The sequence below is a fragment of the Narcine bancroftii genome, chromosome 7 (genome assembly GCF_036971445.1).
Source record: "Narcine bancroftii isolate sNarBan1 chromosome 7, sNarBan1.hap1, whole genome shotgun sequence".
Classification (NCBI taxonomy): Eukaryota; Metazoa; Chordata; class Chondrichthyes; order Torpediniformes; family Narcinidae; genus Narcine; species Narcine bancroftii.
Window position 1 is genome coordinate 172,982,477 of NC_091475.1, and position 121,896 is coordinate 173,104,372.

The 121,896-nt window shown below is 40.7% G+C and overlaps 1 protein-coding gene across 2 annotated transcripts; it reads right to left on the reverse strand.

The window, feature by feature from the left end:
• Positions 1-18,506: 18,506 nt before the first annotated feature.
• cryl1 (crystallin, lambda 1) lies at positions 18,507-120,463 on the reverse strand. Of its 2 annotated transcripts, XM_069891350.1 has the most exons (9): positions 120,343-120,438; positions 119,900-120,126; positions 119,670-119,777; positions 101,879-102,005; positions 61,257-61,418; positions 54,604-54,798; positions 29,568-29,673; positions 24,067-24,173; positions 18,507-20,161 (listed from the first exon to the last, which is right to left on the reverse strand). In XM_069891350.1, exons 2-9 carry the CDS (start codon positions 119,938-119,940, stop codon positions 20,054-20,056), a joined length of 954 nt encoding a protein of 317 aa, XP_069747451.1. In that variant the 5' UTR covers positions 119,941-120,126; positions 120,343-120,438; the 3' UTR covers positions 18,507-20,053. The 2 variants fall into 2 exon arrangements, with proteins under 2 accessions (XP_069747451.1, XP_069747452.1); XM_069891351.1 differs by lacking the exons at positions 18,507-20,161; positions 24,067-24,173 and adding an exon at positions 31,499-31,690 and having other exon boundaries at positions 29,589-29,673; positions 120,343-120,463.
• Positions 120,464-121,896: the final 1,433 nt, after the last annotated feature.

Here is a 121,896-nt window from a genome sequence, read left to right on the forward strand (position 1 = left end):
TGAGTCATTACAAAGCAAGTAACTTTAACAAATCACAAGAACTTTTCATTTGATGACCCACCTATATCAGAATTATAGAGAAACAAGTTAACTGTGTTAAGATTATCATTAAAAAACTTCCATTAAGTAAGGAAGTTGATACAATGACTGAACCTAGTTTTGTTATACCATGGAATATTGCTTGTGCTAAACACCCATTTTATGCTGGTGAATTTGTGAAGAAGAATATAGCTGAAGTTTTTTGCAGTGTTAGATCCAACTAATAGTGACATAGGAGCTCAAATAAGGCTATTCTACCCACCGAGACTGTTCTGTCATTGGAATCATGGCTAATGTACAGTATTTTTCCTATCAACCCCATTTTTATGCCTTTTCCCTGTAATCTTTAACACCCTTAATACTCAAGAACCTATCAACCTCCAATTTAAATGTACCCAATTACTTTTGTTAGAGATGCTCATCATGTACAGGAAATTCAGCAATTTTCAATTGATTAACTAGAACAGGGTTTCCCAATCAGGGGTGCGAGATAGTATTCCAGGGGGTGCGAGATAACATTTCAGTTTTTTTGTTTATATTAAGGGTACTGTCCTATATATTCAAGATAAAAATATTGATTTCTTAAAAGTCCAAAATAAAGATTGGGATGTCCTCTTTTTTCTCTATTCAATAGAATGAGATTCTCTATGAATCTTAGCACATTTCGACGCGCTGTTTCCTTTTAAATGGCATCGCCCTATAACTTTTTTTTAATTGGGACATTTAAAATGGGGGCCAAACTTGTTGTTTTGTGTTTTGTAGCGAATTACATTCGATTTTTATTTCTTATTATTTATTTGTGTTATGTAAATTATTAATTAACCCTTCATTATGTCAAAGAAAAGGAAATGGAATAATGATTATGTGCAGTTTGGTTTCAGTTGAACTGGAACAACTGAGGATCTGCAAAAACCCCAGTGCATGCTTTGTGATGCTGTCTTTTCAAATGCAAATTTGAAGCCGTCTAAGCTGCAGGAACACAACAACTGGCATGGTGGAGCAGATGTTGCAGGCCATAATGTTGAATCAGTGAAAGCAAAAAGGGCCCGCTTTGATTCTCGAGCAACCCTTCCAAATTAGGTTTTATATCTGTTGACAAACCACTGCTGATGGCTTCATACCACGTGGCGTATAAAGCAGCCAAATCCAAGAAGCCCCATACAATTGCAGAAGAGGTGATAAAACCCTGTGCATTAGAAATGCCATCAATTGTTCTGGGAAAAGAAGCCTCAAACAAGCTTAAATTAGTGCCGTTATCAAATAATGTTATTCAGAGCCGAATTGGTGATTTGAGTTTGGACATTTTGGACCAAGTTATCGCAGATATCAGGGCTAGTCCCTTGAAAATCTCTCTCCAGTTGGATGAAACAATTTGATGTTGCAAATTGCAGTCAACTCATCGCATTAGTGAGGTATGTCCATGATGGTGTCATAATGGAAGATTTCCTGTACTGTGAAGATCTGAAAACAACCACAAAAGGAAAAGATGTCTTCCAGTGTGTGAAGGACTTCTTTGCAAAATATGACTTAGATATCAAAATTATTGGTTCTGTGTGTACCGATGGTGCCCCTGCTATGCTAGGAAATAAATCAGGATTTTTTGCACTGATGAAACAAGAGATTCTGACACCTTCAAGGTACCCACTGTTTTCTTCATCGACATGCCTTGGCATCAAAAACATTGCCTCCAAAGTTAAAAAAGGTCCACTCGATTAGGGGTCGTGCTCTGAACCACTGCCTCTTCAAGTCACTTTGTGAAGATTTTGGAAGTGAGCATTCAGTTTTGGTTTTCCATACAGAAATCCGCTGGCTGTCACGTGGGAGAGCTTTAACGCACTTCTTCGAACTGCGAGAAGAAATCAAAGCTTTTCTGAAGGAACGTGATTATGATCTGCCCAGAGAAATGGAATCACAAGAATTCAACCAAATGCTAGCCTATTTGAGTGATATTTTCACTCGTATGAATGACCTGAGTGTATCTATTCAAGGGAAAAACATAAACATATTGAAATGTTGTGAAAAGTTAAATGCTTTCAAAGAAAAGTTACATCTTTGGTGTCGACGAGTTAAAAGAGGGAATCTTTCAAATTTTCCATCAGAAGAAATGGTTGTTGACGATAAGTCCCTAATTCCAAGTGTGTGTGAAGAAATTGTGGATCATTTGGAAATACTATCAAAGTCTTGAGATGGATATTTTGGAGGAGGAGAACTGGAAACTTCTGAAGAATGGATTATAAATCCATACTCCTTCAATTTGGATAATATGTCGGATGATGAAGACCTGAAGGAAGATCTTATTGAACTGCGCACAAATCGTGTTCTTGAAATCCAGTCTGAAAGCAAAACTTTGGAACAATATTGGTGTTCGGCAATGGACATGTTGCCAAGACTTTGTGAAAAAGCACTAACTGTGCTCATCCCATTCGCGATGACATACTTATGCGAGTCTGGATTTGGTGCCCTTTTGTCAATCAAGACAAAATCTAGAAATCGCTTGGGTGCACAGGCTGACTTGTGGATTGGTATCAGCAACAAAGGGCCATGTTTTGAAAATCTCTTAAGCAATAAGCAGGAAGAAAAGAGTCATTAAATTTAAATTGGCTTATGAACGTTTGAACATTAGTTCTTTAGTGCGAGAACATATTAAAATTTTTTAGGGGTGCGGGGCATAAAAAAGGTTAGGAACCACTGAACTAGAAGATGATGGAAGAACTTCAAGTCACTATCAAGATCAAATGATTTTTGTCATATCCAAAGAAGGGCTCAGGTTCAGAACATCAACTGCAAATTGCTTTCTATAGATGCATCATAAACCGCTTCTGCGTATTGCATTTGAACGAAAGGATCAGGTATAATGTATTCAAGTTTGCTGTTGCTATTCAAGTGAGCTGTGAGATGGATGCAAACAGACTTCAGGGGAACACAAACAAGCAAAGTGAATAGGTTCACATATGGCAGATGAAACCCAAAAGAATTGTGAAGTCATTCAATTCGGTAAAGAAAATTGAAAGGAGTTCTTGGTGTTGAGGGACCTGAGAGTGCCTTAAATGGGTCATCAAAAGCTAACATTGCTGGTGTGACAAACAAGTAGGAAGAAAGATGGTATATTAGTTCACCTTATTGCAATTGTCTAAGTTCCTGATGGTACTGCATCTGGAAACAGATCTGATCTCCCCATCCATGGAAGGTATTATGAGCTTGTACTGACAATAACCACACCAGCAGCACGAGTATAAGACAGCTTTAATAAACTAATATGTACACTAAGAGATCTTGTCTCTCTGCAAGACGAACCTGGAAGGCTAGACTGTAGCTCTGGACTGCTTTATATACAAGGTCACCGGGATGACCCATGGTGACCTAGTGGTGTAATTACAGATCACCACCTTCACCCCCCCTTTAAAAAATTGTTATTCCTCCCAGCCCCCACCCCATCCTCCTTCCGTTGTTTGTAAGTTCATGTCAAAATTTATCGTGGCTTCCATTGCCTTCTGGACCTCCACGATAGTGGTATAGGGGTGGGGAGTGCGGTCTGCCTTTTGGCCTTTCTTGGTGGAGGTGTGGGAGTGGGAAGTACTAGATGGCCATGCGGCTATGTGGGCTGGGGATCCCCTTGTATGGGATTAGGTCCTGCCATCAAGTCTAGGGTGGTGATATTTTGTGGGGCAGGCATACCCAGGGTCCTCATTTCCCGGGTGGTATAGTCCTCTGGGGTGACTCGATGGACGACTGTTCTAGTGACTGCTGCTGCGCTCCTTGTTGATCTGTAGACATCTGTGTTTCCTCCGCATTGTTCACACAACCGGTTGGCCCGAGATCCCTGGTGGCCACCGAGTCTACTCTTCAATCTGGGAATGTGACAAAGGCGTACTGAGGGTTCACGTGCCTCAACTCCACTTGATCCACCAGCGGGTCCGATTTGTGGGATCTGCAGTGTTTCTGGAGGAGAACAGATCCTGATGTCATCATCATCCATTTAGGCAGCACTGTGTCCGTCGTGGCTTTCCTTGTGAAAGAAAAGATACGGTCATGTAGGGTCATGTTAGTGGCAGTACACAACAAAGAACATATAGAGTGTAGGGCTTCTGGCAACACTTCTTGCCATCTAGTAACAGGCAGGTCTTTTGCTTTTAAGGTCAAGAGGACCGTTTTCCAGATAGTGGCATTTTCCCTTTCGACTTGTCCATTCCCCCTGGGATTGTAACTTGTAGTGCGGCTGGTAGCAATCCCTCTCTCGTGCAGGTACTGCTGTACCTCTGCTCTCATGAATGCATCACCCCTGTCTGTGTGTATGTAGTTCAGGTACCCAAATATGCTGAAGATGGGTTGGAGGCATTTTATAACAGTGGCTGCTGATACATCAGAACACGGAATTGTGAAGGGGAAATGGGAATATTCATCCCATAAATGAGAATTTCTGTTATTGGACAGGAGCGGGCCTTTAAAATCAAGGTTGAAGCATTCAAAAGGTTTGGTAGCTTTTATCAGGGTGGCTTTGTCTGGCGGTAAAATTGTGGTTTGCATTCCGCACAGATGGGGCAGCTTTTGTTCACTAACCTCACTTCCTCTACTGAAAATGAGAGGTTTTGGGTTTTAATGAAGTGAAACAGTCTAGCGACCCCCGGGTGGCCCAGCTCATTGTGCAAACTTTGCAACTGGGATGTGTGGTTAAGGATGGCACAAGTGCCTCTGGACAGCGTGTCTGGGGGCTTGTTGAGTCTCCCGGGGCGGTATAGAATGTCGTAGTTAAATGTAGACAATTCTATCTGCCAGTGCAGGATTTGGTCATTTTTAATTCTCCCTCTGTTCTGGTTATCGAACATAAAAGCCACAGACTGTTGGTCCGTGATGAGGGTGAAGTGTTTGCACGCCAGATAATGTTGCCAGTGCCTTATTGCTTCCATAATGGACAGGGCTTCCTTCTCTATTGCTGAGTGTCTTACTTCTGACCCCTGTAGGGTTCGCGACAAAAAGGCCACCAGCTGTCCATCTTGGTTTAGGGTGACTGCCAGAGCCACCTTGGATGCATCCGTTTCTACTTGAAACGGGATTGACTCATCTATGGACTTCATGGTAGCTTTAGCGATATGGTCCCTAATGTCCCTGAATGCTCTGGTGGTTGCTGGGCACAGTGGGAAAACTGAGGCTTTTATAAGTGGGCGTGCCCTGTCGGCGTAGTTGGGGACCCATTGGGCGTAGTAAGCGAACAGCCCCAAACACCTTTTTAGTGCTTTCAGCATGTGTGGCACTGGGAGGTCTAGGAGAGGGCGCATACAGGCTGGGTCTGGGCTGATTTTCCCGTTCTGCACTATGTAGCCCAGGAATGGCAACTTCCTGGTGCTAAAGACCCATTTGTCCCTGTTGTACGTTACGTTCCTTTCCTCGGCTGCCTGGAAGAAGCGTTTTAAATTTGTGTCATGATGCTTCTGAGTGTGGCCACAGATTGTCACATTGTTTAAGTCGGGGATCACAACTTTCATTTGGAACTCATCTACTATTCAGTCCATTTCTCTCTGAAACAGGGACACTCCATTGGTGACACTGAAAGGAAGTTGCAGAAATTGATACAGCCTGCCGTCTGTCTCAAATGCCGTGTAAATGCGATCACTGTTTCTAATGGGCATTTGGTGGTATGCTGCCTTCAGGTCTATGGTGGCGAACACCTTATACTGCGCAATGTTGTTGACCATGTCTGCTATGCATGGCAGGGAGTAGGCATCTAGTTGTGTAAATTTGTTGATTGTCACATTCCCACTACCATGCGCAGTTTTTCTCCTGACTTTCCTACAACCACCTGGGCTCTCCAGGGGCTGGTGCTCTGCTCTATGATGCCCTCCTGTAGTAGCCTGTGGACTTCTGTCCTAATGAAGGCTCTGTCCCTTGGGCTGTACCTCCTGTTCTTTGTGGCTATTGGTGTGTATTCTGGGGTCAGGTGTGTGTAGAGCTCGTCGAAAGAACCAAAGACTTGTTGATCCAAACCATGGCTTTTATTAGCAAAAGACAGGAGCTCTTCACAGGTGGCCGACCAGTCCGGAATGATCTGACCTGGCTAGGGACACAACCCTTTAAGGCCCAGACAGTAGGCGTGGCTAAGCTCTCAGCCAATCGCTGTAAGCACAGTCATTACACTCTAGATACTGTGACTATATACATTGGTGATAGGTCTGTACTATCACAGTGTGTGAACAGTGGAGGGGGTTCTATGTTCAGGACAGACAGGCTGCAGTGTTGTTTCTTCGTAAGGCGTAGTGGGGGGTGAAGCCTGTTGTGCACTATTGTAATGTTTTCTAACTGGCACTGGAAATCTAACCCCAACAGTACCGGGGTACAGAGGTGAGGGAGTACTAGTAATTTGAACACTTCGTATTTTGTGCCCTGAATTTCTAGAGTAACCCTGCAAAACTATTTTACCTCAGCCGCAAGGCTGCTGGCTGCTAACAGGATTCGGTACTCACTCGGGCATATGGGGAGGGCAAGGTGGTTGACTAACCCCTGGTCAATAAAGCTTTCAGTGCTTCCATAATCTATTGAGCAATTTACCCTCACATCATTAATTTTGATGCACACAGTGGCATTAGATAAAGTGTGTCGTCTCACCTGATTCATGCGTAGAGAAGCAAGTCTGGTGTGTCCTTCGTGTCTTTCCATCCAATAATACTTGGTGTCATATTCATCTCCTGAAGACGGTGTCCTCTGCTCTGTAGCAGATGGCCGGCTGCACATGCCATTTTTCTTCTTCTGTTTGTCTGTGGAGAAAGAAGAGCTTTCCCGACTCTTATTTGCATGAGAATGGGCCTTGGCTGTGGTCTTGGTGCTTCTGCAGACTTTTGCATAATCCCCACGTTTTCCACAGTTGGAACAGACATTTTCTCTGGCAGGGCAGAGGGCTCTGGGGTGCTTTCTTTGTCCACAGAAAAAAAGGTCTTGGGACCCTCAAGGTGCTGCTGCTGCTGTGGATTCCTGTGAGGCAGCATACTTTTCTTTTCGTGGGGCTAGAGAGTCCAGCAGTGTTGCGTTTGTCCCAGCCCCAGGGTCCTGTGAGTACTCCTCCAATTCTTTCCTGGGACTTTCTAAAGCTTCTGCAATAGTCTCTGCTTCATCTAGCCCCACCATTCCTTTCTCCAGCAATCGATGTCTCGTCTCAGTGGACCATATGCCCACAACACTTCTGTCCCTAATAAGGTCCTCCACATACTCCTGAGCTATACTGCTTTAAAGTTGCAGCCTCTCGCCAGGTCTTTCAGAGAGAGTATAAAGTGTCTGGCAGTCTCCCCTACTTGTGACCTGGTCATGAGCCTGTACCGGGAGTGGAGATCATTATGCCCCTTACTGTAATGCCTCTGGAAAGCGCTCATTGCCTCTTGGTATGACCTGACATTCTGTTTAAGGGAGTAAGGGTGGTCTCCAAGCTGTGCTAACAGCTGCATTAATAGCTCTTTATCTGATGCCTCAGCACCCTCCACGTAATTCGGAAAGCATTTCTGCCAGCAGCCGAAGTGCGTGTCGGCTCTGGGATTTCTAGGGTTGAGCTCCAGCCTGCCTGGTCGCAGCACATGGCTAAGCCACAGTCTCTGGTCCCTTAGGTAATGTGGGGGAACCCGGGGGGGGGCATTCCCAGTCTACACGTGGTCTCTGGGTCTAGGTGTAGCAAGGGCGGGCCCTGGGGTACTGGGAGGTGCTGGTAGAGCCTCTGTGGGGCTTGTGTCTGCTGGAGGAGTAACTTGGGGTGCTTGGGGCTGTTGGCTGAGTCTCTGGCTTTGGGATATTTGCAGCGGGCTTAGGGAGATTCCCAGTGGTAGCGTCAGGTCTCCATGGTACTGGGGAAACTGCTGCTGGGGGAGTGACGGTAGCAGTGTCTGCTTTCCTCGGCTCTGGAGTGATTGAGAATTCTGCACATATGTGGTGACCGGGAACACGACTTGTGGAGATCCTTCCACTGGCGCTTGTAGTGGCCCCTTTCTGATTGGACTGGGGTTTAGGGTCGGCGGCGCCTATACTGGCAACCCACGGAAAGGCAGGGCTCTTCGCCGTTTCTTACCTGCCCTATCGTACTTCTGTGGTCTTCTCCACATTCCACCATGATTCCAGTACAGCGGTCCCTCGCCATCTCTGTCCTTGGATGCACATGCGTGCTGGTCATTCCTGGATTCCATTCCTCAGGAAGAGTCTCCATATGGTCGGGAATGTACATTGGAGCAGAAGCAGCTTCCATCCTAGTAGCTATGATATTAGTTTATTAAATTGTACTGACAATAACCACACCAGCAGTGCAAGTATAAGACAGCTTTAATAAACCAATATGTACACTAAGAGGTCTTGTCTCTCAGCAAGATGAACCTGGAAGGCTGGACTGTAGCTCTGGACTGCTTTATATACAAGGTCATTGGGATGACCCCTGGTGACCTAGTAGTGTAATTACATATCACCACAGAGCTCCCGTTTCATTTAGTGTGAGTATCACTTTAATGGCTAATACAGGCCGCAACCATTCACAGCTTTGGAGAGACTGGGTGGAATCAGCTGATACAGGATGTACCCAAATTTGTTGAACCCCACGTGTCCAAAGGAAAGGACACTTTGATTGACCTGTACCTGCATTTTGGAAGCATCATGGAAGTCATGCATTGTCATTTCCCCTACACAAGGAAAAGAGGAGTTGTGACAACCATTTATATGAAAATATATTTCTCCGGAAGATTCTTGACAAGGTTTTGTGAATTTTTAGCAGTCCAATCATTCAGTCTCTCCCACTTCCTCGTGATTACTTCTGTGTATCAGTTTAAAAGTCTGGATTTTGACAATGGATTTCTAAGACTTTAGAATTACTCCAGAATTATGCCCAATCTGTAATGGTTTGCATATCACACACACATACACACGCACACACACATTTGCACATAGTTGGTTTTGATTTGACTAATGTCTTATATTATTAGTAGTTACTAATAAATGTAGGGCCAGTTTCACAGACAGGAGCCAAGAGTAGTTCTTAATGTGTTAAACTAAGACATTTAAGTAGCTTTCATGAACATGGCTTAAATTTGGAGTAGTTGGAGACTATGGAGTCCTGGAGTAAGTAAGCCTAAATGAGAACACGTGTTAAGCCTGATTAGGTTAAGTACGAGCACATGCTATTGGTCTAATGATGGTCATAAAAATCTGGAATGGAATAGAAAACACTATTACTGGTATGAATCTTGAGATAAAATAAGGGCAGAGGCAAAAAAACTTTGGTGAGTATGAAAAAACACAACTAAAAAAAAATTGTGTCAATCAATCCCATTATTGAAAGTAAAACTGTACTACTGTTACTGAGCAAAAGAAAAAGAATGGATGGGCCACAATTTGCAGTGAATTCAATGCAAATGAAAATGTAACCACAAGAACAGTACAACAACTTCACGTGAGATTTCTTCATTATTATCAATACCTGTATTTCACATTTCTCATTTTCATATTTTTGTGACATAATTTGAATTGAATGATATCTGCCTTTATAAACACTGTGGAAGAACCTTAAACTGGCTTTAAAAAGAGTGCAGAGGTCAGAAGAGAGTGATTTAATACTGGTGGTGGACCACCCAAAAAAGACAAGACTGATGGATTGAGTGACTTGCTGTCTGGAATAGTAGAGCACCAGCAACCTCTGGATGGTATACCAGATGATGACCATTTGGACAGTTCACATGAAGAACTGAGCACAAATAGTAAATATACCAAAGAAAGTAAATTGGTTACTTCCTTTAGTAAATATATTCCACTTTCTGTGTCAATCTTTATTCTTCTTTCATTCCAAGGACCTTATGTTTATTTGTGCTTTACCCAGAGGAAAGGAATCTAATCAGGATGGAAGAGCCAGTGCAGAGTGAGTGTGAACCCTCCACATTTGCTATAGCATCCCTGAGATGCTGCCACCACCTTACAGCAGAGAACAAGAAAGATGACCATGCATGAAGTTAGCTGGAGAATTTCATGAGTATAAAATCAAATATCTGAAGGAAGAACATGAAATGAAGGTGAGAATGAGAATTCTACAGGTTGAACTGGATATGAAGTTGGAAGAGAGAGCTATGATCCGAAAAAGATACAGTAATGAGACCATTGTGATTACCAGCCACAGTGAACAATATGATAGGTTAAAAAAAATGGTTTGTCACTTGGATATTCATGAGTGAATATTTTAATCAACACAAACTACATTTTAAATCAGCCTTGGTTTAGTCACTCGTTTAATTATTTTAATTTTGTACAGAACAAACACTATCAAAAGCAAAATTAAGCCAAACTGAATACATTCCATATTTAAATGCATCTCATCTATGAAAGCAACTCTGTATGCAAGTCCTCGTTTGGTCATTCCCTGCCTCAACTATGGGCACATTTGCTTGATTCTGATTTTCCTTTGGAGGATCAGGACAGCAATGCTGCTTCAGGTAGGTGTGCAGCACAGCTACAGCAATGACCAGCTTACAGCATCTTATTAGCTTGAAATGGTGTATTATGTAAACATTGGAGTTGATTTTTCCACACTCCAAGCATACGCTTGACATTCCCTCTAGTGTGGGTATGAGCTCTTGTAACTTTGCTGCTCAGCTGTTGTGGGATTTCTGTATGGAGTGAATAAAAATTTACTCTGACCATATCCACTGTCACCAAGTAGTAGTCCACTATGTGTCCTCTCTGAAACTGAGCACCCAAAAGAGTTTTAAAAAATCCTTGAATCATGGGATGCATCTTTCCAATGGGCAACAATATTTTAAAACTCTAAATTAGGAGTGCATACACCTAATTTAGTGCATACACATTGATGGGAAACTAGTTCTTACGGATTCTGTACTTCTCTGCATCATGAATTGATGGGGACTTGACATCCATCTATACAGCCAATCACTCCTGGGAAGTGCCCATATTCAGAGAATTGCACTTTATAGTTGGCTTGGCCAGAAGCATCAGGAAACTTGATGTAAAGACCCCTGTTACGAGCCCAGAGGACTCCAAAACCTAGCAGCAATAGAAATTCACCAAGACAATGGTTACTTAAACAAACGTTGCTTTTAATTTTCTTAAGCACAATAAGAGGATCAAACTTTAACTTATTACTAATAACAACTTAACTTAACCCCCTTCTAATTCTAAGCGCACGTGTATGTAATGAGTACATGTTCAGGAAAGTTCTCTGTTTCACTGTCCAATCATTCACTTTTCACTTCTCCAAGTTCACCGGTATCAGGCAATTCTCATACTGGGCACAGAATTTAACATTTATGAATCTTAACCAGGATCTGGTGCTCAAAGGTAAAATGGTTACCACTCAAGAAAGTTCTTGTTGGTTTCAGAGAGATATTTGTTGCTCGTTGGACACACACAAACTGATTTCCTCCAATCAGTCACTTCAATGTCTTGCCGAAGAAACTTGCCTCATCATGGGTTTTCCAAATGTTAACCTCTTCTTCCAGGTCACCACAGAGTTCTTCTTGTTTCCCTAATTTCAGGAGAATGTTACAAGCCCAGAGGACCCCAAAACCCAGCAGCAATAGATATTCACCAAGACAAATTGGTTACTTAAACAAAAGTTGCTTTTAACTATCTTTAACCAAGAAAACAGGATCAAACTCTAACTTATTACTATTAACTTAAACCCCTTCTAATTCTAAGGACATGTGTATGTAATGTGTACATGTTCAGGAAAGTTCTCTGTTTCACTGTCCAATCATTCACTTTTCACTTCTCCAAATTCACCGGTATCAGGCAATTCTCATACTGGGCACAGAATTTAACATTTATGAATCTTAACCAGGATCTGGTGCTCAAAGGTAAAATGGTTACCACTCAGGAAAGTTCTTGTTGGTTTCAGAGAGATATTTGTTGCTCGTTGGACACCCACAAACTGATTTCCTCCAATCAGTCACTTCAATGTCTTGCCGAAGAAACTTGCCTCATCATGGGTTTTCCAAATGCTAACCTCTTCTTCCAGGTCACCACAGAGTTCTTCTTGTTTCCCTAATTTCAGGAGAATGTTACAAGCCCAGAGGACCCCAAAACCCAGCAGCAATAGATATTCACCAAGTCAAATTGGTTACTTAAACAAAAGTTGCTTTTAACTATCTTTAACCAAGAAAACAGGATCAAACTCTAACTTATTACTATTGACTTACTTAACCTAACCTAATCCGCCTTCTAATTCTAAGTGCACATGTATGTAATGTGAGTAAGTTTAGAAAAATTATTTAATTCACAGTCCAATCTCACTTCTCATTCCTCCAAGATCACTGGTTGCAGGCAATTCTTATACTGTGCATAGAATTTAACATTTATGAAGTTCACCATGCTTTGGTGCTTGAAAGGTAAATGGTTACCGCTCGTGAAGGTTCTTGTCAGTTTTCAGAGAGAGATTTGTTCTTCGCTGGACACAAATTGATCCCTTGTAATCAGCCATGTCAGTGTCTTGCCAAAGAAACTTTCCCCATGAGGGTTTTCCAGAAAATAACCTCTTTCTTTCAGGTCACCACAGAGTTCCTTTTTGTTCCTTTATTTCAAGTGGAACATTAGGCAGCCAGTCCTTTCCTCTTGAATGGATCACAAGGGCTTTAACCAGGCTGAACTAAGAATTCACAACCCATCTTCAAAATGGGGTTTCTCCACAAGCTTGCCAGCTTGTCCTGTTCCAGTCCCAGTTATTGCTGCTGAACTCTAGCACTGTAGAACTGAATTCTCTCTCTCACACAGAAAAAAACCTGTTTCACTCTCTGCTTGGAAAAACCACATGACCCTCTTAGAACAGCAAGGTGCACCCAGACAGCCTGCAGTTCCGAACTACTCCTCCGAGTTCTTTCATCTGTTACTTTTCCAAACAACAATCCATTAGTGAAGTCCCTTGGGCACTCCCCAAAGCTTTTACAAAGGCATTCAGAGCCAGACTGTTGGGCTTGAGCAGAGCTCCAGTATTTTAAATGAGATCTGTTTTGAAGTGTTTGTATATGACCTACACTAAAAACCTGCCTCAATTATCTCCTTTAAACATATCTATATACAATATAAAACACAACATAATCTGTCACAAGAAACACTCTAGCCAGCCAGTTTCTCTTGTAAGGACTGCAAGGGCTTTTAATAGCTTGAACTCAGAACTCACAACCCATCTTCAAAATGGGTTTTTTCAACAAGCCTGCCAGTTTGCTGTTTTGTAGCCTCAACTGCTACTGTAGAACTGACCTCTCTCTCTCGCTCTCTAAAAGAGAAATCATCTGTTTGTTTTTTCTCTTTCTGCTTGTAAAAACCATATGACTTCTTACAGGGCTCCAAACCCAATCTTTGAAAAATCTTATCAGTATCTCTGATCATGGACTTTATTGCCCATACACAGTATATCAGCATTCTTCATTGCTTCTGCAAAGTTAACCGGAGCCTCAACATCTAACTTCAGCAAAGCTCTTGCATTTGCAATGAGATGTCTTTGTGAAGTGTTCCTCTGTTTGTGAAGTATAATCTGCACTAAACCCTGCACAAACAAGAGATATTTTACCCATAACTATTCTAACAACCCCGTAACACCCCTCAGTACACAAATGACCCTGTGGACTTTGTGAACTATTCTACACACAGTTGCTTCACTGGCACCACACAAATCACCAGTTTCACGATGAAAGATACCAGATGCCAAAAATCTCAAAGTGATCAGAACATGGGGAGAATTGGGTATAGGCCTTCATCTTTGAGACAGAGAGGAAAGTCTATGCTCAAGCAAAGATATTATCTATGATGCATTTTCTTTGAACATACGAAAGATATCTCGAAAAGTTATTTCATCAAAGTAATTTAATGGATTATGCCTTATCCACATGTACTCGTCTGGCTGGTCTCTTATGTGCATGTAAGTTTTCATTTAGATATTCTAACTACTCCATGCTCCCTCATAAATAGTTCTAAGCAGAAGTTAAACTTGCCACTTTGAAGATTAATTTAAGATTTAATTTAGTCTGAGAGTAGCTCTAGGCCTCCATTTTGCAATCAGCTTTGTTTAATCCAGGACAGGCTAAATCCTCGGCTATTTTAAGATAAGTCTGCGCAAGTTGCTTTGAGTTAAGACAGCTCAAACAGACATTTTAGTCTGGGACTAGGTTTAAGCCCTGTCTGTGAAACCGGCCCATAGTGTTTTAAAATAAAAATATAACACTGCCTTGGTGAATTTCCATTGCTGTTGGTCTGCAACATAACAAGGGATATACATACTGTAGGTACAATGAAGCATAGTCAGATTTAATTTTCATATACCAGGATTGTCATATAAAAGATATTAAGCAGACATTAAGTCCTCCAGCTTCTCACCCCTTCTCAACACAGATGAGACACAGCTGCTAGCAGAGAAGAAGCAGATTCTGGAGCGGTGGGGTGAGCACTTTAACAACGTCCTTAACTGCCCTGCCAACATCAATGACGAGGCCATTGCCTGAATACCCCAGGTAGAGATCAACAAGAACCTCGACACCCTTCCCACAATAGATGAAGTCAGGAAGGCAGTGAAGCAACTCTTCTGTGGCAAAGAGCCAGGACCCGATGCAATCCCTTCTGAGGTCTGGATGACGGTGACGAGTGACAAATGGCATCAAACAAGGCTGGGTTCTCACCCTGACTCTGTTCAGTATGGTATTCTCTGACATGCTGACAGATGCCTTCTGTAATACGAAGAAGGAATCCACATCAGGTACAGGACTAAAGGCAGGTTGTTCAATCTCAGGTGCCTGCAGGCAGTTACAAAGGTGCAAGAGACTGTCATCGGAGACTTCTTGTTTCCTGATGACTGCGCACTCAACGCAAGCATGGAGCAGAAGCTGCAGCATGAAATGGACGGCTTCTCACAAGCCTACGACAACTTCGGTCTCACTATCACCACCAAAAAGACCGAAGTTATGTTCCAGCCTGCCCCAGGAAAGCCATACCAGGAGCCGCGCATCATGGTGAAGGGCCAGAAGCACCAGGCAGTCGACAACTTCACCTGTCTGGGCAGCATACTCTCTCGCACAGTGAACATAAACGCTGAGGTCAGCAACAGGATTGCCAAAGCCAGCGCCACCTTTGGAAGACTTTGTGAGAACGTCTGGGAGCAGAGAGGACTCAGCCTTACCACCAAGCTGAAGGTCTACTGTGGAGTGGTTCTTACCACTCTCCTTTACGCCAGCGAGAACTGGACTGTCTACAGCAGACACGCCAAACAGCTCAACCACTTTCACTTGAGCTGTCTTCGCAGACTCCTCGACATGAGGTGGCAGGACAAACTCCCTGACATGGAAATCCTGGAAAGAGCTGGGCTCTGCAGTGTCTACACCCTCCTGCTGAAAACCCAAGCCAGGTGGGCTGGACATGCGATCAGAATGCCAGGCAGCCAATTGCCTAAGCAGCTGCTGTACGGAGAACTGTGTCAGGGCAAGCGCTTAGTTGGGGGGGGCATTAGAAACATTACAAAGACTGCCTCAAAGGCCTGGGTTTTGACATCAACATGTGGGAGACCTTTGCCCTCGACCATCCAGCTTAGCACAGCAAGATCACCACAGGAGCCCGTGCAGCTGAAGTCAGGCGCATCATCGAGGTGCAACGAAAGCATGCTGTGTGCAAGGCCCAAGCAACATCCACTGACGTGACAGCACCCACTCACTTGTGTCCCACATGTGGGCAAGCCTTCAGGGCCCAGATTGGCCTCACCAGTCGCCTCCGGACCCATGGCAACCAATCTCCAATTTGACTTTGAAGCCATGGTTATCTTCGACTATGAAGGATGAACAACAACAATGAAGCATAACAAGATTGAATTTTCATATATCAGGATTGTCATATAAAAGTCATTAAGTAGACAAGGGGCATTTTTCTCGAGTTTATAATAAGAGGAAATCTTATTGAAACATACAGAATTCTTAAAATAAGAGCTCAGCTAAACAGGCAGGAGAATTTTTTTTCACCACAAGGGTTGTGTCTTTGGAATACTCCACTCAAGAGAGCTGTGCAGGCTCAGTCACAGAGTATATCCAAAACAGAAGTTGATGATGTTTTGATATGAAGGGAATAGAGGGAAATAGAAGTGTAGAAAATAGCACAAAAGAAAAATCAGCCAAAACATTACTGAATGGCAAAGCAGTCACAAGAGACCGAATGGCTGACTCCTTTCTTATGTTATTTCTTTAGCCTGATAGTCTGATAGATTTTTATTTCTTTAGTCTGATAGATTTTTATTGCTGAATTAAACAACTTTCTAGGCCATTTAAGAAGTAATTAAGAGTTAGTCAAATCAGTCTAGATTCAAACGGAATGTTCACTTGTGAACTAGCTGGATCCCATATCAATCTTTTAGTTAGGCAATAGCCAATCTAGAAATTTACAGCTAACTGTATTTGTTACCAGACTTAATTAATTAACTGACTTTAAATTGCACAGCAATCATGTTGAACTGATGGATCTGGCTCTCTGATCCAGGGTTTTACATTACAAGGAGCACATAAACATGATCTTATTACACTACCCATTAGTTCAATTCCCCCAAGTAATTTTGGATTGGCATTGGGAATAATTAAATCTCATCCTTAGCTCTGTGAAAGTACTCTCACTTTCAGCTCAAAGCACCATAGTTTCATGGCTTGTGATGGAAACTTGAGATTTTTTTTGGTGGGTGGGGGGAGAGCAGTGTTGTTGGCGGTGTGGAGAAAAGATTATTTCTTGGATCCAGCATTCAATTTCATTTGGTTCAAGAACACTGAATCATGTTCAAAGAAAAATTGAAGTTGCTGACAGAGACATGAGCAACTTAACTTCTTGCAAAAATGTTTCTGTTGTCTCTCCATACTACCATAAATCTGGTACATGACATTCCATTTTGAGAATTTAGTTTCAAGATAATATTTCATTGAAGTAAAGAATGATTTAGTACAATGGTAAATCTATCCAATAGGAATCCTTTTTACAGTACAGGCTTTATATGGAGTTCAACAATTTGGCTACAAATACTTATTTGAAAGAGACTTGGCGCAACATTCTGATTCTTCATGTTTGATATTTGTTACTACTTGAGCAAGAAGAAACAAGGCCATACTGTATGTTTTGTAAAATGAGACACTTCACATGAATAGATCTTTTGTCATTTTATAATATTCATTGTTGAGGATTTCAGTTTAATAATTCATTGAAAGATGTATGAGAAACTTTTAATATCATTGTTTTAGTTACATAATGTGTGACTGTGATTAATGGGGAGACATTTAAAAGTTATTAGATTGCTTCTAATTCTTGTTTTAGTCCCTGCTGATTAAGATTAGGATCAGCCCTTGATTCATTGGGAGGAGAAAGGGATTTATTATACTAATAGTTTATTATGCTCTGTGACTAAATTTTTGAGCACCTGCCTTACCTTAACAAAAGCAAAATTATAATAGGAGACGTGATTGTCATTAAATTGGAGGTTGAGATAATGTGTAAAATAAGAACTAACTAATCTATAGACTAATTATTTTTTTAAAAAATAATTAATTAACCTAAAAATTTAATTGTTTCCCTCTTCAATAAACTTTGCCTGACCTGTTAAGTTTCTAGTATTTATCTTTTCAACTTATGAAATGTTGAGCTGCACTGCACGCTTAAAAATTCATTACTAACCTGAAAAAAATGCTATACACAGTGAAGTTTTTAAATGAATCGAAAGTACAGTAGTCAAAATGTAAGGCTGTTGGTTAAATTAAATCTGAATCAATTTAAAATGAGAGTTCTCAAATGTAGTACAGTGAGGAACTTGTACAAAGGAAGTCACACAATGGAAAAATAAGGCAGTGAAGAGGAACTTGATATTTTATGGAAAGCTAAGAAATAACCTACACAGCAGATTATTTATAGATTATTTATACCACAAAGTTACAAAAGAACAACACATGTGTAGGCTGCACTCACTCACATGATAATTAACTGATGACTGTGACATTTCAACACTGTATCCTGAGTCACAAAATAATATTGAGCTGCACTGCACACTCTGAAGTAAATGATGGTTGAGAGACCTGATTGTATACATTAACAGGAAAAATTAATGGTCAGTTACTGCCTTCGATGTAAAAGCTTTTAATAACAAGGTATTGGGAGATTCAAAGAGATCAATTATAACTGGATGCTGATATTTACAGAGCAGAATCATAACTGACGGTTCTCAGCTATACTCTGAGATAATATTGTTTCTATTAATACTTCAGCCACTGATTATCAGTATTCTGACTCAGCTTTCAGTAATATGGCAAAATAATGCTCAAAACATTTGTACTCTTCCATGTAATAGATTAATAGACAGTCTCTCAGGTATCCAATTTAAAAGAGTGAACTGGAAGCCAAGTCTCTTGACTCAGGTTAGTCCACAGTCAGAGAATTAGTTGCTTATATATAAGACACAGAACCCTCAACTGCAAGAGTTCACAATAAAGACATGTTCACCATACACCCTCAGCTATTGTATGCAAGTTTATTATGGGTAATTAATAATGAGAAATAATAATACAGCAGAAACATCAAATATATAATGCACTTTCACTGTAGATGCACAAAGCATACTGTTACGAGCCAGAGGACCCCAAAACCCAGCAGCAATAGATATTCACCAAGACAAATGGTTACTTAAACAAAAGTTGCCTTCCTCATTGATACTAAACTTTTCTACCCTGATTTGCTTGCCTAATGAGCAGAAATTTTATACAACTAAACACTGCCACAGACCCACACTCTTCACACAGTCCAACCAACTAGTTTGTTCAACCACCGATATTATTCTTTTATAAATATTTGAAATTGAATTGTTGCTTGTAACCTTGATGTGGAACTTGATTGTGAGGTGTTTGGACTATTTTTTAATTCCTTCACTAAGACCCATCTTTTTCCATGCCTATCATTCATCTCTGCCTGCCTGCCTAGTTTATCTGCTGTGAAACCCTCCTCTGAAACAGCCCTAACTTTGCACTCAACCTCAAACTAACTGTCCCACCTAAACACCCACTTCTATCTTTGTCATATTACCCACTGCCACCTCTACATTAGCCAATCTGCTGCTGAACCTGCATCTATTCTTTTATCTCCAGACTCCATGCCCATGTATTGATCAACTCATCATCCTTTAAAACATCTCTTGTACCCTCAGAATTTATCCCAGGCACAGTAGCCATTGACCAGTGCTAACTTTGAAGTATTTGAGAGAGGAAGCTAAAGTATTTTTTAAAGGCCATCAGGTCATTGCCACTCTGAAATTCCCTCAAAATTTTCCCATGCTGTCTAGCTTTCAAAACATATTGAACATTTAAGAATTCATCCTAATGCATTGGAAATGAACTACAGAAGCTTGTCCAAATAGGTTTCTGTGAGGCATATTGAGGCAATTTCTAGAGAAAAGGAAAAAAATCTTGAATGTTCAATACAATGTTGAATTCCAAATGTTTTTTTACTGATGTTTTATCCAAACAGATATGTAAAGATATTGGAATAGAGTTAACCACTGTGACTCTATTATTTCATCCATTATTCAATAGATTTACATTGCTTAACAAGAACACAAACTATCATCAAAAGAACCCACTCTTTAATCTTTTATGGTGATAAAATATAGTTGGGTATATTTTTCACACGATGCTGATTTTAGAGAATTAGTGAACAAATAGTCACGATTTAGCCATCAAACACAAAATTATAATCTACAAAACAATATAGAAATGACCTAACATTATCAATTGGATGCAGCTTTAATGATCCAAAATGCTCTAATCACAAAGGATGAATGATAGCATTTCAATGAATAAGACAGACAAGATTGTAGTGACTAACACACTATTTCTAAGAGGTTAATTCCCATAGTGTGACTATATTCAAAAACAATTGCTTTCTGCCAATGAAGCACTAAATGAGGAGACAATCCAGAATGTTATTTAATTTGATATAAATGCAACTTCTATTGCTGTTATCATATCATAGATGTACGATATTAATATTGATAGAAAGTAAGAGACCCATGTCACTTGGAATCTGATTTCATCTTTGCCAAAGCAGCCAGACGCAAGTCTCTCCACTGTCTTCGAGCTTCAAGGCTTTCTGAATCAGATGGAGTTTTTTCAGACATTGACTAGATGGTTGTAAAAATATGCAAGTTAGTTTACATCAAAAAATTCCATTTTAGAAAAAATCTCAAACTATAACATTTCAAATACAATTTTTATTATAAAATTCATAATCTAGATAATGAATTACCTTTTGTACTTTTGAATTAAAAAAAAATACAAGGTCAAGTTTTGATCGTTGAGGTTTTAACATCTGTCCCAAATTTTTCTTTTCATATAAATAATGTTTTTTCACCATGAATTCAAAATTGCATGTTCAACATTCAAAAGGACTGGAAAATTACAAAGGCCACTCCACTATTTAAAAAAGGAGGGAGGCAACAGATGGGGAATTATTGACCCATTAGCCTAACATCAGTGGTTGGGAAGTTGTTGGAGTTGATTGTCAAGGATGACGTTACAGAGTATCTGGAGGTGAATGTCAAGATAGGCTAAATTTAGTATGATTTCCTTTAGGGACTATCTTGCCTGGCAAATGTAATACATTTTTTTGAGGAAATCACAAGCAGATTAGACAAAGAAGATGCAATGGATGTTGTATATTTGGATGTTCAAAAGGCCTTTGACAAGATGCTACACAAGGCTGCTTATCAAGATGAGAGGCCATGGAATTTGAGGAAAGATACTAGTATGAATAGAACATTATTTGATTGGCAAGAAAGAGAGCATGGGAGTAGAGGGATCCTATTCTGGTTGGCTACAGGTTACCAGTGGTGTTCAACAGGGGTCGATGTTGGGGCCACTTTTTACGTTGTATGCTAATGCTATGGATTGCAGAATAAATGGCTTTGTGGCTAAGTTTGCAGGTACAAGGATAAGTGGAGGGGCAGTAGTGATGAATAAACGAAGAGATGGCACAAAGACCTAGATTAGGAGAATGAGCAAAGAAGTGGCAAATGAAATACAATGTTGGAAAATGTATGGTCTGTGGCGGTACACCATTAGGCAGGCGAAACGGCCCCGCTTGTCACGCACGCGGCAGGGCAGCCGGCCAAAATGGCGCCGTCAGGGGTTTCCTCCCGACCTCGGCACCGGGCTCAGAAGCCTTCGCTTGGCGACCCACATGACAGCCCGGTGACGTCAGGGCCCCCCAACGCGGTTCTCAGCCAGGTTAGAGCTGGGAGTATAAGACCAGCCAGGCAGCCATCAATGAATCAGTTTTGCTCACTGAACTCAACCTGTCTGGTTGTGCGATCCTTCAGTTAGCAGTGTAGCCGCCGCTATAACTGGTGACCCTGACAGGTTCAAACGTCTTTGAACCCGACATGAATGACCATTTGATCAACGCTATAGCCAACAAGCTTCCTGACTTCTGGGTTCAGGAGCCGGAGACCTGGTTCAGCCATGCAGAGGCCCAGTTTCACCTCCACCAGATTTCATCAGATTCGACCAAGTTCTACCATGTGGTTGTTGCCCTGGAGCAGGCCACCGCCAAACGAGTGCTGCACCTCATTCAACACCCACCCATTGAAGATAAGTACAGGACCATCAAGCGGGTGTTCACCGGCTCCCTCGGCCTCTCCAGACACTAGTGTGTCGCTCGGATGATGTGCCCCGATGCCTTGGGGGACTGAACTCCAATCAAGTTGAGGGACGAGATGCTTGCGCTCATGGGCGATCACACCAATTGCCCACTCTTTGAGCGCATCTTCCTCGACCATCTGCCTAAAGTCATCCAGCCGTTGCTGTCCCAGGAGAGCTTCGTTGACCTTAGGAAGGTCACTCAAAAGGCTCAGGAGCTATGGCTCGAACGATTCCCGGAGGGCTCAGCAGTCCAGCAGGTTACGAGTCATGGGCATGACCACACCAAGCCCTCCTCTAGCGCTGCGGTGGAACACCTGGCCCCTGCAGGGGCCTCAGTAAGCATAGCCAAAAGCAAGCCATCTACTTCAGGCCTCTGCTTCTTCCACCAGCGCTGGAAAGTCAAGGCTCAGAAGTGTCGTCGGCCCTGCTTGTTCCAGGGAAACGAGCAGGCTGGGCTCTGTTAATGGCTGCGTTGGCTGGCCAACAACACAGCCTTCTCTACCTGCTGGATTCTGTCAGCGGCTGACACTTCCTCATCGACACCAGAGCCCAGACCAGCGTCATTCCGGCCACAGCCATCGAGTCCCAGAACCGGCCTCGAGGACCTCCCCTCCGTGCAGCCAATTCGACGGAGATCTGGACGTATGGAGACAAGACCGTCCACTTCCAAATCAGCCAGCAGAAGTTCTCGTGGAGGTTCACCGTTTCGTCCCTCTCAACTGCCATCCTGGGTGTCGACTTCCTCCTTGCCCACGGAGTCCTGGTCGACATTCGAGGTAGGCGACTGGTAGATGCCTGTACCTTCCAATCCATTCGCCTCAACGCCTCCCACACAGAGCAGCCACAAATGGCCATGGTCAGCACGCCCAAGGATGAGTTTCAGCGTATCTTGGACGAGTTCCCGTCCCTCCTCAAACCACAGACCGGGCACAACACAAGTCTCACCTGCGCACCCTCCGCAGAGTACGTTTTTATCAGGCAGGGCCCGTCCACAGCACCTCTACAAAGACCATACGAAGGGCCGTACAAAGTCGTCCAGTGGTCAGGATCCACTTTCACACTGGACATTGGTGGTAAGAGGGAACTGTTTATGATGAACAGGTTAAAGCCAGCCCACCTCGACCCCACCTAGCCAGTAGTTGTGGCCCAACCCAAGAAAGCGGGGCCGCCCGGCAAAAAAGGACATTGGCGCCAGTTCTGTGGAGTGGGGGGGAACTGTGTGGCGGTACGCCATTAGGTAGTTGAACCGGCCCTGCTTGTCACGCACGCGGCGGGGCAGCTGGCCAAAATGGTGCAGTCAGGGGTTTCCTCCCAACCTCAGCACCCAGCTCAGAAACCCGCGCTTGGCGACCCACGTGACGTCCCGGTGACGTCAGGGCCCACCAGCGCGGTTCTCAGCCAGGTCCACACTGGGAGTATAAGACAAGCCAGGCAGCCTGCAATAAATCAGATTTTGCTCACTGAACTCAACCCGTCTGGTTGTGCGATCCTTCAGTTAGCAGTGTAGCCGCCGCTACAGGTCATGCATTTTGGTAGAAAGAACAAAAGGGCAGACTATTATTTGGATGGGAAGAAAATTCAAAATTTGGAAATGCAAAGGGACTTGGGATATGCCAAAGGTTAACCTGCAGGTTAAGTCAATGGTGAAGAAGGTGAATGCAATGTTGACATTCATATCTAGAGGAATAGGATATAATAGTTGGGATGTAATGTTGAGGCTTTATAAGGTACTGGTGTCCTTACTTGGTGAATGGGTTACAGTTTTGGGCTCTTTATTTAAGAAAGGATATACTGGCATTGGAGATGGTTCAGAGAAGGTTCATAAGTGATTCCTAGAATGATTAACATATGAGAAATATTTGATGGCTCTTGGACTATATTCCTTGGAGTTCAGAAGAATGGGGGGGGGGCGGGTGGGGAGGGGGCGGAAAGAACCTCATAGAAGCATTTCAAATGTTGAAAATCCAAAACAGAGTAGATGTGGTAAAATATTTTCCCATGGTAGGTGAGTCAAGGATAAGAGAGCACAACTTGAGGATTGAAGAGGCCCATTTAAAACAGATGCACAGAAATTTCTTTAGCCAAAGAGTGGAAAATCTCTGGAATTTGCTAACACAGACGGCTGAGGAGGCCAAGTTGTTTGGTGTATTTAAGGCAGAGATTTATAGGAATCTGAATAGTCACGGAATCAAAGGTCATGGGGAAAAGGCAGGGGAATGGAACTAATGGGAATGGGAGAATGGATCAGCTTGATGGAATGATGGAGCAGACTTGATGGGCCAAATGGCCTACTTCTGCTCCTTATCTTTTAGTCGTTTCAAAATGCAATTCATCAGCTACTAGTAACCACTACTTCATCACAAAATCCAAAGGATTTTTCACCTACCTGGTTAATTGTCTCCATAACTTCACCAGAAAATTCAGGAACTGGCCCAAATGATGACAAGGTTCTTTTCATACCCGTTTCATACCGCTCACAATAATTCTTGAGTCCTAGTAAATTAAAAATATTTCACATTTACTATATGCTTCCAAAAGAAAGTTAGGATATTTAGCCTCGCAACAAATTTGATCTAGTACACAAAGTTCAAGGCAAGGAATGATGCATTTGACCTCCCACAGAGCAAGATCCCACATTCTCTGATAACTGACTTTAGAGTGACATTGCTTTTGTGGGAGATGGAGGGGTCAGAAAATTTATGAAAATTATAAGTGTTTGTCATATACCCAAGTATAATGTACAGATTCTTACTTGATACAGCTATGCAGGTATATGCAAGATACATCAATTATAGTATTATAAACTTACCACAATATAACGACAGAAAAAATATAATACATACAAAACAACAGATAAATATTCACATTTGCAGTTAGTGCAAGAAATAGTGAAAACAAATCTTTTGATGGTCCTGTAGTAGTTCAAGGTTAGAGTTTGGGTAGTACATTAAGGTTCAAGAGCTTGATAACTGTTGAAAAGAAACTGTTCTTCAGAGATGCTGAACTTCTGTACTTTCTGCCTTTTGGTAGCAGCGAAAGGAAGTTAATTACAATGACAAAGATGCTTTATGATGTTGACTGCTCTCTTGAGATAAAGCCTCATGGAAGAGAGGCCAGTGCCCATCGTGGGTTTGCCACTTTTTGCAGCCTTCCTCATTTCTGGGCTCTCGAGTTTGTAAACCAGGTCATGATGTAACCCGGCAATATACTTTCCACAATGCACCTGTAGAAGATTGAGAGAGTATTTGAAGACATGCCATATCTCTCAAGTAGAGGCCTTGGTATGCCTTCTTCATGATTGCCTGGATGTGCTGCCTGTATTAGAGTTTCTCTGATATATGGACTCCCAGGAACCTGCACTGTTATTCTGTCAATGAAGATGTATGGTCCTTCTGTCTCCTCTTCCTGAAGTCCACAATAAGATCATTGTTCTTGCTGACTTAGAGAGCAATACTGTTGGATTATTTTTTTGGCATAACACAACCAGGTTCTTAATCTCCATCAAATATTCTGACATCATTAAGTGTTATTCGGCCCACAACGGAGGTATTGTCAGTGAATTTATAGATTGTGTTGGAACTGAACTTGGCTACACAATCACAAGTATATAGGAAAAAGAGCAGGAGACTCGGCACACAGTCCTGAGGTGCTTGAGTTGAGGAACAGCAAGGAGTTGCCAATACAGAAATAGAGAATTCAGTTGTAAAGGGCTGAACAGAGTCTAGAATCCTTGAGTTTGATGACTATCTTTACTGGTATGATGGTGTCAAGTGCTGAGTTGTAGTCAATGAAAAACACCCAACCTGACAAGAAAGTCTCAGATACTGTGATTGTAGTTAATACACAAATGTGCTGGAGAAACTCAGCGGGTTGTGCAGTGTCCATAGGAGGAAAAGAAATATAACCAACATTCAGGGCCTGAGCCTTACATTAACTTGAGCAAAAATCAGACAGGTGCCTGAATAAAAAGGCAGGTGGAGGAGGGAAGAAGGGGCAGGGGAGGAGCACAGGCCAATAGCCAGGAGGCCATAGAAGGCCAGGAGATGTCGGCAGGGGAATGGGGTGGGCAATTGAAATGGGTTTCCACTGGAAGATCCTTATTATTGCAGTGGACAGAATGAAGTGCTCAATAAAGTGATTTCCCAGTCTGTGTTCAGTCTCTCCGATGTACAGGATGGCATAAGGGGACCACTAGATTCAGGCCTGTCCACTGTCTAATGCACTACCAAACTGAGACCACCCACAAATGGGAAGAACACCTCATATTTTGTCTGGGTGCCCTCCAACCAGATGGTATTCACATTGACTTCTCCGGTTTCCACCCCTCCTAATATTCTTTCCTTATCCCTGTGTCTCCTTTCCTCTCGTTCCCCACCCCCAGTCTCTCTCGTTTCCTATCCCTCTGTCTTCTTTTCTCCAGCTCCGGATTCACAGTGCTACACATCCAACCTCCCCCCAACCTCCCACCCCCACACCGATCAATTCTCAGCTTTTCTTTCTTGCTCTCTAATCCAAGTCCACCTATGGCGACTTGGCTGTTGGCCTATGCTCCTCCCCCTTCCCTTTCTTCCCCCTCCTTCAGCCTTTTATTTAGGCACCTGCCTATTTTTTGATCATACCTTGACAAAGGGCTCAGGCCTGAAACGTCGGTTAAAGATATTTGCCTCCGATAGAGGCTGTGTGACCTGTTGAGTTTCTCCAGCAGTTTTGTGTTTTAACTGACTTAGTTGGTCCAGGTGATCTAACACCTGGAAGGCCAGAGAGACAAGATTTTCTCTTGACCTGTTCTCACGATAAATGGATTGAACTGGGTTCAGGTCCAGGTCCTTACTGAGAGAGGAGTTGATTTGCTCCAAATCAAATCCCTCAAAGCCTTTCATCAAGCAATTGTTGAGGGGGGACACCGTGCTCTTCATCGGCACCAGTATGATGTTTGGCCTTTTGAAGGTGGAGACTTCAGCTTGAAGCTGGAAAAGGTTGAAGATATCTGCAGACGTTCTAGCCAGTTGGTCTGTGCAGGTTTTAAGGATGCATTGATATGTATGATTATTTTTGTAGTGCTTTTCTTTGTCTTTTTTCTGCAGCAAATTCCATAATTGTATTGTACAAACTTATTATTAATGAAAATCAATAAAAATATTTTAAAAAGAAAGGAAGGATGCAACCAGCTTCTCCTTCTAGGCATATACTTTCTGAAGATTCACGCTCCTTTAAGTGAGCCTCCAAAACTGAGAGGACAGTTGCTGAGACCTGCGTGAGGTTGTGATGGTGCATCTTTCAATTCACTTTCAAAGTGAGCAACAGTTGCCGAGTATCCATCCAAGACTTTTGTTTAGTCTGAAATGTTCTTTTTGCATTGTTATTGATCTTCCAGAGGTTGTACCTGGATTTCCTGTATGCCTCTGAATCATCTGATCCTTAGATCTTGTCTTCAACTAGTTGCTGATCTCTTGATTCATCCATGCTTCTGATTAGGGTACAATCTCAGTAGTGTGACAGATTATAGATATGTTTTTGGGAGATAAATTGGGGCAGGTATTTTTTAGTGCAGATCACATACAAACACTCTAAAACAGATCTTATTTAAAATACTGGAGCTCTGCTCATGCTAGATAGGCCAGCTCCAAGACCCTTTGCAAAAGCTTTGGAGACTTCACTAAGAGACTTCACTAATAGATTGTTGTTTACAAAAAGGCAACAGATGAAAGAACTTGTCAGAGTCGGAGGCTGTCTGGAGTGGAACTTGCTATTCTAAGAGCGGCATGTGGTTTTGCAAACAGAGAGGGGAAAACAGGCTTTTTCTCTGAGAGAGTGTGAGAAAATTCAGTTCTACAGTGTTACAGTCAGCAGCAGCTGGGACTGGAACAGGACAAGCTGGCAAGCTTGTGGAAAAACCCCAGTTGGAAGACGGATTGTGAGTGTTTAGTTCAGCCTGCTCAAAGCCTTTGTGGTTCTACAAGAGAAGAGGACTGGTTGCCTAATGTTTCACTTGAAATAAGAGAAACAAAAAGGATCTCTGGTGGGGCAAGTTTATTTGGCAAGACACTGAAGTGGCTGGTTACAAGGAATCAGTTGTGGGTGTCCAGCAAAGAACAAATCTCTCTCTGAAAACTGACAAGAACCTTCCTGAGCAGTAACCAGTTACCTTTCAAGCACCAAAGCCTGGTAAACTTTAAATTCTGTGCACAGTATAAGAATTGCCTGCAACCAATAAACTTGGAGGAATGAGAAGTGAGATTGGACTGTGAATCAAAGAACTTTTCACATTACATACACATGCACTTAGAATTAGAAGGGGGTTAAGTTAAGTTAGTTAAGTTAATAATAATAAGTGAAAATTTGATCCTGTTTTCATGTTTAAAGATAATTAAAAGCAACTTTTATTTAAATAACCATTTGTCTTGGTGGATTTCTATTGCTGTTGGTTTTGGGGTCTTCTGGGCTCATAACAGTAGGGACATAATCATCCATGTATTTTCTGATAAATGTTAGCAATAACTGTAGTCCCCTGTTGAGTCATTGAATGTTCCCCCCCCCCCCCCCCCCCCCCAAGACCATCTCTGTGCAGTCTTCACTGCTGGTTCCATGCTCTTCAGCTTCTGTCTGTATGCAAGAAGGAGAAGCACACCAGGTGGTCTGACTTTCCAAAGAGCAGGTATAGAACAATGCAGAAGGTGTACTTGATGGCATATAGCAATAGTCGAGAGTGCTTGATCCTGTTGTTGCAAGAGAGATGATGATGGCAGTTGGGAGTACCTTCTTTATGCTGGGATGATTGAAGTCACCAGCAATGACTGAGAAGGCATTCTGAGAGGGATTCCTATTTTGCTCCAGATATGATGGTGGTTATTTTGGTTATCCAGGGCTAACAAAAAGGCAGATCAAAATCATTCTCCTAAACAGGTTTTTCTCCCTTTGCTTTTATCTATTTTTCCTCTCCCCTTTTGATTATCATCTGCTTCTCGACCATTCATTTTATTTCCACTATATGCAATCACAGATTTAATTGGAGGAAGACAAAATATAATGTTCCAATCACCAACCTGACATTCAGGAAGAGGCTCAATTTGTCTCAGTGACACCAAGAATTTAAAAAAAAATGAAATAAACATCAAGATTGGACCCAAGGAGAGACTGCAGTTCCTGGCATCTGGAGCAAAAATCAAACTACTAGAAGAACTCAGAGGGTCAGGGCAACATCTGCAGTGGGTCGACTGAGACCCTGAATCAGAACTCAAAATTAATCCATGTTCTTTATTATCAAAATACCAGGTTAAACTTTCCCCTGACAATTTAATACATTATTATAGTGCCAGGAACATCAGTAATAATGTTGTGGGTCAATTATATCTAGTTGATATATTCATCATATCTCAAGAACTTCCAATCCCCATATCCCTTGACTAAAATATCTAAGAATTTATTTCCGTCTTGACCAATTCCCTCTCACTGAAAAGCCTCTAATCTATGTTGCACCACCTCAAAAATGAGTATATTTTGTACCATAACAAAACTGCTCCAAGTGTGGTGCTTGCAGCAAACCTCTCAAGCCTGGTATTCTGACTTGGCACTGAATCTCTGGAAACATTTTCCTTCCTACCTACATGTTGTAATTTCAAGTTAACTCTCATGTGCCACCACACCCAGGTACTTATGAAAACAAACATTTCCTTCCAATAAAACATTATTAAAATTAAAAGCCTTAGTTCTTCAGATATTTTACCAGTTCTTTGGACTTACCCCTTTCAGATTGTTTTTTTCCCCCAGCTGACCCTGTACAATGAGCAAACTTGATACTTTTACCCTCCTTGGCTGAGGCTCCAGCAAAAATCTTGTTAAACTCAATTAATAAATGACCACTTCAAGGAGGATTACATCAGCCCTTACCTTGTGCATTGAGATGAATGGTTTCAAAAGGTCCCATAAAAGCATAGCGCATTCCTAAACCAGCAGACATCACAAGATCTACATCTTCGGGTGACAGTACACCATCCTGAAGTGAAAAGAATGATAATACTAATTAAGAAATGCAAGGGTGATCCGACCAGGCACATAATCACCCAAAATGTTTGCTCAAAAGCACGTGGTAATAATTTGGACCATGAACACAGCAAGAAAGCTAAACAGATTTCTATTAAGACTGGCTTCTTAACATCAATTAAAGTTGGAAAGTTACTCTTATAAATCGTACTTGACTTTATCTCCAGATCTGTGCAAATAAAAAAACCGATTATGACAAATTCACCCTTGTTGGAAGGACAAACTGAAAATTTTTAAAGTTCACTTTCTTGCATGCTGTGGAAACTTGCAACTGAAATTGTTAATCTTTTAATTTTAGAAATCATTGCCAAAAGAATTAACACACAAATGACAGCATGACCATGACATATTGGGACTGAACACAACTGGTCAAGAAAGTGTAAAGTGAGCAATAGGTTTGGAATTGCAAGGGTTGAAATTCATATGTTGAGGTATAGTGATGCTGTACAACAATTTGTCTTTAACATTGCTCCCTATTATTTATATCCAGTCAACTATTGCTAACACCAGCTTAATCACATTGAAATTAGCTTTGTCCCAATTTAGGGTTCTAACCTGAGGATCACTGTTATTCTTTTGGTAACTATCTTCGTTCTATCTGTGCCTATTAATTAGTAGCAGCCATGAGGGGCTGCAAACTCCGGGGAAGTGGAGGACTGGAGCAGGGCAGCAGTGGACAGGAAGATCGTGCACCGTCTGAGAGGAAGAAGCAGAGGAGATGACTCGCGGGGACGGTAACCACAGTGGCGGACCAGTGAGGGGGCTCCGTGGTGGAGTAACCAGTGCATGTGGCAGGCTGATGGCGACTCGAGGCAAGAAACCCCTGGAAGCTGTGGGCTGTTGGAGAATGCTGTTGGGAGACCCCCGCTGGGCTGTGAACTGCTGAAGACTGCCTTGAACTGGCTGGAGGGGTACCAGGTATCAGAACCAGGATGTGAGGAGGAGGGTGCTGGAGGGTCCCTGACTGTGCTGGAGGTTTGTTTCTGGAATTTTGGTGGCCAATGGCAGATGAAGTACAATGTGGAGAAGTGTTCGGTTCTACATTTTGGCAATGGAAAAAATATAGAGAGAGAGTACTATTTGGATGGGGTGGGGGGTGGTGGGGGGGTGGAATTCAATCCTCAGAGGTGCAAAGCGTCCTGGGCGTCCTCGTGCAAGAAAATCTAAAAGTTAATGCCCAGGTGGGATTGGTAGTGAACAAGGCCAATGCTATGCTAGCATTCATTTCGAGAGGTATAGTGTTTAAGAGTAGAGAGGTGTTAATGAGACAATGGGGCACTGGTAAGACCTCATTTGGAGTGCTGTGTACAGTTTTGGGCCCCCTATCTAAAAAAAGATGTGTTGTTATTGGAAAGGGTACAGAGTAGATTTACTAGGATGATTCCTGGAATGCAGGAGCTGGCATATAGGGAGTGTTTGGTAGCTCTTGGGTTCTACTCGTTGGAGTATAGGAGAGTGAGGGGGGATCTCATAGAGACATTTTGAATATTGAAAGGTTTTGACACAGTGGATGTAGGTAAGATGTTTCCCTTGATAGGTGAATCGAGGACAAGAGGTCATAGTCTTAAAATTAGAAGTTATCCAATTAAAACAGAGAGGAGGAAGAACTTTTTTAGTCAGAGGGTCGTGGATCTGTGGAACTCACTACCGCACAAAGCAGTGGAGGCCAGATCATTGGGAGTATTTAAACAGGAAATTGATAAGTATCTCATTATTAAGGGTGTCAAGGGATATGGGGAAAAGGCTGGAAATTGGAACTAGGTGTGAGCATAGTTCACCTTAGTGTAGAGTCATGGAACAGACTCAATAAGCCTAGTGACCTGCTTCTGTTCCTTTATCTTGTGATCTTGTGACTGTACCCTGTGTGGTTGCAGATGCTCTGGAGGCAAATCTTGGACATTCGATGACTTTGGGGGACTCTCTTTTGCTTCTCTTTCTCTGACTGTAAGAGGCGCTTGGGTAATTCCTGCCTGTGGCAAAAAAAATTAATGTAACGACACAGTTTTATTACTATGACAATAAATTGGATCTTGAATCTTAAAGCAAATAGAATTTGTGGTCACTGATCCCAAAGTGTTCCCCTACTGATACCTCAATCACCTGATCAGCTTCATTCCCCAGTAAAAGGTTCAATATTTTCCCTTCCTTAGTAGGCCTGTACTGTAGTGCTGGAGAAAGTTCTCCTACATACACTTAACAAAGTTCACTCCATCAATCCCCAAACACTGGCATTATGTTGGGAAAGTTAAAATTGCCTAGAATAACTGCTTATTTACATCATTAATCTCTTTACATATTTGATCCTCTAGCTCCTTATTTAGTGGCCTAGAGATTAGACCCATCAGGGTCACCAATACTTTTCTGTTCCTGATTTCCACCCACACAATAGCTCTCCAGCAGTATCCTCTCTTAAGACTATAGAGATGTCTTCTTTCACTAATATTGTAACTTTCTCACCTCTCTTTCCGCTGTTCCTATCACACCTGTAATTATGGTATCCTGGTACATTGAGCAGCCAGTCCTTGTTCAACCACTTCTTGGTTATTGCTGCAACACCTCAAGATTGTCCACTTTCCCTGTCAGGCTTCTTGCTTTAAAATAAGCATCAAGTGCCCTATCACTGTCGCATATTCTAAAAGATTACAGAATGTCAGAGATCATGGTAAACATATTTGGTGCTTGGCTTGAGTCTTACCCGCGAGCACATTTCCACAGGCGGTCAAAGGCTGTGTAGTTTACCAGAACCAATGATAAATTTTGTAACTGACATCTGCCTTCAATGAGGAAGTGGTTCTTGAGATGCAGGAAGTGATCTAAGTTGACCATCATCTTATAATTGATTATTAAAAAACAATGCTGGTGAAACTCAGTTAGTCAAACAGTGTACTTTATATACTTTATAAAGAAATAAAACCAATGATTCGGGCTTGAGCCCTTCATCAAGGTACGAACAAAATGTAGACAGGTGCCCAAACAAAATGGTGGGGGGGGGGAGGTGAAGGGCAGATGGAGGAGTACAGTCCTACAGGTAAAAGGTAAAAACTGGATACGGAAGAGATATCACACCAGCAAACAAGGGAAGGGTGGATAGCTCTGTGAATGGAGAGGGAAGGGCGTGGAGAGCTGGAGGAAAGGAGACAAAGGGATGGGAGAAGAAGGAGGACAGTATCTTTGTTTTGCTATATATTACTGTTTGACCTACTGAGTTTCTCCAGAATTATGTTTTTACTTCAATCATGGTGCCTACAGACTTTTGTGTTTTACTGATTACCTACTGTACTGTTTTGTATAGCAAAAGCAGGCTGAAGATCCATCATCTTCTTGATGTAAAATAATTTTTCACATACATGGAAAAATAATCAAAATGGTTTGGCTCTCAGCTGCCAAGTTGCACATTCTTCATCCTAGAGAAGCAATGAACGTTAATCAAATTTCACCATTCACCCTGCAAATTAACTCCATTGTTGTGGCAGCTTGGAGGTTGTGCAGAGCAGCAGGGAAGATTAAACACAGAGTTGGTGCAATGATTCAGACTTGTGTCTGCAAGCCAGGCAGACTTACCCCTTATTGTTAGTGCAAAAAAACTGGATTCTTGATGATTGCTGCTGCTCTCGGAGTGCAGCGTTACCCATAGATGTTCTTGATGGTGGGAAGGGGTATGCCTGTGATGTCCTGGGCTGTGTCCATTACCTTTTGCAGGGCTTTACGCTCGGGGTATTGATGTCCCCATACCAAACCATGATACAGCCGGTCAGTATACTTTGCACCATACATCTGTAGAAATTTGATAGGGTTTCTGATGTCACACCAAACCTCCGCAAACTCTTGAGAAAGTAGAGGCACTGATGTCCTTTCTTCACGATGTCATTAGTGTATTGGCTTCAGGAAAGATCCTCCAAGATACTAACTCCCAAGAACTTTAAATTGTCCACCCTCTCCATCTCTGATCCCCCAATGATTATTGAATCATACAAATGTGAGTTGCCCATCCTGAGGTCAACAATAAACTTCTTGGTTTTGGTGATATTGAGTGTGAGGTTATTGTGGGTACACCATTTCCCAAGTTCTAAATCTCCCTCCTGTATGTTGACTCATTGTCTCTTTTTATACAACTCACTATCATGGTATCGTCGGCAAATATGTAGATGGTGCTGTTGTCATACCAAACCATGCAATCAATCATAGGCAAAAAGCAGGTAGAGCAAGGGGCTCTACTTATGGTGAACATTAGGGCAGAACAGTTACTTATAAATTTTGTGGCTCCTTCTAGTGGGAAGTCTTCAGATTAACTGTGGGTGTTTAAGTCCTTAAACTGATTTTCCGTAGCAGTGCTGCTGTCCACAGGACATGTACACTGAACACAAAAAATGTCAGTGAATGCCATTCTGGCAGAAAATCTATTTTAAGACAACAAAAATCCTCCACCAAGATAAAATAGATAATTCAATTATGAATAATGGGAAAATTACCATATATAGTGTCCTCCATTATATCTGGGACAAAGACACTATTTTTCCATCATTTTCCCTTGGGAAAATAAAGTATATTAAGTTGCAGAAAAGGTAGTTGGGGGGGGGGTGGGATGGATTAGGCAAAGGGAATGCCTGTGATAGGATGAAAGCAAGAAGGTCCTCCAGTCAAATGGATTAATAGGCAGTAAGAGGGTGAAAATACAAAAGACTTTTATCTGTTGCATTATTACAGGATCAAGCTGTACTAATGTAAAGAGGAAAAATGACCAATATCGCAGATTAAAGGCTTGCGGCAGAAATGACCAGTTGTGACACAGAGAAAGCAAAGTACCTGAAATTGGAGAATTCAATATGGAGTGCTGAAGACTGCAATACACTCAGATACATGAGGTGCTGGTCCAGTGGAAGAGATCAAGTCAGGTCAGTGTGAGTGGAATGGAATATTAAAATGACAGATAATAAGAAGGTTTGAATTGCCCTGTACAATGAACATGTTTTCTACAATATTCACTCAGTTTTTCCATCTTGAACACCAAATGCAGTCTGCTGGATTGGAAAAAGTGCATTCGAATCGCTGCTTCTTTGACTTTTACACAGATGCTGCCTGATTTGTTGACCACTTTCTGTTTTCAGTTCTAATTTCCAGCATCTACAGTTTTTGATTTTCAGTAACTAGATAAATCCACTTGAGTTTGCTGTTAAATGATCTATTTATTGTTCAATTAATAATCACAATTTTTTTTTAAAAAATGCACCTTCCAATACTTAAACTCAGCATTTCAAAAATTAATTAAAAGTAGTGTTTTTTGACCAAGTCAGACAAGAAAGTCATGGGAAATTCTTTATTTTCTTTAAATTCAAATGAAATGTTTGAAAATGTGGGTACTGCAGCTTTAAATCTATTTTGCTGTGACACAACCCACAGACGCATGACGATCTGACTTATTTGTTGATCACAATCTTGCACAAGTAACTTAATCCAGCAATGTTTTTCTCATAATGTTAGTTTGCGTTTCTAATTGAATTGATTGGCTATAGTTGAAAGATCACTAAATTGCTATTGTGAAAACCTTTAATTGTTGATTTTTAACATTGCACAAGTTCTTAAACGTGGCAATTTATTTTTCTGTTTGTTACTTCTGAAATGGAGAACACATCAGAAGTGTGGAATTTTACCAAAGCTTGCTGATACTGGCTGCTGGCTTTCAGACAAAGCCATAGTGATTGCTAGACAGGGAAGTTATGAAACATTTTAACTTTAGGATTTACATATAATTCTGGAAGATGGTGTATACAGTCCCCTCCATAATGTTTGGGACAAAGACAATTTTTTTCCTTTATTTTCCACTGTGCTCCTGTAACGCTATCAATTGGACCCAATGGACCAGAAGTCGAGATTAACAGGCTTTAATCACTATAAACTCACAGTCATATCTTACATGCTGTTGGCCTGATTCCAAGGCAGTACTGAGGGAGGGGAATGGACTATTCCGCCTTCATTTGGGATCCTGGAGGTGAAGGAGTTACATTATCAGAGGCAGTACAATGGACTGCAATACAGTGCTCCACCACATTCACCCCTTCTTTTGTTTTTTACTACAAGGTTTTCATGTTTCACTCCTTGTAGATCACTGAGATCTCTTCTGGAGAAGCTGTCACCCATTCAAGCTTGACAGATTGCAACTGTACTTGAACAAGTTCAGAATTGTTGTGGGAGGTTTGCAAGTATGTTGGAGAATATCTTAAACCAACATGGCAGGGAAAAAGGAGGGGAAGATCAGTCAAATATAGAAAGAAAACTTAAATCAGTCATGTAGGCACAATATGCATATCCTTCTTCAGACCTGGGGTACCAAAGTAGACCATTTGAAAGAGATGGACAGAAATCATCTGTGGAAACCAGTTAATTCAGAAGTGGAAAGGTCCTGAACTGAATCATTAACCAGTTTCTCATTACATAGATGCTGCTTGACAGGGGGCTTCCAGCATTTTTTTGTTCTGTTTCCTCTTTTCTGAAGAATGGCCTCTGACCGGAAATTGAAATTTAGATATACAGCACGGTTAAAGATCCTTCCAGCCCCCGAGCCATTCCACCCAACTATCCCTATTAACCTATAATTCCCATATGTCTTTGAAAGATGAGAGGAAACCTGAGCTTCCAGAGGAAACCCACGCAGACATGGGGAGAATGTAAAAACTTCTTACAGTCAGTGCTAGATTCAAACTTGGATCAGTGGCACTGTAATAGCGTTGCACTAACCGCACCATCCCACTGCACTAACTATGTTAATGTGACGTGATTTCTTTTCTTTCCCACAGATGCTGCTTGACTGGGTGAGATTTTTCAGCATTTTCTGTTTATGTTTCAGATTCCAATACATTTTCCTGTACAAAATGAGATATTCAATTTCTGTATGCCACTCCAGAACAGTCAGAGTTTTGCAGCACAAAACAGGCCCTTCCGTCCAACTCATCAATTTGCTTGTGTTTGGCCCATACCCCTCTAAATCTTTCTCACCACACATCTGTCCAAACACCTTTTACAAATTGTAAATGAGCCCAACAGCTACCACTTCATCTGGTAGCTCGTCCCACATACCCAAAACCATTAGTGCGAAAAATATTTCCCCTCAGGCCCCTTTAATTTTATCTTCTCTCACCTTGATCAATGCCCTCTAATTTTAGACTCCTTTATTTTAGGAAAAAGACTATTTTTCCCAAAATATAAGACACTATTTGCCTTATCTATGCCAGCCGTGATTTTATACATCTTTACAAGGTCATCACTCAGTCTCCGGTGCTCCATGGAAAAAAAAATCCCACCCTACCTAGCCTCTTTTTATAACTCAAGCCCTCTGGTCTTAGTAAAATCCTTGTGAACTTTTTTTGCGTCCTTTCTTGTTCAAAAACATTTTTCCGCACCAGAACAATACTTTCAGTGTGATCGCATCAACATCTTGTACAATTATCACAAGATGTCCTAACTCTTGTACTCAATACCCTGCCTGATGAAGTCAAAAGTACCAAATATTTTCTTTTTTTTAAATGAGCTTGTGCCCATCTTCTTTATCACCCCATCTACCTGTGTCACTGCTTTCAGGGAATTACAAGCCTGGATACCTTGGCCTCTCTGTTCTACAATACTCTTTATAGCCCTGCCATGTACAGTGCAAATCCTGTCCTGGTTTAACTTACCAAAATGCAGCACCACACATTTGTCCAAATTAAATTCCACCTGCTATTACCAATTAAAATATGTCATCCATTCCACTTTTGCTGTACATTGGTTAATTCATGGCCTCTGCTTCCTCCAGTAACCTGGTTTGCTCCAGTATTATGCCTTTGTGATCACCTGATTAAAGGTATTTGCAACATTCTTTCAATATTTCCAATGATCCTCATTGGACTCAAGTCTGATTTTCTTTTGATTTTTCCTCGTCCATGCCGAGCTGCAGCTGCCATCTTATGTTTTGCATCAAACATTCCATCCAGATTGGTCTTTGCCATTCTCTTCATTTCCTTCACTCATCTTTATTAAAAATACATTGTTCAGCCCTTTTCCTCATCAGATTTCTTCTGCCTTCTCAGACTTCATCTGCTGGAAAATTTCAAAATCCAGGGAGTGAAAGTAATAATGTTTCTATTTGCTGATCCATGCCAGGCCTCACCTCACTTTGGACTCCACTTGGCCCTAAAACATCTGGACCCCAAGAACACCTTCTGTTAGGCTACTGTTTATAGACAACAGCTTTGTCTTCAAAACCACAGTCCCTTGAAACTCAGTGCCAAACTAGGATCTAGGCCTCAGCACTCCCCTCTGCAACTGGATCCTTGACTTTATATCCAACAGACTGCAATCAATGAGGATGGATAATAACATCTCCTGCACAATCACTTAACACCAGCACTTTTCAAGGATGTGTATTCAGGCGCCCACTATTTCCCTCCACACCCATGACTGTACAGATAAATACTGTACCAACTCAAATTTGCCAATGACACCATAGTTCAGGCCATGATGTTGTACTGATATATGTAAACCTACTCCATGATCAACCTAATCTTTCCCTCCCTCACATTTCTTACATGCATGTGACTATCTAAGAGCCATTTAAATATCCTTACTGTATCAGCCTCCACCACCACCCCAAGTAGTGCATTTTAGTGCACTACTGAGTGCACCTCTGTGTAATAAAAATGTACCCTGACACCTCCCCTAAACTTTCCTCCACTCACCTGGATATTGATCACAACCATCCTGGGATAAAGGTGCTAACTGTCTACTCTATCTATGCCTCTAATAATCTTACACACCTCTATTGAGCCATTTCTTATCCTCTATCAATCCAAAGAGAAAAGTTAATTTCTTCCGATTGTACAAGTACAACACGACAAAGCAGCATTCTCTGGTTCTTGGTGCAAAAAACATACAAATGCACAACTAGACATTACACATATACATACAGATAAACAATACATGTGCAGTACAAATATAAAAAATAAATAAATATTGTTGAATAAATAGTAGAGTCTCAGAGGGTTTGTATGAGCAGTTAATTCAGCTGTTTAAAAGTCTCACTGCCCGAGGAATGAAGCTATTTCTCAGCTTAGTGGTTCTGATTTTGATACGCCTGTACCTCTTTACCAATAAGAAAAGATGAAAGATGCTGTGTGCGAGGACCTTAATAATTTTCTCTCTTCAAACAATGATCCTGGTAGATTACGTCAATGGGGGAGGTGGGAGGGTGGGTGAAGGAGGAGACCCCAGTGACGTTTTTATGGACCTGTGGATTGACCTCTGATCTAATGCTCTGCAGCCACTGTACCACAATGTGATGCAGCTGGTCAGGACGCTAGCGACAGAGTTCCTGTACAAAGTTGACAGCATGGTGGTAGGTAGCTTTGCCCACCTCAGTCTTCTCTGGAAGTGCAGTCGCTGTTCCACCTTCCTGACAGGTGAGGAGATGTGTGTCCAGGATATGTCACTTGTTAAGTGGAGTCTGAGGAACTTGGTGCTCTCTACTCTCTCCACTACTGAGTTATTAAAGTGTAGTGGAGGATGGCTGTTGCTGGTCCCTGAAAGTCCACAATCATTCCTTTGTCTTGTTCACGTTGAAACTCAAGTTGTTATTCTCGTACCATATCACGAGATTTTCCACCTTTTCTCTGTAGCGCAATTTATCGTTTTTGCTGACGAGGCCAACTACTGTTGTGTCATCTGCAAACTTGATGACTTTGTTGGCTGGACCTGGCATTGAAGTCATGAAAATAAGCAGGCTGAGCACACAGCCCTGAGATATGCCAGTGCTCAGGATGACGGTGCTCAATGTTCTGCTGCCGACCTGGACATACTAAATGTTTCCATTAGGAAGTCCAGAATCCATTTACAGAGAGGAAAGCCCGAGGTCGTTCAACCTTCCTTCACAAGATGTTCTCCAATCTAGGCAACATCCTGCTAAATCTCTTCTGCATCCATTTCAAAGTTTCCACCTCATTCCAACAACAAGGTGACCAGAAATGAAAATACTCTAAATGTGGTCTAACCATAATTTTATGGAACTGAGACATTACCTTACAGCTCTTGAACTCAATCCTTAAACTAATTCCAAGTCTATGAGTAGCAATGGGTACGTGCATGGGTTCTATGTCTGCCTTTTTGTTGGTTTTGTAGAGGAATCCATGCTGCGAGCCTACACAGGCAAGGCTCCTCAACTCTTCCTCCACTATACTGACAACTACATTGGTGCTGCCTCATGCACCTACGATGAACTCATCAACTTTATCCACTTTGCTGCTAACTTTAATCCCGACCTCAAATTAATTTGGTCTATCCCTGGTGACACTCTCCGCTTTCTTGATCTCTCTGTCTCCATATCAGGAGACAAAATTTCTACATTCCTTTGTAAATTACGACAGCCTTTTACACTATCTACAACATCTCCAACCTTTGTGTCATCTGCAAACTTGCGAACCCACCCTTTCACTTCCTCATTCAAGTCATTTATAAAAATCAAAAAGAGGAGGAGTCCCAAAACAGATCTCTGTGGTGTACCGCTGGCTACCAAACATGTGGAACACCTTGGGATTTTCCTTAATCCTGCATGCCAAGGCTCTCTCATGTCCCTTTCTAGCTTTGTAAAGTCCCTCAAGATCCTTCCTGCTACCTTGCAATTCTCAAGATCCAAGCCTGATTTTTGCTTCCTAAACCTCAAGAATGCTTATTTTTTTTCTCCTGACTAACTGGTTTTCCGCTTTTGTCAACCATGGATCCTTTTTAAAAATTTAGACATACAGCACGGTAACAGGCCCTTTTGGCCCATAAGTCCGTGCCACCCAATTAACCTACATCCCTGCTATGTTTTGAATGGACCTTTGTGGGACAAACCTATTCAGATCACCTTGCAAGTGGTCCTAAACATCCTCTACATTTTTTCAATTCTACAAGAACATCTGTTCCCAATTTATGCTCTAAAGTTCCTGCCTATTACGATCATAATTAATCCTCCCCCAATTAATTACTTCCTCATATCGTTTGCTTCTGTCCTTCTCCATAGCTATGCTAAAGATCAGGGAATTGTGATCACCATCTCTGAAATGCCCATTGAGAGATTGGTCACCTGACCAACTTCATTATCATGGCCTCTCCTCTGGCCAGCCTGTCCACATTCTGTGTTAGGAATCCTCCTTGAACATACCTAACAAATTTTGTCCCATCTCACCCTTTTGAATTAAGGAGGTGCTAATTAATATTAAAGAGTTTGAATCACCCATGGCACAAACCAGTTATTTTTCACATCTCCAGTAGTAGGCTGGAAAATGATGAAAAAGAATATAGGAAAGAGAATGAGAGTTTAATGGCATGGTGCCAAGATAATCTCTCTTTCAATGTTGATAAGATGAAGATCAATGACTTTAAGTGGCGTGGCAGAGTTCACAGAGCACTCCATTAATGTTGCTTAAGTTAAAAAAATGTCAATAGTTTTTTGTTCTTAAAATTTAGGAATAAATATCTCCAATGACCTGGGACAAGCATATTGGTGCAACACTCAAGAAAGTGCACAAACACCTCTACTTTCTTAGAAGACTAAAGAATTTTACCAGGCTATCCTTGTCTCTCAACAACTACAGCTACACCATCAAAGCACATATCTGCTGAATACATCAGTGGGGTATGGTAGCTGCTCTGCTCAAGATTGCTAGGCACCAGAGAAGCTAGTGAATGCAGCTTAGAACATGAAGCAAACATACCTTCCTTCCATGGACTTCATCTACATCTTCTGTTGTCTAGGAAAGGCAGCCAACATACTGAAAGGCATATTGCATGCCAAGCACATTCTTCTCTCCCTCCTCTCATTGGGAGAAAGCTTAAGAGTGAGAAGGCATACACCAAAAGGCTGAAAGACAGACAGTTTCTTCCCTGAAGCCAATAGGCTCTTGAATGAGCACCATGTTGCCCTAATTGATACAGTACACAGAAGTGCTGGAGAAAAATAAAGGTAAAAATTTGAAGGGTGGAAGAAGAAACGGAGAAATGATAGGTGGAGAGGGTAAGGGGCTAAGGAAGATAGTTGACAAAAAAGAGCTTCTACACAGATGAGATCAGGTAGCCAAACCTTGGGAATGAAATGCACTTCCCCTCCAACCAATCACAATATAGTGCCTTATTGCTTCTTCTATAGTACATGTTAATATTGAGGTATTATAAATCAACCTAATTGCCATCAGTAAAAATAATCTTGCAATGCAGATTTTTAAAGCATCATTCAGCTTAACACAGTGAGGTTTTGTGTCCTATAGCTTTCAGCCATCTAAATGAACATACTGGAAGGGCTTTGTGGGTTCATTTTTTAAGGCCAAAACAATGATTGCAGCAACAATTGATAAACTGACTAGTCTCACTGCATTGACATTTTTTTCTAATCATCAAAGATTAGCAAGGCAGCCTATGTCACAAAAGGTTTCCATCACCTTGGTCACAATCTCTTCTTGCTGCTACCTTTGGAAAGGTATAAAGCCTGATGACCTGCATGTTGAACCAAGGTTTTGCCCTCAAATAGCTACTATTCTTGAACTTACCCTTACTACCCTCACCATAAATTAATCTAGAACCTGCCTGCACTGTGGCACCATTTACTATTTTAGTTTTTCACTAATTGTACCAGTTCATATTATCCGTCTTTAATAGTTATCAAGTCTTTCTATTCTGGGGTAATTTGATGCATACAAAAATTCTAAAGAAGGACCTGTTTGGCTGAAGCAAGTAAGAATTTCAGTGCATATCTACATTACAAACATGTATGACAATAAATTCATTATCATTTGGCTGAATATTCAATCCAATGAGAGTGAGATGTTGACATCAACAGGATATAGATTAGAGTTTGGGGGGTTAGCATATCTTATGTCTCCAACCAAGGGACCCTTGTAAGCCAAGTCTGGACTTGATAAAGTACATCCACAAGCATTGCAAAAGAGGAAACAGTCACCATCTGGATTTCTGCATGATAAACATTTTAGTAGATAGAATTTGTATTGTATTCACATGTAATTTAAGAACTAATGATCTGTATTTGTGTCTTGTTGTTACAGAAGTTTTGCATATGAGATTTTGGTGCTAAAGCTGTAACAGAATTGGTTCAGACTGAACCTACTATTTCTTGTCTGTACTTAGAAACTGAGAGTAGCTAAGAATTGTGAAAAAATTCTCCTGGGATAATTTTTTGCACAGTAGGGGAATTAAGGGTTATGAAGGAAAAGATGGACAAGTGCAGCTGAGTAAATGACCAGATAGCCATAATCTTGTTGAATGGTGGAGCATGCCATTTCTCATGTTCCAAGAGGGTTCCTTTATAATCAATAGCAAGAACATAAGTTTCTGTAGTGGCTGACACAAACTTCAGTTTTGTCTAGTATTATGTATAAGGGTTCAATTTCATAATTGTGCCAATACTCTATCTAAACATTGGAACATTAAAAATCTGAAAGTAATACATCAAAAAAGCAACTGTAGCACTAAATGTCATTTTCATTTTCCTGTTTAGTCATAACACACATATCAATTTAAAAAAAGGACAGTCTGCAAGTGCATGCTCTCTACCATAGATCACCTTTTATTTCAATTTATTATCAACCCAGTCCTTTCATGTTCTGGAATCTGAGCTGTGCAAAATCTTAAATTTAACTTTAACTTATTCCGAAAGATTTCAAGATATTAATTAATTTGAAGAAAAAAAGGTTGGAAAAAAAAAAGCAACACAGCAAGATGCAGACTTTAGTCAGAAGTAAAGCTCATTAGGAACTGTTCTGATGACCTTTAGCATTCACTGCCTCAGTTGGCATTGCAAACTATCTCTACAGTAAATGTATGAAAAGTACATGTTAAAATCTAAAAATGTTGATAAATATTAACAGTATATTTGGACTCAAAATTGAAACAAATTGAAAGTCCATGCTTTAGGGTGTATTAAAATTTAATCTGAATCTGCCCATTTGAAATTATTGAGTGGGACTCATTTCTTATATTGAGGATTAGTAACCGTCTTCACAGAAAATTTAGGGTATTTCTTTTTTTTTGTCTGCAGACACTTGTTATCACCTAACCATCATCAATTCTTTACTAACTATAACATAGGCTTAGGCTCTTCATTTACAATCCCTGGCCATGATAACTATATCTTCCCTTGCCACCACTTCTATATTCATCTCTAAATCCTTTCAGTCCCTCCTCAGCCAATGTTGCAGGTTGAGCCAGATTGTTTGAAATGTCATCAACCCAATTCACCCCAAAAGTCAATTTATTTCACTCAGTTACTAACTACCAACTGAACCCCAACCTCAGACCATCCGATATATAAAAACTCACCCTTGATGTTCGCAATACTCTTCAGGCTGGCTTTTCAATTTCCATAAAAATGCTCTCACAATGTCTGCTCCACATATTTTAAATCCTTGGATCTCCAAAATGGGTTATTCAAACTGGTGTTTAAATTTCTTTGTCTTTGCCCAATCTTTGTAACCATCACCATTATCCCTTGTGCAGAAAATCAAATAATAAAATTGTCCCAGAAATATTTTTATCTGGATTCGAAAATCAAATTCTAAATTCTACATTATATTTCATGAGCGCTCACCCCAATATTGAGTTCTTGAATTCAGAATCTATTGTCGTGAACAAGTCACGAAATTCGTTGTTTTGCAGCAGGATCATAGTTCATAATATGAACCATCTTACAATAATAATATAAAAATAAAAATAATAGTGCACAAAAAGTAAGTCAGTGTCTTTTGTTCATTGATTATTCTGGAACCTGATGGCAATGGGAAAGAAGCTGTCCTTATGCTATTGAGTGTTCGTCTTTAGACTCCTATACCTTTTTCGCGATCATAGCAGAGTGAAGAGGGTATGGCCTGGGGTGGTGGGAGTCTTTGAGGATAGAGGCTGCTTTTTTAAAACACTGCCTCATGTGGATGTCCTCGATGGAGTGGAGTCTGGCGCAGGCCGAGCTAACAACCCTCTGGAGTTTTTCCTTGCCCTGTGATTTGGTGCCTCCATACCAAACAGTGATGCTCTCAATGGTACACCTGTAGAAGTTAACGAGAGTCTTCAGTGACAGGCCAAATCTACTCAAACACCTCACAAAGTATAGCCGTTGGCAGGCCTTCTTCTTGATTGCATCAACATGGAGATTTGGAGTTGTGACACCCAGGAATTTGAAGTCTTTGACCCGCTCCAGTACTGATCCCTCAAGGAGGACTGGGATGTGTTTCCCTGACTCCCTCCTAAGTCCACAATCATCTCCTTGGTTTTTGAGCGCAAGGTTATTGTGACATCACTCAAAGAGCTATTCTATCTCACTCCTGTGCACTTCCTCAGTGTTGTTTGTGATTCTGCCGACAACTGTGATGTTATGGGCAAACTTGTAGATAGCATTGGAATTGTGCCTGGTCATACAGTCACAGGTGTATAATGAGTAGAGCATTGGGCTAAGCACACATCCTTGGGGTGCGCCTGTGTTGATAATCATTGAGAAGGAGACGTTGCTTCCAATTCATACTGACTGTGGTCTTCCGATGAGAAAGTCAATGATCCAGTTGTTAAGTGGGGAAGAGATGCCCAAAGTTTGTATCTTCTTGACCAGCACTGAGGGAATAATGGTATTGAAGGCTGAGTTGTAGTCGATGAAGAGCAGCCATATGTATGAGTTTCTGTTTTCAAGGTGTTCTAGAGCTGTCCTGTTGTGGAGTGATTGTGACGATAGGCGAATTGCAATGGGTCCAGATCTTTGCTTAGGTACGTGTTAATTCTAGCATGACCAGCTTCTTAAAGCACTTCATCACAGTAGAGGTAGCTCATACTACACTTCCTTTGCAACTGGGAAGATTGATGTCCTTTTGAAGCAAGTGGGAACCTCTGACTGTAGCAATGAGAGGTTGAAAATGTCCATGAACACTCTGGCTAGTTGGTTGGCGCAGATCAATGGCTTATTCCAGAGTCACCATCTTTTGGCTATAGGAATGTCTCCTCATCTCTCTTCTAAAGGGATATCCTTTTATTCTGTGGCTGCGCCTCTAGTCCAAGACTCTCCAATGACTGAAAACAACTTCTCCACATCGACTGTATCAGACCCTTCGATATTCAGTAGGTTTCAATGGATCGCCCCTCCTCTCACCTTGAACTCCAGTAAGTACAGGCCCAAAACGAAACACTCCTTATACCTTAATCTCCTCATCCCCAGGATCATTCTCTTTAATCTCCTCTGGACTGTCTCCTTAGATATGGGGTCCAAAACTGCTTATAATACTCCAAATGGTGGTCTGACCAATGCCTTGTAAAGTTTCACCATTACATCCTTGCTTTTATATTCTAGTCCTCTCACAATAGGCTAACATTACATTGGGCTTCCTTACAACTGACTCAACCTGTGAGTTAACCTTTAGGCAATCATCCACTAGGACTCCCAAGTCCATTTGGACCTCTGATTGCTGAATTTTCTCAGTTTAGAAAATAGTCTATGCCTTTATTCCTTCCACAATAGTGCATGACAATATACTTCCCTTCACGTGTTTCATCTGCTGCTTCTTTGCACATACTCCCAACCTTTACAAGGGCCTCTGCAGACTCCCTACTTCATCAACACTACCTGCCCCTCCACCCATCTTCGTGTCATTCACAAACTTGGCCAAAGAGCCATCAATTATATATCTCATGAAAGGTAGTGGACCTGACACACATATCTGTGAAGCATCACTAGTCACGAACAGTCAACCAGAAAAGGTCCCCTTTATTCCCACTCTATGCCTTCTCCCAGTCAGTCATCTTCTATCCATTCTAATACCTTTCCTGTCATTCCATGCAGCACCTCAAAGACCTTCTGAATATTGAAGTAAACAACATCCTTTGTCTAATCTGGTTTATATTTCTGAAGTGCCAATTGATGAAGTAGACAAAGACGATGTGGTCAAACAATAATCATGGTTTTTATTAGCAGAAACTCATGGTACAATAATGAAAGACAATAGATGCATACACAGTTATATTCAGGGGGAGTGTCCTTAACAGTAGAGATAGTGCACAGCCAATGTTAGTACAGCAATGCTCACAAGAGGGGAGACAGGCAGCTTGGCAGACATTCACCACAGTCTCCCCCCGGCAGAAGAAGGGTTAAAATCAAAAGGACATCTGCTAGGAAAGCCTGAAGCAAGCGATACGTGGATACCATGTTTGGCCTTGAGATACTCGAACAGCCAAAATATGTCAGTATCTAGCAAGCAATCGAAATATAATGAGTTGTTTTATGAATATGTCAGCCTTTCAGGTTGTTTATGAATTCTAGTGTTTCGTCTCAAAACAGGTGGCTCCTTTGTAACATTGGGAACTGGTACAGGTCCTGGGTCTGTAGTGTGGGAAGGACTGGCTTCTGGACCCGCTCCAGAATCGCCAGCGTGAGGTAGTGGAGCCTCAGCATGGCCATCTGAAAGCTTACTAGGGGTCACAGGCTGGGGGGGGGGGGTCAGTCCAACCTCTCAGGCTCCCTCTGAGTAGGGGTGCGAGGAAGGGGAAAACCAGGCAAGGCCAGATCTCTTAGGGGTACAGTGTCAGTACTCCCGTCTGGGAACTTAACATGAGCGTAGTTGGGGTTAGTATGCAGTAGCTGAACTGGTTGGACTAGGGGGTCTGTTTTATGTGCCCGAGCGTGGCTCTTCAGCAGCACGGTTCCAGGCTCAGGTAAACAGGCTGGCCAGTCCATCACAGTTCCTGATTTCCTAGGAAAGGCAAACATACGTTCATGAGGAGTTTGATTTGTTGCAGTACACAATAATGACAAAATAGAATGTAATGTCTCAGGCAGCACCTCCTGCCACCGGGAAACAGGGTAACCATATGTTTTTAAAGCAAGATTAACAGTCTTCCAGACTGTAGCATTAGCCCTTTCAACCTGCCCATTGCCCTGCAGATTGTAGCTCGTGGTATGGCTGGTGGTAATCCCCTTTCGTAGCAGGGCTCGCTGCAGTTCATCCCTCATGAATGCTGAGCCTCTATCGGTATGAATGTAATTGGGAAAACCAAAAATGCTGAAAATTCTGTCAAGTGACTTAATTACAGACGCTGACTAGATGTCAGGGCAGGGTATCGCAAAGGGAAACCTGGAATATTTGTCAATTACAGTAAGGAAATATACATTTTTGTTGTTGGAAGGTAACGGCTCTTTAAAATCTAATCTAATCATCTCAAAAGGTCGGGTTGCCTTGATGAGAGTGGCCTCTGGATCTTTGAAGTATTGCGGTTTGCATTCTGTGCAAACAGGACAGCTTTTAGTCAATTTCCTAACTTCTCCCAGAGAGAAAGGAAGGTTGTTAGCCTTTATGTAGTGGAAGAATCTCGTGACTCCTGAGTGGCACAGTCTGCTATGGATCTCTTCTAGCCCCTCCAGCTGAGCACCAGCAGCAGATTGTGACAATGCGTCAAAGGGATCATTTAACCTGCCCGGTCTGTACTGGATCTCATAATTATAAGTTGAGAGTTCTATTCGCCAGCGTGCCATCTTATCATTCTTGATTTTACTTTTGTGTTTAATACTGATCATGTAGGCTACAGATTTCTGATCAGTGACAAGAGTAAATTTTCTGCCAGCTAGAAAGTGTCTCCAGTAGCGAACAGCTTCAATAATAGCCTGGGCTTCTTTTTCAATGGCAGGATGTTAAAGTTCAGGTCCGCATAACGTGCGGGAGAAGAATGCCACAGGTCTGCCCTTTTGATTAAAGGTTCCTGCCAAGGCACAATCTGAGGCATCAGTTTTCACTTGGAATGGGACGTCCTCGTCAATGGACGAGAGTGCAGCTTTGACAATATCAGCTTTAATTCTCTCAAAAGCCTTCAAGGCCATTGGAGAGAGAGGAAAAGATTTAGTGTCAAACAGAGGGCGTGCCTTCGTGGCATAGTCCCGAACCCATTTGCAGTAGTAGGAAAAGAGTCCCATAGACTTTTTAAGGGCTTTTGCTGAGTTTGGGGGTGGTAACTTCTTAAGGGGGGCCATTCTTTCAGGGTCGGCGCAGATTTCGCCCTTGCGGACAATGTAGCCCAGAATGGGTAGCTCTGTCGTGTTGAACACACATTTGCCCTCGTTAAATTAAGGTTGAGTTTTTTAGCTGTTGCTAAAAATTTCTTTAAGTTGTTGTCGTGCTCAGCCTGTGTTCTCCCACAGATAGTGACATTATCCTGATAGGGAAACGTACCCTGTAACTCATACGTCCTAACAATCTTATCCATTTCCCTCTGAAACACTGACACACCATTAGTGACTCCAGGTAAACAGGTATAATCCCCCCATCAGCCTCAAAGGCTGTATAGGGTCGTTCCTTTTTTTTAATGGGGATTTGGTGGTAAGCTGCTTTGAGGTCGATAGTGGAGTACATTTTGTATTGCACTATCTGATTAATCATTTCATTGATGCGTGGCAGGGGGTAGGCATGCAGGTTAGTGTAATGGTTGATTGTCTGGCTGTAGTCAATAGCCAGTCATTTCTTAGTGTGATTTTTCACAACTATCACCTGGGCTCGCCACGGACTCTTACTGGGTTCAATTACTCCCTCTTTAAGCAGTCTCTGGGTCTCAGTTTTGATAAACTCACGATCCTCTTTGCTGTAAGAACGGCTCTTAGTGGCAATCGGCCGACACTCGGGGGATAAACCATTGAAAAGGGAGGGAGTTTTGATGTTTAGTGTGTAAAGACCGCAGTAACTAGCGCGGAGGAAGTGTGGGTAGTGGCCCACCGAAATTTAACACTACACTGTTCATCTGAGATTGAATATCTAACCCCAGTACCACAGGGGCACAGAGTTCCGGCATAATAAAGGGCCACACATCAGCCAGGCAATGTCCCTGCAAATTTAAGGTAACTTTACACTTGTCCCGTACAGTTTTTAAGTTCACTACAAGCCATCGATATCTTTCGGTTCACTGGATATCTCCGCAAATTTAAAGCTCTGGTAACTCTCTCGTAGATGTAGCTGTCAGCACTCCCCAAGACTATTAGACTATCAAGAGTCTCACCATTCACCTCCACCTTCATTGTCAACCGTTCCAGTCCGTAACATCTCCCAAGCTTTGGAGTCAATTGAGCTATCACAGGGGATCTCACCTCGCCGTCGCTTGAAGTCGATTCAGTCTGCTCATCTGAAGATTCCCCCTTTACACAGTTGTCTTCCATTCCTGCAGCTCCAGGATGCATTTTCTTGGTGCTTCTCTTCTTCTTCTTATAAGTGGGAGTACTTTTCGCCTTACACGCTTTAGCAAAGTGGCCAAGTTTCCCACAATAGCTGCAGGTAGCAAATCGAGCCAGGCATTTCTGTCTGGGGTGCCAGCTCTTATCACAGAAGTAGCATTTTTCAGGAGTTTGTCTTTTTCTTTCCTTCGGGGTTCCAGCACTCCTGGATGACTCCTTTTTGATTTCTAGCATTTCACTGGATCGCATGACACTTCTCAGTGTTTGGGTAGAGTGACTACCCAGTCGTAGGTTAAGAGCTCCGTCTCCAGTAGCCTCTGTTGGATGTAACTGGAGTCAATCCCGTGGAATAAAGCATCCACCTTCAAGGCATTGCGGTGTTGTTGCACATTGACTGCCCTGACATCACATTCATTTGCCAGTGAGTCAAGAGCCAGTGCATAGGCAGGATCACTTTCCCCAGGTTTCTGGCGTCTAGTCAGCAACTGGTGTCGAGCAAGCACCACATTCCGTGGCTCTGCATAATGAGCAGTCAGAAGTTCCTGGGCTATAGCCAGAGTGGTAGCTCCTTGCGTTACGGCGAAAGGGACCGCACCCAGCAGAGAGTTCAGGTGGCCCCACTGTATCACCTCATCGACCACGTTGTTTCGAGCCATGTAGTAATTGAAACAAGCAATCCAGTGGTTGAAAATTTCTCTGGCCCTCGGGGCAGACTGGTCGATTATCAGCCGCTCTGGCTTGAGTGCTGGATCCATTTCTGCTAATAAAATTGAAGTGCCAGTTGATGAAGTAGACAAAGACGATGTGGTCAAACAATAATCATGGCTTTTATTAGCATATACAGTATATCCAAGGGGAGTGTCCTTAACAGTAGAGATAATGCACAGCCAACGTTAGTACAGCAAGGGCCCCCAGAGGGGAGACAGGCAGCTTGGCAGACATTCACCACAATTTCCTCAAAGAACTCAGATTTGGTAGGCAAGATTTTCCCTGGGGAAACTATGCTGACTTCAGTCTATTTCGAATGAGATACTAAACTGGGCCTCTATCTATATCTAGATCAGAATAAGATAGAAGGATATGATAGCACAAAGCTATATTGCAATTGGATCAGATTATCTTCTGCTCACCTGCCAAATATTACCAAGTTCAGTGTCTCTTGGACTAGTTTTCTATGCTGTAAAACTCTGATTCTACATCTGTCCAGTGGACAAAGGAGTCAAGAACAACTGAAAAAGCTGTCCACTTGTGAGTACAAAACTATTTTACCCAGCAAGGATATAAAAAAAATGAAAGAACTATTAATATTTTGTAGATTTTTGAATCAAACTAAAACTGTCAAGTCCATAAGCCTGTGGGTTCAAAGAGAAAGGAGACATCACAATATTCCTACCACAACATTGTACAACACTTGGGACACAGAAAACAAATGGCTAACAGAGATTTAATTATTAGGAAAGGAAACTTTCAATGTAATCAATATAGTTAAACTTTAATGCTGTTATCTCCATGGATGCTGCAATGTAATAAATGGATACATTTGAGAAAAACACCAGCTAATGATAACAGTTTATGTGGGAACTCATGCTGCACAAAAGTAGCATGTTGATCTTGCAGAAAGAAAAAAATTAATCAATTTAACAATTGTACCCAGACCATGAAATAGACAGATTCATCAGAATAAATCTAATTTACTAATGTATTGTCTGAGTAAAAGCACAAGAGAGTTCTTGGACAGGTTAAGCTGTTCATGAAGAATGAGTGAAATGAATGTGTGGGATTTAACCTTCCATGTTTGGAAGAAAGGCGAATCATACCAGGTTATATACATCAACAATACATAAAATCACTGAGACAATGTGAATTGAGCTAATGCAAAGGAAAAATTATGAAACAGATTTTCAAAAGTGAGTACAAAAACAATTTTACCCTGCATGGATTAAAATTAACATTGGAAACAGACTATTTGAGATCAAATGTTGATTGAGAATGTTAACAGGAAGTCTTGTATAAAATGTTATGGAAGGACAGATATCTTCACCACACTTAGAATACAAATGAAAAATACAAAAGTGGCAAAAGGTAATAAAAATGTAGAACAAACCAATTAAAAAGGCGAACACATGATTTGCTTGAGTTCAGAACACAAGAGCAGTATCAAGTTTTAAGTACAGAGTCTCTATTCAAGCAAAAGCCTATAATTTTGTCAGGGCTTTGTTTAAACACATGTATTAAGCAATTAACAAATGCAGCAGTGCTGGATTTAGACCTAATTAATGAAAACCAGAAATGAAGTATTGAAGAAATAAGAAAATATGTGGTGTTAAAAACAGAAAATACCTATAAAAAAACTCAGCAGGTCAACTATCTGATTATCATCTTTGCACATTCGTGGGAGGCAAGGATAGAAAGGGATGTTTAAAGGGCATATTTTATCGGCGTTACTTTTAAAGAGGCAATTATGAGAATAATAAAGCTGTGGAAAATGTTAGTGTTTAAATAAATAACAAGTAGGAAAAAAAGAATATCTCCTTGAGTAGTCACAGGAACAATAAAACAGTCAAGATTTATTGTAAGAGAAAGCATGTATATTGTTTAATTGCCAGGAAAGAAACAGGATTATGAGAGCTATTAATTAGGGAAGAGAAATGCCAACAAGTGAAATAAGAGGGATCACATGCAATCTACATCTGGAAATGACATAGAATTCCATAAGTCCGAGTCCTTGTTGGCAAGGTTCCATGATTATTATAAAAAAAGTTAGAAAAACGTAGCATTAATTTACAATACAATTTAAAAGTGTGAATATGGTAAGTTGTAATACAACAGTGAATACATTAGTTGTTCTAACTCAAGGTAGATATAATTTCTGGTAGCATTATACAAGAGTATGTCATACAAATAAAATGTACAGATGCACTGAAATTCCTACAGTACAAATTGAATTATCACAATATGCCATGAGACAGAAAAAGAGCTAATAAATATAAAGGGGAGATAAAGGAATATTCACAGTTGCTTATCAGGACCCTGAATTGGGTCAAGTATTTGTTTCAATGATCTTAAGCCTGGAGACCAAATCAATAACTGGAAAACAGCTATTGTGACCCCCACCACCCCAAAAAAGGTAATTTCAAAATAATTATAGACTTCTCAGTTTTACTTCCATTAATTGGGTATATTTAAAAAGCACAAGGTATAATTGATTCACATATCTAAAACAGTGGGATAATTTTCAGTAAATTGATCAGATTTCTGAAGCAATGGCAGACATTTTGCTTTTTACAAAGAGTCTGAGAAATGCACTACTGGAATATGTAGATAATGACCAAGAGACTCAATATTTATTTAGTAAGCAATCACCTTACATTACCTCAAATCCAAAAGGAAACCTGATTTCTTTCCAAATCAAAAATTTTTAACTATATTTTACTTATTACAAAGCATCATAAATAAAGGAAGAGGAAATCAAGATTTTTGCAAGAAGCAAGAAGGAATAACTTTCTTAAGCAAAGCTAAAAAAAGCAATGCCTATGATTCTGGATTATCACTAAAAACCAAAATAAATTCTATGAACAATCGTCAGTTTGCAGTAATTCTGAGAATATTGGAATCTTCAGTGTTGCAATCATGCACAAGGGAAAGGTTCACACTACTCCAGCAACAAATTTACATCAACATTTTCCATTATCAAAGATTTCTTAAGTATTAGCATGAAAGATTTGTTAACCAATAGAAGGCATGTTTGGTTGCTAAACAGTGGTGAATGCAGTAGGAATCAGTACTAGGCCCACAACTGTTCATTGGATTTAGGAGAAGGGTGGTTGTGCTGCAACTGTACAGGTACTGGTGAGGTCACATTGTGTACATTTCTGGACTCTTTATTTGAAAAAGGATATACTAGCCTTGGAGCAGTGCAGAGGAGGTTCACCACGTTGATTCCAGAGAGAAGAGAATTGACTATTGAGAGAGGTTGTATCACCTGGGACTATATCTGCAGGAATTCAGAAGAATGAAAGGAGATCTGATAGAAACGTAAAATTATGAAAGGGACAGACAAGATAGAGGCAGGAAAGTTGATTCCACTGGTAGGTGAGACTTGAACTAGAGGACATCGTCTCAAGATTTGTGGGATGAAGATTTAGGTATGAAGATGAGGAGGAATTGCTTTTCCCAAAGAATAGTGAATCTATGGAATTCTCCACACAAGGAAACAATTGAGGCTACCTCTGAATACATTTTGGATACAATGAGATCAATTTTTTGCAAAGTAGGGATTTAAGGGCAATGGGGAAAAGGCAGGTAGGTAGTTAGCAAGTGAGTGAGAGAGATGTACCAAGGTATCTAGTACTGTAATGGCATTTGACTAGATATCAATTTTATTGGTACCTGGTGATTGCACAAAATCCCATGGTTCAAATTTTCCTTTATTCTATAATGATAAGATTTCCTTCTTCTGATGAGGGTATGTTTGTTCTCAAGAAATTGCAAGAGATGAATTATCCCATCTTGTATTCAATGTGCTGGAGAATCAAGATGCTGTTTCTTTAAACATTAATATTTGAATCCTAATATTTATGACTCTTAGATACGGACCAACTATTTTCACCTATATTTTAACTATTTTCAGGATCCAGATGAACTGTTGAAAACATTATCAAATACACAAGTAGTAATAAGCAAACTGACCTTAACAAGTCTCCATGACTCTCCAATAATTGCATATTGAATTCGATTTAAAACAAATCCATCAATCTCTTTCATCAGCTTGACTGGCGTCTGGCCAATATCTTTCATGAGCTTATAGGTTCGTTCGAGAACAGCAGGATTTGTTTCAGGGTGAGGGACTAGTTCAACCAGAGGTATATAGTAGGTTGGATTCACCTGAAAAATAAATGATTTTTCTTACAAATTTCATTGAAACAACTTTGTAGCATTGTGAACTTTATTTTGGTAGCCAAGTAAAAGTTGAGTTAATATCATATAATACCTATTGTGCAGAGAGAATATAGATTCATAATAAACCATGTTGAAACAAAATCGAATCATAGAGACATGCATGGAAAATAGGCCATTTCTGTTCACCTGTTCTAGGTCAACCCTGACACTATTACAATTACCCACATCAGGCCTGTATCTTTTGATGCCTTTCTGATCCAAGTACCTGCCCAAATGTCTTTTAAAAGTTATAAAAGTATCTGCTTCCATCATCTCCTCTGGTAGCTTATTGCAAATATTGACGACCTGATCAAAAAAAAAATCACTCCTTAGTTCTTTAATTTTCCCTGCAGTTTGCAAACAAATAAATGACTGCTGATAAATAAATATGGATCAACATCCCTTCTAACTGGGTATATTGCAGTATTCAGGCATGTATTTAGTTTAATTATTTCAGGTAATGAGTCTGCTATTTAAAATTGCACCACCTCTAGCCTCATCTTTAGTTTCTTGTCCCCATAACTGTGCATTTTGTCTCTCACCATCATCCCTCTTTTAATCTACCCTGCCCTTCTACCCTAACAGAAATCTGCTCTATCATTGTTCTTTACATGCATTTTTTCATATGTCAAAACATGGTATATTTTTACCTTTTGATAGCCCTAATGAAACGCCAAATATTTCTGGTGGTTTTAAAAAATTTTTACTTCAGAATTTCAGCCTCGTATTTGCTTGGAATTCTAATTCCCTCACTTTAGTACAGATGGAGCAACACAGTTGAGCTTAGTACAAACAGGGTGACCCCATGCTTCATCTTTCAGCTAAGGTGATCAGTTTAACAGTAAGGGAATCTCAAAAATCAATGATGCATATACAGGATCCCAAAGATGTTATAGTAATGGCAGGCAGGCTTTCGGGCTCATCTGAAGCTGAAGTGCTTCTACATTGAAGAGAGGCAATTTTACAATGTAGAGAAGAGACTGCAAATCAGGAATCAGGCAAGAGAAAGCAAACTGCTGCAGGAACTCAGTGGGCCAGGCAGCATCGCTGGAGGCAGATGGCTGATTGGCCAATTCTGAAATAGGTCTCATGTCTCATCCAATTTTATGATGTCGGAGGCCATTTGATCCATTGAACCACAAAGCAACCCCATTTCTTAATTTCATTTTCCTGGTAATCTATTCTCTCATATGGACATTCAAAAAAAGTCAAATTGATGCATTTTAATTATGTAATTTATCAAATTTGTATCATCCAAAACACTGAAGCGAACAAGGTTTCAACTGAATCCATTTTTTGCTTAAATCTTGTGCCTGCAGCTTTACTAGATCCAATCAAATAAACAAGATTGAAAATTCCGTAGCGATACAGTATGGTAACAGATCCTTCCAGCCCATGAGCCCATGCTACACAAATACACCAACTGACCCACAAACTCTGTACATGTTTGGACTGAGAGGAAACTGGAACACCCAGAGGAAACTCACACAGACATAGGGAAAACTTACAAATTCCTTACAGACAGCACTGCATTCAAACCTGAGTCGCTGGCGCTGAAATGGTGTTGCGCTAACCACTATTACCCTTGTGTTCTAGGCCAATATATTATCGTTCCTAGATGCTATAATGCAATGACTTTTTACAATTGTCCAAAGATAACATTTCATAAAATTTGGGAGAAACGTTAAGTGCTGGATTTTCATTATTAATTCACAAATTAATTTTGCCAATAGATCATAGAGGGAAAATCTTGTAATACTGGCTCAAGAAGAACAGAACAAGTTCTAACTTTAGTTCAAAATTCATAGGTGATTGAAAGCATAAGCTCTGCCAAATATATAGATGGCATAGACAGGCAAAGAAAAATAAAAGTGTAAACAGGGCAAAGTCCAATACCAAGAGGTAGAAAGAACTGAAGATCCAGAGTTGAAGTTTATAATCTTTATTATCTTAAAGGTAAGTGTTTTTTTGTTATATTCCAGAAGTGGTAAAAGGGGAAGTAGAACTGTGGACCAGGACAACTTTGAGCTGGAGATATTTGCAGAGAAGGGAAAGGTATTCAGCATGAAACTCCAAATATGTAGCTACTCTTAAGAGATGCTACATAACTTGAACATACATGTTGAGAATGGTGGATCAGAAATGTGAATCATGAAATTTCAACTGGAATCTATATGGAATACCTGGTTGGGTGCTGAAGAACTGTGCGGCCCAGCCTACGGAGGTCCTAATGCACATCTTCAACATCTCAATTCAGCACTCACTGTCCCCTCAGAATTCATGACAGCCACCATCATCTAAGTGCCCAAGAGAGCGATGGTAACTGGACTAAATGACACAGTCCAGTGGCATTAACCTCTACAATCATGAAGTACTCTGAGTGACTGGTATTGGAATGTATCAAATTCCACCTTCAATGACATTGGATCTTCCCGGTTTGCCTACCATCTAAACTGGTCTACAGATGATGCAATATCCTCAATGCTCCTCTCAGTCCTGACCCACCATATGTCAGGCTGTTCAATGACTTCAGCTAGGCATTCAACATAATCATACCTCTGAGGCTGATGGATTAAATGTCCTTGCCAGGACACCACACCCCTCTCTGTATCTGGATTCTGGACTTCTGGATTGAAATAGAACAGTCAGTCCAGGTTGACAGCAAAAACCTCAAGTCCCATCACACTAAGCCCTGGTGCATGTCAAGATTGTGTGCTTAGCCTGTTCATGCTGTTGACTCATGCTGCACTATCAGATTCAGTTCTAACTGAATCATAAAGTTTGCAGAATTGAGAGCTTGCTGTCTCACTGCATCATTGCATAGTATGGTAGCCGCAAAGACTCAGACAAGAAGTTATCAAAATGAGCGAGGATATCACTGGGGTCTCCCTTTCCTCACTTGACAATATTTACCAGCAGTGTTGCTTAAATAGGCCTCAAAGAATTACAGAAGGCCTTTTCCATCCAACATATGGTATTTTTTACCCACTACCATCAAGGAAGTGGTACAGGAGCATCAAAATCAAGATTGCCAGGCAAGGAAATAGCTTCTTCCTGCAGGCTGTGAGATTGATGCAGTATCCTGTAACCAAGTAAATCATCCCAAAATATTTAAATGTATCTTCATGTGGCTATTATGTATTGTGCATTATGTGTACAAACTGAACCAGAGAGACGCTGTTTTGTTGGTTTGCCTATGTATAGTCAGATGATGATAATAATATGAACTTGATAAGCAGAATATCCATAGATATTCACTCAGGAAAAACGTGGGTGTGGCAGTTGACTTTGCCTAACACTTTATCAAATACAAGGGAAAAAAACAGAAATTGAGGGTAAATAAGGCATGAGAAGCAAATGATAATTCCAAAAGGAGGTGCTAAGTTTCAATGGGAGATATAGTGGATTCAAAAATCAAGTGATAAAGGAGAAGGAAAAACTGTACTTTGGTCAATGAGTTAGAAAACAGAAGGTTAAAGAAAAAGGGGAAATTAAAATTTTCAGAAGAAAATAACATTTTAATATTTGTGATGTGTTATTTCAGTGGTCAGAGCATGCAAAGGCTAGTGGATATTCCTTAAAGGCCATGAATTTGCAGGAAATTGTAGGGGAAGAAGGATGGAGGTAACTTGGACAGTTTTTTCAGAGCTGAAAAAGGCACAAAGAGTCAAATATCTAACTCCTGAACTAAAATGTATGTCATGTGCCTGCACAATTTTAATAACACTGGTGCCAATCTTCACATTTGGATCTCTGCAATTGCAACTTATTTTCATTGAAGTTTTGTGGAAGCTTCTCAGCTGTAAACACTAGAGACAGAGTGGTTCAAGGAAACAACAGTTCCTGGAAGAAGGAGACGACAGTGAAGAAAAAAAATTAAGCCTACTACAGCTAATTACAATGAGCGATACAGGCAAGCTCATTGCACATCCATTACTGACCACCCTTGCTCTGACATCTTTAAATCAACGCCAGTGAACAAACACTATTGTTTTACTCACCACCAACTTCACTTTGATATGATATATTGAAACTAATCATGAACTAACATGGGCAAATAATAATTCTTTTGAGTTTATTACACGACAACTGTGAGTGTATTTGAGATTTTTTGTAAAAGATTAACTTCACAATGCCTTTAGATTTGGGGTCTCTGGGGTGCCTGCAATCAGCAAGTTTAGATCGCTTCAGTTTATGAAGCTGTAACAACTGCTTTATTGCAGCTCCACCATTACATGTTATCGTTTTTTTCTCATTCAGCAGAAAGTAGGTGAAAAGGGGGGCACAGTTAGCATAGTGGTGAGGACAATGCTGTTACAGAGACAAGGGTTTGAATCCAGCGCTGAATGTAAGGAGTTTATATCTTCTCCCTGTATCTGTGTGGGTTTCCTTGTTTCCTCCCACCCTTCAAAATGTGCCAGGTTGTAGGTCAATTAGGTATAAATGAGCAGCATAGGTTTGAGGGCCGAAAAGGCCAGTTACCATGCTGTATGTCTAAATTTCAAGTATGCCAGTTGAAATTGGAATGTTTGGAATATCCGAGTGCAAATTAAAGGCTTTCTTCATCTCTAGCTGACCAGTGTAGGCAAATGTTGATAAAGGAGAACATTTTTCTGCTCAAATATTAACTTGTAAAGTGATAATCACAACATCAGCAAGGATTAGCTGTACCAGGACTAAATAGTTTTGGAAGCTTCCCTGTATCACATAGCATTCTCACGTGATACAGGGACTAAATAGCTTTCATAGTTTCACTGTAAAAGATAGAATTGTTTTCCCCTGTTGTGAACATTGCTAAATGCTATTTGCACAACATGGAAAAAAAATTCTATCTTGATTTAGTTGTTCACCAACCAGCAGTGCCAACTGGAAATTTTAAACCTGTGGCATTGTGGCTTTCTGCCCATTTTACTGAACAAGAATTTTTGCACACTCAGGCCACTAAATATTTCTGTACTTACCATGGACTGTTACGGGACATGTTTTAATAGTTATGGGTAAAATATGTCTTTAAAAGAGATAGATTGTGGGGGTTTTGTTTAGGTTAAACTTCACAAAGTAACACTTCACAAAAGACATCTCATTTAAAATGCAAGAGCTTTGCTGAAGCTAGACATTGAGGCTGCAGTTGACTTTGCAGAACCAGTGAAGATTGCTGATCTATTGTGTATGGGCAATAAAGTCCATGATGAGAGATACTGATAAGATCTTTCAAAGATTAGGTTTAGATCCCTGTAAGAAGTCATATGGCAGAGAGAGAAAAAACAAACAGTTGCAGTTGAAAATGGCAAGCTGGCAGGCTTGTTGAAAACCCCATTTTGAAGATGGGTTGTGAGTTCTGAGTTAACAACCCTTGAAGTCCTTACAAGAGGAAATGACTGGCTAGAGTGTTTCTCCTGGAATAAGGAAGACAAGCAGAACTCTGTGGTGACCTGGAAGAAGAGGTTATCATTTGGAAAACCCATGATGGGGCAAGTTTCTTCGGCAACACACTGAAGTGACTGAGTGGAGGAAATCAGTTTGTGTGTGTCCAATGAGCAACAACTATCTCTCTGAAGCCAACAAGAACCTTCCTAAGTGGCAACCATATAACTTTAAGCACCAGAGCCTGAAGATTCATAAATGTTAAATTTAGTGCACAGTATAAGAATTGCCTGATACCAGTGGACTTGGAGAAGTAAATTGAATGATTGCACAGTGAAACAGAGAACTTTACTGAACATATGCACATTACATACACGTGTGCTTGGAATTAGAAGAGGGTTAAGTTAAGTTAATAGTAATAAGTTTAAGATTGATCTTGTTATTATGTTTAAATAAAATTAAAAGCAAGTTTTGTTTAAGTAACCATTGTCTTGGTGAGTTTCCATTGCTGCTGGGTTTTGGCGTCCTCAAGACCATCTATAACAAACCCATAGTCCATCTCATGGTGGGAGGGAGCGATAGGAGTAAGGAGTGGGAAGAAGAAGAGAAAGAGGCTGGTGAGGTGAGCTCAAGCCCTTTCTCAAATAATGATGGAATTATTATTTTGTTGGGAACATTGCTTGAGAATTTTTCATTGTTAAATTTACAACTTTGTTTTACATGTTTACTTATTTATCACATCAGTAATATTTTCTGCATCAACCCTCAGGCCACCAGTATTCAATAGGCCACAGGTTGAGCAATCCTGAAAGAGAGTATTTACTTCCTTTCTTTTAGAATAGCAAAGATCCCTTATTTGCCATTTCTCATCAGGGTTGGGCATGAGGATTTAAAAATAAACATTCAATTCCACATTACAAATTTCCATCCAAGAATATACACTGTAGATAATCAATTGATATAAACTAATTAATATTTGAACAGCAGATGCAAACAGTGTCAAATATGTGCATCACTGGTAATCATTACATAGTACTTACAGGATGAGAGACAATGCACTGTTTAACATGTTTGAGTCCACTGAATAGTTTTGAAGGCAAAAGACAAGAGGTCGAACTGCTGAGAATCACATCATCATTCATGAGGTCATCCAACTCTTGAAAAACTTTTCTTTTCAGTTCCAAGTTTTCAGGAACACATTCCTGCATAAAAATATATGATAAACATCATTTATTACTGTGCATGAAGATGTGTACAAGATGGAGGTAAAACAATCTCAAACAATAACTAAAGGTATGAAGAGTAAGCTGAATTCTGAATCCATGACAAAAAGTTTAGTTTCACTGGGTAAAACGAGCTGTAGCATGGAGAGCATTCTGATTGGTTGCAACACTGTTTGGCATGGATGTGCCAATGCACAGGTCAGGAAGTGACTACAGAGAGTTGTGAATATAGCCAGTGCCATTTCAGGAATCAATCTTCACTTCATCAAGGACATCCACAGAGATGGTATCTTAAGAAAGCAACCTCTATCGTCAAGGACCATCACCACCGGGGAAGGTGGGGCGTGGCCATGCAAAGGACCTAGGCAGACATGGGTTGGACAAGCTCTCCAAGAAGATTGATTAAAAGACAAATTTAAAGTCATCAAATCAAAAAATTTCCATGATAAAAACAAAAGATTGATGGGAAAGAAAAACAAGATCCAGAAAAATAAAAATGAAGAAGCTCAAAAGTCACCAAGATCATCGACAGAAAGTCCACAAGGAAGTGGTGAAGAAGATGCAGCCATGATGTTGGGACAAACCCAAGGAGATGGGGGATTGACACAGGATTTTCAAAAATTATAGAAATCATGAAGGTTCTGAGTGAATGATTCTCCAAGGTGGAAAATGTACTAAGAGAAGTGGCAGGAAAAATATCAGTGATGGCAACAGCAATTGAAGATGACTTCTCGGGTGGGCCAGGTTGAAAATGACCTGATAATCACTCAAAAACAATTAAAAACCCTGGAGGAAAATACAAAGAAGTCAAAATTGGATAAGCAACTGTTGCTGGACAAAATTGACCACATGGAAAACTTCAGCAGAAGAAATAATGTTGAGTCGTTGGGCTGAGAGAAGGGACTGGGGGGTGACCCGGTGAATTTCTTTGAAGAGTGGATCCCACTAGCACTGGGAGTGGGAAAATACAAGGAAAAACTACTTATAGAAAGAGCCCATCAGACCCTCGTCCCCAGGAGAGTTGAAGACCAAAGACCATGACCAGTCCTTGTAAGATTTTTGAGTTTCCGGGATTGGGAGGCAACATTAAGGGCAACAGTGGAGTATGATAGGGAAAACGGTAGTCTAGTCAAGAAGGAAGGAGGAAAGGTGCTATTCTTTCAAGACTTAAGTGCTGGTTTGGATAAACAAATAAAAGAATTTGACAATGTTGAAAGACAATTAAAAACATGGAATATAAAATATGTAATGCTGTATCCAGTGACACTCAGGATCGATGTAACACAGAGACCCCCCCAAGATTCTATTAAATAGTAAAGGAAGTTGAGGGATTTCTATAAGAAGTGTAAAATGGACCCAAGAATAGATGTCAGAAAGAAGAATAAGAAAAAAGATAAAGAGAACTGTAAATCTTAAAAATTGGATAAAAAGTAAAATGAGAATTATATTACTGAAATATTTTTTATTGGTTATTTAAAGTAACATTGAAATATATATGGATAGCTCAACAGAAGGTAAATATTTAGCAAAATAGTAACAGGGTGGATATTCCGATTTAAGGGGGGGTTAATGGCACCAGAGAGGGAGAATTTTTTCAAAATGCCACTGAAGCTAAGGGGAGGGGCTCTTCCTTGCACAGTACCGCAGGTTTTTCTTGCAGGCTTCGGCGGTTTTATGTCACTGTCAGAGCAGGGGCAATATATGCATTTGTTAATAGGGGAAAATCATTTTACTGTATAAATCAGCAAAAGGGTCTAATGATAGAGCTGAATATGTACAAATGTAAATATAAATAGAACATTACAATTTATCAGTTATAGTATTAACAGGTTAAATGGACCCATAAGGAGAAAAAGGATTTTGACATTCTTTAAAAAAAAATTAAAGGCAGATATAGTTTTTCTACAGGAAACACACCGCACAAAATTGAAACACAATAAGTTAAAATGCGACCTGGTGGGACAAGTCATATCCTTCTCTTTTAATACCAAAGCAAGGGGTGGGGGGGAGAGAGCAATTTTAATTCATAAAAATATACCGGCATTGGTCAAAGACACATCCATTGGCCCAACAGGTTGTCACATTGTCAGATATATGTAGAATTCTAGACTCCCATGAATATTTATGCTCCAAATTTTGATGATGAATCCTTTACACAAAATGTAGGGGGGATGACAAAATGTACTGATTGGAGGAGATTTTAATTTTTGCTTAGATCCTGTCCTTGATAAATCAGCAAGGATAGTGACAAAGGCAAAAGCTGTGAAAATCACTCTATCTTTTATGAAAGATTTAAACCTGATAGATATATGGTGACAGTAACATCTCACAATGAGAGATGATTCATTTTATTCAAAGGTTCACAACTCTTATACAAGAATAAATTTGTTTTTAATTTCTGAACAACTGAAAACCAGAGTGGTTGAAATGGAATATCTAGCCAGATTACTCTCTGACCATGAGCCTCTGATTTAAATGACAATGATGTCCAAGAAACGATGTCTGAAAGTATATACAAATTACATCTTAATCCTACACTGATGAAGACAGATTTCTGTAATTTTATAAAGGAACAAATAGAATTATTTTGCAAAACAAATTGACCCTCTACTAATGATAGTTTCCTAATATGGGACACACAGAAAGGTTATTTGAGGGGACAGTTAATTTCATATATAAAAAAAAGGAATATATGGCAGAGGTCAATGGCCTGGAGAAATAAATAACAGAAATGGAAAAAGAATACCAGAAAATTGATTTGAAAGGAAAATACAAAATGTTGTGAATGAAAAAATGAAATACAATACTTTACAAACATATAGAATAGAAAAAAAACTATCTAAAAGTCAAAAGGTAAGTACTATGAATTGGGAGATAGAGCACACAAAGTTTTGTCATGGCAATTAAAAGCAGAGGAGACATCAAGGATGATAAATGCAATTCAAACAGAGCCTGACAAATTAGCATATAATCAGAAGGAAATCAATGATACTTTCAAACAATACTATACAAAGGTGTATGAATCAGAGTCATTAGGGGATTCTACTGAAATAGATAAATTTCTCTCAGCGATTGAACTGCCAAAGGTGGAATTAGATGCCCTCTCACTAGAGAAGAGATCAAAAAATCTTTGAATGCACTATAGGCAAATAAGTCACCAGGAGAAAATGGTTTCCCATCTGAGTTTTTCAATTTAAAGATTTTCTGATGCCTCTCATTGTGGAGTTATTAGACCAGGGAGTTGAAACTAAGACTCTTCTGGAATACTTCTCAACATTTATAATTATGGAGCTACCAAAGAAAAGAGAACCACAAAGCTGTCTTCATACAGATCTATCTCCTTGTTAAATGTGGATTACAAATTTTTGGTAAAAGTGTTAGTTAGACAATAGACTAGGGGAATATCTACCTAAACTGATGCATTCAGACCAGGTGGACTTGGTTAAAAAAAGACATTCCGCAGATAATTTGAGCAGATTATTTAATATAATTCATTTGGCTAAGTCTAAAGAAAATCCAAGTATAACTATTTTGTTAGATGCAGAAAAAGCATTTGATCCTAATATATAAGGAATTAGAGTTGGCCAGGAAGAGCATGAAATCAATTTATTTGCAGATGATGTGCCAAACTACAGACCATTCTGGAAAAATATGGGAGAGTTTCAGGTTAAAAAATACATTTGGAAAAATGTGAGATTATGCCATTAACAAATTTTGACTATGAAAGATATCAAAAAGGAACCTGGTTTAAATGGAAAATGGATGGATTTAAATATTTAGGGATAATGGTGGATAATAATTTACAAAATCTGTACAAACTTAACTATTTCCATTGTGTGGAAAGATAGAGGATTTACAAAGGTGGAAAGACCTGACTATTACTTTAATTGGAAGAGTTGATTGTGTGAAAATGAAAATGATGCTGAGACTACAATAACACTTTCAATCGTTGTTGATTTCTTTGCCTATGTATTTTTAAAAGATACTTAATATAATTTCTTTGGAATGATAAAATACCTAGGGTCGCCATTGAGAAAATGACATGGGAATATAAATTGGGAGGATTAAGATTATTGGATTTTTAAAAAATATTATTTAGCACCCATGGTGAGGTACCTCTCTTTTTTTTAAAGAGAATTCTCCTTCATGGATCCAAATGGGACTACATATAATGAGAGAGGGTGCAGCAAAAGATTTTATTTATAAATGGAATGTCAAATTAATAATAAAAAAACCCATTCTAATACATATGTTTAAAATCTGGCATGAAATTAATGAGAGCATTAGGGTTAGGGTTAGGGTTAGAGTTAGGGTTAAGGGTTAGGGTTAGGGTTAGGGGTTAGGATTAGGGTTAAGGGTTAGGGGTAAGGATTAGGGTTAGGGTCAAGGGTTAAGGGTTAAGGGTTATGGGGTTAAGGTTAGGGTTAAGGGTTAGGGGTTAGGGTTAGGGTTAAAAAAACAGGGATATCATGAAAGGCACCAATGTGCCAGAATGAACTATTGCCCATGAACTTAGGCAGTAGAATTTTAAATATTTGGCCTGAGAAAAGAATTAAACATATTGAAGATTGCTATGAGGAAGGGTTAATTGTGTCCTTTGAACAACTAGAACAAAAATTTAATCTATCTAATAGAACCCTTCTATTGCTTTCTTCAGTTGAGGTCTTTCTTGCAAGAGAGGTGGAATCCCACAATATTCCCGCCCTCAAGTAATGAAGTGGAGGGGATGCTTCGACTGGGAAATATGCCTAAATTCATAATTAGGATGTATTCTGCTCTCCAAGGCAAAAGTGTTAAGACAGGCCTACAAAGGTTGAGGGAGAGATGGTAGTTGGAACTAGGTGTTACAATACAAGAGAAATGCTGGTCTGACTGATGTTTGGACAGTATAACATCAACGATTAATGCATGGCATGGATTGGTTCAATATAATTTTCTATATCAATTATATCTTATGCCACAAAAATTACATAAATCATAATCTGAAATGTCCCTTAAGTGTGGCATCAAAATTGGAATCTTCTTACATTCTACATGGTCGAGTGTGAAGGTAAGATCATTCTGGCATGATGTCGCTGAAACACTAACAAGAGTAACAGGAGTGACATGTGACCCAGAGCTGTACCTTCTGGGCAACTTTATGGATGTAAGCAATAAATTGACTAAATTTCAAATCGGTTTTGTTAAAGTAGCCCAGGCTGTGGCCAATTGTTTAGCAATCACTTGGAAGTCCGACTCTCCCCAATTATTGCTCGATGGACCAGGGAGATGCTTAGTTGTCTACCCATGGAGAAAATTATTTATAACAAATAATAAATATGACACTTTCATTAAGATATGGCAACCATATTTAGATTATATAGGGATCCAATTCTAAACTTAACCCTTCAATATGTGTAAAGATGTGATATCCCAGAAAAAGAAACACCAAAATAAAACAAGAGTTCTGACAGTGTGTAAAGGTATATTCTTATATTTAGGGGTGGAGGGAGGGGAAAAGGGGGTATTTATTTTTTTCTTTTTCTTTTGTTTGTAAACATCTAATATATATTTGAAATGTATAAAGTTTAAAGACTGTATGAATATATTTATGGAAAAATAAAGTATTTTTTAAAAAAGGACCCTCACCACATAGGCCATGTCCTCTTCACACTGAAAATGGGAAATGTGGTCCCCTTGTTTAAAAAAGGTAATAGGGAGAATCCTGTGAATTATAGATTGGTGAGTCTTTATGTCAAGCTATTAGGGAGGATTCTTAAGGACAGGATTTAAGACCATTTGGAGAAGTATAGTTGACTTTGTGAAGGGAAGGTCGTGCCTCACAAGCCTGATTGAATTTTTTGAGGAGGTATCATATATACTCGTGTAATAGTCACCCCCCCCCCCCCACCTTTTTTGGCCCAAAAACTGCATGATTTTTATATGAAGCGTGTAAAAGTTGACCTCCCTATTTTTGGTTCTGATTACCTGTCCATCAGAACTTGATGCCCTGACTGCCTGCCCCTTGAGCTCCTGACACCTAAACTGCCTGCCCATCTGAGCTCTTGATGCCCCAACCATGAAACCTTGACTTTGCTGCCTGCTCCTTGTCGCCCACCCTCCGGAGCTCCCAACACCCCAACCGTGGACCCTCGCCCTAGCCACCTGTCCACCAGAGCTCGATGCCTCAGACACAGACTTTCTCCTAGGCCCAGGCCTCGCCCATCCGAGCTACTAATACTCAAGCCACAGGCTCTCTCTACAGCCATGGCCACCCGTGTATCCGAGCTCCAAATGCCCCAACCACAGATCCTCATCTCAGACTCCCACCCACCGGAGCTGCCAGCACTCTGACCACAGATTCTCACCCAGACACCCCAAATGCACAGGTGGTAAACCTGGTCCCATCCATCCAAACTCCTGATGCCTTGAATGAGAACTTACCACCCAGTCATCTGAGCTCCTGACACCTTGATCAATGGAAACACTTACAGTGATCAAAAGTATAACCCTTGTAAAATTTGACCAAATATGACTCAAAGATTTGGTCCAAAAAGCTCAACTATTACACGAGTATATATGGTAACAAAAGAAATTGTTGAAGGTAGGTCAGTAAATGTGGTCTATATGGATTTTAGTAAGGCATCTAACAAAGTCCCCCTTGAAAGATTTGTCGTAAAGCCATGAGGCATGGGATCCAGGGAGCCTTGGCTGTGTGGATTAAATATTGGCTTGCATGTAGAAAGCAGATCGTAGCAGTTGACGGAAAGTATTCTGCCTGGAGGTCAGACACTAGTGGAATTCTGCAGTGATCTGTTCTGGGACCTCTGTTCTTTGTGATTTTCATAGATGACATACTGTAGATGCAGAAGTGAAAGGATGTGTCAGTAAGTTTGCGCATGATACAAAGGATGGAGGAGTTGTGAATGGAACTGAAGGTTGCTGTAGGTTACAAAAGGATATAGACAGGATGCGGAACTGAGTGGATAAGTGGCAGATAGAGTTCAATCCAGATAGGTGTGAGGTGAAGCATTGTGAAAGGTCCAACCAGAAGGCTGTGTACAGAGGTAATGGAAGGATATTTAGCAATGCAGAGGAACAGAGGGACGGATTCCAAATCTATACATTTTTCAAGGATGCCATGCAGATTGATAGAAGACCTAAGGGATGTTGGGACTCATTAATGTGGGATTGAGTTCAAGAGGCAAGAGGTCATGTTCCAACTCTAAATCTCTGGTGTGATCATACTTAAGAGCATTCTGGTCACCTCATTATGGGAAGAATGTTGAAGCTATGGAGAGGTCTGAGCAGATTTACCAGGATGTGGTATGCATTGGCCAATAAATCTAAGGAGGCACGGTTAGCAGAGCTGAAACTTTTCTCTTTGGAGCGAAGAAGGATGAAAGGAGATTTAATAGAGATCTACAAGATTCTGAAAGGCATAGATAAAGTGGACAGCCAGTGCCTTTTCCCAGGGCAGGAATAGCTAACACCAGGGAACATCTCCACAAAGTGAAGGGAGGAAAGATATCAAGGGTAAGTTTTTTTACACAGAGAGTTGTGGGTGCCTAGAATGTCTTGCCAGGGATGGTGGTGAAGGCTGAAACATTCAGGGCATTTAAGAGACTCTTAGAAAGGTACATGGATGAAAGAAAAATAGAGGTTTACAAGTTTTTAGTATTTATTTTTTGATCAGGATAACACCGAAGGCTGAAGGGCCTGTTCTACACTGTAATGTTCTCTGTTCTATGCTTCCATCAGAAAAGGAGGAACAGGACCCTCAAGATGAACACCCAGTGGCAAAAGGACAGCTTCTTCCCCTATGCCCTGGCAGAAATATTTAAAATGTTCTTAGTCACGGGTGTGTTTGGAAAGAATTAGGTTCGGTGGGTTCACAGAGAGATGAGTCTGGACACAAGTGTTAAAATCAAAGATAACTTTATTGAACACATGGGAGACAAGTAGGGGAAGATGTCAAACAATACTCTACTACTAAACAACAATATAGACACTCACATCGTATCCAGGTTGGTCTACAATATCAGTGGCTGCCTATCTTTTAAACCTTCCTGCATGCCTACACACTTCACAGACAGACACTTTCAAACACACTTTTGTTTCCTTTTACCAACAGGGTTGTGGTTCTCTGCAAGCTCTGATCTATCACAGTACTATGGCTCAACTAAGTGTAGTGCACACTTTAGCCATAAATCCTCTAGTGACGTCCACAGTAGCGACCTGGCATGGAGCAAATGTCCAGGACTTTGACCAAGAGGTAGAAAAGAGAAATTTGGTGTGCATCATTGTTTTCTCCTGTTCTGAGATGGGCATCTTGTCAATGATGACACTGAGTAATTTAAATGAGCCAAAGGTAAGGTGTGCACTAATGGGTAGCTGGAGTCCAACCTTAATTGGCAGGTGATGCAACAGGGAGGTCACGTGACTAACCACAATCCACAATGTTCCAGACAAACAGGGAAGCCAAGTATTCCTCCATAATCCACATATAACAGTGTGGTGCCAGAGGATTGGAAGGTAGCTCATGTTGTTAATTGTTTAAAAAAGGCTTCAAAGTAATCCTGGAAATTATGGGCCAGTGAGCCTGACATCAGTAGTAGGTAAATTATTGGATGATGTTCTAAGAGACCAGATATACATGTATTTGGGTAGCCAAAGACTGATTAGGGATAGTCAACATGGCTTTGCACATGGTAGGACGTGTCTAATTAATCTTACAGAGTTTTTCAATGAGGTTACCAAGAAAGTTGAAGGATGCTGTCTACATGGACTTTAGTAAGACCTTTGCCAAGGTCTCACATGGGAGGTTAGTTAGAAAGTTTCAGATGATCAATATTCATGGTGAGATAGTAAACTGGATTCAACATTGGCTATGTGGGAGAAGCCAGATAGTGGTAGTGGATGAATATTTCTCAGACTGCAGGCCTGTGATTAGTGGTGTGCCTCAGGGATCAGTGCTGGGACCATTGTTGTTTGTCATCTATATCAATGATCTGGATGATAATGTAGGAAATTGGCTCAGCAAGTTTGCAGATGATACTTTGACAGAGTATATAGATATGTTTTTGGGAGATAAATTGGGAAAGGTTTGTTTGTGTAGGTAACATACAAACACTTTAAAACAGATCTTATTTGAAATACTGGAGCTCTGCTAATGCTAGACATATTGGCTCCACAGCTTTTGTAAGAGCTTTGGAGAGTGCCCAAGAGACTACACTAATGGATTGTTGTTTACAAAAAGGCAACAGATGAAAGAGCTTGTTGGAGCCAGAGACAGTTTTAAGGGGAACTTGCTGTTCTAAGAGGGTCATGTGATTTTTTAGCAGAGAGAGTCAAACAAGCTTTTTCTCAGAGAGAGAGAGACACACACACACACAGATCACTTCTACAGTGTTACAGTCAGTTACAGCAGCTGGGACTGGAACAGGACAAGCTGGTAAGCTTATGGAAAGCACCATTTGGAAGACGGATTTGTAAGTGCTTTGTTCAGCCGAGTCAAAGCCCTTGTGGTTCATGCAATAGGAGAGGGCTGGCTGTCTAATGTTTCATTTAGAATAAGAGAAACAAAAAGCCACTCTGTGGTGACCTGAAAGAAAGAGGTTATCATCTGGAGAACCCTGAAGGGGGCAAGTTTCATCAGCAAGACACTGGAGTGGCTGATTAAAAAGGAATCAGTTGTGGATGTCCTGGAACAACAAATCTCTCTCTCTGAAAACTGACAAGAACCTTCCTGAGCGGTAACCATTTACCTTTCAAGCACCAAAGCCTGGTGAACTTTATAAAAGTTAAATTCTGTGCACAGTATAAGAATTGCCTGCAACCAGTGAACTTGGAGGAATGAGAAGTGAGATTGGACTGTGAACCAAATAACTTTTCTGAACTCACACACACATTACATACATGTACGCTTAAAATTAGAAGGGAGTTAAATTAGGTTAACTCAATAGTGATAAATTAAAGTGTGATTCTGTTTTCATGTTTAAAGATGATTAAAAGCAACTTTTGTTTAAGTAACCATTTGTCTTGGTGAATATCTATTGCTGCTGGGTTTATGAGTCCTCTGGGGTCATAACAATACAAAGATTGGAGGAATTGTGGACAACGAAGAAGGCTTTCAAAGCTTGTGGAGGGATCTGGACCAGCTGGGAAAATGGGCTGAAAAATTACAGATGGGATTTGTTGCAGATAAGAGTGAGGTGTTCATTAATGTGAACTCAATTCTACCAAGGTAGGACATACACGGTAAATGGTAGGGCACTGAGAAGTGTGGTAGAACAGAGGGATCTGGGAATACAGATATAACATTGATTGGGATTGTAGATTGGGTTGTACTGAGTATAGGAGCTGAGATGTTATGGTAAAGTTGTACAAGACAAATTTTGAGTATGGTGTGCAGTTTTAGTTACCTAACTATAGGAAAGGTATCAATAAGATTGAAAGAATGCATAGATTTACTTGGATGTTGCTGGGAATTCAGGAACTAATTTACAGGGAAAGATTAAACAGGCTAGGATTTTATTCCCTGTAGCATAGAAGAATGAGGGAAAATTTGATGGAGGTGAACAAAATTATGAGGGGCACAGACAGAGTAAATGCCACTTGACTTTTGCCACTGAGGGTAGGTGAGATACAAACCAGAGGACATGGCTATGGGTGAAAGGGGAAAAGTTTAAGAGGAACATTAGCAGGAAATTCTTCACACAGAGTGGTGGGAATGTGGAACAAGCTGCCAGCTGAAGAGGTGAATGCAGGCTCATTTTTAATATTTAAGCAAAATTTGGACAGGTACATGGATGGGAGGGGTTTGGAAGGTTATAGACTAGTTGCAGGTCAATGGGACTAAGCAGAATAATAGTTGGGCACAGATTAGAAGAGGCAAAGGGCCTGTATTTCTGTGCTGTAATGTTACGTGGTTCTATTTCACATATCAATTGATTTTCAGTGGATCACATGGAAGAATGGCACAGGTTTGCAGACATCTACAATGCTCTCATCTCACTGTGCAACATCACTTTGCATGACTCCAGACCTTAAAAATCTCACAACTGCAGATGATCCTAATTAGTTTTAAATTATCCATTGGGTTAGGGGCGATAGAATAATTCTATTACGTATCGACAAGGTTCCCTTGAAGGTTGACAAAAGCATTGTCATCTTGGACCACTATAGTTCTGCAGAGTCTATTACTTGGGGAATCCACCATTTTGACTGAGCAAGAACAATTTATAAATCAGTTTATTTAACAGTGCGATCTCCTAGTTGGCAGTGTTCCTACTTGACCATTGCTGTTATTCCTACAGGTATATTGTTGATGAAGTGTGGCAAGTTACTGCACTGCATATTGTTGATGTGTGCATATTACAATTGGAACATGTCAGTGATATAGTGCTATTCAAGCAGATTATTCTGCATTGGATGGTAACAAGCTTTGAGTGTCATTGGAGCTGTCCTCCCTAGGCAAGATGGTTTAGTATTTCAATCATATTTGGCGACAGTAATATCATTGAATGCCAAAGTGCATACTTTCATATTAAAGATGATAGGACACTCATGTACTTGCCATTTTATGAACCTATAGCAATATTGTCCAGCTATTTTTATGCACGTCTAAATAGTTTCATTAATTAAGAAATCATAAATTTAACTCAACAACACATGAGCAAATATCTTTTATTTATATTAAAGGATGGACACAATGTCATTGATGAAGCAGCCAAAGACACTGGACCTAGAATCTTGATAGGTAATTAAATTAATAGAGCATAAAGGGATTATGGGATTAATGCAGACAAGTGGGATCATGATTGACATGAGAGTTGGCCTGGGTCAATTTTAAACCTTAAATTCCTGCAGAGATGGGCTGGAACTTAGCTGGTTGGCCATCTTGCTTTAAGCGAGGTAAGGGGTCCAACTAGCAAGATTCTAGTTGATTCTCAGCAATTTCAACTGATCAAAGCTTTTTGATATCCCTTTCCATCAATTGTGTCCAATGTCTCCAAGGGCAGAAACCAACTCAGTGTGACCCCAAATCATGATCACCCTGCCAGTCTTGGACCAGAACTGTAAAGTCTAAAGGAGTGTGCTCCTGGTGGAAAGGAATCCAGCACTGATGAGGTTAATGACATGTGCAAAGAGGAAAAGGTGTTGTCACTGTTTGTAGCACTTTACTGGAGACTGTTGAGACTTTAATTGTCCTAAATGCATTTTTTTAACGAGCCTAGAAGACCCATAAACCAAGCAATAGATATTCACCAAGACAAATGGTTATTACACAAAAGTTGTTTTTAACTATCTTTAAACATGACAATAGAATTACACTTTAACTTATCACTATTAATTTAACAACCTCCTTCTAATTCTAAGCGCACGTGTATGTAATGTGTGTGTAAAGTTCAGAAAAGTTCTTTGGTTCACAGTCTAATCTCACTTCTCATTCCTCCAAGTTACTGGTTGCAGGCAATTCTTATACTGTGCACAGAATTTAATATGTATAAAGTACACCAGAATTTGGTGCTTGAAGGGTAAATGGTTACTGCTCAGGAGGGTTCTTGTTGGTTTTCAGAGAGAGATGTGTTGTTCCAGGACATCCACAACTGATGTGGTTCCATCAGTCACCTCAGTGTCTTGCTGACAAAACTTGCCTCATCAGGGTTCTCCAGATGATCACCACTTTCTTTCAGGTCACCACAGAGTTCCTTTTTGTTTCTCTTATTCCAAGTGAAACATTAGACAGCCATTCCTCTCCTTTTGCATGAACCACAAGGGCTTCAACCAGCTGTCTTCCAAAAGCTTCCCAGGTTGTACTGTTTCAGTCCCAGCAACGTCTTCTGGCTGACACTGTCAAGTGATCTCTGCCTCTCTCTCTCTCTCTCTCTCTCTGCTGACAAAACCACGTGACCCTCTTACAACAGCAAGTCTCCTGCAGACAATAGTGGAGCCAGCATTCTCTTTCATCTGTTGCTTTTGGGTAAACAAGAATCCATTAGTGACGGCTCTTGAGCACTCTTCAAAGCTCTTGAAAAAAGATGTGAGAAGCCACTATGTCTCTAGTATTTCAATTAAGATCTGTTTTAAAGTGATTGGATGTGACCTACTCAAACAAACCTTTCCAAATTTATCTCCCTAAAACATTTCCATATACTCTGTCATAGTATGTGCTCTGCTTTCTGAGGATATTTCAGATACAGTGAAAAGATTTGTTTTCCTTGGTATCCAAGCAAGTGAACCCATAACGAAGTACAGTATGTAGTGCAATGATAAAACAAAAGGACAAGGTAAGAGTTCAGGGGAATGAAAACACAAGAGAGAGGAAAATATGCAAGGCTGGGGCTCAGCATTTCCATACATCCAAAGACTATAGGAGAGTAATAATATTGTCAAAATAGTTATCCATTTCCTCTAACTGATCTGTTCAAAGTGGAAAACAACAACCCCCCTCACCCTTTCCCCCAACCAGAGCATAAAGGAAGTATGACTTCAAATTATTTTTTAAAAATTAACTTGAATTTCAACTATACAGAACAGTAGAATGCCTTTTTGCTGTCAATGCACCTAACAACCCCATATGTTTTGAAGAATGGAAAGAATCCGGCGAACCCAGAGAAAACCCACAGAGGTCACAGGGAAAAGATACAAGGACCTTGCAGACAGGCCTGAGTCAAAACCACATCACTGGCACAATAGCGTTGAACTAACCATGCCCGTTCAGAGCCAACAGAGCAGCCAAATTTCCTTGATATATTTGCAAAGATGCAAACACTGGCTCCTGACAAGAATCCAGTTCCTGAATCTGTCAAAGAAACCATATCCATCAGCATGAAGATGTTGATACCATGCAAGCTTTATTCAAGATTAAGGAGGATATCCACATTTTCTACTATGGGAATGCAACACCTCAATGCCAGTAATAATTACTTTGCTGAAGCAGTATTTGTCTCATTGCAGCTTCTCAGAATTTTGTATCTTTGTGCTCAAAAACAGGTTGGGAAGATCTGTCTCCCAAAATTTTTCCATATTTTAGTGACAAACTTCGCAACTCAAGTGGAACAACTCATTTATGACATTGGAAAGTCAGAAGCAGAAATTCAGTAAAGTTTAAGTTCAAAATTCAAATTTATTGTCAGAGTAAATACATGATATCACATACAACCTAAGATTCTTTTTCTTGCAAGCCAGGCAGAAATGCTACTTTATCGGTAATGGTAAACAGTACTCAAGAAGAAAGACATGCATGCAAAAGTAACGTTAACAAAGAAAAAAAGTAACAAACTGAATGTGCGATACAGAAAAATAAAAATATTCAGTAATAAATAATGAGCAAAGAGTCCTTAAATAAATCTTTGATTGAATCTGTTGTTTAGGAGTCTGATTATGGAGGAGAAGCAACTGTTCCTGAACCTGATGGCACCTATACCTCTTTCCAGATGGCAGCAGCAAGAACAAAGTATGTCTTGGGTGGTGTGGATCCTGGTGGTTGCCTCAGACAGCAGCATTCCATGTAAACATTCTCAAAGGTGGGAAGTTTTATGATATACTGGGCTGTGTCCATTACCTTTTGCATGACTTTTTTCTCCATACCAGAACATGACGCAGTAGGTCAGCATACCTGTAGAACTTTGTCAAGGCTTCCAATGATACTGAACCTCTCCAAACTCTAGAGGAAGTAGAGGCGTTAATATGGTTTCTTTACAATGGCAATAGTATGACAGGTCAAGGAAAGGTCCTTCAAGATAGTGACTTACAGTAATTTAAATTTGCTCACCCTGTTCATCTCTGATCCCCAAAGATCACTGGATTGTACACCTCTGGTTTTCCTTTCTTAATGTCTACAATCAAATCCTTGCTCTTAGTGACATTCAGTGAGAGGTTGTGTTCGTACACCATTCAACCATGTTTTCAATCTCTCTCCTGTACACTGACTTAGAGCCTTTTTATACACCCCACTATGGTGGTGTCATAAGAAAATTCATAAATGGTGTTTGGTAAAAACAATGCAGGAGAAACTCAGCAGGTCAAGCAGTGTACTTTATAGAGCAAAGATACATAACCAACATTTTGGGCTTGAACCCTTCATCAAGGTAAGGACAAGGTACATAAATGATACAGTAGTGTTGTCACACTAAGCCACACAGTCATAGGTTTAAAGCGAGTTGAGCAAAAGGCTAAGTTATCAACCATGAGGTGCTCTGGTGCTGATGTAGATTGTGGAGATGAACTGATTGGGTTCTGGAGGGGAGGAAATCCAGGGTACAATTGCACAGTGGGGCAATGGGGTACAGAGGACCAGGTCTTGAAATTTGCTGATTAGCTTTGAAGGGATGATGGTGTTGAATGTCAAACTGTTGTCAATAAAGAGCATCCTGATATATGCAGGTGTCCCAGGGTTTTGTGTAGAGACAGTGAGATGGTATCTGCTGTAGACCTACTGCTATGGTAGGCAAATTAGAACGGATCCATGTCGCTGCCCATACAAGAGCCGATACGCTTCAACACCAGCCTCCAAAAACACTTTATCGGTGTGGACGTGAGTGCCACTGGTTGGTAGTAGTTTAGGCAGGTTACCACACTCTTCCTGGTCACCAGTATGAATGAAGCCTGTTTGAAACAAGTGGGACCATACCTTGTCATTAAGAGGAGGTGCTTTGAACTTGGGTGAACTGCGAGTGTTGGGAACCAGTTTTGGTGACGGTATTTAACAAGGGAGCAGATGGAAATTTAACAGTTAAACATAACAGTGATTGGTGTGAGTGAGTACTACAGATAAGGAGCAGTGACAAAAAGAGGAGAAGCTCAAGCAGAGTGGCTCAGAGTAGGAGTGGGACTTTGAGGCTTTGCTCACAAGGTTTCAGTGAGTAGACGCTGAGGATGAATTTGTTTCCAGTAAGGTAAAGCCAGGTAAGATCTTTGTATTTAAGCTAGGCATAGATAATAGTGTCAGAAGCTAGGGTAATAGAATGCACCAAATACAGCATGTGGGAAATCTTGGATACTGTTGATCGATGCTGGTCCGACTTCTGTCAGGACCGCAATGATGGCAGTTATTAATGCCAGATATAGGTTGGTGCAATATAATGTTTTGAACCAACTATACCTTACGCCACAAAAAATTGCATAAGGTAAAACCATAAATGCGGTGTAGAGACAGGAACCTTTGTGCATTCAACCTGGCTATGTGCCAATAGTGAGAGAGAGAGAAAAAGATGACAGATGCATCTTTTACAAGGGAAAAAATAGAGAAAGCTCTGGATACTTTACAAGCTAATAAGTCCCCAGGGAAAGATGGGTTCCTTCCAGTTATATAAACAATTTAAAGATTTGTTAATGCCTCTTTTGATGGATGTGGAGACCCAAACCCTCCCGGGAACTTTTTCAACTGCTATAATTACAGTGCTACCAAAGAAAGATACAAAAAAAGATAGAGACCCATTAAAAACTTCATCATACCGACCAATATCACTTATGAATGAAGACTACAAATTTCTAGAAAAGGCACTAGGTAACAGACCTAGTTACCAAAATTAATACATCCAGATGAGGTGGGATATGTTAAAGGAGACATTCTTCAACTAGTCTAGGGAGGTTATTCAATATAATACATATGGTAAAATCAAGGTTGAATCCAAACATAACTATTTCTTTAGATGCAGAAAAGCCAGTTGACCAATGGTCTTTCTTATATAAAACATTGGAAAAATTTGGCGGAGGTAGAAAATTTATAAATTGGATAAAAACTCTTTTCCATAAGCCACATGCTAAAATTATAACTAATAACCAAATGTCATCTATTTTTCCCTTGAGTAGACAGGGGTGTCCTCATTCTCCAGCATTGTTCATACTAGCTATTGAACCTCTGGCAGAGATTATTTAAAAAGATCTGGATATTAAGGGCTTCAAAGTTGGACAAGAAGAACATAAAATTAGCTAATTTGCAGATGATGTGCTATTATCTATGTCTGTCCCAGTTGAATCACTGATAAGGTTACAAACAATATTAGAAAAATATGGAAGAATATCAGGATAAAAATAAATAAGGATAAACATGAGATAATACCATTGCAGAACTTTGATTATGAAAGATACCAAAAAGGTTGTAGATTAAAACAGGTGATGCAGCTAGTTAAGAGGAAGAAGAAAGCATACATTGGATATAAGAAGCAGGAAAGGCTCATGAGAAGACTATGTTAGCCAGGAAGGAGCTTAAGAAAGGACTTGGGAGAGCTCAAAGGAGGCACGAGAAGGCCTTTGCATGTAGGATTAAGGAGAACCCCAAGGTGTTCCATGCATATGTGAAGAACAGAAGGATGATGAGAATGAAAGTTGGGCCACTAAAGGATAAAGGAGGCAATGTGTATGGAGGTGGGGAGTCCTAAATGAATACTTTGCTTCAGTATTCACAGGAGAAAAGGACTTGGATCAGGACGAGATCAGTATAGAACAGGCATGTGTACTGGACAATGTTGAGATTAAAGAAGAGGAGGTGTTGAATCTTAAAAGCATTAAGATTGATGTCCCCAGGGTTGGATGCAATATTCCCCAGGTTGTTATGGCAAGAGAGGGAAGAGATAGCTGGGGCAATGCCTATGATCTTTGAGTCCTCTTTAGCTAAAGGTGGTTGTGGGTGGGTGCTTGTGGGGTGCTGGAGGATTGGGGAATTGCAAATATGATCCCCTTGTTTAAAAAGGGTAATAGGAAAAATACTGGGAAGTATAAACCATTGAGTCTTACTTTGTGCAAACTATTGGAGAGAATTCTTAAGGATAGGCTCTATGAGCATTTGGAAAAGTGCAGTCTACTCAACGATAGTCAGCATGGCTTTGTGAAGGTTGTGCTTCATGAGCCTAATTGACTTTTTTGAGGAGGTAACAAAAGAAATTGAGGAGGGTAGGGTGGTAGATGTGATCTATATGGATTTTAGTAAGGCATTTATAACCATATAACCACTTACAGCACAGAACAGGCCAGTTCGGCCCTACTAGTCCATGCCGTAGCAAATCCCCACCCTCCTAGTCCCACTGACCAGCACCCGGTCCATACCCCTCTAGTCCCCTCCTATCCATGTAACGATCCAGTCTTTCCTTAAATGTAACCAATGATCCCACCTCGACCACGTCTGCTGGAAGCTCATTCCACATCCCCACCACCCTCTGTGTAAAGAAATTTCCCCTCATGTTCCCCTTATAATCTTCAATCTTAAACCATGTCCTCTAGTTTGAATCTCCCCCTTTCTTAATTGAAAAAGCCTATCCACATTTACTCTGTCTGTCCCTTTTAAAATCTTAAACACCTCTATCAAGTCCCCTCTCAATCTTCTACGCTCCAGAGAAAAAAGCCCCAGTCTGCACAACCTTTCCCTGTAACTCAGACCCTGAAATCCTCTCAACATTCTCGTGAACCTTCAGGACAGTCAGGACAGCTTTTCAGTACTTGGCCCTGACACTCCATTCAGACTGGATGCTTTCCTTGGATTCACTCTCCTGAAGACAACCCACATGTCAACTCCAATACTGATGGTAGAGGATCATCAGGGGACATGGGTGTGTGCAGTGTCTATTCCTTGATCTGATGGTCAAATTGGTCATAAAAGGCATTGAGCTCATCTAGGAATGAAGCTTGCTGTTGACTATTGCACCAGATTTGGCAGAAATAAACAAATATCTGCATTAAACAGTCACAAGGATTAAATTGTTAAATAGATGGGGGTCCTAGTTACATTCAAGAACAGATTATACCTCATTGATTAGTTGAACTGGACAAAAAACAGGAAGAGTAAACACCACTAAATTTGCAATCAACACAGCTGTGACTATCAGATACAGAGACAAAGTGTACAAAAACCAGAATGAAAATATAATGCAGGGACAGAAGAAGGCATGTGTAAAGGGGAACACAAAATATGAATATTCCAAAGGTGAGAATGAAATTATGCCTGAAAATGATACAGCAGACTGGATACAGCAATGAGACAAACCAAAAGGCCACAAGACTAGAAGACATAGGAGGGAAAACAGACTATTCAGCCCATCAAGTCTGCCCTGCCATTCAATCCATTTTCCTGCTCAGTTCCACAAGAACCTATCAATTTCTGCCTCAAGTATAACCAATGACCTGGCCTCCACAACCACCTGCAGCAACAAATTCACAGATTTTCCTACACAAGCGGATGCCCTTAAATCCTGAAGTTGTACCATCTCGTCCTAGTGTCTTCCACTATGGGAAAAATCTTTCAACATCATATCCATGCACTTCAACATTCAAAATGTTTCAATGAGATCTCCCCTCATTCTCCTAAATTTGGAAGAATACAGGCCAAGACCTATCAAATGCTCCTTGTATGATAACACTTTCATTCCTGAAATCATCCTAGTGAATCTCCACTGAACCCTCTCCAATATCAGCACATCCTTTCTTAAATGAGAAGCCCAAAATTGCTCACAATACTCCAAGTGAGGTCTCATCAGTGCCTTATGGAGCCTCAACATCACATCCCTGTTTTTATATTCATCTTGAAATGGATGCCAGCACTGTATTTGCCTTCTTCACTTCCGTCTCAATCTCCAAGTTTTCCTTCAGGCTATCCTACATGAGGACTCCCAGGTCCATTTGCATCTGGGTATTTTCAATATTCTCTCAATTTAATAAAATAATCTGCTTAATTATTTTTTCTTACAAACTGCATGACCACATTTCATTTGCCATTTCTCTGTCCTTTCTCCTCAACTGTTTAAGTCCTTCCGCAGCCTCAGTGTTTCCTCAGGGCTTTTCCACCTACCTTCGTGTTTTCTGTAAATTTGGCCCCAAAGACATTCATTCTATAATCAAAATCATTAATATACAACTCAAAAAGAAGCCACCCCAACACCACCAGCAAATGGCAGCCAATCTAAATATGATCCTTGTATTCCTACTCTCTGCTTCATGCCAATCAGTCAATGCTCCACCCACTCTAAACTATGCAGGAACAACATTTAGGGAGTCACTCTTCACAATTAATCCAAGCCAATAGATTCAGTGCAGGGAACACACAAAATCTTACTAGTTCAGCTACCATCTAACAATAGTGGCACAATAGTCAAGCTTAATATATCACACTTCCAATTTAACAGATTGACAGCATTTGTTTGAGTAAGCATCAATTAAAGAGAAGTCTGCACATTCTGAGGGTGCATCCTATGACTGGAACAATTATTTTAATGTAATTTCAAGGTCTTTGGAGCTCTTAAGGTGGTAGTGTGAGAAAGCAATTATTTTAGTTACCCACCTCCCACAGCAAGATCATGAATGTAGTGCAGAAAGAATTTCATTTACGCAACATAGTGAATGAAGAGATCTTTAAATCCCATCTTCAGATCTAACACTTGCCATATTCACTCAAAGCCTTTCTTAAAATGTATTACTTTTAGCTCTGGGCTAATATTCAAATGTACTCTCATACCCTCCAAATTCTAAGCATTTTGTGTCAGTAAATTTTAAAAAAAACCTTCCATTCCTCTTTTACAAGAGCAGGAGACCAAAAGATGAATGGAACAATTTAGCTCCAAATGTTTTTGCAGCCACCATCATCTCAGTACCGAAGAGGGTGACAAATAACACTACCTGTGGCACTGATCTCCACCATTATGAAATGCTTCGAGCATCTGATGATTGAATTCATCAAAGCACACCTCCCAGAGTTGTACCCATTTTGATTCAGAAGAAACCTTTCTAGACTATGCTACAGCCTTGACCCTTCACTGTGTCCTGACCCACCTGGAGAACGGCACGTTATTGCCAGGCTACTATTGACTTCAGCTTGGCATTTAATATGACCATTCCGCAGAGGCTAGTGGACAAGCAGTCTTTGCTGGGACTCAATATCCCTCTCTGCATCTGGATGCTGGATTTCCTAATAGAAAGACCACAGTTTGTCCGGGTCAGTAGCAGAACTTCAAGCACTGTCATGCTAAGCACTGGCGCTCCTCAGGGCTGTGTGCTCAGCTGCTTCTGATCATAATTCTGATCATATTGACCCATAATGCATTGCCTGATCCAGCACCAACAGTGGTCATCAAGTTTGCAGATGACACAACAGTAGTTGTCCTCATCAGCCCTACAGAGAAGAAGTGGAAAATCTCATGGTTATGAGTAACAACCCAAGTCTCCAGATGGACAAGATGAAGAAGATGAGTGTGGACTTTAGGAGGAACAGGAACAACCACCCTCCACTATACATCAATAACTCTGTAGTTGAGAGCACAAAATTCTAGTGACCTATCGTGGACATACATCTTCTCACTTGTCAGGAAGGCGCAACAGCACTTACTGAGAAGATTGAAGTGGGCAAGGCTACTGGCCATCATCATGTCAACCTTCCACAGGAGCTCCATCGAGAGCAACTTAGCCGGTTGCATCAGTGTGGTACAGTTGAGGCAGAGAAATGGATTGGAGGCCAATTCACAGGACTAGCAGAGAGGTTCACTGGAGTATCCCTCCTCCCCATCGACATGATCTACCGGAACGTTGACTGAAGAGGGTGTGCAAAATCATTGAAGAACCCTTCAACCCCACACAGCATCTTTCAGCTACTCCCACTGGGAAATAGATACAGGAGTATCAGAGCCAGCACCACCAAGTTGAGAAACAGCTTCTTCCCATGGGCAATGAGAATGGTGAACAACCAAATAAACTACTTACACTAATCATCCAAGACTCTCATATTTATGGAACAATGTTAATTTGTTTATTTTATGTATGAAAACTTGTCCTGCATATGTATTGTTTATCTGTACGTGTGTGATGTCTGGCTATGTGTCTGCATGTTTTGCACCGAGTACCGGAGAACATGGTTTCATCAGGTTGGATTTCAGGTGACAATAAACCTGTCTGGACTTCTCATCCTAATTTGAAGCTCATTAAAGATAACTCTGATACTGAAAGAACACACAAGCAGACAAGTTGAGCTCAGTGAGCATAAAACTGGTTTATTGCTGGCTGCCGGGCTGGACTTGTACTCCCAGCCTGGACCTGGCTGAGAACCGCGCTGGGGGGAGCGCCGATGTCACTTGGATTTCATGTGGTTCCCCCAGCGCGGGCTTCTGAGCCCGGTACTGAAAAGAAGGGGAAACCCCTGATGGCGCCATTTTGGCCGGCTGCCCCGCCATGTGGATTACAAGCAGGGCTGGTTTCCCTGCCACACAGCCTCCCCCCCCGAACTGGCGCTAATGTCCTCTTTAGCTGGGCGGCTTCGCTTCTTGGGCTGGGCCACAATCACTGGTTTAGTGGGATCGAGGTGAGCAGGCTTCAGCCTGTCCACAGTAAACAGCTCCCGCCTGCCGCCGATGTCCAGCGTGAACGTAGACCCTGAATGCTGGACAACTCTGTACGGCCCCTCGAAAGGTCTCTGCAGAGGTGCCTTCGGTGGACCCCGCCAAATAAAAACGTACTCTGCAGAGTGCAGCTTGCTGGGGACGCAAGATGGCCGTGTGCCATGTCTGGGTGGCAGTGGGGGTGCGAAGGAGTCCAAGTGGGCCTGGAGGTGGGGAAGCAGCTCGTGCGGCGACCGCTGGGGGTTGTGAGGTGTGTTGATGAACTCACTGGGCAGTGTCAGAGGTGCACCATAGACCAGCTCAGCTGATGATGCCTGCAGATCCTCCTTAGGCATGGAGCGGATGCCCAGGAGCACCCAAGTAGTTCGTCCACCCAGTCGGGACCAGTGAGTTGGGCCACAAGTGTCAACTTAAGGTGGCGGTGCAGACGCTCGACCAGCCCATTGGCCTGCGGGTGATAGGTCGTGGTGCAGTGTAGCTCTATCCCCAACCTGTTGGCAAGTTGTGCCCAGAGCGCAGAGGTGAACTGGACGCCTTGATCGCTGGTAAGGTGAGTCGGAACGCCGAACCGGGCGACCCAACCGTGCAACAGCACGGAGTGAGCAGGAGTCCGTGGAGGCGTCCAGCATCGGGATTGCCTCGGGCCAACGAGTGGTGTGGACTACTACCGTGAACAGGTAACGATTGCCCCGGGAAACTGGTAAGGGCTAGACTATGTCCACATGAATGTGGCTTAACCGTTCCTGGACATGCTCGAACTCTTGCACAGGCACCCTGGTGTGCCTGTGCACCTTAGACATCTGACAATGGGTGCATGTTCTGGCCCAGCCCACGATCTGCTTCCGCAGCCCATGCCAGATGAACCACTCTGACACCATACGGACTGTGGACCTGATGGACGGGTGTGAAAGGTCGTGGATGTGATGGAAGACTTTTCTGCGCCACTGCTGGGTAACCACTGGCTGCGGGGTGCCCATGGAGACATCACACAGGATGGTGCCTTTGCCACTAGGAGTTGGGAGGTTCAGAACAGAAGGCCCGTGATGGCAGTCCTGAAGGCTCATGTCTCCTCGTCGGACTTCTGGTCCCAGGCAAGCTGGTCAAAGTCGAGGCCGGGTGTCAGCACGCAGATGGCTGGTCGTGAGAATGCATTGGCGACCACATTGTCCTTCCGCACCTTTGCCGAAAGTCGGTGGTAAACTCCGACACGAAGGAGAGGTGACGCTGCTGGAGGGCTGACCAGGAATCCTTTGCCAATGCAAGCGCCTGAGTGAGGATGGTGAAGATGGTAAAAGTCCTTCCCTCCAAGAAATAGTGGAAATGTCGCACTGCCAGGTACATGCCCAGTAACTCGCGGTTGAAGGTGCTATATTTGTGCTCTGGTGGGCGGAGAAGCCAGCTGAAGCATGCCAGCGGCTTCCATTGTCCATTCACCTGCTGCTCCAGGACAGCGCCGACGGCTGTGGCAGAGGCACCGATGGAGAGTACCATATGCAGGTCGGTGTGTGGGTGGACGAGCATGGTAGCCTTCGCGTGGGTGTCCTTGGTGGCCTTGAATGCATTGCAGGCCTCTGGGGTCCAGGTGAGCGTTTTGTGCTTGGCTATGATGAGGACAAATAGCAGCTGCACGATGCGCGCGGCTCCTGGGATGAATCAGTTATAGAAGTTGACCATACCCGCGAACTCCTTCAGCCCCTTGAGATTGTATGGGCGAGGGAACTCCTTGATAGTGGCAATCTTCTTAGTGGCAGGTGTGGCCCAGGAACTGCATGGACTTTCCCGAACTGGCACTTGGCTGGGTTGATGATGAGGCTGAAGTCGACCAGCCGGGAGAAAAGGGCACGCAGGTGGGCCTTGTGTTGCGCCCAATCCCTGCTGGCAACAAGGATGTCATCCAAGTAAATGAAGATGAAATCCAGGTCCCTGCCCACTGAGTCCATGAGGCGCTGGAAGGTCTGAGCAGCGTTCTTTAGCTTGAACAGCATGCGAAGGAATTCGAACAAGCTGAAGGGGGTGATGATGGCCGTCTTGAGTATGTCCTCATGGTGCACCAGGTCAACCTTGGAGAAAACCCTCGCACCATACAGGTTGGCTGTAAAGTCCTGGATGTGAGGGATGGGGAACTGTCGCCTCGTTGAGCCGTCGATAGTCTCCACAGGAGCGCCAGCTGCTGGAGGCTTTCGGGACCAGGTGAGTGGCAAGGCCCACGGGCTGTGGAGCACCAAATGATCCCCAGCTCCAGCACATGCAAAAACTCTTCCTTCGCCACCTGGAGCTTGTCAGGCGGGAGCTGGTGTGCCTTGGCGTGAACCGGTGGACCCTGGGTGGGGATGTGGTGGAACAACCCCATGGCGGTGAGGCAGCGGAGAACTGTGGCCTGAGGAGGGCCGGGAACTCATCCAGGATTCACTGGAACTCATCTCTGGGTGTACTGATCGTGGCCATTTGCGGCTACTGTGCGGGAGGTGTCGAGGAGAATGGCCTGGAAAGTCCAGGTGTCAACCTCGAATGTCCACCAGGAGGCCATGGGCGAGGAGGAAGTCGGCACCCAGGATGGTGGTTGGAAGGGATGAGACAGTGAACCTCCATGAGAACTTTTGCCAGCCGATCTGGAAGTGGACGGTCTTGTTCCCATACATCCGGATCTCTGTTACATTGGCTGCATGGAGGGGAGGTCCTCGAGGTCGGTTCCTGGACTTGATGGCTGTGATGACACTAATCTGGGCCCCAGTGTCGACGAGGAAGCGCTGGCCGCTGACTGAGTCCCGCAGGTAGAGGAGGCTGTGTCCTTTGCCAGCCGCTGCAGCCATTAACAGCGGCCGGCCTGCTCGTTTCCCTGGAACAAGCAAAGCTGACAACATTTCTGATCCTTGGCTCCCCAGCGCTGGTGGTAGAAGCAGAGGCCTGGAGCGGATGCTGTGCCCCTGGTTATGCTCTTGGTGGCCCCTGCAGGGGCTGGGTGTTCTACTGCAGCGCTAGGGGCAGGCTTGGTGTGGTCATGCCCATGCCTCATGACCTGCTGGACCACCGACCCTCCGGATATTGCTCGAGCCATAGTACTTGGGCCTTCTGAGCAACCTTCCTCGGGTTGATAAAGCTCTCTTGGGCCAGTAACGGCCAGATGTTGTTGGGCAGATGGTTGAGGAAAATTTGCTCAAAGAGTGGGCAGTTGATGTGATCACCTATGAGCGTGAGCATCTCGTTCATCAGTTCCACCGGGGGCCTCTCCCCCAAGGCGTCGAGGTGCAGCATCCGAGTGCCACGCTGACGCCTGAATGGTCCGAGGGATCCGGTGAGCACTTGCTTGATGGTATTTGTCTTCGGTGGGCGGGAGCTGAATGAGGTGCAGCACACATTTGGTGGTGGCCTGGTCCAGAGCGGCGACCACATGGTAGAATTTGGTCGTGTCGGACGAAATCTGGTGGAGGTGAAACTGAGCTCCGTGTGGCCGAACCAGGTCTCCGGCTCCGAACCCAGAAGTCGGGCAGCTTGACGGCTATAGCACTGATCCCAGGTTCACTCATGTCGGGGTCTGGGTCACCAATTGTAGCGGCAGCTACACTGCTACTGAAAGAACACACAACCAGACAGGTTGTGCTCAGCAAGCAGAAAACTGGTTTATTGCTGGCTGCTGGGCCGGACTTATACTCACAGCCCCGACCTGGCTGAGAACCGCGCTGGGGGGCACCGATGTCACTGTCATCACGTGGTCCCCCAGCGCGGGCTTCAGAGCCCGGTGCTGAGAAGAAAGAGAAACCCCCCCCCCCCCCCCCCGATGGCGCTATTTTGGCCGGCTGCCCCGCCGCGTGGATTACAAGCAGAGTCGATTCGCCTGCCTAATGGCATGCCGCCACAACTCCACATTAGTAGCAGGCTGTGATATGTGCAGTAAATTAGCATGAATTTGAAGTTTGTCTGCTATCAGTGTACTTCAAGGTAACTCTGTGAAGCAAAAACTATGTGTAAATATACTTGATCAACATGGGACAGCACGGCTATTGCACATACTTTCTTAGAATTATGGAAGTGAATTTCATTGAAGTCACAGAACATTTGAAGATTCTATAGTGCTATTTTCAGATGCACATTAACATTGAACAGCCCATAATCAGAGAATCGAATGAGCTGAATTAATATCCCCTATGTACAGTATTTTCAGTTCCAAGCTCGGTTACCAGTCGTTAAAATACTAAAGATGGGAGAGGAAGTCATTGAGAAGAAAACATGAGTTGAACTGATAAATTTATAATTGATGGACAATTGGAAGATGGAACATAAAAATGAGGAAAAAATACCTTCCATTTCTCCATCCTACATGACTTTGGGCTACACAGTAGTGGAGGGGTTAAGCGCAAGAGTATTAAAGCATCAGCAAACCGGGGACAAACTGCTGATGTAATGAAAGTATGTTCTCCCTGACCCTACATGGGTTTCCTCTGGGTGCTCCAATTTCTTCTCATGATCCAAATACGGGCATGGTAGGCTTATGGGCCTGAACCCTTGTTCTAAGATGTAGAACATTGTAATGACCTAATCTACTTCAAAATTTCAGTTAGTTTGAAATGAATGAATGTGATAGCAACAAAAAGTTCTCTTCCTTGGCAGTCCATATTCCTCAACTGTTGTGTAATGCAACCAACAATTCTTTCATATCTTCATCTTTACTTTGAGTTAAGAAATGTCAAAGTTGCTTAAAAAAAATAAGATTTTCCACAATTTGGTGTCAAGGGCAAACTGGTGTTTCCCAATGTTACTGTTTGTTCCCACGAATTGTCATGTTAAAAATTTCAAGAATTAAACACTACATTTTATAGGTGGTTAAAACAAAGTAAATTAAAACTTTTTCTTGAGATTAATTAGCTATTCAGTAACAAAAATATCCATTACATCATCAAACTCTTCTTGGTCTATCAAACATCAGAAGTTTACTTTAACAAAAATATTTTAACTGCATCATAAGCTAAGGCACTGGTTAGCAGTTAACAAGTAGCTCTGTTTAATAGGAAACCTTGTGACAGCAAATAAAAAGTTTGACTTTGGTACTCAAAGACAGTTTTGCGCAAGATGCCTCAACAATTGGCTGGAGGAACTCCATATTAAGATGCTACTTAATCTGCTGGAGGCAGATTAAGCAGCATTTTGTGGGGTGGGGGTTGATGTTTCATGTTGAAACTTCGGAGTATCTTGTGTCCCCATTTTATTCAAGATGCGTTGGAAAAATACAGCTCCCAGAAGTCATAATTCCCCTAATTAGGTTACTTCAATCAAAAAGTGAGAATTAAAGCTTAATCTTACAATTATTTAGACAAGTTAGGAATGTTTTAAAAAAATGTAGTTGCAAAAGCTATTCAATATTGTTGGTGGGACTGCTTTTGATGCCTTAAAACTTATTCAATGCAAGGTAATTACTGTGTAGATCTGAAATGCATACAAACATTTGATATTAAGGAGCAGGATATTTTGGCAGTAACTTCCAAAAATGTATTACAAAAAAAGTGCAGTACAGATAAGTTTCTCAATGTTCTGGATCAGAAATTTGCATTTGTAAGAATTGCTGGGTCATTTAAAGAAATGAACATTTCAGACTTCAAAAGGTAAATATGAATTAGAGAATTAGAAAGTTATTTTAATAGAATACAAGTATGAATAAACACAATGTGCCTTAAGTGGCATTTGATAAATGAAATGCATGACTGTTTTATGAACCTTTGGATCAAGAAAGCCAGAAGAACTTTGACCAGATGACAGGTCTTCTGAAGCTAAATAAGTAGTTATATTTGTACAACTGGCACCAATTGGCTTTTCTGCTTGGATGGTCAGCTCTTAGCCAAGATGCATATCACCTAAAGTGCAAATGATCAAAAATGCACATTCCAAACCTGTAGGCTTAGAAGTTTAGTAATGTTAACCTGATGATTTTGCACAAAGCCTTGTTCCCAGGTTATACAATTATAGATCTAGAACACCTTGATCAAATGCTCATCTTTCGTTGCACCTTTCTGTTGGCTATTTGATTTAGAGATTGCCAATGTTCTCAGAAATCTCATCTTTCCCCTCATTCTTTCTAATTTCTTAATCTTCAGAGCACTTGCTCCCCTTCAAATCTTGCCTTCAAAAATCATACACCAGAGTTGTATTTGTGCTCCAGACAATGCATATAAGAAATTGAATAATAAAGACTTAAATGAAATCAGTAGGGTTATTTTTTGATGTGACATGTTAACAGTGTCTTTTTACCCTTGCCATTTCTTAACTCAACCCACAATGATTCTATATCTTCTGATGCTATGTCACCTCTGTGGTAAACCACTGTAATGTATAATTATCTTGGTCAAGCATAACTATTGGCCAATTGTACCTGTGGCCCGTCCCCACATGCAACTGAGTGCAGGACAACTGGATAGCAAGGATATGCTATGTTCTCAAGTGAATTAAAGTCTATTGGTTTCTTCACAATAATCTCCTGTGTGATCAATGGTACATCAACCTGTATTTGTTACCTTTTTTTGCCTGTGTCCCTGTTGCATTGAAACTCATCCCCATGGCTGCAATTCTGATCTGCTGGTTTTTCCACACAAACTCCCTAATAGTTGTCTCTATTTGTGCTCCAATTGCCTCTTTTCACTTTTGTTTCCACCCCACGTGTTGAAGTATCATCAAGGTAGTTGTAGGAGTTAATAGCATTGTTTTGCTTAGTTCTGATGAAGGTTTCTAGAACCAAAACATTAACTGTATCTCTTTCCACATGTGCTACCAGACCTGTGGAGATTTTCCTAGCATTTTCTGTTTTATTTTAAAATTCTACTACATTTGAAAAATAGTTAATTTACCCCAACAATACTTTCTGGAAAACAGATTAGTAACTTGATTAGTAAGTATCTCAAATGTTATGGGAAGAAGGCAGGAGAGTGCGGTTGAGAGGAAAAATACATCAGCCATGATTCGAATAGTGGAGGAGAAACTATGGCCAAATCTCTTAATGTTCCTCTTGTCCTATGGTAAAGTCATTTCTGGAAATTAACTGAAGCAGCCACATTAATCCTGTAGCTGGGCATCATGCAGAGAACACAAAAACTTTCGACCTGTCCTGAAACATATAAGAAATACAATGGAATAATCATTTGACTGCATGAATGCAACTCCAACAGTACTCAAGAAGTTCATGCAATATTCAGTGCAAAGCAATCCATTAATTACCATGCCACCCATTTCCCTAAACATTTGCATTCTCTACATCAGGAAACTGTGTCCATGGTGTCACCTCATATACAAAATGTATTGCCACAACTAACCAAGTTTGGACATTTTTACCAGTTCTCGGAATTCATCCACATTCTAATGATGTGTGGGTTGGGGTTGAACTGTATTGTATTTCTGATTTCGTGGCTCCGCCCCACCCTGTGACTGCACCTGTGGCCCCTCCCTATTTTAATCTTGTATAAAGCTTCCAACACCCTGACCCTTCCCCAGAAAGCCCAGGTCACAACACAGGATGAGGTCCTTGTCCATTGTGAATAGAAGCCTGTAGATCAATGATTCAGTCTCAGCCTCTCAAATCATTTACTGTGCGTCAATTTTATTCACAATTTTTTTGTTTTTAATCACTAATAATGGGCCAACTCCTGAAACCCGACAAGCTGTAGATTGATCCACAGTCGCCCGATGCCTCAGACAGCTTCAAACTCTGACTACACTGTTTCAAGGTCTTCCTTCAAAACTCAGCTAGCATCGTGGCCACCGACAGAAATAGACTTCATCTTCCCATCTCTTGAGTCACACCAAGATGTTCCCAATGATCAGGGATGCCACCACATACATGGATGCAATGGATATACTCAAGGGTCAATATAGGGAGAGAGTTAACGAAGTATACGCCAGACATATGCTGGCCACCTGCAGACAGCAACCGGGCAAATCAGGCAATGAGTTCCTCTGGGCCCTGCGAGGGCTCGCACAGGCGTGCAACTTCCAGGCAGTACTGGCTGCCAAAAATACGGAAGACATGATCCGGTACGCCTATGTTGCAAGCATCAGGTCTGACTACATGCATCAGAGGTTACTCAAGTAGAGTAAGTTAGATTAAAAGGGCAATTGATCTTGCAGTCACTGGAGCTCCCCCCTGCAACATGGAAGCATACTCTGCAAACGGGCCTGCATGTGGGTCATCATCTTGGGATGTGGGTCTACAGGCCACTGGTCCACTACCGCACCCAATTAACGAGCCCACCACAGCCTGTCTCCCAGGAGCACCCAGTGCTACTTCTGCAGCCATACAAATCACCCCCAAAAATTCTGCCTGGTGAGAGATGTGACATGCTCCAAGTGCAGGAAGAAGGGCAAGAGTATGCTGATCAAAGCACTCCAGCCCCAGCACCACCACGTGTACAGCATGGCAGCAACCATCTTGGACATCGGCATCTTCCAGAGATCACCACGCCGCAACATGTGGGCTGCTATCTTGGACATCTCCAACTTCTGGGGAGACCCAAGCCATGACCATCATGACCCTTGACGGAGACTCAGAGCAGGTCAGACCATGGATTGACCCTGGCTTCAGTAGTGCTGTTCCATAACAGCCCTCACCAACTTGCCCGCTCCATGATTGACATCTCCATCAACGACCAGGTGACTAAATGCCTTTTTGATAACTAGAGCACTGAGAGCTTTATTCATTCAGAGACTGTCCAACCTTACTCCCTTGAGGCTAAACCAGTTGCCCTAGCCTCAAAGTCTCACTTCACAGAAACCCATAGCTACATTACGGTGACGACATTAAGCTCCTCATTATGCCACAGCTCTGCCCGCCAGTACTGTTGGGGCTAGACTTCCAGTACCACTTAAAGAGTGTCACTATGTAATACGACAGCCCTCTCCCACCCCCTCAAGGTTGGCATCCCGCAGTTCCTTAACCATTCACTGTGTCTCCCCCCTCATCGGCCCAACTCTCTACCCTCCGCATCAATCCCCTGCTGCTGTTCACCAATCTTATCCCCAACTGTAAGCCAGTCACTACAAAAAACATGCGATACAATGAGGAGGACAGGGTCTTTATAAAGGCAGAGGTATGATGACTCCTGGACGAGGGGATTATCGAGGCCAGCACCAGCCCCTGGAGAGCTCAGGTAGTGGTGGTCAAGGGCGGGGGTAAACTTAGAATGGTGATAGACTATAGTCAAACCATTAATCACTACATGCAGTTGGATGCGTATCCCCTCCCTTACATCAATCACAGATATAGTTAATCAGATCGCCCACAATAGACCTGGGGGGGGGGGGGGGTGGTGGTTTGGTGAGGGGGATGGAGAGGGGACTGCCTGTCTCTCACTGGCAGGAGGTCCTTCCAGAGGCGCTCTATGCCACTCCATCTCTGCTAATGTACTGCCACTAACACTACCCTTCATGAAAGAATTTTCTCCTTCCCCAGGAAGTGCACGTTAGGGTCCACCCTACCCTCTTGACTGATATTTCCAGGGCTGGCCCTGCTACAAAAATACACGAGGGGCCATAAAACCGACCCCCTAGTAAAAAGGGTTCAGCTCCTCCACCCTAACTCCCAATACACATATATAGCCTAACCAGATGGGTGCGAGGAAATAGTCTCCATCCGGGACCTCACACATGCAAGGGCCCCCGAGGAGTACACCCACCAGGCAGCACTTCCCCCTTCTTCCACAGGCACATAATACATACCGCTGCACCCTCTCCCCACCGCAGTCACTCCAGCTGAGCCGTTATGCCCCCAGCAGATCAACACAGCGCTGAAGGTCCGGGACAAGATAATAGCCCCAGCCACAATCCCACATCTGGCGCTCTGCCCGTCAGTTCGGAAGATCAAGCTACCGGACCGGCTTAACCTGTAAGACTGTGTCCCACGTCACCCCACCAGAAAAAAAACAAGGGGTGAATGTGGTGAACAGCTGAACTGTATTGTATTCCTGATTTCCTGGTTCCACCCCATCCTGTGACTGTACCTGTAGCCCCTCCTTCTTTTGACCTTGTATGAAACCTCCAACCCCTGACCCTTCCCCAGAAAGCCCGGGTCATGGCACAGGATGAGGTCCTTGTCCATTGTGAATAAAAGCGTGTAGATCTGTGACTCAGCCTCAGCCTCTCGAGTTATTTACTGTGTGTCAGTAGGTTAATTCAAGTTATTTTAATTTAATTTTTAAATTTTTTTAAAAATTGAGACGTACTGCATGGTAACAGGCCCTTCAGGCCCAGAAGCCCATAATCACCCAAATGCACCAATTAACCTACAATTCCTGTACCTTTTTTTGAAAATTTTATTTATTAGTATCATACATACATTTCAAATTAGCTTGCATTGTCATTACACATTAGATACTAAATAACTTTCAATTTCCCCCCCTCCCCCACCTTCCTTAACTCTTACAGATAGAAAAAAGATAGGTAAAAAAGAAATACATCCACACTAATACTTGTAATTATGTTAATAATACTATATATATTTATTTCTTGATGAAAATACCATATTTTCAAGGGGGGAATTGGATTAGAAGGTCAGGATTAATCTCTATCCATAAATCTCATATAAGGCTCCCAAATTTGATAAAAATTGTCATATTTATTTCTCATATTATAAGTAATTTTTTTTCTAATGGGAGACAGTATTTTATTTCATTAAACCATTCTTCTATTTTTACATTACTTTCCATTTTCCACATTATAGCTACAAACTTTCTCTCTAATGCTGTTGCTAAACTCAAAAATCTTTTTTCATATTTGTCTAACTCCAATTTAATGTCTTTATCATATATATTACCCAACAAAAATATTCTTGGATCCATTTTAATCTTTACTTTTAATATCTTCTCAAACAGCACATAATTCTTTCCAAAAATCTTTTAACTTTTCACATAATCAAAATGAATGCAAGAAATTACCAACCTCTTTTTTACATCTAAAACATTGAGTAGAGAATTTTGGGTTAATTTTATTCAATTTATATGGTGCATAGTACATTTGATGTAAAACATTATAATTGAACCATTTTATATCTGATATTAATTAAACTGTCTCTACATAGTTTTGCCTATATTTCCTCTTGAATTTGTATATTTAAGTCCTGTTCCCATTTCAATTTAGTTATATACAGATTTTTTTTTCCTTTGTTTCTTGTAGTTTATTATAAACCTAATAATAAAGTTATCTGTTATAACATATTCAAATTGACTATGTTCTGGAAGTCTCAAATCTGTTCCCATTTTCCTCTTCAAATATGATCTTAATTGATAATAAGCAAATATTGTATTTTGTGGTATCCCATATTTATCCTTTAATTGATCAAATGTCATGAAAATTATACCTCTAAAATCAATCTCAAATTTTCTGTATACTTTTTTCATACCAAATGTCAAATAAAGAATTGGAATGGAAGAAGTTGATTTTGTCTTAAATTTAATTGTGCCAACTGATAATTTCTTATACCTCTTTCTATTTGTATCCCATTCCATATTTGAAACAAATGTTTTTAAAATTGGTATTTCTTTCCTTCCTTTAAAAATTTCATAATTCCATTTATACAGTATTTACTCTGGAATTTCTTCATCTATATTATTCATCTCAATGTATACCCAAGGTATTTTTCCCCTCTTTGATAACAGGAGGACAAAATTCCCAATTGAGCTGTCTTGTAATTTTTAAAATTTGGTAGTCTCAAACCTCCTTGATCTTTTTTCCATGTTAACTTTTCCATACTTATCCTTGCTGATTTTCCTCTCCATAAAAACTCTCTAATGCTCTTATTTTACCAACTAAAATTAGTTTAGGTGCCTGAAATGTTTTTTAACACCTTTCCTAATTCTAGGAAAAAATATTCATTTTGACACAATTCACACTCCCTAATATTGGTAATTCCTTCCATCTTTTAAAATCTTCCCCTAATCTTTTAAAAAGTGGTAAATAGTTCAATTTATACAAATTATTCATTTGTTTACTTACCATTATCCCCATATATTTAACCACATCACTTTGCCATTTAAATTTTACTCTTTTAACATTGTGTATAGTTCGCATTAACCATCAGCATAATTTCACTTTTATCCATATTAACCTTGTATCCTGATATTAATCCATATTCTGTTAATCTTTCATTTAATTTATTCAATGAGATTTCTGGTTTAGTCAAATATACTATAACATCATCTGCAATTTTATGAACTTTATCTCCTATCTCAAAACCAATAATTCCCTCATCGAATCACTTCAGCTAATGGTTCTATTGCCAATTCAAATAAGAATGGTGAGAGTGGGCATCGCTGCCTAGAAGTCCTTTCTAATCTAATCAAACTCAACATTTGACCATTTACGAATGCCTTTGTCTTTGGTTCATTATACAATGCTTTTATTCCTTTTATAAATATCTCAGGGAATCCAAACTTGTATAACACCTTAAATAAAAAGTCCCATTCTAATCTATCAAATGCATTTTCTGCATCTAAAGTAACTACTACCACTGGAACTTTCCTTTTTTGAGCTACATTTATCAAACTTAAAAATCTCACTATATTATCAGCCATCTTTCATTTTGTAATAAACCCCATCTGGTTCATATTGATTAATTTTGGAAGTATTTTAACCAAATGATTGGCCCACAATTTGGATACAATTTTATAATCTACATTTAACAAAAACATTGATCTATTTGAAGCTGCTTGTAATGGATCTTTCCATTTTTTGGTATTACTATTATCAATGCCATCTTGAAAGATTCTGGTACATCATTTACTTCCCTTATTTTTTTGATCCAACATCTCTTTAAAAATTGGCACCATCAATTCCTTAAATTCCATATAAAATTCCACTGGGAAACAATCTTCTCCTGGCACTTTATTATTTTGCATCTTCTGCAAAACAATTAGAAAATTCTTTCTTCTCCTCTTCACACAAATTTGGTAATTGGATTTGTTGCAAAAATTGCTCAATTTTAATTTCATGCTGTTTTAATTCAGACATATAATTTCTCATGAAATTCTCTAAAATGTTCATTTATTTCCTTCAATGTATATACCATCTGACCATTTTTATCTTTCATTGTTATTAAAGTTCTAGATACCTGTTCTTTCTTTAACTGCCATGCCTTTCTCCTAGCTCATAATATCTTCATTTAGTTCACATAATATTTTTCTCAATTCTATATGTTTGTATCATATCAAGCTTGACCTTTTTTTGTTTCCATTAATTTCCTCTTTTCCTCATTTGGACTCATTTGTATTGATTTCTCTATATCGGTTATTTCTTTTTCTAATTGATCTACTTTTAAATGGTCCTTTTTAAATTTTATCGTATAACTAATTATTTGTCCTCTTAAATATGCCTTTAAAGTGACCCATATACCAAATTTATTCTTTACCGAATCTTAAATTTTCCATAAAAAACAATGTTTTCTTACAAAATCACAAAAATCCTTCCTTTTCAACAATACCTTATTTAATCTCTATCTATATCGACTAACTTTTTCTTCTTCATTTACTATTGACAACAGTAAAGGAGAATGGTCTGAGATAGTACGTGCCAGATATTCCACCTGTTGAACATGAGCTGCCAGTAAAAACATGTCAATTTGTGAATACGTCTTATGGAAAAAGGAGTAAAATGAATAATCCATGTTATAAATATGCATTTTTCTCCATATATCTATCAGTCCCATATCTACCATTAATTCTTTTACTTCCTTATACACTTCTTGATTTGTCCATTTTTGAATTTAATGTCAAATTAAAATCTCCTCCCATCAAAATCTTACCATTGGCATTTGACAGTTTCATAGAAACATCTTGCATAAATTTACTATCTTCTATATTTGGGGCATATAGATTCAACAAAGTCCAGTTTTCTGAATATATTTGACATTCTACCATAACATACCTTCCTGCTGGGTCTTTGTCTACATTTAAATTTTTTATTGGTTGATTTTTATTTATCAATATTGCTACTCCTCAAGCCTTTGGGTTAAATTAATATGCCACTACTTTTCCTACCCAATTTCTTTGTAATTTATTTATTCCTTCTCCACTAGATGGGTTTCCAATAAAAAAGCTATATCTATATTTTTTTCATAAATATAATTGTTTTATTACGTTTTATTTAATTTTTTATCCCATTGATATTAAAACTCAAAGTTAATCTTCCCAATCATCTTTAATCAAATAATCCCCTACTCATCCAGCCTTCATCTTCCAAATCCCCCTCTAACATAACAAAGGTACTATAGTTAATTAGATCTATTATACAAATAAATGTGTAGAAATTAGAAAAGTTAGAAAATAAGAAAAGATAGAATTCCCCCAAAAACGTGCACACTATTAACGTACTCTTTTTACCTCCCTTATTTGTTGGGGTTGTAGTCAATCCGACATCTGCACACGATTCGGTGACAGCCAGCAAACATTCCTTTTGCCCCACCCCACTCCCCGAATCTTGTGCCAAATAGTCTCAACATACATCTTCATTTACTTAACTACCTATTATCTTGTCTCAACTCCTTACCCTTATAGTCTTAAGAAAAGTAAATAAACATATTTATCTTTCAGCTTTACTGTTAGACCAATCAGTAAACCTTTTACCCCTTATTTCCCACTTTGGCAAACAAAGATTCAGCAAAACCTTTAGCTTTATTGAGATCTGAAAAAAATTGTGCTCATCATCAAGAAAATTTTTTAGTATAGCAGGGCATCTCAAAACAAATGCATAACCCTTCTTCCACAATATATTTTTAATGACACTAAATTTCTTTCTCTTTTCCAACTGTTCAAAACTTATGTCTGGATAGGAAAAAATCTTGTTTCCATTGTAGATCATTGGAGCTTGTCTTGCCTCCAATGGATTTGCTGCTAATTCCAACACTTTCTCTCTCACCTCGTAGCGAAGGAAATTGACAAATATTGGAGGAGGGTTTTGAACTTCTTACAGTTTTGATCTTAAAGCTCTATGTGCTCTCTTGATTTCAATGTCTCCTTTAAATTCTACCACTCCCAATATTTGTGATATCCAACCTTGTAGGAATTTCTTCACATTTTGTCCTTCATTACCTTCTCTCAACCCCACGATTTTAATGTTGTTTCTTCTACTGTAATTTTTTGACTAAATTGTTCCTTCATTGCTTTGGACTCTGCTTGGAAAATTTTTTACTAGATCCTTTAATTGCTGTATTTCAAATTCATTTCCTTTTATTCTTTCTTCCATAATTTCCAATTTCTTATCCATTTGCTTTAAAGTACTCTGTACTTGACCAGTTACATCTCTAGTTTCTGTCACTTTGTCAGATTATAGCCTTAAGAGTCTGTGGCAGTGATTCTTCCAAAGTCCACTGCAAATCACCCATATACATTTTAACCTCAAAGCCAGTAGTAAAGTTTCCTCACCAACTTCTCTGTATCCTTGCTCTGAGTCCGATTCAGCTTCTACCTCTATTAATTCTTCATTAGGTTTACCCCCGGGGCTGTCAGCTTGTGGATTTTTTTTTTATATAAAAAGTGCCTCTTTTTCTTCTCTGGACAGGCGTGACTCCTCGTGCCTGCGCAGTAAGTGTTCTTCCTCTGTGAGCAACGGCCATTGTCAGGGGAAAACTTGGGCATAGGTGCTCAAGGTCTCCCTAGCTCCCTGCCATTCACTAAGAAGAACCAGCTTCCAGACAGCTCCAGGTTCCTTCTTTGGGGTAGGCCTTATTTCTCTCTCTTTGTCCTTTTCTTTTTCCATTTCCAATGCTGTAGTGACAGGTTTTTCCCTCTTTGGTGGCATTCTGTTCTTCAGCTCTTCCAACGGTTTCTTTCACTATCCTTTTGATCTTTTCTATACTTTTTTTAAAAAAAAACTTTTTCGATGAAAGTAGGGATTCCATAACTAACCCCACATAATCACATGCCATGTCCCCAACCCCTGTAAGTTTTGAAGAGTGGGAGGAAACAGACATGGGGAGAATGTTCAAACTCCTTACAGATAGCACTCAATTCAATCCTGGGCCACTGGCGCTGTAATACCACCACGCTAACCACGCCGTTAAGTGACCACTGTACATTATTTCTGTGTAAATGGTTGAATCTAGAGAGGGCTGATGGCAACATCGACAAAGTAAGGATCAGCTCAAGATTCATGCCACTGGGTACTGTATTTAACGACCAGTGCAGGTCCCATGAGCTGCTTCATTATTGCACACAACCATCCCTGAATAGCACCGTGCTCTTTTCGTGCTTCAAAGCTACCATCATTATCCTCGTGACAAAGAAGTCATCTGTGGCCTGCCTCAACGATTACCGCCCTATCGTACTCATGCCCATCTTCATGAAGTGCTTCAAGAGGCTCGTCATGGGGCACATTAAGCACCTGCTGTCCCCCTCACTTGATCCCCTGCAGTTCGCATATAGATCCAACTGCTCCATGGATGATGCTATTACCACTGCCCTTCATCTAGCCCTCACCCATCTGGAAAATAAAGACTCAAAAGTTTGAATGCTGCTTATTGACTTCATTTCAGCATTCAACACGATTATACCCCAGTACCTGATAAGGAAGTTGGGCTTGCTGCGACTAAACACCTCCCTCTGCAATTGAATTCTCAACTTCCAGACAGAGAGACCTGAAGCAGACTGGATTGGAAACAGCATCACACTGAGCACTGAGCACTGAGCACTGAGCACTGAGCACTGAGCACTGAGCACTGAGCACTGAGCACTGAGCACTGAGCACTGAGCACTGAGCACTGAGCACTGAGCACTGAGCACTGAGCACTGAGCACTGAGCACTGAGCACTGAGCACTGAGCACTGAGCACAGGGCACAGGGCACAGGGCACCCCCCCCCACTCCTCCCCCATCACCCCAGGGCTGCATGATTAGTCCACTGGTGTTTACTCTGCTGACCCACGATGGTGCAGCCAAACACAGCTCGAACCACATCATCAAGTTCACTGATGTCAGTAAGAACGAGGAGGCAGCGTACAGAGACAAAAGTGCAGACATTAACGAACTGGGGCCTAGCAAACAACCTGTATTTGAATGTTAAAAAAAAACAAAAGATGGTTGTCAACTTCAGGAGGGTCCAGGGAGATCATGGTCCCCTGACCATTAACGGCTCTATCGTTGAGGTCGTCAAAGGCCCGGGGAGATCACACTCTCCTGACCACTGACAGCTCTTCTGTTGAGGTCAAGAGTATCAAGTTCCTCAGTGTGCATCTGACATAGAATCTCACCTGATCTCTTAACACCAGTTCGATAGCCGAGAAAGCCCAGCAGCGCCTCCACTTCCTGCGAAGGCTGAGGAAAGTCCATCTCCCACCCTCCATCCTTATTATCTTCTGCAGAGAATGCACTGAGAGCATCCTAAGCAACTGCAACACCACCTTGTTTGGAAGCTGTACCACCTCAGTCCACAAGACCCTGCAGAGGATAGTGAAGTCAGCGGAAAAGACCATTGGGGAACCTATTCTTAGCATGGAGGACATCTACTCAATGAAGGCGGAAAGCAATAAAAATTATGAAAGACTCCACATCTCTCAGTGTTCTCCTTTCTGCCATCTGGCAGGAGATACCGAAGCACTTGGGCCCTTACATCCAGAGTGGGAAACAGCTTTTTCCTCCCAAGCCATCAGGTTCCTGAACTCGAATTACGGCAGATGTGTATAGTGTACTGTGGACTTTCAGTGTATACGTCTTAATACCTTTACATTTTAATGTGTTAACTGCTTCCCAACTCGTATCTATGTAAATATGCTCCATGGTCCTAAAGAAATGCTATCTCATACCATGCGAGCATGGCATGAACGATAAATAAAGATGTCTTGACTATCACCTTCAATGCTCTCAATTTACCACCAACTTGGTGAAATGAACCCTGGAATCTTCAACGCAACTTCACTCTGGGAATAACTCCACCTCATAGACGACAGTAGTTCAAGGCAGAGGTTCACCAACACATAGAAGGCAGAGCCACGTGTTCCATAAATTTAAAAAAAATTAATTGGCTTCTTTTATTTTGAAGTTAACTATTTTCTTTACGTTTAAAAACTGTAGTGTATTTGAAAAGGAATATCTGTACAAATCTTAGTAATTAATGGCTCAGACAACTGACTGAAGGGGATACACCGACCAATCATTTGTAACCAGTTTAACCCAATACAATTACAGACCTGAATTAGAATGGCACCCTCTACTCCTTGGGCAAGGTCACTACATGCACTGATCAGGAGCATTTGTTCTTCTACTTTTAAAGTTCCTCGAAGATTGCCACTCCCCTCAAGTTCATTCAGTTGTTGCCTAAAATTAAGAACAGAATTGATTTACTCTCTACACAACTAACAATCATCTTGACAGATGATTCACCTGTCAAATCAGAATACCTTTAACATCGATCACAAGTATCCATAAGATTAACTAGACCAGGAATGTTTCAATTCAATAACAGCTTAATTCTACATATAAAATCAACAAATAATCAGCTAACTGAAATAAATTCTGAAAATGAATAGGATTATATTAGCTGATATTACAGGATTTGAGGTAGGAGCTATAATTTCAATTTAATGTGGATAAGTCAGTCAACCATTTCACATTACTCCTAATATTTATTTCTATTGAGTTCTTTTGTTCTATCAGAAAGCAAAAATGTTAAAGTGAATTTGGGGACCGCTAATTAAACAAGGAAACGGTCCTCGACCGAACAATAGAATGGAAGCTGGAAGCAGACACAAACTCTGACAGAAGACCATAGATCAGGTGAGGAACAACTATTTCTGGGAAGTTGGGGAGGACAGGGAAAGAAACATTTAAATGTACGATAGGAATAACTCCTAAAAAGTAGCCAGGCAAAAGTGAAAACTGTAATTAAAATAACATTATTGATTTCAGATTCAGATTTATTGTTAGAGTACATACATGACCACACATACAACCCTGAGATTCTTTTTCTTGTGGGCAAGGCAGAATTACCACTTATTGGTAGTGCAAAAAAAAACTGAACACATGCAAACAAATAAAAGTAAACAAACTGACTGCAATACAGAGATGAAAAACCACAATAAAAGGCAAGAATCCTTAAATGAGCCCCTGATCGAATTTGTTATTGAGGAGTCTGGTAGTGGAGGGGAAGTAGTTATTCCTAAACCTGGTGGTACAAATCTTTTAGCAGCCATACTTGCTTCCTGATGGTAGCAGCAAGAATAGAGCATGTGCTGGGTAGCATGGATCCTTGATGATCCAATGACAGCATTCCCTATGGGTGTTCTTAATGGTGGGGAGGGTTTTACCCGTGATGACCTGGGCTGTGCCCATGACCTTTTGGAGGGTTTTACTCTCAAGGGTATATCAGACCGTGATGCAGCCAATCAGCACACATCTGTAGAAATTTCTCAAGAAATCTGGTGTCACACCAAACCTCCACAAACTCTTGAAGAAGTGCTGACATGCTTTCTTCACAAGGTCATTAGTGTATTGGGTCCAGGAAAGATCCTCTGAGATAGTGACTGCCAGGAACTTAAATTTTCTCATCTTCTCCACTTCTGATTCCCCAATAATCACTGATCATATACCTCTGGTCTTCCCTTCCTGAAGTCAACAAACAGCTCCTTGGTTTTGGTGACATTGAGTACACCATTCAGCTAAGTTTTCAATTTCATTCCTGTATGTTGACTTATTGCATAGGGATGTTGTGGAATAATTATAAAAATCATATGAGAGGGGGCTCACATAGGCAGCTCACTTTGTACAAGACCACAAGATATAGGAGCAGAAATAGGCCCATGAACTCTGCCCCACCATTTTGTTGCTGATTTACTATCCTTTTCAACCTATTCTCCTGCTTTCCTGCATCCCTTGGCTCCTTCCTTCTGATCAACTCCATCTTAAATATACCCAATAACCTGGCCTCTACAGAAATTAATTCCACAGATTCTCCACCATCTGGTTGAAGAAATTCCTTGTCATCTTGCCCTCCGGTCCCAGAGTTCCCCTCCAAAGGAAACATCCACTCTATCCAGGCCTTTCAGTGCTTGAATGGCTTCAATGAGACCCCTCCCCGCCCTCATTCTTCTGAAATCCAGCAAGTACAGTTACAAAGCCTCCAAATGTTCCTCATATGATAACTCTTCTATTCCTGGGATCATTCTAGTGAACTTTCTCTGGACCCTCTCCGATGCCAACATAGCCCAAAATTGTTCACAATACTCCATGCAGTCCAACCAATGGCTTATAAAGCCTTAACATTACATCTCTGCTTTTATATTCTATCCCTCTCAAGATAAATGCTAGCATTCACTTGCTTTCCTTACCATCATCTCTATGTTTTAGGTTAATCGAGTTCTTCTACACCTCGATTTATGAACTGGTTGCCCATTTAGAAAATAATCTAGACCTTTATTTCCTTCCAAAAATATGCATGATCATACACTTCTCTACACCACATTCCATCTGCCATTTCCTTGCCCAATCTACTAATGTGTCTAAGTGTTGATAGTCTGCATAGACAAGGTGATATTGCAAGTTCACACTGGTTGAAGTCTGCCAATAAGGAAGCAGAGGGTCCAGCTGCAGAAGGGCAAGCAGTCCCAGATCCTATAGTTTGGTCACAAGTTTTGCTGGTATGGTGGCATGGAACGCTGAGCTGTAGTCAAAGAACAGCAGCCTGATGTAGCTGTTCCTCTGGCCTAGGTGATCTAATGCAGACCAGTCAGAATGCGTTCCCCGAAACTGGATATAGATCGGGGTCTCCAAAGTGGTCAATGGGACTATACAAGGAGTCGATAAATGTCCGGTGGGGGGGGTCGGTCAATTGAATTTTTGTTGTTAAAAGCAGGGGTGTATCTGCAGAAAATTGCACCTATGGCAAGGGTAATCAACCTCTCATGAGAACTGGCCTTGGTCGCCGCTATGTTATACTTGGGTTTGGCCTTTTAATACATTGAGACCGATTTGGAGGACGAGGGAGGCTGAATGGAATGGAGAAAAAAGAGGTGTGTGTTCTTTGTATGTCAGCAGGGCAACGCTGCCAGAGCCACCGTGGCCAGTGCTGCCAACTCCCTCCCCAGCTAATGCTGCCACCTCCCCTCACTCCAGTCAACGCCCCCAGAGCCCCCCCTGGCCAGCACCACCACCCCTCCGACATACAAAGAATATTGCCAAGGTTGGGGGGGGGGAAGGGAGAAAGAAGGAATTCCACGCAGGTGTCTAAAAAGTTTGGGGGCCCCTGATATAGATTAAATAATATTAAAATGGCTGACTTTTAAAGAATTTTATAGGTTAAGAGGGAAAAAGTCCAGTTGTAGCTAAAGAAATATAGCTAGCATTAAATCAAATTCCTTCAATAAAATGCTAACAAAAGACATTATTAAACAAAATGGCAACACAGAGTAAAACATGAAAGTCTGCAATAAGCTGTGGTTATAGTAAAATCAAAGAAATGCTAGAGGAACTCAGCAGGTCTGCATTTGTACTGAAATCACAACACAGCTAAGTATAACCACAACACACAACCACAAAACCAAAGGAAGGCTATGTTTGCAAGAAAAGGAATGAAACAGAGGCTCCCCAGATCGTTTCCTAAAATGTTGGATTTATCATGAGTGAAATTAACTAGGACTGTCTAAGTCTCGAAGTTGAGAAGGCCAAATTCATTGAAGTGTAAAAAAAGACAATTGACAGGGTAGATGCAGAGTTGTTTCCTTGTTTGAGGAATGTGGAATCAGAAGTCACAGTCTCAAAAAAAGGGGTTGTCCATTCTTAATAGAATTGAGAAGAAATTTGTTTACCTATGCAAATGATGAAAATTTTCTTTTCTTTTTCAATCTTTTTATTATTATTATAATTTATAAACACATACAGTTCAAAGAGATATAAAAAATACATAGTAAGTAATGAATTAATACAGAGATATTAAACAATAATATTACAGAATAAAAATATATCATAAAAATTTTTTTTAGATCAGTTTAGGGTGTGAACTATCTCTAAAAAAAAAGATATAATTAATAACAATATATGAAAAAAGAGAAAAAAAAAACCCCAAAAAAGAAGAAAAAACAAATCTGAATTAAAAAAAACTTTAAAAAAAACCTACAGATATAGCTAAACCACGCCGATCACTCCGATCTCATTCTTCTTTGGCTTGGCTTCGTGGACGAAGATTTATGGAGGGGGTAAAAAGTCCACGTCAGCTGCAGGCTCGTTTGTGGCTGACAAGTCCGATGCGGGACAGGCAGACACGATTGCAGCGGTTGCAAGGGAAAATTGGTTGGTTGGGGTTGGGTGTTGGGTTTTTCCTCCTTTGCCTTTTGTCAGTGAGGTGGGCTCTGCGGTCTTCTTCAAAGGAGGTTGCTGCCCGCCAAACTGTGAGGCGCCAAGATGCACGGTTTGAGGCGTTATCAGCCCACTGGCGGTGGTCAATGTGGCAGGCGTTATCAGCCCACTGGCGGTGGTCAATGAGGCAGGCACGAAGAGATTTCTTTAGGCAGTCCTTGTACCTTTTCTTTGGTGCACCTCTGTCACGGTGGCCAGTGGAGAGCTCGCCATATAACACGATCTTGGGAAGGCGATGGTCCTCCATTCTGGAGACGTGACCCATCCAGCGCAGCTGGATCTTCAGCAGCGTGGACTCGATCTCATTACAGCCCAATTATCATACATAATCATAGAAAGAAAAAGAGCCAGATCAACTCACCACAGATGAAAATTTGTAATTGTCCCACAAAATGCTCTGGAGGTTAATCACGAAGTATACTTAAGGCAGAGATTGACAGATTTTTGAGGAAAGCATATGGGGTTAGTGCAGGAAAGTGGCACCAAGTAAAAGATAAACTCCAGCACAGAAGCAACAGTTGCTTCTATGTTGGAAGCAATCGGAAAATAGCAAGAGTACCAGAATGTACTTTGATAAACTTCAATTAGAATATCAGGAGAGGCTTGGTACAATGTTAGTGACCAAGCTGACCCAATCCTGAAGGGTGGCCACTAACTGGATATGCACTTCTAAGTGAATGAACCAACAATGTCCTCAAATTTTGCTGAGATGATAGCATTAGAATTAACCTCCGTATGGAGACAAAGATGTGTTGAAACCAAGGTCACTCCATTATGTGCTCAATGGGACAGACCTGGCAGCAAATAACAACTAAACTGAGTACAGAAGAGATACAGAAGTCAGTCTTCGACCAATTTGATTCATCCTCAAGATATCAATAAATAGTTCAGAGCACTGGATGAAGACTTTGGTAGCAGACAAGCTAGAGAACTAAAAAGACTAGCACTGCAGAACTATTTCCATGTTTAGTCCAGCTGTTCCAATACAATTACAACAGTACCCAGGTATATCTTGGTGACAAAATACAGCACAAATCCATTTCAGCTAACTGCGGACCATTCTATTCCTAATTAGCATTGTGACAGAAAGTTATCAATGGTGCTGCCAAGTTTATTATCATCTGATTGTACAAGGATTGTTCTCCAATCCTTCCTGCAAAAACATGCAAACACACATCCAGTCACAACACACATACAAACAAATGATACATATGCAGTACATATTGACACATCTAAAAATAAATACTGTTCAATAAATAACAGAGAGTCTGAGGGTTTGATTGAGCAGTGCATCAGTCTTTGAACAGTCTCACTGCCTTTGGGAAGAAGCTGTTTCTCAGCCAAGTGATTCTGGCTCTGATACTCCTGTATCTCTTTCCCAAGAGAAGTAGCTGGAAGATGCTGTGTGTGGGGTCAAAGGGGTCCTCAACTGTTTTGCAAGCCCTTTTCAGACCGATCCTGATAGATCACATTAATGGTGGGGAGGGGGGGGGGGGGTGAACCCAAATGATCCTTTCTGCCACTCTTGTGGTCTTGTGGATTGACCTCTGATCTACTACAGAGACCATACCACATTGTGATGCAGCCAGCCAGTACCCTTTCAATGGTGCTTCTGTAGAAAGTTGACATATGGTGGCCAGTAGCCTTGCTTGCTTCAGTTTTCTCAGCAAGTGCAGTCACTGTGGCACCTTTCTGACAAGTGAGAAAATATTGTTGCCAAAATAGGTCATTTGTTAAATGGACTCTGAGCAACTTGGTGCTCTCCACATTGAGCTATTAACATGTGTAGAAGTTAAAACCTTGTGTTTATGATTTATGGTTTTATTTTTGTACTTTCCTTTTAAGGATTGTTTTTGTAGAGTTACCATAGTTACTATGATGTCATATTTCATAACATCCAAATGGACCGGGAATTCTCTTCTCATTCTTGGAATGATCATGGAAGAGACGTGAACTCTCAAGAAACTTTTCTTTGAAGTTATCATTATTGTTCATTATTAATCATTTATATTTGTTTGAAGTTGAATATCGTTATTATTTACAGTATGTTTTACTTTACTCATCGTTATGAAGTGCGAAGCTATGAAAATGTTTATTCACTTTTATCAATGGAAAATTAAAGCTATTTACAGCTGCAATTATGAAGTTTGATTTATTTGGATGAACAAGATACAATTTGGAATATCGAGGCTTACTTGTTTTGAGATTGAGAAATATTAGAAGCTGGGAATTGTCACCTATAATTATTATTCAAAGAAAAAGTTTTTATAAAATTGGGAAATTTGGAAGAAAGAAGATTTAAAGAAAGTCTGTTAGAAAATTCTGGAAGCTTCTATGATAACATCTCGGGAATTGTACAGTTAGAGCATGTCTGTCTGATTTCAGGCACCTGTAACCTTGAAAGAGAGATAAAAGCTCTCTGCAGAAGCAAGGAGCCATTGGCAGGAAGCCCAGTTCTATAAACATAGATATTCCAGCCAGTTTGTGAATACTACAGAACACAGAACTAAGGAATACTTAAAGGGACTACGCAAAATAAAAATTTGTTTATAGTTCCAAGAAGAGGCTAAGAAGACAGGCTGCAGTGTGAAGAATTCAAGATGGAAAAGAAGAAGTCTTGTCGGGCTAGAGACCTTGAGCAAACAGCTCTTCTCACAGTTTTCTGATCAGGAGTTGAGCCAGCAAGGGGAATGGATAAGGCTTGGTGGAAGGTTGGAGTCAGTGACCAGAAAAGAACCAGGAAGAAGACTCCAATAAGGCACTGCAGAGGTTAGTGGAACAGAGGTGCACCAAAGAAAAGGTACAAGGACTGCCTAAAGAAATCTCTTAGTGCCTGCCACATTGACCAACGCCAGTGGGCTGATATCGCCTCAAACCGTGCATCTTGGCGCCTCACAGTTCGGCGCAGAGCCCACCTCACTGACAAAAGGCAAAGGAGGAAAAACCCAACACCCAACCCCAACCAACCAATTTTCCCCTGCAGCCGCTGCAACCGTGTCTGCCTGTCCCGCATCGGACTTGTCAGCCACAAACGAGCCTGCAGCTGATGTGGACATTTACCCCCTCCATAAATCTTCGTCCGCGAAGCCAAGCCAAAGAAAAGAAAGTGGAACTGGAACAGATGAATGTACATTGCAAAGCTCCTCTGGTGCAGTATTGAGTGAAATTCTGAAGATAGAAACTCAATCAGCGGTATCTGAATGTTCAGATGTGAATCCTGATTATAGTATTTCCAGGGTTATGAGTGTAGGAAGATCTTCAAAGTCTTCAAAGACATTTAAAGCAAGTACAGCTTTGCATGCTTCAAGGACATCGGCTATGCATGCTAAAGGGCAAGCGGATTAGGCGACTATCTGTGTACAATGCGAGTTACTTGTGAAAAAAACATGCTTTAGAAGATATGGAAGCTGAAATTAATTTTAAAAAATCAGCAACTTAGGCAAGAAGCTGAAATGAAAAAAAATCACCAAATAATTCAAGAAGCTGAAATGAAGATTCAGCAAAAAGAATGGAAAAGTTTATTGAAGATAGAAAAGACAAGAGCTTGAGGAACAACATGGTACAAAGATGGCCAGAGTAAAAACATTAGCTCAGGCTTCTGCAAGATCCATCACTCAGCCTGAAGTACCCAAGGAGCCACCAGCAGGTCAATGGGTACTGCAGCCACAAGAAACAAGGATACTTGAGTAAGGAGCCACAGGTGGTGCTGCTGGTGCTCAAGTGTCAATGAAAAACCCTGTGGAAAGAGCTAGAGACATTCTATCTTTTCCGAGTACACAATTTATGACTCTTCCTGAAAGAAGAGCTTTTCAACCAGGTTCAACCATGCGAGTTGATCATATTCATAGTCAAGGATCTCCATCAATGCCATCACATCCATACCAAGGAACTCCATCACTTATATATCAAGGTCCAACACCTATGCCACCACTTCAAGTTCCTTCTATGGGAACACTGACAACAAGACAACCAGTAGCAAGCCATGGTGGACAAGACAATTGTCATTCATAGCAAAACAAAATGAAATTTCTGCTATGTTAGCACAGCAAAAAGGTTCATATGGTTTATCGAAGAAGAAAATTCCAGTTTTTAAATGGTGATCCATTACAATATCTGACGTTCATGAATTCCTTTGAACATCACATTGAAAGTAATACAAAAAATGGCAAAGATCATCTATATTACCTTGAGCAGTATACTGGAGGATATATGAAGGATTTCATCAAAAGTTACCAATATATGGATCCAGACCAAGGTTTCAAAAGGGTAAAAGAATTATGAAATCATTATGGCAATGAACACAAAATCGCAACGGCCCAGCAATAAAATCAGAGGATGCAAAGGCTTTGCAAGCATATGTACTCTCTCTGAGAGGATGTTGTAACACAATTGGAAGTACTGCATATTTGCAAGAGCTGAATTTGCTTACTAATTTGACTATTATTATCAATAAATTACCTTATAAATTAAAGGACTTATGGAGAACCAAAGCTACAGAGCTCAAGATGCTTTCGGAATGGAAGCTACTTTTGAGGATGTTGTACAATTTTTGGAATGGCATGTGCATGTTTACACCATACGAGTATTTGGAAATATTAAGCATACTTCAATAGTTCCTAAGAATGTAAAGAAGTCTAAATCATCGTTTCAACAGAAACCAAATGGAAGTACCTTTGTTACTGCTGTGTCAAATACAAGCACAAGAAAGGATAAGGAAAAATCAAATTGTTCAGGAAAGCTGTTTGCATTGCAAAGAACAACATGCTTTAGAAAAATGTTCACTGTTCACAATTGGAGAAAAAAAATCATATGACAAGAAATTAACCTTTTTAAAGAAGAATGGAATATGTTTCAGTTGCTTGTGCAAAGGACACATCAGAAAAACGTAACAAGTGACTCAGGAGATATATGGTTTTTTAAAAAAAAATGTATTTTTCATACTATGAACCATACTAACCAAAATACACAAACATTTCCCTCTTGAATATACAGTGTCATTTTCTCCCCTTTTCCCCCCCCTCCCCATATATGCAGTTTAAAGCATCCTAAGTTACTGCATATTCAATGAAGTAAAGTTGAGAAGGATACCAAGACTAAAGACACAGTCAAAGAGAATGCTTCAGTTCAGACAAACAGTCTTACTGGGGCTGGTGACAAAGCTCTCTCAATAGTTCCTGTACAGGTTAAAGCTAAAAAAGGAAGCTTCATACTGAAGACTTGTGCATTTCTTGATGCAGGAAGTACCGCATCATTTTGTACTGTTGAATTGATGAATAAACTTAATCTTCATGGTAGAAGATCACAAATCTTGTTGAAGACAATGAATGATGAAAGGAACATTGAAACTAATGTAGTTTCGTTTACAGATTGCCGAATTGAATAGCAATGAATTTTGTGATCTTCCAAGTGTATACACTCAGAAGATTATGCCTGTGAATAGAGAGAATATTCCATCCCAGGATGATATCAAACAATGGGATCATCTAAAAGATGTTTGCTTTCTCAAGATTGATGCTAAAATTGAGATGTTAACCAAAGGTTCTCAAACCTCTAAAAAAGATAAGGAGTCAAAATGATTGACCTTATGCTGTGAAAACGTTGCTCGGATGGACAATTAATGGACCATTAGGAGGAAAAATAAATAATGATCAGGAGTTGTCGAATGTTAATGTTAATGTCCACAATGGGAACAATAGTTTAAAATTGATTTCCCTGAATGACACAAAGATATTCAAGAACCTTCGAAGGAGGATAATCAGTTACTGGATATAGTTTCAAATTCTGTGAAACATGTTGATGGTCATTACTGTATAGCATTACCTTTCATTTGGAATATACCAATGTCATGTCAGATACGATAACCAAGGGTTATATGGAAAAGGTATCTGAAGATATCTTGGAATGTAAAGATGGTAGAAAATGGTATTTACCTCATCATGGAATTATACATCCATGAAAGGAGAAACTATGTGTAGCATTTGATTATGGAGCAACATTTCTAGGAGTTCCATTGAATTCTCAACTTTTACAAGGTCCAGACTTAACCAGTACTTTAATAGGTGTTCTGATAAGCCTTTGTAAAGAGCCTATTGTGATTGCAGCAGATATTAAAGCGATGTTTCATCATGAAAGTACCATCAGAAGATCGTGATTTTCTACGATTGTTATGATGGCCCGATGGTGATTACAGTTAAGATATGACTGAATACAGAATGACAGTTCATTTATTTAGATCAACTTCATCACCGAGTTGTGCAAATTTTGCTCTTAGGAAATGTGCTGAAGATAATGAAGAGCAATTTAGTTCTCAAGCTATAAACATCATCAGAAATAATTTCTATGTTAATTATTGTCTTACTTCAGTAGTTTCTGAAAAAGAAATAATAAATCTTTATCACAAGGTAAGAGATCTGTAATAAAGTAGGTGTGGCGAATGATGTTTGAGCTTATACGTCATCATGTTGAAATAACAAGACCACATCAAAAGTTGTCACTCACCAAAGAGAAGAGCGTTTATTACAGTGTTATCAGGCTTAATACAGTCAAACATGTGACCTGGCATCATGACATCTGAAGTGCTAATAACCTCATGACGTAGCTACGTTGAATAGGCCAGGGCTTCTCAGTAGACAAGCATACCGTAACAGAGGTTTCTTCCTTACAAAATGGATTAGCAAAGGAGATAAACATCTTGACTTGGATTGTGACATTCTACTTGTCGAAAAAATTCTGGGAGCGCAATGATGTGTTCAATCTAATGTTTTCAAATTCAAAATTATTTTGAAGGAACAGCCTTTAACAAGAAGGGGTATTTTTTTGATCGTAAGCTCAATATATGATCCTTTGGGGATATTGGCACCAGTAGTATTAATAGCCAAGAAAATTCTGCAAGAATTATGCAGAAGAAAATTTAGATGGGATGAAGCTATATCAGATTCCATCGCACAAGATTGGATGAATTGGATTGAGATTCTTAAAATGTTAGAAAATTTTGAAGTCAACAGATATTTTAAACCAGCAGACTCTGGAATTGTCACATTTGCTCAATTACACCATTTTGCTGATGCAAGCGAAGGCAGTTACGGTACTGTCAGTTATTAACTACTGCAAAATAATCAAGAGCGAATACATTGTGATGTAGATCAATCAGGAAAATTCTTAATTCCATTTTGAGTAATTAAATACTGAATGATGACAATCTTCAGACAGTGTTGTGTGAGACTGAAGCTATTTTAAATAGTCATTCGATAACTAAAGTTTCTATCGATTCAAATGACATCGAGGCACTTACACCGAATCATCTCTTACTTCTTAAATCTAAACCTTTAATGCTTCCAGGTCAATTTCAGAAAGAAGATATCTATGCAAGACGCAGATGGAGACAAATGCAGTTTATTGCAGATTTATTCTGGAAAAGATGGGTTAAAGAATATCCTTCATTATTATATGAAAGACAAAAATGGTCTAAAGCTAAACACAATTTTGTATGCGGAGACATTGTAATTATTATGGATGATTTTGCACCAAGAAATTCTTGGTTGTTGTGAAAAATCGTGGAAAGTTACAGAAAAAAAGGTTTCGTTCAGCAAATGTGGATTAAAACCAAGACTGGTTACTTAAATCAACCTATTCCTAAAATTTGTCTTTTACAAGAAGCAGAAAGTTTTGATTTCTAATTTTATACTTAAAATATTTACTCTTGTATCTGTAATAGTAATTATCATGTATTAGTCATTAATTTCTATTATAATAATATGGGGCCGGAATGTAGAGGTTAAAACGTTGAGGATTTGTGGTTGTTTTTTGTACTTTCCCTTTAAGGATTCATTGTTTTTGTAGAGTTACCATAGTTTCTATGACATCATATGTTGTAATATCCGAACGGACTCGGAGTTCTCGTCTCATTCTTGGAATGACCATGGAAGAGACGTGAGCTCTCGAGAAACTTTTCATTGAAATTATCATTATTATTATTATTCATTATTAATCACATCATTTTAATTCATTTACATTTGTTTGAAGTTGAATATCGTTATCATTTACAATATGTTTTATTTTACTCATTGTTATGAAGTGCGAAGCTATCAAAATGTTTATTCACTTTTATTAATGGAAAATTAAAGCTATTTACAGCTGCAATTACGAAGTTTGATTTATTTGGATGAATAAGATACAATTCGGAATATCAAGGCTCTTGGAAGGTGACGTTATGAGATTGAGATATTAGAAACTGGGAAGTGTCACCTTTAACGCATAGTGGAGGGTGTTGTTCCTGGTCCTCTTGAAGTACACAATCATTTCCTTTGGCTTGTCCACGTTGAGACTCCAATTATTATTCTTGCACCATTTCACAAGATTTACCACCTCTTTTCTGTAGTGCAACATCGTTGTTGCTGATGAGGCCAATGAATGATGTGTCATCTGCAAACTTGATGACAGTGTTGGAGCTGATCTGGTACTGCAGTCATGGGCTAGTAGTGTGAACAGGAGCTGCCTTGAGATGCTTGATGTTCTGATGCTGACCCGGACATATTGTGGTCTTTCCATTCAGATGTCCCAAATCCAGTTACAGAGAAGGGTGTGAATCCCAGAGAGGACAGCTGCAGGAGAATGATTATAGAACATAGAACTTTACAGCACAGTACAGGACCTTAGCCCCACGATTTGTGCCAACCTATATATACCTACTCAACAATTTAAACCTCCCCTATGTCACACCCATAAACCCTCTATTTTTCTTGCATCCATATGCCTGTCGAAGAATCTTTCAAATGATCTGTTGTCCCAGCCTCCATCACTATTTAGCCAAGGAAGATCTCCACTGCTGATGACAGAAAAATTCTCATAATAAAGAAAAAAAAATCCCCAAATGCCTGTCCGACAGATCAAAAACACATTTCAGGAGACAGGTGTGGATGTGTTCGCAGAAGACTTCATGAACAGAAATACAGAGGCTACACTGCAAGATGCAAACCAGTAGTCAGCCACAGAAACAGGATGGCCAGATTACAATTTTCCAATAAGTATTTAAAATAGCCTGCGGAATTCTGGGAAAAGATTAACCGACATCAGACTGATGTCAAGAGCAAAGTATGGAGGCATAAAGGAACTGCGCAAGATCCAAAGCATACCACCTCATCTATGAAACATTGCGGTGGGGATGCTACGACCTGGCATGTGTAGCTGCCACAGGTACTGGTGCATTTATCTTCATTGATGTTGTAACTGCTGATGGCAGGAGCAAAATGAATTCTGAGGTGTATAGAAACATGTTATCTGCTCAAGTTTAAGCAAATGCCTCCAAAACCATTGGATGGTGCTTCATCCTACAATAAGTCAATGATCCCAAACATACCGCTAAAGCACCAAAGAAGTTTTTCAAAGATTAAAAACTGGAAAATTCTTGAATAGCCAAGTCAGTCACCCAATCTAAATACAATTGAGCATGCCTTTCAAATGCTGAAGAGAAAATTTATGGGACCTCGTGACAGATTACATTATATTTTATATTGTATATAGACATGTTTTAAAAGGAGATAAATTGTGGGGCTTTATTTTAGTGTAGGTCAGAAACACACATAAACACTTCACAACACAGATCTCTGCTCAAGACAGACAGTCCAGGCTCCCAATGTTTTTGTAAAGACAATGGAAACTGCTTTGCCGAAGGATTGCAGAAGTAGGTGTTAATTGGACATGCTGTGGTTTAATGGATTATTGTTTTGGAAAGCAACAGATTGGTTCTGGTGCTGCAGTTTGTCTTGCAGTTTGCTATTCTAAGAGGGTCATGTGGTTTTCAGAGAGAGAGAGAAAATTCAGTTCAACAGCAGCAGCTGGGACTGGAACAGGACAAGCTGGCAAGTTTGTTTGAAACCTCATTTTGAATATGGGTTGCGAGTTCTTAGTTCAGCCTCTTCAAAGCCCTTGTGGTCCACACAAGGGGAGATGGCTGGCTGTATAATGTTTCACTTGAAATAAGGGAAACAGAGAAAGAACTCTGTGGTAACCTGAAAGAAAGTGATTATCATCTGGGAAAACCGAGATGGGGCAGGTTTCTTCAGCAAGACACTGAAGTGGCTGATTGGAAGGAATCAGTTGTGGGTGTCCAACGAGCAACAAATTTCTCTCTGAAAACCAACAAGAACCTTCCTGAGTGGTAACCATTTACCTTTCAAGCACCAAAGCCTAGTGAAATTCATAAATGTTAAATTCTGTGCACAGTATAAGAATTGCCTGATACCAGAAAAGCTGTAGGAGTGAATCAAAGAATTTTTCTGAACTTATGCACACATTATATACACATGCACTTAAAATTAAAAGGGGGTTAAGTTAATAGTAATAAGCTAAAGTTTGATCCTGTTTTTATGTTGAAAGAAATTTAAAAATAACTTTTGCTTAAGTAACCATTTGTCTTGGTGATTTTCCATTGCTACTGGGTTTTGGGGTCCTCTGGGCCCATCACATTTTGGGGATTCGTCTTTTCGGATTGATCTTAAACTTTTGGAGTTTTGGTGATTTATTAGTTAATTGGATTTTCCAAGCTAATTTAAAGCTTCTGTGTGTGGATAACAGCAGTTAGTACAGTTTTTGTCACAATCATCACCTGTGGGGCTGCAGAGCAAAAGAGGAATTGATAGTTATTTCTATGGCATTAAAGCTGACTGAAGTCAATCATTAGATGAGTAAAATACAAATACAGAGGATTATAGTGAAATATTATATGGATGAGTGAAAATTTGTTGATAAAGACAAGACAGTTTTCTGGAGGATAGATCTGTTGAATTGGAAATGGAGAAATTGAGGGTGGTGGAAGAAAGAGAGAAACAGAGCTTTGAGTTGCAGAAACAACATAATAAGGCAGACAAATTTCAGAATAGTTATCCTTTTCAGAGGGTTAATGTGGAGCAGAAATTAAGTATGGGGAGAATGTTAAGAGAAAAGATAAAGGTAAGGTGGGAAAGGACAGAACTTCTGGATTTGTATGACACTCTTGTAAGAAACTTGGGCATGTTCTTGCAAATTGTTTAGTGTTGAAAAAGAGACGAGAAAAGGAGGTATTACCGGAAGTGTGCATTCAGACAGTTGAATTTAAGGAGAGATGTTCCAAATCTGGTAAGAGCATTATGAAGGTTTTCAAAACTTTTGTGTCCGAGTGATCAAGGATCTAACTTTATGTCTGGGTTGTTTCAGCAGTTGATTTATGAGTTGGGAATAAAACAGATCACTTCAACTGCATACCATCCTGAAACTCAGGGAGCCTTGGAAAGATTTCATTCTACTCTTAAAAATATGATGAGGATTTATTGTCTGGAGAATGGGAAGGATTGGGATGATGGTATTCATTTACTGTTATTTGCAGCAAGAGAGCCTGTGCAGGAGTCATTAGGTTTCTGCCCTTTTGAAATTGTGTTTGGACATCAGGTTAGAGGATCTTTAACGTTGTTAAAAGAACAATGGGTTAATAAGGATGTACAGTTGGATTTGTTAGATTATATTTATAAATTTAAAGATTCATACAAAGAGTGTGGACTTTGGCTTAAGAGGATTTAGAAATGGCTCAGGATAAAATGAAGCGTTTATTTGAAGGAAAGGTCAAGTGAGGAATTTTAAGACAGAAAGTAAACTGTTAATTTTGTTCCCAACACATGACAATCCATTGAGAGTTAGAATTTCTGGACCGTACGTAGTTAAATCAAAACTGAATGATGTTAACTATGTTGTTAATATTCCAGATCGTAGGAATAAAACTAAGGTTTGTCATATAAATCTGTTGAAATCTTACTGAGGAGAAGGATAATAGAGAAGTCTGTATCAAAGGTGTTAGGCCACCTTAAGTCACAAGAGCAGATGCAGTTGAAAGAATTATATTTTGAAATATACAAATTTGTTTCCTGATGTGCCAAAAAGGACATCAGTGATTTATCACATGGATGTGGGAGAGGCAAGTCCCATATAGAATAAATATTTAGAAGAGTAAAATCATGGATCCAGCATCTGAAGTAACCATTCCTGTCCCTGAGCCATCCAAGTCTCTGTAATGCCCACACATCATAGCTCTAAGAATTGATCCATGCTCCTTGCGTTAAAATACACATCTCAAACCATCCATCTGAATGCATCCCTTCTCTATCACCTGCCTATCCTCCCTCACACACTAGGTTTCCATGGTCTTATGATCCATAACTTCCTCAAGATGAAAAGAATAGCTTATAACAGGTTCAGAAAGCTGGATAATGTTAGTGATTGAGAAGAATCACAGACAGGATCTTAAAAACAAAATTAGGAGAGCTAGAAGGGGCCATGAGAAGGCCTTAACAGGTAGGATTAAGGAAGTATGTGAAGAGCAAGAGAATAAGACATGAAATAATAGGATCTATCAAGTGTGACAGCGGAAAAGTGTGTATGGAACCAGAGGAAATAGCTGAGGTACTTAATGAATATTGTGCTTCAGTTTTCACCATGGAAAAGGATCTTGGGGATTGTAGTGATGACTTGCAGCAGATTGAAAACCTTGAGCATGTAGCTATTAAGAAAAAGGATGTGCTGGAGCTTTGGATAAAGCTGGTAATTTCTTAGGTAGGGTCATGTTCCGCACAACTTTGCGGGCCAAAGGGCCTGTATTGTACTGTAGGTTTTCTATGTTTCATAGGCAAATGGGACTAGCTCAAAGAGTCAACTTTGTCAGCTTGTATAGCTCCACCACTCTACTGCAACAAAATAATTAAGCATCTTGACGAAGAGTTGGAACCCAAAATGTCAACACACTATTTTTCTCCACAGTTGACCCACTGAATTCCTCCAGCATTTTTTTTGTGCTTCAGCATTAACTTTAGTTAATTTATCAGTTCTCTCAACAATCCTATACAAAATTAATTTCATTCCTAGGTAATAGATGCTCAGCTGTAAATTTATAATCAACAACCAGTTGATGCTTAATCACTGGCATAAATGTTAACCTATCTTTGTAACAGGTTGTCAATTATTTCTTTCCACTATGTTTGTGCTACATATTGAAGTATTATTGCTTCTAAAGTTAATATACAATTATTTACTCATAACTTGTTTTTCTGACATTGATCATTGACAATAGAAAACTACATAGATTATGAAATTATGCAGATTCTGATAACATGAGAAAATAGGAGTACAAGAGTCTGTCATATACATATACAACAAACAAGCGCACCAAACTTTTTACTTGTTGCAGCCACACAGGAAAGTTGGACAAACTAATAATATAAATTTATATTACAATAATCCACGTGACAGAAAAATGTAATAAATACAATAGTATAATCAGTTTCAGATAGTGCAAAAAAGAAGTGATGCTTCCATTCTGTAGACAGATTTTTTTGGTGGACCCTGAAGAGGTTAACTAATCAGCATTAGAAGACTTGTATATTTCAAACATGATTAATTCTTGTTACCCACATGACAAAACTCAAAAATGGTTAAGTATGTCCTGACCCTTTTAATTAATATTGCAATTAAGATATTTTATCCAAGTTGCACTCTTGAGACTTCGGAATCACAAAACGAAGCAATGAACGTGCATCAAAATATAGACATCAACGTGGTATATAAATTGCAAGGACTGGTACTGCAAATTCCGTTCTTTACGTCATGTCATACCTGATTATTTGAATGGTGTTGGTAACCTGTTGATGAACAGTATCATAAAGAACGACTCTGTACCCTGCACTTACAGCTACCATGGCCCAGCTCCTTCCAACGATCCCACTGGTAAATAGAATTGCAAAAATGTAAGACTCGTTTTGTATTGACAAGACATAGGTTCTTGAATCATCAATTATTCTTACGAGTAAAAAATTTTCCTTCTACAATCTAAAACAATACAATACCTTCCTACAATTAAAATGTTTCCCTTTTCACACCAGCTCATATTGACCTTCTTCCGGTAACACTTGCCACAAATCAGCCGTAAGTCATCAAGGCGCCGTCAAATAGCGTCATTGGCAACGTTGCAGCCCGTGAGCCAACAGCTCTTGATTGGCCGTTCAAAATCGGTGCATGAATAAGCAAGGGGTGATATTGTGGGAGAACGGCAATCCTCAAAACACTGCAGACGCTGGAAATTGAAACGAAAGTAGAATAAGTTTGAAATATTCAGATGGTCATGAAGAATCTTGAAAACAGAAAAAGAATTTCAACAAACAAAGCTTCTTTCCCAATTTGAAATATGTTTATATCACCCTCTTTCTAATTTAGTCTCAGTAAAGAGTCCCGAGAAGAAACACTAGGCCATTTCACGTCGGGCTACGGAGCAGATAGAAAGTAGAAACACCTTTCAGACAGCAGCCTTAAAGCGTCCCATTCAGAGGCACCTCTTGCGCCTACCGGATCCGAAGTAGGTGGGGCGACTGGTGCCGTAGTGCCACTCGTCATCAATAGGCGGCAGAGTAATGGCCGTCTTCCCTACCCATAATCCCCCACGCAGCTGAAACCGTTCTATGGTTCCCAGAACAATTCCAGATGCATGTGGGATTAAGGGTAGGGAAGACGGTCATTGCTATGCCAAGTTTTGAGCCGCAGAGAGGGGCCCCAAAGACCGAAGCTGCCCAGTGTGGCTGTCCCAGACCACACAGTCCGCCCCTTGATGCCCCCCGCTGACAGCTCCCGCTATCCCGCCAGTTCCCGCTGACAGTCCCCGCTGCCCCGACGGCTCCCCGTCACCCCTGACTTGTAGGGAGAGCGGCTGTACATTCAGATTGATCAGCGGAGGGCTGCGCTGCGGAGATTATCCCTCTAGGAGAGGGGTTGGAATATGCGGCTGGGAAACCGCCTCCGCACATACAGAAAGCTAGGTGATTGTGCGTTTCTCCACCCTTACATCTCAACTTTTGGGCTATCTGAAATGGCCTGTTAACTGACTATTTATACCCATGGACGCTGCATGACTCGTCGAGTTCCTTCGGCAGGTCATTGTTCGCTGGAGAAACTTTGCGAGTCAGGATGTGTATGTAAGGGATAGCCGATTCTTCGGGTAGCAACCCTGCAGCAGAACTGAGAATGCAAAGTGTGTAGGAGTAGTGGTGAGAAAGGAGCAAGAGCTCGGTGGATCCAGGAGTTTCAATCACTAAATATTTCATTGAATTGGGATAAAGGGCCGTTAAACAAGCAAAAACTATGTATACTTTAACAACATGGACGGGACGGCTCTTGTACATACTTACTTTGAATTAAGGGAACAAATTTCTTTGAAATCACAGAACATTTGAAGATTGTATAGGACCATTTTCAGAAGCACATTAACATCGAACAGCCCATAATCAGAGAATTGACTGAGCTGAATGAATGTGCCCTATATGTATTTTCAGTTCCAAGCTCAATTAGTTCAAGTACTAAAGATGTGAATGGAACTAATTGAGAAGAAAACATAATGAGTTGAACTGATCAATTTGTAATTGATGGACAATTGGAAGATGGGACATAAAAATGAGGAAAATACTTCCCAGTTCTCCAACCTGCATCACTTTGGGCTGCACAGCAGTGGAGAGGTAAAGCACAAGAGTATTAAAGCATCAGCAAACCGGGGACAAATCCGCTGCTGTAAGGAGTTTGTACATTCTCCCCTTTTCGACCGGCTGCTCCAGTTTCTCCCCACAATCCAAAGTCATACAGGCATTGTTGGGTATAAGCCCGGCCTCTGTGGACATTATGATGCCCACGTCATGATGTCACCTTTCCATATATATCACCTTATGTGTCAGTAGCCATGTTAGTCTATTAGAAGTAATGGATGAGAAAACATCACATCTCCAAGTCTTAATTGTGTGACTGCATACATAACAGTGGGGACGAGGAATGAAATGAACCCTACACGTACTCCATGCACCAA

What these genes read in the sequence shown, in the direction of transcription:
- cryl1 (XM_069891350.1), bottom strand. Translation starts at nt 119,940, where the DNA reads ATGAGCTGGTGTGAAAAGGGAAACATTTTAATTGTAGGAAG. An exon ending in AGTGCATTGTCTCTCATCCT is followed by an intron (nt 54,799 to 61,256) that starts GTAAGTACTATG and finishes TTTATTTTTCAG; the next exon opens with GTGAATCCAACCTACTATAT. An exon ending in AGTCATGGAGACTTGTTAAG is followed by an intron (nt 29,674 to 54,603) that starts GTCAGTTTGCTT and finishes TTTTCACTTCAG; the next exon opens with GATGGTGTACTGTCACCCGA.